General features: G+C 40.9%; 22 protein-coding genes, 1 non-coding gene and 1 pseudogene across 36 annotated transcripts; 12 read left to right on the forward strand and 12 right to left on the reverse strand.

Moving 5' to 3' along the window:
* The first annotated feature begins 9,327 nt into the window (after window positions 1–9,327).
* On the forward strand, window positions 9,328–11,847 carry LOC116211577. The gene is made up of 2 exons (XM_031546026.1): window positions 9,328–9,823; window positions 10,338–11,847. The coding sequence occupies exons 1-2, from the start codon at window positions 9,743–9,745 to the stop codon at window positions 11,439–11,441; spliced, it is 1,185 nt and encodes a 394-aa protein (XP_031401886.1). The 5' UTR covers window positions 9,328–9,742; the 3' UTR covers window positions 11,442–11,847.
* An 8,076-nt stretch (window positions 11,848–19,923) lies between these two features.
* On the forward strand, window positions 19,924–20,645 carry LOC116211518. The gene has a single exon (XM_031545950.1). The coding sequence runs from the start codon at window positions 20,013–20,015 to the stop codon at window positions 20,361–20,363; it is 351 nt and encodes a 116-aa protein (XP_031401810.1). The 5' UTR covers window positions 19,924–20,012; the 3' UTR covers window positions 20,364–20,645.
* On the reverse strand, window positions 20,595–21,252 carry LOC116211519 (annotated as a pseudogene).
* Window positions 21,253–22,404: 1,152 nt separating this feature from the next.
* Window positions 22,405–27,306, reverse strand: LOC116209779. Of its 2 annotated transcripts, none has more exons than XM_031543459.1 (15): window positions 27,116–27,306; window positions 26,041–26,206; window positions 25,784–25,895; window positions 25,580–25,708; window positions 25,106–25,210; window positions 24,807–24,890; window positions 24,606–24,721; window positions 24,419–24,520; window positions 24,218–24,331; window positions 24,067–24,123; window positions 23,887–23,953; window positions 23,223–23,276; window positions 23,027–23,101; window positions 22,894–22,929; window positions 22,405–22,745 (listed from the first exon to the last, which is right to left on the reverse strand). In XM_031543459.1, the coding sequence occupies exons 2-15, from the start codon at window positions 26,058–26,060 to the stop codon at window positions 22,632–22,634; spliced, it is 1,185 nt and encodes a 394-aa protein (XP_031399319.1). In that variant the 5' UTR covers window positions 26,061–26,206; window positions 27,116–27,306; the 3' UTR covers window positions 22,405–22,631. The 2 variants fall into 2 exon arrangements, with proteins under 2 accessions (XP_031399319.1, XP_031399320.1); XM_031543460.1 differs by lacking the exon at window positions 27,116–27,306 and adding an exon at window positions 26,375–26,523.
* A 1,789-nt stretch (window positions 27,307–29,095) lies between these two features.
* LOC116211782 (chloroplast sensor kinase, chloroplastic) lies at window positions 29,096–34,007 on the reverse strand. Of its 2 annotated transcripts, XM_031546294.1 has the most exons (9): window positions 33,440–33,999; window positions 33,178–33,345; window positions 32,667–32,954; window positions 32,085–32,150; window positions 31,934–32,002; window positions 31,762–31,854; window positions 31,291–31,499; window positions 30,404–30,677; window positions 29,096–29,900 (listed from the first exon to the last, which is right to left on the reverse strand). In XM_031546294.1, the coding sequence occupies exons 1-9, from the start codon at window positions 33,890–33,892 to the stop codon at window positions 29,646–29,648; spliced, it is 1,875 nt and encodes a 624-aa protein (XP_031402154.1). In that variant the 5' UTR covers window positions 33,893–33,999; the 3' UTR covers window positions 29,096–29,645. The 2 variants fall into 2 exon arrangements, with proteins under 2 accessions (XP_031402154.1, XP_031402155.1); XM_031546295.1 differs by lacking the exon at window positions 29,096–29,900 and having other exon boundaries at window positions 30,514–30,681; window positions 33,440–34,007.
* A 3,140-nt stretch (window positions 34,008–37,147) lies between these two features.
* Window positions 37,148–38,846, forward strand: LOC116211710. The gene has a single exon (XM_031546200.1). It carries the CDS (start codon window positions 37,300–37,302, stop codon window positions 38,257–38,259), a length of 960 nt encoding a protein of 319 aa, XP_031402060.1. The 5' UTR covers window positions 37,148–37,299; the 3' UTR covers window positions 38,260–38,846.
* On the forward strand, window positions 38,823–38,895 carry TRNAR-ACG. The gene has a single exon. It is a non-coding gene; the product is annotated as a tRNA-Arg (tRNA).
* Window positions 38,890–41,323, reverse strand: LOC116211709 (GDSL esterase/lipase At5g14450-like). 2 transcript variants are annotated; one of them, XM_031546199.1, is made up of 5 exons: window positions 40,843–41,323; window positions 40,204–40,413; window positions 39,943–40,103; window positions 39,580–39,850; window positions 38,890–39,312 (listed from the first exon to the last, which is right to left on the reverse strand). In XM_031546199.1, exons 1-5 carry the CDS (start codon window positions 41,087–41,089, stop codon window positions 39,068–39,070), a joined length of 1,134 nt encoding a protein of 377 aa, XP_031402059.1. In that variant the 5' UTR covers window positions 41,090–41,323; the 3' UTR covers window positions 38,890–39,067. The 2 variants fall into 2 exon arrangements, with proteins under 2 accessions (XP_031402059.1, XP_031402058.1); XM_031546198.1 differs by having other exon boundaries at window positions 40,792–41,319.
* Window positions 41,324–41,526: 203 nt separating this feature from the next.
* Window positions 41,527–44,057, reverse strand: LOC116211708 (GDSL esterase/lipase At5g14450-like). 2 transcript variants are annotated; one of them, XM_031546196.1, is made up of 6 exons: window positions 43,923–44,057; window positions 43,437–43,843; window positions 42,822–42,947; window positions 42,564–42,733; window positions 42,182–42,452; window positions 41,527–42,082 (listed from the first exon to the last, which is right to left on the reverse strand). In XM_031546196.1, exons 2-6 carry the CDS (start codon window positions 43,756–43,758, stop codon window positions 41,829–41,831), a joined length of 1,143 nt encoding a protein of 380 aa, XP_031402056.1. In that variant the 5' UTR covers window positions 43,759–43,843; window positions 43,923–44,057; the 3' UTR covers window positions 41,527–41,828. The 2 variants fall into 2 exon arrangements, with proteins under 2 accessions (XP_031402056.1, XP_031402055.1); XM_031546195.1 differs by having other exon boundaries at window positions 42,822–43,031.
* A 513-nt stretch (window positions 44,058–44,570) lies between these two features.
* On the reverse strand, window positions 44,571–46,883 carry LOC116211707 (GDSL esterase/lipase At5g14450-like). The gene is made up of 5 exons (XM_031546194.1): window positions 46,493–46,883; window positions 46,203–46,412; window positions 45,950–46,119; window positions 45,199–45,469; window positions 44,571–45,080 (listed from the first exon to the last, which is right to left on the reverse strand). The coding sequence occupies exons 1-5, from the start codon at window positions 46,821–46,823 to the stop codon at window positions 44,827–44,829; spliced, it is 1,236 nt and encodes a 411-aa protein (XP_031402054.1). The 5' UTR covers window positions 46,824–46,883; the 3' UTR covers window positions 44,571–44,826.
* Window positions 46,884–47,682: 799 nt separating this feature from the next.
* LOC116211706 (eukaryotic translation initiation factor 4B2-like) lies at window positions 47,683–51,674 on the reverse strand. Its single transcript, XM_031546193.1, has 3 exons — window positions 50,321–51,674; window positions 48,493–48,921; window positions 47,683–48,025 (listed from the first exon to the last, which is right to left on the reverse strand). Exons 1-3 carry the CDS (start codon window positions 51,373–51,375, stop codon window positions 48,001–48,003), a joined length of 1,509 nt encoding a protein of 502 aa, XP_031402053.1. The 5' UTR covers window positions 51,376–51,674; the 3' UTR covers window positions 47,683–48,000.
* A 672-nt stretch (window positions 51,675–52,346) lies between these two features.
* Window positions 52,347–58,191, reverse strand: LOC116209974 (sufE-like protein 2, chloroplastic). The gene is made up of 3 exons (XM_031543746.1): window positions 57,233–58,191; window positions 53,355–53,570; window positions 52,347–52,658 (listed from the first exon to the last, which is right to left on the reverse strand). The coding sequence occupies exon 1, from the start codon at window positions 58,021–58,023 to the stop codon at window positions 57,328–57,330; it is 696 nt and encodes a 231-aa protein (XP_031399606.1). The 5' UTR covers window positions 58,024–58,191; the 3' UTR covers window positions 52,347–52,658; window positions 53,355–53,570; window positions 57,233–57,327.
* Window positions 58,192–63,843: 5,652 nt separating this feature from the next.
* On the reverse strand, window positions 63,844–66,485 carry LOC116212539. The gene is made up of 10 exons (XM_031547204.1): window positions 66,326–66,485; window positions 66,065–66,228; window positions 65,880–65,977; window positions 65,696–65,754; window positions 65,454–65,588; window positions 65,112–65,368; window positions 64,859–65,018; window positions 64,676–64,751; window positions 64,541–64,588; window positions 63,844–64,400 (listed from the first exon to the last, which is right to left on the reverse strand). Exons 2-10 carry the CDS (start codon window positions 66,160–66,162, stop codon window positions 64,180–64,182), a joined length of 1,152 nt encoding a protein of 383 aa, XP_031403064.1. The 5' UTR covers window positions 66,163–66,228; window positions 66,326–66,485; the 3' UTR covers window positions 63,844–64,179.
* LOC116212269 (protein PECTIC ARABINOGALACTAN SYNTHESIS-RELATED) lies at window positions 66,171–71,532 on the reverse strand. The gene is made up of 14 exons (XM_031546832.1): window positions 71,021–71,532; window positions 70,537–70,587; window positions 70,356–70,446; window positions 69,573–69,649; window positions 68,988–69,076; window positions 68,262–68,381; window positions 68,041–68,157; window positions 67,817–67,960; window positions 67,601–67,724; window positions 67,314–67,505; window positions 66,835–66,904; window positions 66,636–66,746; window positions 66,309–66,387; window positions 66,171–66,228 (listed from the first exon to the last, which is right to left on the reverse strand). The coding sequence occupies exons 1-14, from the start codon at window positions 71,318–71,320 to the stop codon at window positions 66,171–66,173; spliced, it is 1,623 nt and encodes a 540-aa protein (XP_031402692.1). The 5' UTR covers window positions 71,321–71,532.
* A 2,200-nt stretch (window positions 71,533–73,732) lies between these two features.
* Window positions 73,733–79,892, forward strand: LOC116211385 (coilin). 2 transcript variants are annotated; one of them, XM_031545746.1, is made up of 13 exons: window positions 73,733–74,110; window positions 74,597–74,661; window positions 74,755–75,030; window positions 75,329–75,547; window positions 75,668–75,728; window positions 76,309–76,389; window positions 76,744–76,990; window positions 77,729–77,766; window positions 77,884–78,228; window positions 78,446–78,517; window positions 78,626–78,748; window positions 78,977–79,142; window positions 79,291–79,892. In XM_031545746.1, the coding sequence occupies exons 1-13, from the start codon at window positions 73,922–73,924 to the stop codon at window positions 79,485–79,487; spliced, it is 2,079 nt and encodes a 692-aa protein (XP_031401606.1). In that variant the 5' UTR covers window positions 73,733–73,921; the 3' UTR covers window positions 79,488–79,892. The 2 variants fall into 2 exon arrangements, with proteins under 2 accessions (XP_031401606.1, XP_031401607.1); XM_031545747.1 differs by lacking the exon at window positions 73,733–74,110 and adding an exon at window positions 74,122–74,226.
* An 863-nt stretch (window positions 79,893–80,755) lies between these two features.
* On the forward strand, window positions 80,756–83,847 carry LOC116210558 (pentatricopeptide repeat-containing protein At1g13040, mitochondrial). Its single transcript, XM_031544456.1, has 4 exons — window positions 80,756–82,461; window positions 82,681–82,824; window positions 82,918–83,055; window positions 83,290–83,847. Exon 1 carries the CDS (start codon window positions 80,905–80,907, stop codon window positions 82,456–82,458), a length of 1,554 nt encoding a protein of 517 aa, XP_031400316.1. The 5' UTR covers window positions 80,756–80,904; the 3' UTR covers window positions 82,459–82,461; window positions 82,681–82,824; window positions 82,918–83,055; window positions 83,290–83,847.
* On the forward strand, window positions 83,301–85,195 carry LOC116210560. The gene is made up of 2 exons (XM_031544461.1): window positions 83,301–83,438; window positions 84,013–85,195. The coding sequence occupies exon 2, from the start codon at window positions 84,025–84,027 to the stop codon at window positions 85,123–85,125; it is 1,101 nt and encodes a 366-aa protein (XP_031400321.1). The 5' UTR covers window positions 83,301–83,438; window positions 84,013–84,024; the 3' UTR covers window positions 85,126–85,195.
* Window positions 85,196–85,346: 151 nt separating this feature from the next.
* Window positions 85,347–89,443, reverse strand: LOC116210559 (serine/threonine-protein kinase AFC2-like). 4 transcript variants are annotated; one of them, XM_031544457.1, is made up of 12 exons: window positions 89,243–89,442; window positions 88,380–88,566; window positions 87,900–87,926; window positions 87,674–87,827; window positions 87,540–87,588; window positions 87,304–87,418; window positions 87,090–87,181; window positions 86,765–86,921; window positions 86,626–86,690; window positions 86,138–86,235; window positions 85,931–86,033; window positions 85,347–85,851 (listed from the first exon to the last, which is right to left on the reverse strand). In XM_031544457.1, the coding sequence occupies exons 1-12, from the start codon at window positions 89,333–89,335 to the stop codon at window positions 85,702–85,704; spliced, it is 1,290 nt and encodes a 429-aa protein (XP_031400317.1). In that variant the 5' UTR covers window positions 89,336–89,442; the 3' UTR covers window positions 85,347–85,701. The 4 variants fall into 4 exon arrangements, with proteins under 4 accessions (XP_031400317.1, XP_031400318.1, XP_031400320.1 ...); XM_031544458.1 differs by lacking the exon at window positions 88,380–88,566 and having other exon boundaries at window positions 85,445–85,851; window positions 87,674–87,813; window positions 89,243–89,443; XM_031544460.1 differs by lacking the exon at window positions 88,380–88,566 and having other exon boundaries at window positions 85,445–85,851; window positions 89,243–89,443.
* A 324-nt stretch (window positions 89,444–89,767) lies between these two features.
* On the forward strand, window positions 89,768–93,824 carry LOC116210556 (protein starmaker). Of its 2 annotated transcripts, none has more exons than XM_031544452.1 (4): window positions 89,768–89,906; window positions 90,308–90,685; window positions 91,125–93,201; window positions 93,395–93,824. In XM_031544452.1, the coding sequence occupies exons 2-3, from the start codon at window positions 90,330–90,332 to the stop codon at window positions 93,175–93,177; spliced, it is 2,409 nt and encodes an 802-aa protein (XP_031400312.1). In that variant the 5' UTR covers window positions 89,768–89,906; window positions 90,308–90,329; the 3' UTR covers window positions 93,178–93,201; window positions 93,395–93,824. The 2 variants fall into 2 exon arrangements, with proteins under 2 accessions (XP_031400312.1, XP_031400314.1); XM_031544454.1 differs by having other exon boundaries at window positions 89,869–90,010.
* A 169-nt stretch (window positions 93,825–93,993) lies between these two features.
* On the reverse strand, window positions 93,994–97,635 carry LOC116210557 (uncharacterized protein At3g49055). Its single transcript, XM_031544455.1, has 5 exons — window positions 95,916–97,635; window positions 95,734–95,810; window positions 95,343–95,454; window positions 95,058–95,174; window positions 93,994–94,479 (listed from the first exon to the last, which is right to left on the reverse strand). The coding sequence occupies exons 1-5, from the start codon at window positions 97,335–97,337 to the stop codon at window positions 94,126–94,128; spliced, it is 2,082 nt and encodes a 693-aa protein (XP_031400315.1). The 5' UTR covers window positions 97,338–97,635; the 3' UTR covers window positions 93,994–94,125.
* A 1,834-nt stretch (window positions 97,636–99,469) lies between these two features.
* LOC116211235 (E3 ubiquitin-protein ligase RGLG5-like) lies at window positions 99,470–103,121 on the forward strand. 3 transcript variants are annotated; one of them, XM_031545522.1, is made up of 13 exons: window positions 99,470–99,546; window positions 99,657–99,799; window positions 100,062–100,375; window positions 100,749–100,833; window positions 100,924–101,064; window positions 101,136–101,249; window positions 101,366–101,463; window positions 101,636–101,715; window positions 101,803–101,908; window positions 102,030–102,157; window positions 102,256–102,448; window positions 102,607–102,663; window positions 102,770–103,121. In XM_031545522.1, the coding sequence occupies exons 3-13, from the start codon at window positions 100,118–100,120 to the stop codon at window positions 102,848–102,850; spliced, it is 1,341 nt and encodes a 446-aa protein (XP_031401382.1). In that variant the 5' UTR covers window positions 99,470–99,546; window positions 99,657–99,799; window positions 100,062–100,117; the 3' UTR covers window positions 102,851–103,121. The 3 variants fall into 3 exon arrangements, with proteins under 3 accessions (XP_031401382.1, XP_031401381.1, XP_031401383.1); XM_031545521.1 differs by lacking the exon at window positions 99,470–99,546 and having other exon boundaries at window positions 99,626–99,799; XM_031545523.1 differs by lacking the exons at window positions 99,470–99,546; window positions 99,657–99,799 and adding an exon at window positions 99,637–99,656.
* A 12,327-nt stretch (window positions 103,122–115,448) lies between these two features.
* LOC116211233 (glycosyl hydrolase 5 family protein-like) lies at window positions 115,449–117,684 on the forward strand. Of its 2 annotated transcripts, none has more exons than XM_031545517.1 (4): window positions 115,449–115,932; window positions 116,091–116,338; window positions 116,472–116,995; window positions 117,120–117,684. In XM_031545517.1, exons 1-4 carry the CDS (start codon window positions 115,495–115,497, stop codon window positions 117,524–117,526), a joined length of 1,617 nt encoding a protein of 538 aa, XP_031401377.1. In that variant the 5' UTR covers window positions 115,449–115,494; the 3' UTR covers window positions 117,527–117,684. The 2 variants fall into 2 exon arrangements, with proteins under 2 accessions (XP_031401377.1, XP_031401378.1); XM_031545518.1 differs by having other exon boundaries at window positions 116,172–116,338.
* Window positions 117,685–126,455: 8,771 nt separating this feature from the next.
* On the forward strand, window positions 126,456–127,246 carry LOC116212271 (glycosyl hydrolase 5 family protein-like). The gene is made up of 2 exons (XM_031546833.1): window positions 126,456–126,655; window positions 126,760–127,246. Exons 1-2 carry the CDS (start codon window positions 126,456–126,458, stop codon window positions 127,244–127,246), a joined length of 687 nt encoding a protein of 228 aa, XP_031402693.1.
* A 2,128-nt stretch (window positions 127,247–129,374) lies between these two features.
* On the forward strand, window positions 129,375–131,990 carry LOC116211232 (glycosyl hydrolase 5 family protein-like). Of its 2 annotated transcripts, none has more exons than XM_031545515.1 (4): window positions 129,375–130,039; window positions 130,113–130,360; window positions 130,653–131,176; window positions 131,374–131,990. In XM_031545515.1, exons 1-4 carry the CDS (start codon window positions 129,548–129,550, stop codon window positions 131,805–131,807), a joined length of 1,698 nt encoding a protein of 565 aa, XP_031401375.1. In that variant the 5' UTR covers window positions 129,375–129,547; the 3' UTR covers window positions 131,808–131,990. The 2 variants fall into 2 exon arrangements, with proteins under 2 accessions (XP_031401375.1, XP_031401376.1); XM_031545516.1 differs by having other exon boundaries at window positions 129,897–130,039; window positions 130,127–130,360.
* Window positions 131,991–132,957: the final 967 nt, after the last annotated feature.

Below are 132,957 nucleotides of genomic sequence, written 5' to 3' on the forward strand. Positions count from 1 at the left end.
AGTCGGATATAAAGTAGATCAAATCCCACTGTTTATGTTTATTCTCGTTTGTTTTCCCGAGGACAAATGGTCAAAATCAATTGAGAGCGTCAAAAGGCTTGAGGATTACAGTATATTTACATAAATAAATTAGGTGTTAATTAATTAACTAATTACTATATTGATGAGAAAAACCACGAGTGGTTCCCCGATTAACACACAAGACACCATCAATTTTCAAAGATTCGCTTGATGAAAGGATATCAAATACGGCAATATATGACTTTGCGACTCGACAGATTTGGATCTCTAATTTCCTTTCCTAGCTTGAGGTTATGATTGACTACAAAGTGAATAATAATCAACTGTTTACCAAAAAAAAAAAAGGTGGTATTATATACACATAGAAATAAAAAGATCAGAGAAAGGTTAAATTTGCATTATTAGAAGTAAATGATCCCATAATAATGATGAAAACTATTATTGCCCATTTAACAAGAGATTTTATCATTTCAAAAAAGCTATAGGCTGCAGATCAGGAAATCTCTCAGAAAGCCTGCCTAGATAGGTAATGATTTTTGGATGGAAGGAAAGGAATAATGAGTATTTATAAGAAAGCAATAATTTAATTATTGCTTCTTTTCATTTTCATTTCTTGGTACACAGCAAATTTTCTGTTTTTTTTCTTCTTTTTTTTTTCTGAACTTGATGAACAACAATAAGTATATTCTCTGCAAATCAATTTAGGCAATTACTATTTCTGCGAGGTACTTAGTTAAGCTGAAGCTTCATGCATTATTATTAAAGCCACAAAAATGTTGTACGTAGATTGGTTTAAGTGGTTCTACGTTTACTTCCCGTAAAAAAATTATAATAAAATTTTTATATCTCTAACATGTGATATATATGGAACGCAGATTGAATTATTATCGTCATCATCGTCATTACGAATTACAATACTAGTCTCGCTCTACCTATTTATAATAGGTTAAATGCAACGTTAGTTGTCTAATTTTTTATTTTTTATTTTTGGTAGGGAAACGGGGAAAGTGCCCAATACGAGAATAAACAAACTACAAACTACTGCTTGTCTAAATTAATTCCATGTAATTTGATTGAGACAATATATAAGCAGAATATTCTTATATGTAAGAGTTGTATATATTACTATTAATATCTTATTAAGATGAAATCTATCCCCTCTTTCTTACTGGCAATAGTAATGTCGTGGTGCTGCATCAAATCAACTTTAACAAAGCAAGGATAAGTGTGCGTGTGTGTGTGTATTTGAGGAACATAAAAGGTGATATCCTTCCTAGGGTTTGGTCGGTTAAGATAAACCCAACCCCCTCTAGATGATGATGGCGATTATATCAAAGCATTAATTAAGGGACGAGTCTCAAATGTCCATCTCACCCTTCTCCCCTCTTTACTTTATTTGCTTTTGGATGAGTTGTTATCAATCATTGCATTCTTCAAATCCCATTAACCTAGTTTGATTTGGTAATCTTAAAGTTGGTAGAAGATCAGGAAAAGTTCCTAAAGCACGAACAGCGCCGAGTGGACGATTTTGATCCATATCCGTCTCTATAAGTATAAGGAATTCATATACCATCAAAGGTAATTACCTAATAGTTTTAAGTTTATTCCAATGTAATTTGATGAACCTAAGGTTCCGGGTTCGAATCCCTTTATACATTTGTGCCAAAACATTTGCTAAAAGTATGCTATTCGCTTAGGTTTAGAGAACACTGATTTCTATAGACTATACTAGGACTTTGGTGGTACTATGCTAACACGGTCAATGCTTGTACTTGTTGTTTAATTTGTTTGATATGTTCACGGTTGAACATGAAAGCTTGAAAATTACATAGTGGGAATGGCAAGATTGTCGTCACTGCTATCCACCATTTTATCCATAAAAAAAGTATAAGGAATTCACATATCAACGACAAGTTATTATTCGTATATAAAACTTTGACCTTCATATCTCTTCATAAATATATATAGTATGATTCCAACCTTTTTAACAAGTCATTAATTGTCGATACCGTTTTGTCTCACATTTGTATTATAGAAACCAAATTTATTAAGCAGTGGATCGCTCGTTGTTGTTGATCCAAGATACTAGAAGTCGTAATGCATCGCGATAACGAATGATTTTCTAAAACTTGTGGTGGTGATTAAGCTAGTTTTACTCGTCTTCATGAGCAATGTATTTTCATTTTCTTCTATTTTTTTTTCTTTTCGTTACAAGTGAAATAATGCATTTATTTAGAAAGATGTGTAGTGCAGTTGGTATACCCTCGCCTATGTCAACCAAGAGTTTATAAATTCTATTCTCATAGTGAAACTATCAGTGTCCTTTAATTAGCTATTAGAATTACTATCTTGTTGTATTAAGCATATAAGCCTTAATTGTAATAGAAGGAAAAAAAAAAAAAAGCATTTCATATTGGCAGACAAAAGAAATACAAGTGAAACTAAGAAACATCACTGTTGGGGGTTAAGGATTGGGCTCCATTTGACATGGAATATGGGTAGTTGATGCCCACTAAAGGGGGTGAAATTAGCAGCCCCATAAGCCCCATTGTGCAGGACTCTTCATTACATATTGACAAAATCTCACAATAGGCAACGACGTCACACAAGCACCCCCCGCATAACAACTCATACGTACCAAATCACACATTGTTATGCTCAGGCGGCGTATTTGTTCGGTATTACATTCGAAATGCACATATTGTACGATATACGAGATGCAAGCAAATTATCAGATACATACTATCCTTATCGTATCACAATGAATGCTTTTCATAAGTTTATACATTACGGTTTAGTCACTAAATCGAGATATGATATCGATCTCTCTCTCTCTCTCTCTCTCTTTTCTTTTTCTTTTTTGCGGAGGAGACATGAATTGTCCGGACAAGGGAAAAGGCCTTTCATCTCGTGCTGGAGCTTTGTTGGTATATGGAGACCTTAGCTCCAAAGAAGGAGCCCCATGGCCTGTTGGTAAGGGAACATTGACAGAGCCAAAACACCCAACATCTGCCTTGATTGCGCACGTGCGTCCTTTGCCTGGTACATCCTGAAAAAATATATATTGTGACCCCAACCCTTTGCCCACGTGCGCACCCTCTCTTCCTGTCCCCCGAGCGAACCCGGCCCTCGTCTCCGCCGAGTTCGAGGTCTGGACCACGAATGCGCATGTTCTCATTTCTACTATATGCCTGATCTTTACTAAATCTACCACAGTAGTATCGTGGTCCGGTGATTTCGGACTTTCGACCGGGGTTCGATTATAGAACGGCTTTGATCGACCCCGGTTGTTCGGGAGCGGGTCCTGACGGGATTCTCGCGAGCAAACGGTCCCGGATACAGTTGAGAGAAATTTGGGCTTCATGAATCAAGCCCAGCCCACGAGATGTTTTGTGCAACTGAAAAATGGGCCTACTGGAAGCCCAATTGAATCGTTGACGAGTCAAACATTCTAAGTGGACCGATTCATCGCGATTGGTCGGATGAGATGGACTTGTTAAAAGCCCTCGTGTAATTTCCGAACTAGTCCACTGTTAGATATCACTGGACACGTTCTACCCATGTTTTATTGTTGCGTATAAAACTTATCTGATATAGGCGCAAACGGGTCAAATTGATATATCTGATCCAGTATGATCAAACACCATGCATTCCGATTCGTGTCTCAGCTCATTTTTCCTTTTCTTTTTCCGAGTCAATGGAGACAAAATGAGCTCATTAGCCAGTTTCATCTTACAATAATGACAAATCCGATCGTGTTGATTCCGAACTAGTTGTCAACTGTTTAGCTATTAAAGTAAATTTAATCCGGATATTTACGTGTGCCGTCCCATTGACTAAGAAATTACAATTTGTTAATTTCGTTCCCAAACTTGTCGTGCGATATTATATTCCCTTATCCACATCAATGTATTCTACCTCTACCTAAAAAATCGTTAGTTCGAGAAAAATGGGTGTAACGCAGCGGCGACACCTCGCCTGATAATCAAGAGGTTTCAAATTCGAATCTCATAGTGAGATTACATGTGTCGCTTTATTAGTTTATTAGGAGTTTTGTTTTATTGTGTTATACTCATGGATTTCATTGTAATCAGAAAATAAATAAATAAATAAATCAAGATAGTGTAGAGCGCAATAATGTACCTCTCACCTGATAATCAAGATGTCCTAGATTTGATACTCAGTAAGACTACCCCTATCCCTTTACTAGATATTTATGATTTCTATTTCAATGTACTAGATTCATGAGTTTTCTTTGTAATCGAAAAACAAATAAATAAATAAATAAACAATTTATTTAGTTCCGTTTAGGGAAGTCCATTGAAATTTCAGGAAAATTTTGTATAATTTTGGTGAGCGTTTTCTTAAAAAAAAAAAAACAAATTTTGGGATGGTGGGGGGCGCAAAAATTTGGTCAGCTAATAAAACTAGAGAAGATGTCGGCATTTCAAGGCAACGCAGGTGAGAATTTGCTGCCGACCAAATTAGGAAGCTCAACGAGTTTGGAAAACCACCACGGTCGCGGGCCTCACGGCCAAACTTACTCGGACCATAAATTCAATAGGCTGATTCGATCGTATAATAAATAATCACAAATTCGATAAAGAGGTTCATTGGAACAATATTGCAAACAAAAATACATAATTTAATTTGTATGGTGAATCACGTCGTTATAAATTTTTTTATCAGGTTGTGTCGGGTCCCCGGACTTTTATTTCGTGACTGGACGAGTTCCGAATTTGATAGGGGGGACGAATTGTTCCGAGATATATGATAGATGGAAATAGTATATTTGATTTTGACTAAGTAGCTGATTGATTATTCAGTGGCATATGATTGATTGAGCATATATCACGGCCGGGATCTCTACAGAGCTGGTCCAGCTGGCGGTTTCCCGTGAGAAGGGAAGAAAACTGGAAATGAAAAGGAAATAACGTCTATCGCTTAATTGGAACTTAATTATCGGAACGTCTATGCACATATATATTTTCGATATCGGTCTTGCAACGTGGAGAAGCTGACCATGCAAGAAGAATTCGAGTTTCGCCACTTATTACGTATGATCTTTTACTCGACATGAATCATCAATTAACTTTATATAGTTTCACGTCTGCCGTGTTGAGCGGTCTATTTTATTGTCGCGGTTGATTTGTCGTTGCGATGTCTCTGAGCTCGCTTTGTTGACATGTGATGACTCGAATTCTGAGCTTGGAAGCATGGAAATTGGTTGGTGAGAATTTCAATGCGATTGATTGGACTTTCCATATAAAAACAGTATGATTATTTAGTAAATATTAACGAATATTGAGCGAGTATTACTCAATCAATTAATCGAGAATTCGTGTAAATGGTAAATTAAGTTTTGTGATAGTATCACATATATTCTTTTATATGCATTTTGATTTGTTTATCATTCCGAGTAGATGAGTAATACTCACTAAATATTCGGTTGATAATGTATCTATATTTTTAATAAATCGGGTGTATTGTTGAAAGTTGAAAATTCAACTCTTACTCTTCTTCCCTAATGATGATCAGCTCGCGCACACAACCTACGTACTATGTTATCCCTATGATCTGATACTCCAATGATCATCAACTTTTGGCCTGAAAATTTGCTTCGAGATTAATCAAATATATACATACATGATAATGACCTTCTACACCCGCGAAAAATTAAAAAATAAAAAATCAGAACGTTTATTCATTATACGATAATTAAATTAGATTATATAATCTGCCTAACATCTATGTATGCATCCCTGAATTTCGTGATGGTACCACGTCGTATCTGTCTCCTTTTAATGTGGGTCAGCAAATCATCATACTTCCAGACACGCTTATAGGTTATGATGATAACAATTTCAAACCGTCGATCCATACACTATATAACGGCCAAAATTGCATTAAAAACCCTAATTATTAATTTAAAAAAAAAAAAAAGGCGAACGGGTCTTGATATTTAAGACTGTGAAGAGCAATGAAACGACCTTGTCTCGTCTTAACTGGAAGTCCTTATTCAAGTCAATGATTAGGCTGTGAGGAAAATGCTTTAGAGTTGACCCCTCCACTTGGAATCCTTTCACATGTAATTAGTAATATAATAGATACATTTGATCATAGACTGATGGAGGAAGGTTTTTTTATCAAAAATAAATAAAAATGGAGGAAGGTTATTTTGCTTTGCATGAGCTTTTTACACGAACACGCCCGTCTTATTTCCGTAGCAATGAGATTTGGGAAATTCAGGCACTGACTTCTCATGGGTCATATATATATATATATATATAGATGATTATTATCATTATTGAACTTTAAAATCATACAATAATAATTACATATCATGATAAATTATTAACTGATTGTAGCAGACGATATTATGTCTCGGTAGCTATTATTGCCATTGACGAGTATTTCACGCCTAGATGCAGTATCGATTTCATAATCATTTTAGCTGACCGACTCCTTTATCATATTGTTCCATAATATATGATGTTGAGCACTGGAGAATCTACTAGATTTCTATTACTAAATTTGCAGATCTTATTCATTAATTAGGTCCTTTCTAGTGAAATAATCAGAGAACACAATTGGAGCCCTTTTTTTCATTGTTGGGTAGATGATATTCTGATTATTAATTTAAGCCAGAATGTAATCTATATCTATAGTCTCTCTCTACTATTCTAAGAGGAACAAAAGCTCAAAATTGAAAAATTCTCGGATATCAAAGTGCACACCAGAAAAAGAAAAGGAACAAAAGTTTTTGGTGTAAATTACTCACAAAAATCCCCCTCACAAAAAACTACAATTAATTAACAACAGTTAGATTTTAAAAAATAATAATAATAATTTTTTTTATGCGAATCATGATATTTAGAAACTCAATAAGTCTATAATTAATTCAGTTCGAGTCGGATCCATTCAATAAGAGATAAAACTCTTTCGGTGTATATTTTTTTACATTTACAAGACTTAAATCGATATTTTATTTAAAAAAATAAGTGTTAAATCACTTGAATCAAACGACGATAAAATATAGTATAATTTAGTAAATCTCGATTGCGCTGAGCTATTTATCTCTCCTCGCCATCTCCTTTTTCTCGCTCTCCATTCCCTCCCGAAGGTTATCTTTCTTTTCTCTCCTCAGATTTTCCTAAAATTGATTTATTATTTAATATTGCAAATAACAAAAATATTTTTGTAATCACCATAAATAATTTATATAAGTTGAAAATAGGGTTAATGACCAAAAAAGGCAAGAATTTTAATCTCTTTTTCAATTTCGGTACAAATTTTATTTTTTGACAAAAAATTGTAAGAACTTTGATTTTCTTGTCACTTTAGGCGTTTGCATCATTTTTTATCCATTTTGCTGACTTGATGAAAAACGGTGTTTATGCGGTAAATGATATCATGCCACTTCAGTAAAAAATTTAAAAAATTAAAGGAAAAAAAGTGAGAAAGGCATTGATCGGAGAAAAGGTGAGTCACCGCCTTCCGATTGGAGTCGTCGGTAACCCTAGAGGGCACTGACAAACCTAATTAGGGGACGGCTAGAATCAGAAGAATTCTCAAATTAGAGGGTTCTCCCTATATCGGCAGGTGGGGCCTCGATCTCGGCCACCACCATTGGAGATTCTCCCAATTTCGACATGTAGGGCTTCAATCACAGTCGCCATCCCCTGATTTGGGTAACTAACACCCTCGGAGGTCACCGACGATCCCAATCGGGGTTACGGTGGCTAATCGGGGCCCTCAACTTTTCTTCGATCAAAACAGTTCTCCTTTTATTTTTCTTTAAATTTTTTATTATTGTTACTAATATGACGTGACACCTTTTACCATGTAATTACCATTTTCCATCACGTCAGCAAAATTGATGAAAAATTACACAGATACTTATCTCGATAAAAAAAAATCAAAGTTCATATTTTTTTACTAAAAATAAAGTTCGTGTCAAAATTAAAAATTGATCAAAGTTTATGCTTTTTTGGTCATTACCTCGAAAATATAACAAACCTTTTGCAAAATACTAAACGAAATAAAAAAGGACGTTTATATTTATGCCCAAAATAAATAAAAGGAAAAAGATCTTATAAAAAAAAAGGATAAAAAGGACTAAAATGATGTTGGTTATTTATGTCTTCTTTGGTTTGTGAGTATAATTTTAAAATTACAATTTTAACGTAATTCTACTTATAATAAAGTAAAATAATTCATACAAAATCAAAGAGTGATCCCATTTATACCACTTTTTTCCACAATAAATAGCATAATTCATATAAAGTCAAAGGGTGGATTTCATTTATATCACTTTTTTTCGAAATCAAAATCTAATTTTAAAATCATATTATGAAATCAAACCCAACATTATTACGTCACGTGCAACGGCTCACCGCCCCCCTCCCCCAACCGAGACATACAGAACAGGCTAACAGCGGGTCCCACCACGTTCGCCTTTAGCGTGGAACCACTGGTCGGACCCCATGTATCCCCACCTCCTCCTGATTGGAGAGTGCAGTGCACGCTCCTCATTTATTCGTCAATTTTACTTTAGTTTTTCCTGGTTTCGATTTTAAAATCTTAAAAAGAAGTTATTTTCCCGAAATTCGTCAAGATGGACATATTCCGCAGCAGTAGTCCGCCTCCCACAGCACGTATGCGCGCCACGTCTCTGCCTCAATACACGACACTAGCCAGATGCTTATTGGTTCTTGCTGGTGTCACTATACGATTAAAAAAATCAGATATGTTAAATATTTAACGTGACTCTCGGTCTTATTAACTCAAGGTATAATACGTATTTAGTAGGATTTGCTACCTTACGGGAGACGAGTCGAAAGAGTTCGCGCCACTCGACCTGGTGGGCCTTCTTTGTAGCCTCGGGCTCCGTAGCTCAACCTCAGGGATTCCTCACATGACTCCGATGATCCGTTTCCGTGAATGACAATGTACTCGTAAGTCGTAACTTATATTATCAATAATGCCGAATATATCTGATAATTGCTTAGACCCGACTAATGAGAAATTAGCAAAAAGCAAACGAGGGGGGTGAGGAGGTGCGGTGGGTGCATAATTGTCAACAGACCAAGGAGGACACGACACACAGGTTGTCTTGAGCCCAGTCAAGAGAAGAGAACGCGTGGGGGAACCAGCCCCACCTCCACCTGCACGCATTTACCAAAACGCCCTTGCACGAGCACCGAATGAGGAAATATGAGCATGGGCATGAATGTAACTTCATTCCCGATCCATTAGGAAACATTGGTAGAAGAAGTAAACGATGGTGGGGATTTATAATGGAGGAAGAAGGGAGGGTTGTGGGGTAGAAGAAGACAAGGGAAACGGCTCTCTTTCTCTTCCACTTTGTTAAGCAAAGGGATTGAGAGAGAAACAGCACACTGCATCTTAAATCTTTACACCTGCCATCCATTTACAGAGAGGACCGTTTTGTTCCGATTTCAGATTCTTTTATTCTTTGATTCTTCTTCATCTTTTCTCCTTCCTCTGCTTGTGCTTCTACGGCTTTTGGGTGGTTGTTGCCGTTTTCCTCTGGAGATCAGATTCTTCGGGAATCAAAGACCTTTCCGGGCTGTAGATTCGACTTCTGATTCCCGGGTTCAGTTAAAGTTTTGATTTTGAGTTTGTTTTCGCCGGATCTGCTGTTGGAGGGACCTGAATCGGATAGACATTGGCCAGTTCGAGAGAGCGAGAGAGAGAAATGTGGTGGATGATGAATGAAGGAGGTGGTCACTACTGCTCCAAGAAGACCGATGCTATCTGCGGCGATCTCTGTGGACAGGTACTTGGATATCTCTCTCTTTTTTTTCTTTTTTCTTTTTTTCCTTTTTTGAGGAAGAACAACCTCGGACCCGGTTGATCTGTCTGCTCTGCTCCGATCGCATTCTTGTCCCTTCCTCATGTACTGTTTGATTAGCCGTTTTGCTGAGAAAATGGGGGGTCTTGGTTTAGTTCATGTCCGGGGTTTGGTGGCCTTCCATATTCTCATCAGCTGAAGCAGTTCAATGTTTGGACCTTTTCCTCGTTTGAAGCAACGTATTATGCCGGTGAACTGCCCTTTCGGTTCATATGCGGCTGCTTTCGGCTCGATCATTTAACTGAGTTTTCTCGATTTGATCTACTAAGCACGACTTGTGTCAGTCCGTTAGTATTATTGTGGAAATTAAGGTTTTTGAGTTTCTGGTGCTCTGAACTGCAATTCCGGATCTGTGTGATATCGTCTGTTGGCATGTGCCAATTCGCCGTTTTGTTTGATCAGTAGTTTAATCTCGTGTGATTTGTTATTATGTCTGCAGGACTCTGACCGAGCTTTCAGTATGTCGAGAATTCGTTGTATGCTTCGTGGCTTAGACCTGAAGACCCTCCTCCTCCTCATAGCCCTCATTCCGACCTGCATCTTTGGAATCTATGTCCATGGGCAGAAGATCACCTACTTCCTCCGGCCACTCTGGGAGTCTCCTCCCAAACCGTTCCATGAGATCCCTCACTACTACCACGAGAATGTGTCCATGGCGAACCTCTGCAAGCTCCACGGCTGGGGAATACGAGAATATCCCCGTCGAGTCTATGATGCAGTCTTGTTCAGCAACGAGCTGGACATCCTCGCCATAAGGTGGAAGGAGCTCTACCCTTATGTCACACAATTTGTCCTTCTCGAGTCGAACTCGACCTTCACTGGATTACCGAAGCCCCTGTTCTTTTCCAAAAACCGGGACAAATTCAAGTTCGTGGAGCCCCGACTGACTTATGGGACCATTCCGGGTAGATTCAAGAGCAAGGAGAACCCTTTCATTGAGGAAGCTTATCAGAGAGTCGCCCTCGACCATCTTCTGAAGATTGCTGGAATCACCGATGATGACCTACTGATAATGTCGGACGTTGATGAGATCCCGAGCAGGCACACGATCAATCTCCTAAGATGGTGCGACGACATCCCTCCAGTCCTCCACCTCCAGCTCAAGAATTATCTTTATTCCTTCGAGTTCCTTGTGGACAATAACAGCTGGAGAGCCTCTGTCCATAGATACGTGACAGGGAAAACTCAATACGCACATTATCGTCAGACTGACGACATCTTGGCAGATGCGGGGTGGCACTGCAGCTTCTGCTTCCGGTACATCAAAGAGTTCATATTTAAGATGAAGGCCTATAGCCACTTCGATAGGGTGAGGTTCTCTCACTACTTGAATGAGGATAGAGTCCAGAGAGTGATCTGCAAAGGAGTGGACCTTTTCGATATGCTCCCTGAGGAGTACACGTTCAAGGAGATCATTGGGAAGATGGGGCCCATCCCGCATTCCTTCTCGGCCGTCCATCTCCCCTCGTACCTCCTAGAGAACGCTGAGAACTACAAGTTTCTATTGCCGGGGAACTGCATGAGAGACAAAACAAGTGGCTGATTCTTCTTCCGCAGACTTGGATTTGTTATCCATTCATTGTAAAGATTCAGGTAGAGGCTGCTCTGGTGACTCCTCATGAAGGGTTGATAGCTTACAGATGATGCGATGATGATTGTGGCAAGTCACAGATTGATGCAGCTGCTGCTCCTCCGGATAATTAATTGAGCGATCTCATTCTTTTTCGTGACATTTTGGAGGCATTCATTGAGGATTGTAGGTGAGGCTCTTGTATATAACCCTTTGTTCTGTTTTCGTACTCGGACATGAATCATTCACTGGGAGAGGCAGTTAGCTGTGATTTTGAATAGCTAATTTGTGGTAGTGATGATGACTGATTTTGCGTACCATTGGCATGAGATGTTTCCTTCATTATACTAAAGATTCGAGATCTATTCCGGCTCTTTCATATGCCCTTGTCATGAAGCTAATTTGTTTCCGAAAAGATCTTTTACTCATAAGACTCATCTTACTCCGTTTCGTGCCTCCTTGGCTCGTCTTTAGGCCAAGATTTACTCTCTTCTCCTGTTGGATTGCAAAGAATATACCATGACACTGACTATATAATAATGATGTTGCCGAGGTTTCTTGCTATGGTTCACTGAGGTGTAGGTAGAGGTTTGGAGCAGACTTTCTTCTGTTCCTAACTGTAGACAGCCTGATTGAAGGTTTATTATTAGGGTAAATTGCACTGGTGGTCCAAAAAGTTTTATAAATGTTTCAATATGGTACAAAAAGTTTTGTTTGCTACTTGATAGTACAAAATGTTTCAAAGTTGTTTCAGTAAAGTACAAACCGTCATCTTGACATTGACTCCGTCAAGCCGTCCTTTACAAGACTGTAAATTTTACACCATCATGTAATTTACGTAAAACATTTTGTACTATTAAATTACAATTTCAAAACATTTTGCACCATCATGTAACGTCCCACAAAAAGCGGTTTTGCACTATCAGCATCAGCTTGATGGCGTCAATGGTGAGATGACGGTTTGTACTATACTGAAACAATTTTGAAACATTTTGTACCATCAAGTAGCAAAAAAACTTTTTGGACCACCAGTGTAATTTACTCTTATTGTTATTATTGGCCAATGTTAGGTCTACCAAGTTGGCTCTTTGCTTGCCTTGGTTGTTAAATAACAATCATCAAAGCCTTGGAGGCATTGTTGAGAAACTGAGCCTCGTGAAGTACAATGCGATCGCGCCAACCTGCGCCCGGTCGGGTTTCTAGCTTGTGGGCAGAGATATTGATGTATCGAACTGCTCTTTGTTCCCCGACACCAAAGGTGGAGTCTAAGAAATGAAACTGGAGAATATGCTTGAATGATAACATGACTTAGATTGTTTTGGAAATTGGAGTTTAGCTTAAATCTCTATATCCCAAAGAAGAAACAAATGTTGTGGAGAAGAGAACTTAAGAAAGAAGAGACCAAACAATGCACATGCTTTGCTTCCCTGTCACAGAAGCTGGCAAATGCACATGCTTTGCTTCTCATGTTTTCCCAACTGGCATCTCTGCCTCTCTGTACTTTTTTTTTTGCCTCTATTTATTATTTCTTGATTTTTTAAATAAGAATCTGGACAGTTACAGTTATATATTGTAGTGGCCTAGTGGGTGAACACGAAGATTGTTTGACCTCCAATGATTGTGTAAATATAGGTCCGTAGTGTCAGCAATTTATGCCTTCTGATCTGATCAATTGGAAGAAATGAAAGAAGAGTACCGTAATATGGAGGAAACACTCTTTGGGAACAACCTTATGTTATCAACATTATGCTGGAATGGCTTTGAATTTGTCGCGTAATCATTTGCACAGATAGATGTATACGTTAGTTTCATACATATATAGATAAACATCGTAATACCATATGCTCTACCATATGCTCTACCAAACCAGAACATCGTAACCGAAAACCCGAACCCAGGAACGGGTTGAAGCTCGATGAGGTGTTTGGTGGACTTTTTTCCAGTTGGGGTGAGGAGAAATTGACACGATTTGTAAGTTGCACTGTTGCAGTATCCTCCTCTTGATTCACCTTGAGGGACACAGAATCTGGTGCCCCATGTAGTTGGGAATAGAGCTGCTCTTGTTTACCGACATGGATTGTTGAGGCCGCAGCTGCATGGCCTGAAAGTCAAGGCCTCGATGACCAAAGGCCTCCCACAGCTTCAATTCATCTGCGGTTGATCCTTACTTGTTTCATTGAGTCTACGAGAACTGGGGCATTCGAAATCCCAATATACAAGGCACACATCACAACAGATTCCTTATGCCCCGATAATGTTCCAAGTCGTGGAGAAAGAAGATTAAACGAGATTCAGCCAAAAGCAACTTCGACAATATTCTGTTTGGTCTTCCGAACAATGATCTAATCAATCCTTTACAAACAGAGTTTGGAGTACGGTTTCTTGCAGATTATCTTATCCGGTTCTAAAGCTTTCATCACGAAAATAAGTAAGAAAAACCAAACAAGAAGAAAATGACGTCGTCCTAAAGCTTTCCCAACCATCATTGCCAAATCCATCACCGTCACGAAGGGCCTCCTATGGCATATGTCTATGAAGATGGTGAGCAATCTCAGAATGCTCCAGCCAGGGCACGTGTAATGGAGCACGGTTACGACCACGCAGCTCCATGGAACCAAGAAGAGAACAGGTACAACGTGGCCGAGGAGGATGTCAATCAATAGGAGGAGGAGTTCATCCGGATGGACCACAAGAAGTTCGAGCGGAGCAAGGGGATGTCCATGAAGAGTGGGTGAAGTTGATGGAGCAGAACATTGATTAACAACCCATTTGGTTTGTTTGTCTAACTAACTGTATAAGTGTCATGGGTTTGAATTCCATAATGAGTAACTTGTTGAGTGTTCCATAAATGTTCCACGTTTGCATGTCTTAATAGAATGTTTCTTTGAGTTCATGTCCATCGACAGCTCTTTCTCGAATCGAATAGCTTAACAGAACAAAATAAGTGACCACGTTTTCATAAGATTTTGTTTTTAAAAACAAAACCCCACAAAATTTGTAGTGATTACAAGTTTGTTTTTCGAAGACCCTTCATACTGATGTCTTCTTGGTTGCTGATGGAGAAAAAAACACATCGGTATGCTGGATAGAAAAAAAAAGCAGAAAAACAGAACTGATCAAAATAACAGATCAAAGAGTTTCGAGTGTTCTGGACTGCAGCTCCACATCTAAATGTGTGTGTTCAGCAGTTTTTTGCGAAGATTAATAGTTGAATATCGTGTGATCGTTATTCCATTTGCAGGACTCTGACCGAGCTTTCAGTATGTCAAGAATTTGTTGTATTCTCCGTGGCTTAGACCTGAAGACCGTCCTCCTCCTAATTGCCCTCATCAAGACCTGCATCTTCGGAATCTACATTCATGGGCAGAAAATCGCCGACTTCCTTCAGCCTCTATGGCAGTCCCCTAACTACTACCGTGAGAACATGTCCATGATGAAGCTTTGCAAGCTCCGTGGCCGGGGATACAAAAATATCCTTGACGAGTATGCGATGCAGTCTTGTTCAGCAACGAACTGGACGTCCTAACTATAAGGTGGAAGGAGCTCTACCCTCATGTCTCACAATTTGTCCTTCTCGAGTCAAAATCGACCTTTACTGGATTACAGGAGCCTCTGTTCTTTTCCAAAAACCGGATAAGTTCAAGTTCATGGAGCCCTGACAGACTTATGGGACCATTCCAAGTAGATACAAACTGGGAGAAGCATTTCATTGAGGAAGCTTATCAAAGAGTCGCCCTCAACCATCTTCCGAAGATTACTGGTTGAGGATTGGAGCGGATCTTATTCTGTTCTAACTTCAGACAGCCTTGCTGGATGTTTACTATATCATTATTAGCCAATGTTAGGTTTACTTGGTTCTTTGATTGCCTTGGTTGTTTGATATCAATCATCAAAGTCTTGACCCATTGTTCAGAACCGAATTGAGCTTTGCGCAGTATGGCTCAGCAGAACCAAACTGCGCCTGAGTTTGGGGCGCTAACATGTAGGTAGGGATATTGACATGTACCAAACTGATCGATCTCCGACTACAGAGGATGGAGCGTAAGAAGTGAAACTAGATAAATTAGATCAATAATAACATTCTACAGCATGTATTTGGAAATTTGAGACAGACCAGACCAAACAATGCACATGCATTGCTTCCCTGTCATAGAAGCTGGCACATACCCGCTCTTTCTTGGGTTGGTTTACTATACATATGATTAGAAATGTACGTGCAAATAAATTATTTATATTTCTTTAATTTGCTCAACCTCAAGTAATTTACTTTTTTTATACATAATTTACTTTGATTTCTATACTTGAAAATTTTCAAGTAAATACATGTCTATATCACACATGTATTTCAGGTGTATGTATCATAAAATTTTACTCATTCTTGTTATTTTCTTCCAACTGGCATATTTGTCTTTATATTTTTTTTTTCGATTACAAAGGTGGTCCATGGATTTATTAAAATAAATAGAACTTCTAATAACTAATAGATATGCACGGATAGTTCCACAATAAGTATCAAACTTGGAACTTTTTAGTTACCAAGCAAAAATGTGTGCCATACCCTACATCCTCTTCCAACCTGGAAATTTTCTGTTTTTTTATCGTAATTATTCTCCTATATTTATCGATTCTCTGTTTTTGTAATAAGAATAATCTTGATAACCACTGTTATCTATTGTAATGGCCTAGTGGGTGAATACATGAAGATTGTTTGACCTTAAATTGTTGGGTAGAGGTGGATCTGTGGTCTCTGCAATTTATGCCTTCCGATCTGATCTAGTGGAAGACATGAATGAAAAGTACCAATATGGAAGAAACCCTTTTAGGAAAGAAACTTATGCTATCGGCCATGATGAAAAGGATGGACCAACCATCATATTGTGAATCCTGGACCGAGATTGAATTTATCGCGGCATAATCATCAGCACATCTAGATATACATGTTACTTTCAACGTCCACAGATGCACATGATCCGGCCAGCTCGGTTTCCGCTCAATCATGTCTGCACTTGGATTCAACCAGATCATCATAATGGAGAAACTGAATCCAGAGACGGGTCGAAGCACGATGGGCGATTTCTTGACTTCTTTCCATTTTGGGCGAGACATGATTTCTAAGGTGCAGTACCCTCTCCTTCCTCCTCTTTCTTATGGAGATGTGAAGCAATTTGGTTCACCTTGGGGACAGAGAATCTGGTGCCCCATGTAGTTGGGAATAAAGCTGCTCTTGTTGATTGAGCACTGAAAAAAAATGATCTACAGGGAAAACCATTACCATTAATCTAATGGAAGAGATCATATTCTTGTGGAACTTCAATTCTATAAATTTGCAGATTTGGAGTTGCCAAGAAGCATCAGCCCAGAGCTCCAACTTCCTTTAGTAAGATAGAACCTTTCACTTCGGCATTAGTCCAGTTCCTTAGCCCGAACAGCCATGCTTGACTTCGAAAAGAAGGTGAGCGGGATGGGTGGCATGCGGCACCAGCAGCTGCACCACGAGGAGCATAGCTGGCAGTCCGGAAACGGGTATCATTATGGGAACGAGTCCTCGCATATGCAAGCCTATGGTCCTACTCACGTTCCTACTCACGTTCCCAGCATGTCCAGGCCCCATGGGTATCCGCACAACCACCATGGCTCAGGTGGAGGAATGTGGGACCACCCTGGCTCGGGCAGCCACCATGGCTCGGGCGGAGGAATGTGGGGCCACAATGGAGGAACAGGCAGGCCCACCCCAGTGAAGTTCTCGCATCACTATGGGGGTGGGTATGGTGCTGGAGGTATGACTGTGGAGGAAGTCGAGCGGGAGGAGTGTCGCTATGAGTACCGCACTTCGCCCACGGGAATGCATGTGAAGGAGCAGTACGCAAGCAACTATGCCAATCATGGTGGCGGCACGGGACATGGACCGGGCCACTACATGGGTGGAATGGGTGGGTACCCGAAGCCACAGGCTGAGTGGGTGTCGAAGGCCCTGTGAGGGAAACTCACTCCAGAGAGAACAGGCAACGACAAGAATGTACTATGCTGAGAAGCTAAAACTGAAATAAGATGTACCATGGCAAAATGATCGCGTTCCTCGGCATATACTATGTCATGTGATAATAACCAAATGTGATGCTTACTCTACTATCGAACTCTCCTTTCTGATGAACCATGAGAAGTATAAACCGCTTCACGGGAAACACATATTTTATACTCATCCAGACAAAGGAGCTCCTGGGCTCGTCGGTAAGTAAATCAGCATCTTTCGAGGCTGAAGTATTCTGGATCATGGAGGAAGTACATACAGCCTATTCGTTGTTTCCTACTATAAGAAAAAGAATGAGAGAGAGAGCCTCGCAAATCAGGACTTCACGTTTCCGGAGTACTTGATTTCTTGATAAAAAGCTCAATAATACGATCAGAATCTGACCATGTCAATCCTTCTCCGGGCGCTTCTCCACTTCTTATTGATTCACACCTGAAACTGAACCCAACAGATTCCAATCACTTGTGAATGATTATTTCTAAGCCGATACCAAATGGAATTTTCAGCAACTCCGACTGTATTAGATTAACCCCGCAAGTCCAATCAAAGCTAGAAAGTTTCTTGATAACGAACAACATGAAAGCTTGATGGTTTACGAATAGTATACTTCCTTTTTAATGAAAATCCTAAGCTATTCTTCATCATATCCGAAGAATTTGGTAATGGGAACGTGATAGCCGGGGCAAGGTTCATAGAGCACTAGCTTTCACCGTCAAGTTGTTACAGTGAAAAACCAATTCCAATGTGAATCAAAGGTGGCACTAAAGCTCCAAAATCCTTTAAATTACGGACTTGGAACTGCAGAGAACCACATAGACCCTGAGGTCATCTTCCAAGCAGAACTGCTGAAGCTTTAGCTTTAAGCAACCACGGAGCTACGCCTGGTGCATGAGAAGCACAAGTGGCACTCGGGAAATGATGACTACTACAAATGTGGTTCCCCGAGATGCAACTTAGCCTCCCTCTTGGGCTCCTAAAACCCACGTGCCCTAGGGCCACCTCCACCTGAACGATGGCTGGTTCCATAAGTGTCATGCTCCAAATGAAGCAACATGGAACTGCAACAGAGGCAGTTCCAGTGCTTTTCCCAACTTCTTACCTTAATGATGGACATGGAGGAAGATTTAATGCTGAAAGCATGACAGGGGCAGGAAGTAGAAGAGGAGAAGTTTCTAGGAAATAAGGGCTTCACCCTCGGGAATAGGACGCAGTACAAGCACTGCAGTCGAACGAATGGCGGTTATGGCATTGGACCTGGACCAGGCTACTGTAGAGCAGGGATGAATGGGTATCTAGGGCTGAGGGGCCATCGAGGTCACTCCAAAGGAAACTCACTTCGTGAGACTTGAGAGACCAGGAATGATGATAGTCACTACTATTCCCCAGATGGTATAGAACAGGAATTGTGAAATCATTGTCATGTCCTATTCCTACTTTACTATGTACGTGATAATCTTCGAGACGTTTAAGTACATGGCTCTCTTTGCTTCTCTTCCATTTTGAGATATACAAATCAGTTCATAGCATAGGCCACAAAATCGTCACAGCACCAGAGCTATTATGCTCGATCATGAACATATATCGGTTGGAACTGTTCTGTGAGGACAAGAGAGCTATAATATAAGGAGCAGGTCTTCATGCTCCTGAGGGTCTTTGTGTCTTGCTAGAAATTATAAAACAGTCATACAATCAGCATCAGAACACTCAGTTGCATTCTTTCTAATGGACCGTGCTATTTTGCTTTCGTATTTTCTTGAGGATAAATTGATGCATGCCAAATATTCAAGATCCATTTGTCAAGTGGATAGCAGCCGGGATTGAAGCACTATGAGGCAGCCAACTTGGTCTCAATCCAAAGGCTGATTTCGTCAAAAATGTGAGCCTTATGATGCATTCAAACTTGTGTTCCCTTTCACATCTCGGATTGCTGGCAAACTTGTCGTTCATCCCTTGACGTGGAAGTGAGTAACCATCCACTTCAGTTTACAAAGCGAAGGCATCTCCCATGTGAGTCTCAGCCAATAGCTGGGAAAAGAAAGATGTTCGAATTATGCACGCAACAGAATTGAAATTCATTATCAATTGAATTCAGAAGAACGGTCACGCGACACATTTATGTTCGATTCTGCAAATAAATAACTGCTTTTTCATCACGTTTTGCAATTTCTTCGGCTGACAATTATATGCTAAGATTCCTGAAAGCATTAAGAGGCTCCAACCGCCTCAGGGATCCCAAATTTTACCCCACATGGACACCTTTACAGATTCCTAGTGCCCCAATAATTTTCCAAGCTGAGAGAGAAGGAAGATAAGGCCATTTTGATATCTTTAGGTTTTCTTAAATTCAACGAGATTCGGCCAAAAGCAATGGCGATAAGATTCGCTCCCGCCATTTGAACAAGGACCTAATCAGGCCTTATAAATGGAGGTCAGAATATAGTTTCTTGGAGATCATCTTATCCGGTTCTAAAGCTTCCGCCTGCAAAAGAAGTAAGATACCCAAAAAGAAGGAAACAATGTCGTTCCAAAACTTTCCCAACCATCATTGGCACAACCATTACCGCCAGGCGGGGCCTCCTATGGCGTATGTCCATGAAGATGAAAGCTTTCCCAACCATCATGGGCACAACCTTCACCACCACGCGGGGCCTCCTGCGGCTTATGTATATGAAGAAGGCGAGCGAGGTAAGATAGCTCCAGCCAGGGCCCAGATGGCATATGAGTACGAACGCACACCGTCGTGGAACCAAGAAGAGAAGAGGAACAGCATTGCCCAGGAGGATGTTGATCGAGAAGCCGAGGAGTTCATCCTCATAGAGCACAAGAAGTTCGAGCGAAACAGGGGGCTAACCATGAAGAACGGGTGAAGGTGATGGAGCAGAGCATTAAATAAAAACCCATCGGGATTGTTTGTCCAACTAAATAAACAGTAATAAATGTCATGGGGTGTAATTCCATAATGAGTGTTTGTATGTATAACTCGTCGAATGTTTCCACATATATTTGCGAGCTTGCATGTCTTAGAAATGTTTCCTATCTTCTTCCTCATGAGTTCCACATTAATTGACTTTCGGACCGTCCTTTCTCGAATCGGGTTGTACAAGAGAACAGAACCAGAGACCACAATTACATAAGATTTTGTCTCAAAAGACACAATCCCACAAAATTTCTAGTGATTACAAGTTGCATTTCTCGGAGACCCTTCACACCATTGCGTCCTTGTCGCTAATGGAGAAAAAACCAACACCTACTATCAACCTGCCGGATCAAAAAACAAAACAAAAACAGAACAGAACAGATTAAAAAAAAACAGTCTTTTCCTCTGCAAACATGCTGCAATGGTTAGCTCAGACGACGAAGCGCCGACACGGAGGACAAGTCCTCTGTCTGCTCCCAAACCACTTCTCCAGACAACCTCTGTGGATCAAATGCCTGCAGCTCATCTCGCTCACCTCCTCTTCCTCCCCGAACCCGCACAGACACACGCAGCACTCCCCACAGTTACCGCCGCCGCAGAGGGCCTTGAACAGGACGCAGGGGACTCTGGCACGCGCCCTCCAATTGCATCGAGACCGGCGCCACGTGAAGCAATGATCTGAGCAGGCCCTCCAACAGCTCGACCCAGAAGACAGTGCTGACGACCACCGCCGGGAGCAGGCCGTCACCGGCGCTTGGGAAGTTCGAGAGCCCCATATATCTCCTCACTCTGTTGTGTTCCAACCAACCTTCAACGAACTATTCCATACGAGGTAACGAACTCGGGCTGTTCCTATAAATAGCCGTTTGGGCTTAATGGCCGTCAAATGGGCCGAACCAGGGGGCTCCGCGTTAGACGGTACACGTGGCGACACGTGTAAGGCTTAGGTTGTGCCACTTTGGGAAAGAGACCGTGTGGGCCCATTTTTCACGGTGAGCGTGGGGGTTAATAGAGTGTGGCCACGTGTCCGCGGGACTTTGAGCTGGCCAACGGCGCGCCGACATGGGTGACGTAGGTGGCCGGGCAGAAGTTTCTTGATTCCTGTGATGTGAATAACGGAGTGGGTGTTGAATAGATTTTCGGAAAAAAGTAAAAACTTCCTTTGAATTTAAAACAAATTGAACCATATGATTACTGTATGGACAAATAATAATTTGTGGTTCATTTCGTGAGACATAACGAACTTGATCGTTAATTTTTTCATCACTTTTAGTAAAAAAAAAATTGTTATTACTACCTTGAAACTTTCATTTTTTTTGCAATTTGATCTTAAAATTCGGAAAGAAAAAGGGAAAGGGGCTTGGGCCGCCGATCGGTGGCCCCGACCACAACCAAGGTTGTTGACACCCACAGAGGACTTTGGAAACCTTGAGGGTGGGGTCAAGGTCTCCGATTGGTAGTCTCAACCCCCAAATCGATTGGGATCTCGAGTTCGAGATCCTGATAGATTCAGAGGCAGGGCCGCATATCCTACCTCCATGGTCGTTGGTATCCTCTGTGGGTGCATATGACCTCGGTGGTGGGGTTGGGGTCGGGATCGCTGATCGACGGCCCCAGCCCCTTCTTATTCTTTTTCGAATTTTAGGATCAAATTGAAAATGTTATAAGTTTGAGGATAATAATGACAAAAAAAAATATCAAAATATGACTATTATTTATCCCTAAAAAAATCACATGATCCAATTTATCTTAAACTCAAACTACAATGGAGATTTTTGTACTTTTACCTAGATTTTTTCATTCTTTACTGAAAAAAAACTGATTAGGTTCGAATTAAGCAAAATCAGCCCGGATCGGCTAGAAGAGTTTATTCGGTCGTCATTTACATGCTAAATGCAAGTACACCGTTTTCTCGGACATCAAGGTAACTGTATCCGAGTGCGTGCACGTCACTGCAATGAGGTTGGTCAAGTTCATTCACCGCCCCCCTGTGAATTGTAATGCTAACCTTTATTTTGACGTGGAAAATTACAGCATATACCTGTTTTTGTTACAACACGGATCATAGCCTCTGCTGGAGATAGAGGATTGGGACAATTACGATACTCAGATCGAAAAGAATGGCTAATAGTTATGATATCTGCACTTGGTAAAGAAATCTACAGATACGCTGCTCCTCCGAGGGCTGTTTGCTGAGAGGAGTAGTAGTGAGTCCCTCTCAGAGTGATTTCAACTTGGGAGGATCGATTCCCATAGAGCTGAAGTAAGCCCTCTCAGCTTTCTTCATTCGATCATCGAATATAAACCACTCCTTTCGACACCGCAACCTCACCTGTACAAACCATTTTAGTCGAAAGACAAATCTTTAGCTGAGAATTCACTTCCCAACTCTACGATTTATAAGTGATGCAGAAATCAGACTCTTTCTCGAGTTTTTTGTAAAATGAAACACTAATTTGACAGTGAAGGGTTGGGCTTACCGCTCTCCACGGCGAATGCCCCTCGTATTTTTCTCCCTGTTAAAAGACCGAAAGCATATTATGAACAATATAAGGACTAAATTTATCGATCTCGATGGCCTTTTTAGTACGATCCATTTATTATTCTGTTTACCTGACTTCCGAGCGAAGGCAAAGATTGATGAACCACCCACTGAGCATCAACGACTCCGATTTTCTCATGGGCAGGCTGCTCAATAACAATAACAGCGAACTAAGCAAAAAACATATACATGCAAATACATAACATAAAAGTATAATCGGAACTGAAACAAATTTCGCATAGGTAAAGGAATTTGAAGTTCACAGACCTCTACGCATTTTCTGAGGGCAAAGTCGATACCCCATCCATGGACCAAGTCATTCTGCAGAATACCATAGTAATTTAATCAATTATATTCCTTTATTACTTAGGTTAATAAGAAAAAAAGCACAAACTTTTCACATTTTAACAATTTTAGCACAAATTTTTTTTCCTTAACCTAAAAAATACACAAACTTTCGATTTGATAACAATTCTAACACGGCGTCAACTTTTCCGTTAATTTGGACAGAAATTGCTGCCGCATAGATCGAGTGGGACCCACCATTTATTTATAATAAAATTATTTTAGAAAATAACAAAAGAAATTTAAAAAAAAAAAAGGCAAAAACCAAAATCGGGAAGGAGGGGCAGTGGCCGATGGTGGGGGCCTCGTTACCACACCCCCCCCCCCCCCCCCCCCCCCCCGATTGGGGTTGTTGGCAACCACAGAGGGCGCCACTCAACCTATGTGTCAACAATTTCCATCCAAATTAACGGAAAAAATGACGTAGTGCTAGAATTATTATTAAATTGACAGTTTATGCATTTTTAGGTTAAGGAAAAAAGTTCGTGCTAAAATTATTAAAATGTGAAAAGTTTGTGCTTTTTTTGGTTATTAACCCTATTTTTATTTCATTTGCATCTCGTTTTTCCATTTCCTTCTTTTTTACCTGAATCATATGCCAGATACAGCGCCATGCATCTCTTGAGAACACGGGAGCCATGATCTCAATAAACCTGCATACATGAAATCTCAAATATAATTCCTGTCTTGTTACTTAAATCAGGTCTCGAAAAGAACTCAATTGCACAGAACAATTAATGCAGACAATGCTCTAAGCTATTCATACGCTGCACATGGAGGTAGATGTGGGTCAGGACACCTCCCAGGCTTCTCTTCGGTTTCTCTGAGGAAAAGTTGAAGAGGGATCTCTACATTAACTATCAGCTAAATAATTCTAAATGTGCAGAAATTAGATGTAATAGCACAACTCTTCTCACTTGTGGACTTCACGATCATCCCTTCTTTTAGTCATCTGCCATGTTATCTTTCTGTTTGGCTCAAGACCAGGCTGAGAGATTTCCAACCCATGCTTCCTCGCCAATTTTAAGTATCTATAATGCCACCATACATTGACAAAGTGAAACTAAAGTGATCTGAAATGATATTAGAGGAGGGTTTGAGCTGGATATACTGCTTACTCTTCCGCATCAAAATTCTCGACACCAAGATCTTCATCCCATATGAATATGTAATCATATGCCGCCACTATGTCTGGGTGCAAAAATCGCTTTGCATACCACCTAGGCCATAATTTTAGATAATGTAAGTCTCAAAAACAAATGCGGAACTAATTTATTCATTTTATAGTAGACATGAGCCCCTCACCATTTTGTCTGCTTTCTAGCACTAATGTGTATAGCCCGCTTGGACCACTCAAACTCATCCCATTCGGTGGTTCGGCCATCGTAGTGGAACAAAACAATTGTGAAGTTCTCTGAAAACTGTTGAAGAAACAAACTCAGGTGTGCTTGCACATTGACGACTGCCAAAGATGGAGAGAATACCAGAGAAGAGAGGAAAGTTAACCTTTTTGACTGCAGCATCAATATTGTTTCTCTGATCATAACCAACAGTAAAGGTCACAAGATACCTCGGTCTGCTGGTTAAATCCTGTAGAAAGCAAATGAATGAGCTTCTACAATGAGAAGGTTAAATTACTGTATTTCCAATTTGATAAAAACAATTAAATTGTATATTCAGTTGAAATTTAACGTTAGGGTAAATTTTTCTAGCATTAACATTTTCAACATGAATCACAATGTTTGGAGGAACACTATAAGAAAACCCTACAATTCGAAGACATTTCATATTAAGCATGAATATACCTCGCTGGGGTTACCCCACAATTTGTGCAGATAAAAGTCCGATTCAGCAGCAATAATTTTCGGTGCCAATCTTTCAGCCCCACGTGGATTTGAGGAAACCCAGATCTAAAGGGGACAGAAAGGATTTCCGAATAAATTCAAGAGAAAAGTGAGAATATCAGACAAAATGAAACAGAGATGGATCCTGCTATTTAAATTATTAATGGATCATCTATCAAGTATGTGCTGAGAATTAATGTGAAGAATTCACATATAGGGGAACAAGTCGGATGAACTCTTCAAAGGAAAATGAAGGCATTGTTTCAGTCCAACGTAAGTAATAGGTAGAAAGTGTTGTGCGCTGATTAACTAAATAGGATCAAACAGAAAGCAACAAACTGGGAAATCTCAGGGTATAAAACATGTAACTCGTCGAATTTACGGGAAAATATACAGAGAGCTACCATACTGAACCTGAGGGAAAAGGGTATATACCTTTGATGTGTCATTCAAATGTGGGGATTCAGTAGGAGCATTTGAAACTGGTACGTTCAAGATCCCTGTCTTTTCCCCTTCTAATTTTGAGAGATCAGCCTCGGGAAGAAGACTTGATGAGAGATTAAACTGGAAAATTAAGGAATGTAAGTAACTAAAAATTTTACAAAGTACAATCAACAATAATGCAACAGTGGCATGTACCTTTGTTAATGAAAGAGTAGGAAAAGAAACTCCAATGAAGAATCCAAAAAGTACTCCGGCAAAGCTTGTCAAAATTATCCTCATAGTATCAGTAGGCTTTCTACTAACTACACTGTAGCCAACAAGAGGCACGTATGAGGCCAATTTAATAGCTCAAAAAGAAGGGAGGGGGACATGTTGGGGGAAGAGTTCTTAATGAATCTAAACCTATAACACTATAAGAGAGAGAATCTATCAGTAATTTTAGGAGCCAGAACCTGCGTGGGAGATTGCCCATGTTATCAACAATATTCTAAGTAGGTATTCCCCAAAAGATGAACCATAATCGGGAAGCAACCACTGCTCTGCATTTGTTAAGAGGCTCCCAAGCTGCCTAGATATTCGTGCAGAGATGTTGATACTTGAGGATCGTTCAGCGAGGACCTATACATCCAGAAATATTTACAACCTCAAAAAATAAGATAAAGAAAGACATTATGCAAGCATGTATAACTCTGTAATGGTCATAACTAACTACTCCTCTAGATACTAAAAATTTACTCTATACACAGCAACAAATATGATCTCACAAATTACAATTAGGAAACTAACTCTGGACAACTAAGCCCAAAACTTGAAAATAATGGTTGCACTTCACGAAACTACAAACGAACACAGCTTAGATGTTCAAAGCGCTTCCATATCTTCGCACCCTAAGCCTCTCCTCCCTTGCCCTCCCTCTCTCTCAACCCTCCCGGCTATAGCAGTTATATACCAGGAAGCAAAACTAAAGAAAACATGAACTCAACCTCCCTCAAATCCTCGATATTCTCACCACACTCACACTGCGTACAGTTCAAAAGTCCTCATATCAATTAATCTCAAGAAGGAAGCAAGCATGTGCATTGTCCAACGCAACTGCTCTCAGAAACAAGCAACCATGTGCACAGTTTGACATTAAAAAAGCTTAATCTTTTCACGTCCAAACAAGACCAAAAGCACCTCAAATGGGAGTGCGCCCCTTAAGCCTTTACAACCAAATCACTCAAACTTAAAATAATACATAATATGCCCGGAAGTCCAGATCGCTTTCACCGTTGCAAACAACCCAAGCTTGCTTTCAGCTGAAGATATTGAGGTAAAGTCAAAATACGTTAGCCTAAGCTCAAAGCTAGGTCAAACAGAGAAAGCAAGCAGTCCAATTCAGGTCATGAAGTATGGGAATGAGCAGAATGGAGACGGTGAGCTTGATTGAACTTCAAAATGGAGCTCCGCAGCTGCTCATAACAGTCTAGCAGCATTGAACAGCTTTCACCGCCCAAAAAAAAAAGGATGAGCTTTGCGGATTCCCACCTGAACGAACAGCGGGCGGAGGAAGATCTATGCAGTTGCAGAGGGGAGAGCGCAGAGGAAGGGGAGACTGAGATCAAAATCCTGCCGGAGTGGAAGATTGAATCCAAGGGAGAAAGGAGGAAGACAATTGACGGAAGCTGGGGAATGGAAATTCTTCTGTTGTTGATTTTGGAATGTTATACCCGCCAATCCCATCGTTTAAGCTCCGCATTAAATAAAAATTAAATTAGGCAAAAAAAAAAATCGGAATTTTGTTTTTTGCCCTTTTAACACTCTAATTTTTTTCAATAAAAAAGAATCCCTTAATTTTATCAATGTTGGCACGAACTCTTTTCATTTGCATGAAAATACAACAATATGATATGTCGACGGGCATTCTGATTTCAAATAGATGTCGGGGATTCTAATCCGAACTATGTCTTAGGTATGAACATCAAACGGGAGAATTTTACGATCTCTTATGCTTTATTTGGGAACTATAAATAATAATATTTATTTTAAATTATAATGATTGTGTTATTAAATTACGAGAAAAAATAATGAATAGTTGAGAGAATGGTAATGATTGTGTTATTGAATTGTGGAAAAAGCAATGAATAGTTGAGAGAATTTAGTATTATAAATTGAATTAAATTATTTAAAAATTTAAAAATTTTAATAATTATTTTGTAGAATTGAAAATACGTGGAGTTAAGTGGAATATAATTAAAAAAAAATCCGAAGCCAAACATAACCTTAGTTAGATTCTCCATTTATATCTCTAATCTTTGGGTCAGCATATGAGTATCGATTCATCAATTACGCAAGAGATTAATGTAACAAACCGGACTAGATGATTCGTCACGTCAAATAAGTATGATTAATAATAGATTAGTCGCGGGTTTGGGATGATACACACGGAAAAGATGGCCTAATTATGTCCGCTAGTCGATTGGTGCCAAACCTTTTCTTTTTTCTTTCTTTTCCCCCGGTCGAAGAATTAATAAGAACACTAATAAAGACGAGGGGAAAGTTTGAAACGGACGGTTTTCTTCAACTGTCGTTACTGGCGGCTTTTCTTGTATTTTTCAACTTCATAATTATTTCAACTTTTGATTGGATCTTTCGTTTGGAGTTACCGAAGTTTCCGGTACATTAATTAGGTCCCCTTTGGTTTCATGATGTGATTTGAGAATCATGATTTTGATTTTAACTCTACTCACTACACAACAAAAATACACGTTTCCCAAGTCAAATTTATAATACCATCTCATTTGTCTTTTTCCACAATCAAAATCAAAATCAAAATCAAATTTAGTTTAACTCTGAAACCAAACGCCTCCTTAGATTTTTAAGAAATGTTGAAATTATTATCATCGATTATCGTTATTAAGGAAGCATTGCTTATTTATATTTATAAGTAGTAAACACTAAACATCGGGTCATTCCGATATTCCATCAAGAGCCTTCAGTCGAATCGATAGAGAGATTTTATGCGTTGTGGCCGAGATCGATATCTGAATTAGGAGCAAATGCACCTAAACCTAACTGGTCAAATATCAAGAAATTCTCCTTCAATGGTTGTGGCCCTGGAGACCAGCAAGTCCATTGAAAATGAGATCTAGTCCATGAGAGGTCCTAATCACAATTTGCGGCAATCAAGTCGATCGGGTTTCTTCATTTCTTTTATATTTTGAAAATTACCATCGGATTCCGAACGCAAATCAACCCGTCTTCTGAAAGTGAAGATTCAAATGGCTAAAAAGAAATAAAATAAAATAAATAAGACGATTAAGCCTAACGCGCTTTGTACATTGAGAAAGAGAAGACGAACAAAAGGCCACGGTTGACTTTGGGGAGGTGGAAGTCTGCACTCCAGCAAAGTCAACTCGCGGCATGGCCGTACGGACATCAAGGGGAGCCCAACAACGTGGATTTTGACCTCAACAGAGTAACAGCCCATCTCATTAGCCGTTGGTCTCCATCCTGTAAAATTTCTGATAGCTTAAGAAAAAGTAAAATGGAGATCACCATTTATACATGATTGTATGCCCGAACTTTGTGTCGAACAGGTACATATATCGGACAAGCCGAAAACCAAGTTCAGCCAACTTGATTGTATGCATACATCAAAAGTGATCGAGTCGAAGAACGTATTGTCATGTGTCAAGAGGAATCTAATAGACCAACACATCCAATAGAGACAGGACGGAATCGTATGGACTCCAGAATATCCCGCCTTCCTTCCCCCATTCTCGACTCTCGGATGTATACTGCATCTATAGCATAAATCAGTGTGACAAGTAAATTTTCTCCGCTACGCGAGAATTCGTGAGGACTCCTTATGGTATGCTATGTACAAATTTTCACAAACAGTGCCGTAAAGTGGAAGCAACTTTACAGGACCAGCAACTGAAGTTGAAAGTGCACAAAGGTTTTAAATCCTTCGGGTTCATACCAGTTCAGGTACCTAAGCGCTGAATCGGATCCACTTTCATCCATTCTCTGGGGAGATAAGCAATCATTTTCCATCAGCACTCCGACCTTCCAGCTAATCTTTCTGATCCGGTTTATCTTTCTCGGGTATTGATGTGAAAGAGGGAACCCAAAGTTCGACGCGGGTCCCACCAGCTCCAAGGGCTGCACCAGATGTCCTGGGAGATATCACTCTCACGACACATCCATAGCCCTCTAGTATCTCGCGAGCAACAGTGAGACCTGCAACGAAGTTCCACGTCATGTTGTCCTCAACCATATCCTCAGACAAAAGGCCCGGCCCAAACGGTGTCAGCGAGTGCATCTGAGTCTGCAGGCAGATAAGGGATGCACTACTACTTAGTTAAATGGGCAGAATCACAGTAGGGAGAACTTATGCATAAGCAATAAAATCTTCCATTCGCTTCGATCTTATCTAAACTACAAAAGCTCGTTGTCACGCTTCTAACTATTTCCTTCCTCATCTTCTAATAGATCACCAGAAACTTTTCTAAAAGTCTAAGCTTATCAGATCACAGTGGGTCATATGCTCATTACTTAACACTCCCCATGGTAACCTAAAATTGATTGAGGGGAAGATAAGTGAACAGGTTCGCTCTAATATGACGGTAGAAGCACAACCAGCAGATACAAGAAACTAGTTCGATGAAAGCACTGGATATTATATCTTTTAGTATTCTCAATTTAACCTTTAACTATCTGCGATTTTAGGGGGAGGGAGAGAGGTTCCACGGACCGATATTCTCCCATTTTCTCATGATTTCTTGCAAGACATGAACCACAAAATATCATTAGAAAACAAACTAGATATACCATGTAGTGCATGTCAGGACCGTCATCATCAATCACAACGAGAGCACCGCCTGCTGGTGCTCCAGTTGATACAATTTCGACTCTACCACCGACTTGAGTTCGCAATAATGCACCCTCGATCAAGTTGCTCAGAGCTTGGCGCAGAGCAGGCTCCTCTACTGCGACTTCCAGGGTGTGCGAGAGTTCGCTGAGTTCTACAACTCTTTGCTGCCTATGAGCAAGTGGGCTTATGGCTTCAACAAGATCAGACAGCACATCAGAAATACTGCACGGTCTTCCTGACAAGAAGAAAAACTGTCAGAAAATATCTAGACGGCTTAATACATAGATTAGATTTAGAATAATTGCATTTCAATCTAGACATTTCCAGTTCAATTTTTAAGTTCTTTCTGAAAGAATTTTGAGATGTTAAATATCAATTACTTTTTTCTAAATGAAGGGTAATGATAAATTTGATGTTTGGGCCTGCGTGCCAATTTTAGTTTTTGTGTGGTCCAAACTGCTTGGGAATATCGTCTATCTGAGTTAATAAAGAGCATCGCTTACAATTTAAAATATAAAAATAAAAAAAAAATAAAAAAAATTGATGTTTCCAGGGGATGCTATGACAAATTGCTCAAGCTCAATTGGAATTCTGCTTAGGAAAAGCTTCTGACTCAAAAAAACGTTTTTCAGTCCCATTTTAATCTAAAGAGAGATCATCACAAACATTGTCTTTATTACTTCATCCATCGCCAGCATGATTCAGATCAAGAATGGCAACTCTCATGAATTTTCCCCTACTGTAGCATTAGAAATCTGACAGTACGAGCAATAGGAAAAGACGCATTTCTGGATTTGCTTCATCAGATACAAGGGTGAAATCTGAGGATGCCCTTCACCATTACCTGATTCCATGTTGCCGTAGAGGGGCCAGCGCCAGAGGTGGCATCGGCAACTCCAAATCCTTAACTGCTGAATCCGGAGAAAACCTGCCAATGGTGGAAGTTTCTTGTGATGACTTGTTGGACAAATGAGGCGTCACAGATTTCTGATGGCCATAAGTTAAACCATTCATCTTCTTCAAATTTTCCTCATTGTAGCGCATTATATTAGCCTGAAAAGCAAACGATCAGTCACACAACACAACACTGGCAATTTTTATCTGCAAGGCAGTTCGAAAAAGGTTCAACGCTCTTTGACTGGCAACTTGCACAAATTCTTTCATCAGCTGGATGGGATAATTCATCTCATAATAATATTGTGAGAATCCATATAACAAATGATAACCTAAGAGACGTAATGAGTAATACAATGATAGTCAAACATGTATACAAGCAACTATCAACGACTAAAGAAGGGATAGCAACATGTAATACCTTTGTCAGGTGTACCGCTTCCTGGAGCTGTTTTAGAGTATCCCTAATTTGATCACCTTGTACCAGAATGTCTTCAACAATGTCATATGCAATCTGCAGTGTGGATCTAAATTCTTAGAAATATGGAACTCCATATACTTCCTAAGGCAGTCAAGGTAAGGTATTTACAAACCTCACTTCTTTTCATGTGCATGGACAACATCTTAGTCAAAGTTTGGATGCTAGATAGTGGACCACGAATCTATAAAAAATTTAGACAAATAAGAAACTATCAGTCATTGTAATGCTGAAGCAACCATGAAAAGTAACAAAGGAACTCTTACTTGCTCAACTAAATTGCTCATACGGACATTATTTTGCCAAGAAGATTGCTGAAGCAACAATGCTTTCTGCAGAATAGAGAGCAGGTAAGTAGGAATCTCATGTGAAATGCCAAAAGAACCAGAGTCTCGGCTAATGTCGGGTGCAATTGATGAAGATACAAATCCTATGTTTAATCGGGGCTAACAAAATGTGACAAGCAACGGAGAGTAAGAAAACAAGAAAATCATTCCAAAGAACAAACAGCTGAACCCGCTGAATGAGCAGATTCTGCTCCATAAAAATGGGAACAAAACAGTAAGTTTAAGATCATCCTCTACTGCTCCCTCTAACCCTGATTGTTATAAAATAATTTGACTTATAGACTCGACATCATAAATCATAAGAAACTGCCACAATTCATGCGGTAAACCATTAGTTGAATTTATTTTTTTCTGATAATTAAAATTGTCCAGGATGACTTGTTAGATAGATAGACTCAATGAAGTAAAGCTAACAAAGACAAAGACTTAGCAAACTACAGTGTCAGTATAAAATAAGAGAAGAACATTCCAGTACTCTATACCAAAGGAATATCATTCTACCTGATCCATAACATACGCCATTGCCAAAGAACGAGAGATGTTGATTGCATTTGATCTTTGCTCAGAAGACAACATGTACATTCGCGGTTTCTCATCCATAAAACTTGGAATATCTCTCAACTTAATACCCATTCCTGAAGGTGGCAAAGCATATGCTTCCTCGGGGGAAGGGCTGTGCAATAACTCGTGCTCTTCCCTCGTTGGAAGCTCAACCACCAAAAACCCAACTACAAAAGGGTGCTTCACCATCGGAAAAACCACAGCCCTGCATTCCGGCACCTCCTCATCCTACCACAACCCAATAACCATCTCAATGTCAATGCTACCAGAGGAAAGTGCACTGCAATATTGTTGAGCTGATAGTAGAAACATTCTAAATACGACGCAAATAATCAACAAGCCACGGCGTAATCACCCACTCGAGAAAATTATATAAGAAACATATCTAATACCAAGCTTCACGGCAATTGAGAACAACAAAGGACTCAATACAGCAAAGAGAGGAGAATACTTGTTGATTGGATAAAGCAGCTTCAGCGGCGCGCAGTCCTGTTGGAACATTGAAATTTCCGATCAAAATGACAACGCCCGGCGCATTGACTGCCTGCTCAGGATAGGAAGTAACTCGGCGCAGCTCAAGGCGGTCCATAACGTAACTACCAGCTGGTCTTACGTACACCTGCTTAAGCATCATCATCGTCATCGTCATAAAAAATTATCTATTTAGGATTTCCGAGCAACCAAATGGTAAACAGCTGGAGCTTGAAACTAACCGAGAGCAGAGCATCGGGATCAACAATGCGTCGAAACAGGTCAAGCTGCTCGATGCATAGCCTCTGGAAATCGGGACTCGGAAGCACCAGCCCGCTCCTCCGGTCCTTCTCGATCCTCTGCATAAACTCCACCGGCGAATTCGACGCTCTACGGATAGCGGACGCGACAGCGGAGGCGGAAGGCACCAGCGGTGATCCCTGGGAGTCATCATCCGCAACGTGGTGGAGAGGCGGGCCAGGTGTGGTGTTGAGGAGGGAGGCAGAGTCGCGGGAGGCGCAGAGAGGGGAGAGCTTCTGAGAGGCGGGGCTCGGCCTGGTGGAGTTGCATTTGCAGGCGAGGTGGAGGAGGCTGCAGGTTGTGGCGGTGGCTGTGGCGGTGGCGGTGGCTGTGGCGGCGGCGGCGGCGGGGTTGGAGAGGAGGGACTGAGGTGTGGCGATGGAGGGGATGAGCATTGTATTGGCACTGAACTGAGTGGCTGAGGAGAACGATGATGACTACAGTCTTCCCCCAGGAGAAATATGAGCCAAGAGAGGGGACGAAGGGCCTTTCTGAAATTCAGATTCCCTCCTGGGGCCTTTTACGATTTCTTGCTACTTTTGTACTTGAGAGAAAGGACCAATGTGCAATATTGCAAATTGGCCTTTTGTCTTCGGATAATCCCAATAAATAAATTCTTTTCTCGGTAGATGTTGATAAATAATCCAATAGAATAATTATTAAAATTACTTACCAAAAAAAATATTAATAACCTTAAAATTAAATTACTCTTTTTGTTTTTATTGAAGTTCCAATGGTTCATACAGACTCAGGCTCATTTTCACTTAAAAGCTCAAATTTATAAGTGGTGGTATTCAATAGGGGTGTGCACGGGTACCGGGTATACCCAGAACCGGTCGGAACCTACCCGTTAGGGTAGGATCCGGATAGCTCGTATTGAAAATAGGGTAGGTTCCGGGTATTAAAATTAGGAACCGATGAAAATCGGTTCCGGTTCCGGTTCCTGCCTACAAGGTACCCGGAACCGGTTATTTATTAAAATAAAAAAGATGAAAGAGTAAATTTACTGTCTCCTCTAATGAATCAGAACAGAGGCACTTTGTTGTGTGAGATCGTATTATTGATGTTTAATTTTGTTGATGAATTGATGAGACATATATATATTTTTTGTTGTGGATTAATCTAAATCAATGTTGGTATTCTATTTGGCGTGATTACTAATTATATATGTGAAATTTTTGGTTTTATTTAGCGAAATAAAAAAAATTACAGCTTGCAACAGGGTACCCGGAACCTGTGGTATAGTACAGGTTCCGGGTAGATTCCGGTTCCAAGATTCAACAGGGTAGGGTCCGGTTCCAAAATTTTGGAACCTGTCCCTTACAGGGTAGGGTCCGAGTATCGTGAAAAATACAGGGTACCCGGAACCGATCACTCCTAGTATCCAAGTCATATATTAACTCGTGAATTTTCCTTTTCTTTTCCGACGTGAGATTTTTTATCCCATTTTACTCATCAACACTCGTCCTCATGTGCAACGTGTGGTCATTTGCTTACACGTTGTCACATGCCCTTAATCACCTGCCATCAACAATTAACTTTAATTCGGGCTTTTCTTTGTGCTCAGGTGGTGGGGGGCTAACAGGAAGCACTTTTTTGGCTGCACCCGGATATACTGGGCCCGGCGTGGTGTGAGTGCATGAGCATACCGCGTGGGCGTGCATATGCGTCTGTGCTCTGATACCGTATTGAATTTCCATTGGACTTATACGACCCGAGCCCATATCCACTTAAAGCTCAAGATGAGAAGTGTTAGTACTCAAGCCTCGTATAAATTCATGGTTATTCTTTCATTTTTTCCATGTGGAATTATATTTTACAACACCCGCTCTCACGTGCAACGTGTGGTCTATTTCTGCCTACACGTTGTCACATGCCCTTAAATGTTTGCTCTCAACAACTGACCTCGAGCCAAGGTCATCTTCCGTGCTCATGCGAGGGGGAACTAACACGAGATGCCCTTTGTTGCTCTCGATATTGAGTCGGTGTAGTGTGAGCCCACGTGTGCATCCGAAAGCGTAACCCGCTCTGATACCATATAAATTTCCATTTTGCTCATATGGGCTTGAGTTCATTTCCACTTAAAAGCTCAAACTGATAAGTAGTGGTACATAAGTCATGTATTAACCCATGGACCTTTTCTTTTCTGATGTGAGATTTTTATCCCATCTTACTCCTCAATACAAATGACCACACGTTACACGTGATGACGAGTGTTGAGGAGTAAATGGGATAAAAATTCCACATCGAAAAAAAAGGACAATCCATGAGTTAATATATGACTTGAGTACCACTACTTATAAACTTGAACTTTTAAATGGAAATGGGTCTGAGCCTGTATGAGCCCATAGAAATTCAATATGGTATCAGAGAACGAGTTACACTTCCACGTGCTCACACTACGTCGATCCAATATCGAAAGCAGTCAAAAAAGCGCCTCGCGTTAGTTCCCCTTGCCGAGCACGGAAAATGAGCCCGGCTCGAGGTTAATTGTTGAGGGCGAGTGTTTGAGATGACGTGACAAAGCGTAGACAGAAATAGATTACACGTTGTATGAGAGGGCAGGTGTCGGGAATTATAATTCCACATAGAAAAGATGAAAGAACAACCATTGATTTATATAAGACTCGAGTACCACCACTTATAAGCTCGAGTTTTTAAATGGATATGGGTCAGGTCCGTATAAACTCAATAAAAAATTAATAATTTTACACAAAAAAATTATTCTTTTTTTTCGGTAGGTAAAAAAAAATTACTCTTTTATCTATGATTTTTTATGATTTATACGATAAAAAATTTACTAGTATCGAAAAGTCGAAAATAAGTTTCGTCATATGAATTTTTTGGTACTCTATCAACTTTTTTTTGTTGGGCTCTTTACTAGACGTATAGTATTATTTACAAATACGTTCGAGCACTGGTTATTAATTAATACTTCTAGATCGAGATGTTCATCTCTGTCATTGAATTATTGATTGAAAGACTTGTACGCCGATCCCATGGTATGCTTTTTTCATACTATAAAGATGTCATTATGAGAAAGACTAATGAGAAAGCTTTTTGTAACTTCATTCATGTGGTTCAGAATCGGATGCATGACCCGACTGTAACGGGTTTCCTCTACCGTACGCCTCGAAAAAGATCTCCACAATGTTATGGTGGGAAAATGTTGAGAGGAGAGGGGGCTTTTTAATGGAGAAGAAGGAGACTGAAAATGGACCAAAACTTTGGTGGAAGAAAGTGGAAAAGTGTTTTCCATTCAGAAGAGAGAAAGGGAAAGGGATTTGGAATCGGAAAGAAACGGTTTCCAAAGCTTCTCTCTTTGCTGGCATATAATTGATTGGGAAAATGGGCCAATCTGCCTCATCCACATTCCTCTGCTCCCCAACCCAAACAATGAGACTGAATTTGGAAAATTGTGCATCTTTTTTTTTTTTGTTCCATTTAATTTCAAAATATTAATAAATATTTATAGAGATTGAGCATTGAATCTATTTTCTCTCATAGTACTTTTCGACATTCGAATTTGTGTTTTCCTTCTTACGAAAGTTACAATTATTTATTACTCAATCAACATTTTGTTGGTATAATTAAGTAGATGTGCATTTTCTCTTTTTTTCGGTTGCTAGATGTACGCTCTTTTTTTTTTATCCTTAGAGAATAAGTAGATGTGCATATATGCACACACACATATACATATATATACAGATCATTTCATAATAGCTTGAACATATTGGCCGTTCAAAGTTCAGTTCAATTCATTTGTCCTTCTCCATAGTTTCCTAGTACTTCACATCCCATCATGCATGATTCCCTAGGAATCCCGGCTTGCTTCAGCTGCGAGAGGCACGGTACTGATCCGATACCGGCCATGGCGACCTCCTCAGCTGTTTACCGAATGGAGATCTCAGGACAGTCCTGCCTCGTCACTGTCACCTGGTGCAAGGACCTGCTGCTGCACGGCCTGTCAATCGCGTTCCATGGGCCAGGGAAGCCCGACGAGGAGTGTGCTTGCAAGTTGGAGCTGAAGCCCTGGCACTTTTGGAAAAGACAAGGATCGAAGGACTTGCTCGTCGAGGGGACTAAGGTAAGTGCGGTTTGGGACCTCAGGGCGGTTGTTTTCAATGGTGAGACCGAACCGAGATCGGACTACTACGTCGCGGTCGTGTGCAAGGAAGAGGTCGTTCTGCTTGTGGGTGACATGAAGAAGGAAGCGTATAGGAGGACCGGCTGTAGGCCGGCTCTCACTGATCCGGTTCTCGTCTCGAGGACGGAGCATTCATTCGGTAAGAGTAGGTTCTTTGCGAGGATCAAGATTCACGAGAAGGGGAAGGTTCACCAGGTCTCAGTGATGGAGGGAAAGAGCATTTGCAATATGGGCAGCGAGAGCCACGGGGAACCCGAAATGGAGATCGCCATTGATGGGGTAAAGGTTGCTCATGTGAAGCACCTCCAATGGAAGTTCAGAGGTAATGAGGAGATGAGCATAGGTGGGAGAAGATTAGAGGTGTATTGGGATGTTCACGACTGGCTGTTCGGGTCAGGTCCTCGGCGCGGGCTATTTCTATTCAGGCCAGTTATTGGTCCTAGGATTCTGTCACCATCGACTGTGGAGGAGCCACGATATCCTCTGCTGGCATCATTTCTCTCAGGGTCGGCTCTGTCGGAGGAGGAGGACACTTACAGGGTGCACGAAGACTGGGCATCTGGTAAAGGCACGTCGGACTTCTGCTTGTTCATGTACGCTTGGAAGATAGACTAAATGGAAAACCGAAGAATGGACGACTTCCCTGCACTATAAGTTATAATCGTTCGATTCACTGCTGCTGATATCCTCATTACAAGCAGAATATAATGACTTCCGGTTGTATGTTCGTACAACTACCTCAGTTCCGATTTAATCATCGAGAAAAAGGATCACCGGTGCATGCCCGTTATGGGATACTTGGAGTATCCTAACGAAATGAAATGCAATGGGCCCGTGATCACGTGTAAGGTAAGACTTACAACTATAAGGATGATTGTCATTGATTTCCAGCATGGAGTGAATAGACGGACACAATCACGTGGGTCGGGTTAGGCCCAGATCATGTCCGTCCTAGTCCGATTCAACCTTATGAACTGAACCGAGGAATTTACTTATGTGTGGAGACTTCTTTTTTTTTTTGGATGAGTGTATTTGTCATTCCACCATTGAATAAAGCTATAGAAGACTTCAATGTTTATAATTGTATTTCTATACACAAAGGGCAGGGCGTATGCACATATGGAGATCGAGAAGGATAATAGAGAAGTAATATCTTAGACACACTTACACTGTTATTTGACTCAATGGCCCAATGGATAAGGCGCTGGTCTACGGAACCAGAGATTCTGGGTTCGATCCCCAGTGGAGTCGTCGAATTCAATAATCTAAATTCCTTTTTACTGAATTGTACAAGCTACAAATTACGGCATGCCCGGCAGTTCCCAGAAGGAGCCACCTGCTATCTTTTTAGCCACCCACTCCTTAGCCGCGTGAGAGTAGTGTATCCCGTCCCAGCTGATGTACTGCGACTAAAATGTACAAGCTACAAGTTATGGCATGCCCTTGATATGGGTACCGGCGGGTCCGAGAAGGACCCATCCTCTATCTTTTTAGCCACCCACTCGTTAGCCACGTGAGAGTAGTGTATCCCGTCCCAGCTGATGTACTGCGACAGGTTGCTGCAAGCTGAGCCATAGACCTCTTCTCCATTCACAACGGTCTTCATCCCGCATGGAATGTAAGCATCCCCAGCACGACTGCAACAGTAACCTAGGGGATCGACAAAACCTGCATCACATGTCAACTTAATTTTAGTATCCTGCAAACCGTATCAGGTGAGGCAATAGGATAAAATGGTCGATATGCATTGTGAAAGATGTATTGGAGCTCATGTTGCTTCTTCAAGTTCAACCCTTACTGGGCTACTCCCATTCATATGTCATGCTCAACTACGTAGTGCCTCCATCCATCTTCTCCCAATATACGCGGACCTAGCTCGTAAGAAGAATAATAAACTCCTGCACGCTTATTGATGGAGTTCATGACAAGACTCACCGTGCTTCTCTGCTTCGGCAATTAACACGTACTTTGCTGAATAGATGTCAACATAAGTCAGCCGCGCCTCTACGAGCTTAGCTCGTAGTTCAGACACTTTCTCCTTGAGCTGCAGGTTGAACTCCTGAGCAATCTCGTTTTGGGATTTCACGCAACCAATTGGGTCCATATTATCGGGATTCTGACGATTGAGCATGACGGACATTGGCAAGCAGCCAATGGGACCGGTATTGTGTATCCAAAAGGCTCTTGCACCTTCTTTGTACAGTTGCTGCCACAAAGGGAACATAATCGAACTACATTATTCGTTAGGCTCTAAATCAAACAGCACTGCACTAATGTATCTCCACAGGTTTTTATTACCTCAACAACTGAAGCAAACCTATTAGTGATATTGGGAACCGAGGCTCTCAATTGATCTTCTGTTGCCAATGTAACACCGGCCCATAGATCATTTTGACCAATGTCCATCATGTAAAGAGCCTTCGAGAAATCTTCAGGATTGGGAATGCCACTCGTAACATCTGCAGAAGTTACCCAGAGTCAGCTTCTACTAAAAAACAATGCCACAAGCACAGCTAGAGCACTGATCTTCTCCAGTAACATGTATCTGTTTCTTCTGACCTTTGCCGTGAAGCTCACGTGCCCGTGCCTTGAACTGCTGAAACTGGGAGAGTTGAATCTCGAGAGAGATGGGGCTGAACCTTGCCTCGAACAGTCTGCCGTTGACTGGCTGAATAGTTGATCCACCCATTGCAAAATTCGCACCATGTCGAAAATCGGATCCCACGGAGTCTAAGTATGCTGATACGGAAGGTAATCCAAGCATCTCAGCTGCGAAATTCAACAAACGATTTTAACAATCCTGCACAAGAGAACCAAAATACTATGGACAAACACTGGAGATGCCATATATTGATAGCCACAGTGCTGATCATATAAACATTATATCCGGGTCGAATTGCTACCGCAGAAACCAAAGCTGAACCAAGTCAATCGACCAACTGAAAGTGGCATGTTTCCTTACTTTCCTCATTCTTTTCGCGTAAAAGGATAGAAAAACTGGAGAAGCATCTGCACTTTCTTGAACTAAAAGTTACATTGTCAGCCCAGATTTTCACTAACCAGGTCAATTCTACCAAAGAATATTCATGATTCGGCATTAATGCAGCATAAGTCAACTAACAAGCACAGGCAGCTCAAGCTATACACCTACAAAGTCGATGATGAGCCGACCGTCCGAGAACCGGCCCGAAGCTTTACCGAAGAAAGTCTCCCCGTATGGGGACGGGATCCGATAGAACACCGCGGACCTACCCCCGGTGTCGGAGTTCGAATCCCCGAAGTTGTAAATCGCCGGGAAACGGCAGGTCCCGGGGCCACCGGGGGAGGCCAAGTTAGTCTCTCTGACTCTGGGCAAGATGAACGAGAAGGCGACAGCCACAAGAACTCCAACTCCAAGCCCAACTTTCAGCCCCAGCTGGCCCCTCACCTGTCCTTTACCATCCATTACTCCAACCTCTGCAGAGGTCTGCGGGCATAAGATTAAGCCAACCCTTCGTCGGTTCTACCTTTGCTCAGGTTCTTGATTAATGGGCAGTGATCAAAATTTGATCTTGCAGAGGTTAATGGAGAGTCAGGGAGATACCGAAAGATCTGCTTGCAGACATATAGGCGGGGACCTGGTAAATGGTCAGAAAAGCTGTGCCAATAATCCGACAGCTAACGTTCAGACAATTTTAAGGTAATATTTAATTTCGAGTTAGATGATTAACTAGTTCGTCTAGAGGTCTGATTTGATGGCCTTCCCTCTCGGGTTATAATTAATCTTTTATTAGGATAGTTAATAAAAAAGGCCGGTAAAACGAGGGGCCGAAGAGTTGCTGACCTCGGACGCGTAAGTTTAATTTTAGCACGACAACCAACTAATAGTTTCTTTTCCAAATGAATTTTACAATACGGACTCTGATTTAAATTCACACCTCGTGGTTACAGAGATTCTATTCGTAAATGGTAAAATGTGAAAGCAAATGAAAATCCTTTGACTGGCATGCTCAAGGCAATGGATCATTGCATCTCATGGTCCATTGCAATTTGTAAGCAGGATGTTACACCATTGGATCAAAGAAAGATTCTATCCGTGATGACTGTAGACTGAAACAGATTCCGCGTTAATTTTCATGGGATCTAATTAGAACTATGGTTGTGGTTCAAACGAGAACTATGAATTTGGGATGCGTGCCTGATGATCACGGACTAGCAGGGTTCGGACATGATTCGAGTAATGGAACGTGAATGTCTGATAGAGAACCATTGATAATTCGTTCAGCTGCCCACTCATTTGCAGCATGAGAATAATGAACGCCGTCCCAACTTATCACCTTCAGCGGATCCCGGCACGGAGTCAAGGAAATCTCAGTCCCATTCACGACCGCCTTCTTCCAACAGTCGAAATGCCTATCTCCGTAGCGGCCACAACAGCATCCTAAAGGGTCAGCAAAACCTGCAGAATCAAAAATTCGTGACTTCAGAACATCAGTCTCCAAATCTCTATCCACTCCCTCTCATGCTTTCCCATTTCTCCCAAGGTTGTGGAGCTTACCGTGCTTCTTGGCTTCGGAGATCAAGGAATACCTCACCGAGTATAAGTCAATGAAGTTTAACTTCGCATCTGGGAGTCGCAGTCTGAGCTTGGACACTTGATCCTTAAGCAACCGGTTTAATGCTTGAGCGATTTCATTGTGGGAAGCCACACAACCATTTCCATCCACATTGTTTGGTTCCGGGGGATACGTGATGACGGAAAAAGGCAAGCAACCTATCGGACCCGTATTATGTATCCAAAATGCTCTAGCTCCTTGCTGGTATAGTTTCTGAAAAGAGTGCAACACATGGAACATTCTCCTGGTTACAGATCATTCGTTATATTTCGTGTAACAGGAAACATACAGTTCATGTTGTGCTCACAGGAAACTTGTACTTACATCAACTGCTCCGGCCAGTCGAGTGGTTAGGCTCGGAAGTAATTCCAACATCTGTTCCTCGGTCATCGATTCCAAAGCAGAGTGAAGATCATTTTGCACAATATCGATGGTGTACAATGCCTTGCCGAAATCTTCTGGTCTTGGGAGTCCAGTCTTGGCGTACGAACTGCCTGAGGTTTATAACCCCCAAATGATGATAAACTCGTATGAACCAAGATTTTATACACTTGATATCATAAATCACAAAACAAAGGTCACCTTCTTCATGAAGCTCGAGGGTTCGTGCCTTGAACTGTTCAAACTGCCAGAGCTGAATGTCGAGCGAGATAGGGCTATATCCTCCCTGGAATATTCTAGTATTCAGCGGCTCGATTGTTGAACCTCCTGTGGCAAAATTTGCCCCGTGTCGAAAATTGGCTCCAATGGAGTCCAAATACGCAGTCAGATATGGGAGTCCCAATTTCTCAGCTGCACGAGCATGGCTCACGACATGAACTATAATCTAGACCAACAGAGGAAACTATAATTGATGTCCGGATGTTATTCGGAAAATTTTATGAATGTCCCTTGTATGTTCAATCAAAATCAGTTAAACCTTCATTTTGAAGTCCTCATTCTACTCGTAGCTTCAGCGAGCAGAGAGACTTCAAAGACTTACTATGAGCAAGCAGCTTCACAGTCAGTTCAATAATCGCTTCGTATTTCACATTTTTCACAAGAAACCACGCTATGAGGTGTTCGTGAGGAAGGAAGACAGAGCGAGCTAAAAACAATCGGTGATGCTCTTGAAGCAGAACTCGTGGCCTTATTGATACCATCACATTTTTTAGCGACGAAGAAAGGCAGAAAAAGGAGCATGGTAGATCCGCGTACCGACGAAATCGAGGATCACTTTCCCGTCGCTGTACCTGCCAGATGGCTTACCAAAGAATGTCACGCCATTGGGATAAGGAATCCGATGGAAGGCGGCGGATTTGCCACCAGTATCAGAGTTGGAGTCGCCGAAGTTGAAGATTGCCGGGAAGTTGCAGCCTCCTCCGGAGTTAGCTCGACTGACATTGCTGGGGCTTCTAGTCGCAGAGAAAGCCCAGTATGCGATAATCAAGAGAGCCAGAGCCACGGCGGCTTCCAAGGGGCTTCTTCGAGTGGAATGAGGCTGCCGCCTAATGACATTGCCGGGTCTCGCTCCGTCCATCGCCTCCGGCTATCTCGTCCCGTCTCCCACATCAAACGCCAAGAAGGCTCCCGCCTAACTAACAGTCGTAGCCTGTAACTACCAACTGTAATATCATTACTTAATATCATCGATATGCTCATCAATATACAAATACGCAAAAAAGGAATGCCATTTATCATAACTGAATTGAGGTCAAAGTTCGGGTGGTTCGGTGCAGCCGATCCCCATTGAGCTTTCGGATACTACCAAGTGATGTAGTAATCATTCCCAATTGCAGCATTGCACTATCTCCAGTTTGCAATCTGTGAAATGTAGTCCGATTTTTGTACCGTGACTCGTAGCGACATATATCGGTTTACCTGGAGAATGTTATGTACCCGAGTTGCTCGGCGGCATCTTCCACGGGCAAATGGGATTGGCGTGGCAATTCAATATCTATTGAGAGCTTAATCATGACGTAGGAATAGGAAGGGTGTCTTTTGTCTTAGAATCAGTCAAGTAAGGCAGTAACTGAATCCGACAGGCTCTCCCGAGTAAATGAGGTTTCAGTTACGGACATCTTCAACGAAACGTTCACGGTTTGTGTCAAATCGATACAATTTTGACCATTACCTGGTGACCATCTATAGCCTGTCACATGACACCCACAAATTTCAACTTACACATATATTCCGATTGATTTGATTGTTACTCATTCACGGTATACATAATTTTCACTGGATATTTAGTCGAGGGGTAGAGGATGGCCCGCCCTCCTCCTTCCCCTGTGGCTGTGAATCTCCATTCGCCGGAAAAAATATTAGGGAGACCGGCTGCCACATTTCCACCGCTGGATCACCATGTCAAATTGAGATGGTGTCATCGTAGCAATTCCGCGAACAAAATGTGATGATTGTAATTTGACAAGATTAAACAATTTGTTCTGTGAATTTCTCGATACAGAGTTGTACGATCAGCTAGCTCTCCCTCTACTTGTTCCCTGAACATGTTCACTGTTCCAGCCGATTCAATTTCCGGAAACAAGAGCTGACAATCAAGACTTTGTTCACTGAATTCCTGGTCACATGTAGATGCTTCAGTATATAATCAGGGACTGGCACGGCCCGGACACGATTCAGCAACTGGAACATGTATGTCCGAGAGAGAGCCATCGAGAATTTGTTCCGCCACCCACTTATTTGCAGCATGAGAGTAATGCACGGCGTCCCAACTTATCACTTTGAGAGGATCCTCACACGGAGTCCCGAAGATTTCAGTTCCGTTCACAACAGCCTTCTTCCCACATTGCACACGATAATCCCCATAGTGCCCACAGCAATATGTAAGCGGATCCACAAACCCTGCAGAAGACCCGAAATGCAATTCAGAACACTCAGTCCATCTCAAATTCTCCGCGTTCATCATATGTTTTCCATCAAACAACAAAGAGTAAACATGCAAGTTTACAGCCGAGGTTACCATGCTTCTTGGCGTCAGATATCAACGAATATTTCGCCAAGTAAATGTCAATGAAGTTCAACTTCGCATCTTGGAGCTGCACTCTTAGCTTGGCAACCTGATCTTCTAGCTGCCGATTAAATTCTCGAGAAATTTTATTATGCGATTCAATGCAACCATTTCGGTCCACATTGTTCGGTTCTGGAGGATAGAAGACAAGAGAATAAGGCAAACAACCAATCGGGCCCGTGTTATGTATCCAAAATGCCCTCGCTCCTTGCTGGTATAGTTTCTGCAAAGATTGTACCACAAAGACCATTTGAAGCACTGCCATCTCGTGACATAAAAGGCATCTATACATGATTAAAAAATTTTGGTTAAGGATTTACTTTGCTGCATTGCAACACCTAAGTTTCGTGATGTTAACAACCGTAACTTCAATAACAGAAAAATGATCAGATAATCGTTTGTCGGCTCAAAAATGAGTTTTTGAATATAAAATAGATGGTCTTCATAGATATGCTGCAACAGAGAAGCTGCTATTCACTTTCCTTCGGTTATTGTCATCCTACGACAGGTTAACTCCCACATCGCCTATCATTTGGCAATTTGCTAGATTTGCTTAATATGCATATGCTACTCGTATCGATAGAATCCAATAAACTCTTTGAGTACAGAATCGCACCTTGCGCAATAATTCACTGAGCATTATGGGAATTTGTACACTTCACTTCACTTCACAATAGCTAGTTATGAGAACGTTGATGCTCACCTCCACTGATCGACCGAATTCCATTGTGATGTTGGGAATCAATTCGAGAACTTTCTTCTCAGTCATTGATCCCAGAGCAGAGTGAAGATCATTCTGTCCAACGTCCATCGTGTATAATGCATTCCCAAAGTCTTCAGGTATGGGGAGATTCGTCTCGGCATACGAACTGCCTGTATAGCGAAATTCCCTCATAAATGATTCGATGAGATCATTAGACCATCTATACATAGTCATGATGCAAAGTGAAAGAGACCTTCACGGTGAAGCTCGAGCGTCCGAGCCTTGAATTGTTCGAACTGCAGAAGCTGAATGTCAAGCGAGATCGGGCTAAATCCTCCCTGGAATATTCTTGTGTCGAGCGGCTCAATCGTGGAACCACCCGTGGCGAAATTCGCTCCGTGCCGGAAATTAGCTCCAATGGAGTCCAAGTAAGCACTCAAGTATGGCAATCCCAACTTCTCAGCTGCAGCATTCATCGACGAACTCGGCATTAGCAGGAAAACCAAACGGAAGAGGAGCTTGGAGGCTGCGAGATGGATCTACCTATGAAGTCGAGGATCACTTTCCCGTCGCAGTACCGGCCCGAGGGCTTGCCGAAGAAGGTGTCGCCGTTGGGAGAAGGGAGCCGGTGGAAGGCGGCGGATTTGCCCCCGGTGTCGGAGTTAGAGTCGCCGAAGTTGAAGATCGCCGGGAAGCTGCAGCGTCCTCCGGATTGAGGTCGAGAGCGGCCAGCAGTGCCCGGGCTTCTGGGGGAGAAGAAGGTCGAGAACGCGGAGATCAAGAGGACCGCAAGCGCAGCTCCTCCCAGGAAACTTCTTAGAGAGAAATGGGGCCGCCACCTCCTGGCGGCGCCGACGGCTCTCCCCCAGTCCATCGCCGGGGACTTCCTCCATCAGACACACTGTGAGCTCGTTACTAATCAATGGCCTCAATCATTACGATTAAAATAATAATTAACTAATGTTTGTTATATGATAATCATAAGCTAACTTATGTTAAGGAATCAAACATTTGAGATACCTCAAAGATGTTTTTATCTTTGGGACCATTTTCACAAGATGTCCTCTGGAAGGGGGGGGGGGGGGGGGGGGGGGGGCATTTCAACGAAGTTCGGGTCGATCAGAAAATTTGGTTACGCGATCGACTTTTCCCTCCTGAGTAATTCGGGTTTCAACTAAGGACAGACGTAATGAAATAACTTTTGTCCGTGGCTGTGCGATCAGGTAGAACGGAACAACCTAAGATCGGAACTCTTTGTGATCGGACAGAAGATAATAGTTCTGTCTTTGAACATCCATGCCGGATTGGGACATTCTTTGGTTAGGTATGACCGGTAACCTGTCCCTGTTCTTAGTTATTTGGCCGTGCTTCTCTTCCTCTTCCTCTTCCTCATCACTTGTCAAGGAATTGCCTGTTATGAGAGAGAGAGAGAGAGAGAGAGGATACAACTACAACTTTGGCGATGAAGCATTGTCCATGCGTCTATTCGGTTGTAGGAAGATGGAAATGTTACTTCGGCTTTCCGATTCTCTTTTCTACGAAACAAAGTAATTAAGATTTCAAGGCTAAACTCTTGCCTTCAAATCCAGGAATTTAAGTAAAGACAACTGAAAATCATTCTTCGTGAACCGGAAATGACAAGGAGGGCACTAACAGGGTCAGTTTTTCTGCAACCAAATGGCTATGCAAAGACTCGAGCCTGACTCGAGCAAACATAATACAAGAGAAACAAGAATGAGGCCAACGGGGTTCATTGACAACTTGCAGGTCCCAAGAATAATACAGGGTTCTGTCAGGAACAGCCGAACAAATTGAAAGCACAAGTTTGCGATTATACAGTCACCAACCAAAATGTTGATCAACGCAAAAGAATCTTTTCACCGAGTCAAATGAAATCCTGCTCTAAAATCCCTAGAGCAAAACCAAGCAGAGGGAAAAAAAAAAAAAGGAACGGGAACACATCAAAATAGAGACAAGCAAAATTGTGTCTGCTTCTAATGTCACCCGCATAGGAGAGAAGGCAACTCTGACGAACCCAACAATGTCCTAGTTCACCATCTTTCCCTCAAACTTGACCTGCAGATAAAGAAACAAATATGGGAAGCAAAAGGCTAATTTAAATTTCAGACCACTCGATAACGTTAAATGAGAGAACAAAATTGCCTGATAAACCTGAGATACTAGAAGAATGATTTCCCTGATTCTTCCCAACCAGGCATAGCATATCCTCATGTGCATTGCATGAAATAGTCAATGAAAAAATCTGGCTATTCAATAACTACTAAAGACTGGATATATGAACAAATCTGGCTATTCAATGACCAGTAAATCTATTTACAGTTCCTGGGTTCTGGAATTAGAGTCCCAAACATGGTAGCAAAAGAACAAAGGTTGCAACACTGAAGATTTTCAACATGGTCGATCAATTACCCAGACTGAAATTATTTTTTTTTTCCAGTTCAAAAATTTTGATTTTTCCAGCTCCAATAACTATAGAGAAACATAAAAGAGGTAACCCAGCTTCAGGTTAAAATTGACATTACCTATCATAGTCTCTGCTGCCAAAGAATCCTCTATCCCTTCCACCTTGAAATGCTCTTCTGTCACCAGCAGGCCTTGCCCACGCATCTCCGGTGCCTCGTGAAGAAGGGCGACCATTATAGTCCATGCCCCGGGACTCGTCAATCGATCCTGACCTAGATGGTGGTCTATCTGAATATCCAGTGCTCCTGCCTGACCCTGAACCAGGCCTCTCAGGTGCTTTTGGCCTGAACCTAATTTTATCATCCAAATCGCGAATCAGCATTTCCAATTCCCTTTCTTTCTGGGATATTCTGTCACTCAAGTTGGATTGATCTGCATCAGGTCCTTGAGCAGACTCGCTATTCTTATTCATTTCAGGTGTCTTATCCAGCTCCCTCTTCAGCAGGTCTAGTTCTTCCTTCAAAGCCTTTTCCTGTTCCGTCTCTGGCCTGAAAGACATAATGAAGTAGGAATCAATGATACCCCATTTAATAGGCTTCACCAACACCAACAGGGTGGCAGCATACATATCAGCAAGGAATTTGAAGAAAATAAATTAATCCATGGGAGTAATGGACTAACCTAGATGGAGTCGGGACATTAGAATATTTAAGATTCTGAATGTATTTTCATAAAACCAAGCTCCGTTTGGATTCAAATTGAGATTTTAAAAATGACTTAACTTAATTCTACCCACAACAAAACAAAATAACTCATACAAAGTCAAAGGGTGGGCCCCATTTATACCACTCTTTTTCAAAATCAAAATACATAACTCATACAAAGTCAAAGGGTGAGCCCCATACATAATCATTTATACCACTCTTTTTCAAAATCAAAATCAGATTTTAAAATGTTACTTACAAACCAAACGCAGCATTAATGATTCTTCGGTCAATAAGTCATCTTACCCTCTTGAAACACCCAAATAATCCTTGACTAACTCAAACGACATACAGCACAATCCCTGCAATTATCAATTTCTTAAACAACCTTGATAAATAAATGAGAAATAAGATAAGTAATACACCCTAGCAAATATTATCTGCTCCATTTTGACCCGAATATAATGCAGAAGAGCGAGCTCACCCAGTAAAAAGGCTGGCCAAAGCCAATGTTGAAGACTTAGACTAATAGCAAATATTATCTTCTCCATTTTGACCCGAGTATAATGCAGAAGAGCGAGCTCACCCAGTAAAAAGGCTGGCCAAAGCCAATGTTGAAGACTAAGAGTAAGCAAATGCCAATATGTCCTGCAATTGACTGACTATTGCTGATCCCTTAATTCTTGCTTATGAAAAAGTGGCTCTTTATAGTTCCAACATCCCTTAAAGCACACCAATCGAGTCCAGAGAACTCACCAGGCTTCTCGATAATTTTGCAAATCAACTCAACTCAGAATGTATAAAGCAAAAGATAACCTACACTACGACCTCTGGCTCTATCACATTTAAAAGCTTGTGCTATGAATGTCAATCTGAAGCATATGAATGCTCCCTACACATAGAGGAAGATAACTTATAAGTGACTAATCACCTGAATTGCACCATATCAAAGTCTGTAACGACATGCGAATGTGCTGATTCACTCAAAAGCAGAGTCAAGAGAAAAAAAGGAGTGCAATGCAAAGAGATGAGTCAATGCCAAGCATCAAGACAATGGTCATGTAAAAACATCACAGCTGACCACTAAGCCATTGAACAAGTGCAGGCACCGAAACTATCCATCATCGCATTCTAAACACATCCATCCTAAAGTAAGTCATTAGTAGCCCAACATCCACAAACTACAATTCAGTAAAACATCTTATATATGTGAAAGACACAGACTTGAGCAAAAGACACGCACCTTTCCACTCGGCGATGCTCCAGCTTAAGATCAATCTTCCTCCAATCCAAACCTTTCTCTTCCAACAGCACCTCCCTGGGCTTTGCATCCCCAAATGGGTTAACTTTAGGCCTTGGCTTCACCACATTATTCGTTCCCTGACTCTCTGACCGACTCGATTGCGCACTCGAGGGCCTGCTCGAATGCGAGCTGGTTGGCCTGCTGGTCTTCTTAGCTTCCAGTTCCGACTCCAACTTCTTCCAGTCCAAACCCTTCTCAGCCAAAATCTCCTCTCTCGGCCTAGCGGCCCCAAAGGGGCTAGGCCGATTTGTTTTCACCGGCTCATTGACAACGGGATCCCGTCTCGGTGGATCCAGGACCAATCTGGGACGTTCATCCTGCGGCAAGCCTCGAGCCCACCGATCAGGTTCAGGTCCCGAAGAGGGAAAGCCCGAGCTGAAGGTGTTGGATCTCGAAGGAGGAGGAGGTTGCTGCCGCCGCTTCCCCATAGCCCAATTATCAATCTCATCAGCTCGAGACGCTCCGCTTCCGAGAGAATTGTACCGATTCTGCCCCGACGAATCCACAGAGGGAAGAGATTTCTTCCCCATTGCCCAATTATCAACCTCATCAGCACGCGACGGCTGATCCAAATCCGAAACCCTAGAAGGCGGACCGCCGCGACGATCCTCGTCAAATCCACCACCATAGGGTCTCCGACCACCGCCCCACGAACTATCACCATCTTCCCGGCGGTTCTGGAGCGACCCGGACCGCCCATAGTTGGAGAACCCACCACCAAGCCGTCCATACTGCATCTCCTCGGCGGGCCGCTCCTTGGGGCCGGTAGGGAGGCGAAGCATCTCATCGCGGGTAAAGCCCTGGCTCCCAGCGGTGTGGAACTCGTTCAGGGTCATCTTCTTCTTCTTGGGCTTCGCGCTGGAAGCCTCCTTGAGGCTGGGGAAGTTCTGGGAGGAGACGGAGGCGGCTGCTGCGGCGGCGGCCTCACGCTCCTCCTCCTCGGCGCGCTCGGCCTCGGCGGCCCAGGCCCCGATGTTACCCCAGGCTTTGGACATCCTTCAGGCGGGTGGGTCGAGATCTAACGGGTGGGAAGAGGGAGGGGGAAATGGGATCGAATCAAGGAGGGGAGCAGGAGAATAGGGATTTAGGGAATCTGTGAGGGGGAGAGAGAGTGGCAATGGTGGGAGAGTTTAGGTATAGTGGCGGAGAGGGGGCGCGAACGAGCTGGGGCTCCGTTAAGGGAGCCGGAGCTCCGATAACATGCGAAGATGGTGGGCTTGCGGTTTTTGGGAAGAGAGAGAAAGAAAGAGAGGAGAGAGAGAAGAGGGAAGAGATTTCGATTTCGCTCTCCTTTTATTTTCCCCGTAGGTTTTAATTTATTTACTATTATATAATTTCGTGAAGAGAAGTGAGCACAGCTGGAAGAAAGCTGGTAGATTTATACATGAACCCGGCGTATGTACACCCGAGCATGAGGAATGTGGGTCCCGTCCCCTCAGGTGTTTCCGCTGCCATGCGCCTCGGCGCATGTAAGGAAATGCAGAATAAGGAATAGACGGAACTGATGACGCGCGGGAGAGGGGAAGTGGAGCGCACGGCTCTGGACCGGTTTGATGAGCTGGTGGGTCGGGCCTGCTTAAGTTTGTGGGCTTCTGTACAGAGTGCAATCGTCTTTGTAGGCCCAAAAAAAGGATGATTTTCGGGTTGTCCATCGGCTTTAATGGACGAAGGTCGACTGTGTTCGATTAACTAGAACTTTTCTCCTCGATAAATTTAGCATTGATCGGTCATAAACGTTCGTCGACATTGTGCGTGAATCATAACGTGCAACTGCGGTGCAGCTTGGTCCTCTTCTGTCAAGAGAGGGATTCGATCGGAGTGGGATCGAGGGAGTATCATAAGTACCGTGTTATTTAGATTTAGATCAGTCGCTCCCTAGCGCGAGCCAATAGCCTTGATAGTGGCGCCCATCGGCTCCAACATAATCCCTTCTTATTATTCATGCTGGCATTATTAACTCCGACTATTAGATAACATGATCGATATTATTTAGTCGGGAGGCAAAGGAAAAGGCGCGGTTGTACTATTCTAACCGTTACAGCGTATCCTTTAGCTCCACTTCAGTGTATAATGGCTAAAAATTAACTTAAATCTGTTCTAAATAAGACCTTGTATGACCTCTTCTTCTGGCTGACAGAAGAGCGGGATGATGTTCAAGAACAAGAGACATGACAAATATTCCTACTCTAGACGAGAATCGGTCCCGGTGAAGGTTACCGCTCGAGACAGACCTTGAGCAGCTGGAATTTCGATCAAATACTTGCTGGCTGATCAAGTCCTGCAATATCAAGGGCTGAACAAGGTGAGCTCATCGTGGCCGGAAAAAGATTATTAATCGACTAAAAGTTAGCTATGGAAACAGCTGTTCTTATAGCCTTCCGATCCGATGCATAAATTCTGTAGTTCTTGGAACACGGCGCCTTTTGCTTTAGCAAGAACCAACCCGAACTCAAATCCCCGATCTCAACCAACAACCAAGTTTAGGCAGGCTAAAAAATGACCCAAAAGAAAAGAACTAGAAGCAGAAGGACCATAGTGGTCAAAATTTCTATGAGGGGTCGGGGCCAAGCCGATGAATGAAAAGAGATTTCATCACAGTCAATAAGCTGAGAATATGCCGTGGGTTCACCGGAAAAATCAAACCATGAACTTTTTTTTAATTCTTCCATTCTTTGGCTGAATATGTAAAGGGCAGCTGCAGCGCTTGCTGCAGTTTGCCTTATCCTATTCGGTGTGCATTTCAATGAACAGGGGATACTACTTGCAGGCAATAAAACTATGTATACATTAATATGTACATTTAAACAAGAGCTCCGCAATATAAATATACAAGGCATTTCGAGGATGTCGCAGGTCATTTAGTCAATGAAAGATCTCGAATTTCGCTTTCACAAGATGCATCTTCATGGAAGCTACCATATGCAAACAGTCACAAACTGTCAAAAGACCGAAAAAGATTAAAGAAACCGGGTACCTTGGGACCGGCTTGATCGAGAAGAAAAACCATACACGCGATCCCGGAGCGTATCTGCAACTCATGAGTCCTCGGCTTCTCTTCGAAACCTTGTGCAGTGCTCGTCAGCGTATCTCCAGCACATACGAATCGCCCGTTACAAATAGAGAACTAAAAACTCAATTATTGTTCATGGCAACTTTCATCCTATGCATAACAAGCTCGGATAACTCTTTGAAGCTTCATAAACTCGGAAGATCGGAGTTTGACAGCGATAGCATAAGTCGTAAACAAGTTCGAGCTGTCCATATTATCGAATTCAAACCTGTGCTTCAGAATGCCTTCCATTTCGATCCCCATTCTCCTGCCTCCCCATGATCATCCCTTCCTTTCAGTCAAAAGCAGCCCCTTTTTCCTCCTTTGCATACCGACGAGGACATTGTGCCACTGGTTCACCCTAGAGTGGGCCACGACGCCCCATGTTCATGGGGCCCAGGTCCTCCGCCTGGACCGCCAGGACCTCCTCCGGCCCTGCCCCGTCGAGCACCCAGATCAAGCACGAGCAGAACCCTTTCGTGATCTCGAATCACTATCCGCGCGGAACCTCATCCCCCCGAATCATGAGGAGAGGAGGAGTCCATGGATCCCGACGTCGAGCCACACCTGAGTCGTGCACCCGTGAACCGTTCGACTCGATGCGTGCCGACTCCTCGAACTCGGGGAGGATCGCGGGCGTAGTGCAGCAGCCGCTTGACTCGGTCGATGGGCTCCGGCAGGGACTGGAATCCGACACAGGCGGGGAGCCTCTCGGAGGCGGAGATGCCGCAGGGGATCGTCGGGCTTTCCGGGGTCAGACAGACGGAGGGTCCGGGTGATTTGTGGCATATGCGTCTTGGACATCCATCACGGCGAATCAAGTTTAATGGTATTACTTTAGAATTGAATGCAGCTATGAATAAGGAATGTGATATTTGCCTTCGTGCAAAACAGACTCGGTCAAGTTTCGACCTAAGTATGAATAAAGCTGTTTTTCCATTTCAACTGATTCATTGTGATTTGTGGGGACCCTATAGAGTGGCATCTATGTCCGGTGCTCGGTATTTTTTGACGATTGTGGATGATTACAGTCGTGCAGTGTGGTTATATTTATTGCGGGAGAAATCAGAGACGCAGCGACATCTTATAAATTTTTGCAAGTTGGTGAAGAATCAGTTTAATCGCACTGTGAAAATAGTGCGAAGTGATAATGGAAAGGAGTTTGTTTCGCGAGAGTTGCAGAATTACTTCTCTGCTGCAGGGATTATTCACCAAACATCTTGCACAGACACACCTCAACAAAATGGGCGTGTCGAGCGGAAACATAGGCATATCTTGAATGTTGCACGATCGTTACTTTTTCAGGCTGGACTTCCAACTGAATTCTGGGGGGAATGTGTTACTACGGCAGCACATTTAATTAATGTGACTCCCACATCACTTTTGGAGGTAAGAGTCCATATGAGGTCTTGTTTAAGAGATCACCGAATTATTCTAACTTGAAGGTATTTGGGAGCTTATGTTATGCACATGATAAACCGAGAGACAGGGATAAGTTCAAACCTCGTTCTCGTCGATGTGTGTTTGTTGGATATCCGTATGGAAAAAGGGGTGGCGAGTTTATGATCTTGAAAGAACGAGATATTTGTGACTCGAGATGTTCGGTTCTGTGAGAGGGAATTTCCATTCTTAAAAATGAACGATGCTGGGAAGGAAGATAGTACACGGGTTCATTTCTTCACTGACAATGAGAAGCATGTCGGTCAAATGAGGAGTCAGGGGGAGTCGAGATTTGAGAACTCGGATGAAAGGGAAGCAGAAAATGGACATCAACATTCTTCAAGCCCGATGGGTAATCAACAAGAAGTTTCTGAAGAACTACAGATGGAAGAAATTGAAAGACCAGAAGTAGAGACTGCAGACCATCTGTTGCGGCGTTCCGGTCGAATTAAGTCCACGCCCAGATATTTGAAGGATTTTGAAGTTCATATCCACACTGCTTTACACACACCCCCAGTTCACCTACTTCATCGAAACCCTCAGGTATGGTTCATTCGATTAAACAATATTTATCATATTCTGGTGCTTCTAATCGATATCTTGCATATGTAAGTGCCTTGGATTCGGAGGTGGAACCTGTGTCTTATCAAGATGCGGCAATTAATCCATGGTGGAAGGAAGCTATGGCCGAGGAGATCAGAGCACTTGAGGCCAATAATACATGGACTATTGAGCGATTGCCACCGGGGAAGCGCCCAATTGATTGTAGATGGGTATATAAGATCAAGCGTCGAGCTGATGGGAGCATAGAGAGGTATAAAGCTCGACTTGTTGCAAAAGGATTCACTCAGGTCGAAGGAGTGGACTTCAATGAGACATTCGCACCCGTGGCAAAATTGGTCACTGTACGATGTCTGTTGGCAGTGGCTGTAGCGAAGGGATGGAGAGATACATCAAATGGACGTGAATAATGCATTTCTGCATGGAGATCTTGATGAGGAAGTTTATATGCGTTTTACCTCCTGGATATTCTTCCCGGGGACAAGGATTGGTGTGTCGACTTCATAAATCACTTTATGGGCTGAGGCAAGCTTCACGAAATTGGTATGCCAAACTTGCTGAATCTATGAGACATTATGGATTCCGACAGTCTGGAGCAGATCATTCATTATTTGTTTTTAATCATGGAGATTTTTTCTTGCGGCATTGGTATATGTGGATGATATTCTAGTTGTTGGCAATAGCCATGAGCAATGCATCTGCTTCAAGCGATACCTTGATCGTTGTTTTCGCATTAAGGATTTGGGACCAGTACGGTATTTTCTTGGAATTGAAGTGAGCAGAATGGAATCTGGTCTTTTTCTTAATCAAAGAAAATATGCGCTCGATATTCTCACAGAGTGTGGGATGCTTGGTGCTCGACCATCCTTATTTCCAATGGAGCAACATCATGGATTGTCAGCAGGATCGGGAGTTTCTTTTGATGACCCTGGGAGATATAGGCGGTTGGTTGGTCGCCTGATTTATCTAACAATTACACGGCCGGAGCTTAGTTATCCTGTGCATATTCTATCTCAGTTTATGCAAGCTCCTCGTCAGGAGCATTGGGATGCTGCAATGCGGGTACTTCGTTACTTAAAACAGTCTCCAGGTCAAGGAATTTTTCTTCGGCCAAAATCATTGGAGCTTGAAGTTTATTGTGACTCGGACTGGGCTAGTTGTCCCATGACTCGTCGTTCAATTACAGGGTATTTCGTTACATTAGGAGGCTGTCCTATCTCCTGGAAAACGAAGAAACAATCCACGGTGGCTCGTTCTTCAGCTGAAGCGGAGTATCGAGCCATGGCAGGGGCGGTCAGTGAAATTTTATGGCTTCGAAGTTTGCTCAATTCTCTTGGAATCAAATATAGTGAGCCTACTCGACTATTTTGTGACAACCAGGCTGCTTTACATATTGCAGCAAATCCAGTGTTTCACGAACGAACGAAGCATATAGAGATAGATTGTCACTTTGTTCGTGAACACATTCGGTCTCATATCATTAAGACTTCGCATGTTCCTACGAAGTTGCAACTTGCAGATATTTTTACGAAGGCTTTAGGACGAGATCGATTTCGCTTTCTCTTGGGCAAGTTGGGCATTCGGGATCCTCATGCTCCAACTTGAGGGGGAGTATTGCAGAATATATCTTGCCAAGATTAGCGGAGATTTATTATCCTTGTATATTAACTAGCCTTATTAGTTACATACAAATTAGGCAATAGATAATTAGAATTTCTTTCCTCTTTTGATGTAATCAACAGTATATGTACACGTTTGAGTATCAATGAAAATACTCAAGCTTTTCAGCTCAACAATTAACAGAAGCTTCATAAACTCGGAAGATCGGTTTGACAGCGATAGCATAAGTCGTAAACAAGTTCGAAGCTGTCATATAGATCGAATTCAAACCTGTGCTTCAGAATGCCTTCCATTTCGATCCCCATTCTCCTTCCTCCCCATGATCATCCCTTCCTTCAGTCAAAAGCAGCCCCTTTGTCCTCCTCTGCATACCGACGAGGACATTGTGCCACGTGTTCACCCTAGAGTGGGCCACGACGCCCATGTTCATGGGGCCCAGGTCCTCCGCCTGGACCGCCAGGACCTCCTCCGGCCCTGCCCCGTCGAGCACCCAGATCAGGCACGAGCAGAACCCTTTCGTGATCTCGGAATCACTATCCGCGCGGAACCTCATCCGCCCCCGACAGCATGAGGAGGAGGAGTCATGGATCCCGACGTCGAGCCACACCTGAGTCGTGCAGCCCGTGACCCGGTTCGACTCGACGCGTGCCGACTCCTCGAACTCGGGGAGGATCGCGGCGTAGTGCAGCAGCCGCTTGACTCGGTCGATGGGCTCCGGCAGGGACTGGAACTCCGACACGAGGCGGGCGAGCCTCTCGGAGGCGGAGATGCCGCAGGGGATCGTCGGGCTTTCCGGGGTCAGACAGACGGAGGGTCTGCCCAACGTTCTTGACGGTTTCAGCCTGAGCTTGGTTCCTTCGTGTTTAGTTGGTCTGAGGAAAGACCGTGCCCAGCCGGCGGAGATAGGGGGGGTGCTGAAGTTAATAAAGGGAGGGGAAGGACAGGGGATTGTTTTCGGGGATGCAGAGGCCATGTCTGGTCTGTTAGTGTTTGTCGGAGAGGTTGAAGGAGAAGAAGCTGGAAAGAGAGAGAGAGAGAGAGAGAGAGACAACGTTGTAAGAGCAGAGCAGAGGATGCTTTGTTTAGGGAAATGGGGCTGAAAGTGGGGAGAGGCGGACACGAAACAGAGCGCCAACTACTACTGCACATATACATATATATATATATATATATAAATGATTTCTTTCTGTTATTTATTTATTATTATTATTAGGATAAATTATACTGGTGGTCAAAAATTTTAATAATGTATCGGGTTGGTCCAAAAAGTTTTTTTTACTACTTGATGGTACAAAATGTTTCAAAATTGTAATATGATAGTACAAACCATCATCTCGCTATTGACGCCGTCAAGCCGACGCTGACGGTACAAAACTGGTTTTTGTGGGACGTTACATGATGGTACAAAATGTTTTGAAGTTGTAACTTAATAGTACAAAATGTTTTACTTAATTACATGAAGGTATAAAATTTACAGTCTTATAAAGGACGGCTTGACGGCGTTAATGGCGAGATGACGGCTTGTACTATCATGTTACAACTTTGAAACATTTTGTACCATCAAGTAACAAAAAAAACTTTTTGGGCTAACATGATACATTATTAAAACTTTTTGGACTATCAGTGTAATTAACCATTATTATTACTATTATAAGTGATTTCGCCAGAATTTTAACGAAATTTTAACTAAGGGGATAAAGTGCGTATTTTCTATAGAGGATGAGAGATAATGTGTAACTTTTGAAATGTCATGAGGCAAATTTTTACAACCCTCAAAACTTGGGAGGCAAACTTTTTTTTTCCTCTTTTTCTTTTTGATTCTTCATCTCTATGTTTCTATTTGTAGGTAATGGTGGTACCGGCGCTTCTATGGTGTTAGATAAACTCTTTTTTATATTCTTTTCCAAGTGTCTGCGAAAGTTAAAACCATTTTTCATTAACATAATCTTGTGTTTTCAAATGAAGGATTAAGATATTTGGTCAGGACAGAGAAGAGAGAATCAGGGGAGATGGAGAAAATTATGGAAAAAGTGAGAAATTGATGATTAAACCAAGTCCGGATCCATCGAATCCCCGGTTGGACCCATAAACCCATGACCCCGTACCCCTTCCGGTTCATCATCCGGTCCGGTTCTGATAACACTGGATTAAACAAAATGTTAAAAACTGCTAATTTATTCATAGATCACTTTTTCATCATGGGATGGCTACTAATTCTTTTGTATTGAATTTTAATAGGTATTTTTTGGATAAGGAAAGCTAAATTAATTACCTTCCTTTCTTTACAATAATGGTGTGTGTATATATATATATATATATGGCTTACTAAAGAGACAGGAGAAAGGAAATTAAAAGGAAGGTGGTATCAAAGAGGGTCCGTTTAGTGATGCACACCTTAGACTCGATAATCAAAACCTTATAGTTTGATACTAGTTATGGGAAGAATTTTTAGTTTTTTGTACTACTTCTAAATCTCCTTTATAACTCAAAAAAAAAGGTAATTTTATACTACTCGTAAACCTCCTTTATTCCTATCATGTGGTCGACTATCAACGCCATCAAAGTTTTAACTTATTAAATTTGACGAGTAAATAATCATTTAATAAGGTGATTAATTACTTGTTAACATAGATAAAGAAGTAATTCACTTGCTAGGTAATAATTACCTTTTTATTGGGTGAAACCAATAATAATTTTGATTATTATTTTGACCTATTAAAATCTTTTAGTTTTAGGAGGCTCCTTATTGGCTGTTGCATCATACCTTCTATATAAATGTCAATTTTAATTGCATTATTGCCTGGCCCATACAAGTCAAATAAGTATTGCCATATTTCAATGCTTTGACGTGAATGTCCCGTACTTCCTAAAACTTCTGATGATTCCTAATATTATGTATTGACCGGGTCATGCTCGGGTCGTGAAAAATTCCGTCCTGGTATTTCTCTCTCGAAAAATTCTTTCAATCGAATGGAAGTGATAACCTATACACAATCTTTTACCTTAAGGAACACTTTTATTACAAATAAGATGATCTCACCTATTGTCTTATTTCAGCAATTCTTTTAGAAGGATTTTGGAAAAATGATAGCGAACACAAACAAATTCTTGGCAAAATAAAATATATATATTAAAATTATTTTGTCACATATTTTCAAAGTGTGGGATGTCCGTGATTTTCTACTAAACTATAGGATCGCATTTAATACAAAATAAAAGTTTGGAATAAAATAGAGTGAAATAGGTGCAATAAAAATAGATATGGAAAAGATTTTTTTTCTTTTCTTTTTGTTGATAGCTAATCCGCGATAGAATATAAGTAGAACCCGATGTTAGGTTTGTAACCTATCTTAAAATTAAAAAAACGTAATTCTAAATGTTAAAAAAATGTATTTTAAAATTTTTTAAAATGATGAAATGAAAGCATATCTCATATCGAGTAGAATTTTTATTCCTTCAAATAAAAAAAGAAAAAAATATAATTTCAAAGAATAATCGTTCAAATTCTTAAAGGTATAATAAAGTAAGAAAAATAAATGAACGAATTTCATTTCATTTCTCCTTATCAAATATATTTTAGGATTTAGTGTCATACGCTAAATTTATTTTTATTTTTTTTATATTTATGTGTTGAGAATCAAGCCAACCACTTCCGAACACCGCCGCCATGCAGCCATTCGTTGCAAACTATGAATAAAAAATGCAAAATTCAAATTGGATCTCTCACACAATTAAATGGAAATTAACTAATATTCCATCATCAATACATTATTCAAATAATCCAATTTATTCACTCCTTCCGCATGCCTTTTTTTTTTTCCTTCAAATACTATTGAGAAATTGAAATTTGCAAACTGTAATTGTAGCCGTGTAAGATCATGTGATGATAGAAAACTATCGTTTTACGACCAAAGAAAGAAAGATAAATGCATCTGAGCTCGACACATGCAATAGATAAAAAAGAGGTGAAGATATATATATATATATATAAAAGGATAATACGGTGACGCACGCTCTCGCATGTTGATCTAAAGGTCGCAGATTCGATATATAGTGGATTACTCGTGCCCCTTTATTAATTATTTGAGATTTCTCTTTCATTGTTTTAGGGCTTATGTCTCCTTTTGCCCCTTTGGACTTCTCGGAGAGCAAATATCCTTTATTCGCGTCTCATGTGGTTACATGATGAGATGTAGATCATGTAGTGGATTTTGTAATGATGGATATATGGTCAAGTGATCTACCCAGCATCAACCCACCATTGCTAATTTAATCCTCTTTAATTAGGAGCTGATTATATTAAATGCTAATTATTCCAAAAAGTTATAGACAATATCCCGATTCCCCCCTTTTGTTTATTAGGTCCGAAGATATTGCGCAGATTCTTCATTGAATGTTGAATCATCGCAAAGTTAAGAGTCCCCATCCTTTTTATTTAATTATTTATTTATTTATATACTTATATAGTGGAAATTCCTGGATTTACCTGCCGAATATTCAGTCACACGCGTCCGTACGAACTGTTTTCATACTTGTATCAAATAAAAGTGACGAGATAGTCGATTGCATGTACATTTTAGTTGACTACTTGTATATTTCAGTGGACTGTTGCATGTATATGCAGTTGATTGGTACAAAATATTTTCGTAGTTGAAGAATAAGGTTTCGTATTTGTATGAAAATAAAGTCTCAATACGTGCAATACATCGATTGTATTGTTCATGCGGTCATTTGTCTCGGCGCATTTGTTTCGTACAATTAGGAAATATTATTCTTCGAGTACAAAAACATTTCATACATTCAACGCTGGACCCAAGAAAATTCCATACTTACAGATTACTTAGTTCTTCCAAGATAATTTTCTGATCAATATACATTTTTTTTGGCTAAGTCTGATCAATATAAATATAAATATAAATATAAATATATAAAAGTAGAAGAACGCATAATCAATTAGTTAATGTGATTTATATGTCTCTTTAAATAATAAAGTCTTCATTTTTTATGGATATTTTATGTATATGGATATAATTCGAAAGTCTTCATTTTTTTAAATACTACAGTACTTATAAGTTATATGGTATACACTAGGGCGGAGCCAGTGCGATACGGCGGATCTCTAAAAAAATTTCAGTTAATAATAATATTTTCACATAAGCGAGATGTGATAAATGATATTAGTAATATTATAAAAAATATTAACAAATTAATATAGTTGTGACCTTATTTTAAAATAGATAGAGCATATTATATATAATAATAATAAAATTTTCAATCTTATAAAATTATTTAGAGCTCTAGCATATATATATATATATATACACTATAGTATATATGTATAATTTATGCCTTTTCATTTATAAGTTATTTAACAACTGCTTTTAAAATTTGGTACCATATCTATTTATATTATACCATTATTTATTCATAAATAACGTATAATTTTAATTTATTCCTCTTTCAAAAGCATACATGAATATAGGATGAAAGACCCATATCGATTTAAAAATATATAGAATGGAAAAAAGAGGACATAAATGTAGAAATGAATTAGTAAGAGTTTAGTAACAATTTTTTTAATATTCCATTTATTTACCAAGTAAGAAATATTTACCCGCCGAAACCAAAGTTAATTAAACATTTTCAATTAGTTTGATTAATTTTTGTATTCAAGGATCGAGTTACAATTTATAGAAATATAGAACTCTCGAGTTAAATACATCACATCTGGGAGGTATTTTAAATTATTTAGATGATATCATTAAGTGAATAAAGAGAATATCAAAATTTTGAATTTTTCTAATTGGGAAATTCATTTAGGCAAGTTTTATTATTTTTTATGAATATAGTAAAGGCTAGTTGGAAAAAGAGTAAGGGAAAGAAAACATACGGGCCTTTAAACAGGAAAAGAAAGTAGAGACAAAAACACTCGACCTTGAGAACTTCGACAGAAGAAGAGCCATGCCACCCCGACCGCAACCACTCTCTTGTCTTTACTATATTCATGAAAAATATACTGGAGAAATTGAGTAATTTCTCAATAATATTAATATCAAATATTATATTTAATTACTCTTTTGGTAATAATATTTTTATATCCCACACAACGTGGGCGTCTGCACTGCCAATAAAGGTTAAAAAAATCAATTTGGATGGTAAGTCTCGCATCATACTCTACATGCATTATATCAATCAGCAGCGACCTTCACTCACTTTGATCCATCGATCAGCCATCTCCATTCAATTTGGGACTGCTTGTTGGATGTTATGGCTTTGGCGTAACGAGCGCTTGTTTGATGGAGCGGCTGCTATAGTCCACATGGCCTCGTCTTTCTCTTGCTGCCATGGGGCCATCTAATGGACCCGTCGCACGCACGGGATCGTGCAATATGTTGGATTCGGTGGAATCGACCTCAGTGCAACTGGGTGTGACTTCCAGGAACCCGGGTGTGGCTGGAGCTAGCGGTGTTCTCCGTGACTCGAATGGAAATCGGCTAGCTGGCTTCACTCATAAAATAGGAATCTCTACGGCAGTTATAGCGGAACTATGGGGTGTATTAACGGGACTAGGAGTTGCATGGAATCTGGGACATTGTTTTCTCGACTTGTATCACCACACTAAATCCTCTGTCTCTCGTCCCAAGATTTTTAGTCATCTCATCCATATAGGTTTTTCCCTATCGACCGTTTCAAAAGCAAACCCGCATGTGTTTCAAGCACATGACCAACTTAAATCGATTGATTCGAAGCTAGCTGATCCTTTCAAGCCGCATTTAGGCAATAATAGTGCTAATAGTTTTTGTAGCTCGGCATCATATTCTACGAACTCGAACAATTCAAACACGAGATATCAGTAACGGATACAGATTTTTGCATAGATTATACTAGATTATATCATGGGCTATCGTACTTCCATAATATGTCCAACCAAATTACGCTTGGAAATGCAATTTCCATCCATAAATAAATTGGAAAACGAAAAATAAGAGAAGAGAGCAGCCGCAGCCCTTCATAGCCTTTCAACCGTTTTCCCTCCTCTATAACCAAGAACAATAAACTAGATCCTTTTCCAGACTTTCCGAGGCAAAACTTGCTTCGCCTGCGCGGTATTATGCTTGTTTGCCCCAGCTTATTGACAGCGTAGGACAAACAGAGCAGTGCCATGACCCTCCACCGCGTACGATATTGTCTGAGCTATGGTACCTAAGTCTCGGTTGCTCCATACTTCCATGTAATTACATGTAGCATTGCTCAATACCTTAACAGGGAGAACCTTCCCAAGGTCTGATATCTGTGCTGTTATCGTCGTACTCCGCGGGTTCAGGTTGAAAAAGGCCATATATATTTCACCTAATACAATACAAAGCAGCAGAGCATTTGTGAGAATCTTGCCAGAAAGAAAGATTGATTTCGAATGACTAATGTCTATTCCCGGTTTGTTTTTGAATTGATTAAGCAAAACACAGAGAGCAGGACTAGGTAGTTGTTACCTTCTCTTCCAGTAGCTACCCAAGAGCGGACTCCAGAGACTCCATTCACTGTATGAAATCATCACGAGATGAATATAATATCGGGAAGAAGATTCAATTTCGTGAACTTACACTGTTTCCATCCATAAATCTCACCTTTGATCTTTCTCACCACAGCACATTGTCGAGAATAACTGTTCACAAGGGATCCGTTACCATGAAACTCCCACATCTGTAAAAGTTTTACGTCTCAGATGCAATAGGCTATGTTCCGAAACAATTGACCGATATTTCAAATTTCTTTTCTATACTTGGCATTGCAGTAACATGAAGAAATACCTGATTAGCTTCCCATCTGCAACGTGAGAAGGTGCCTCTCTTTATCTCCCGTGCTGTAAGTCTTTGCTTCGGAGATGCATCTAAGCAGATGTCCATACTGCAAGAAGCCGAAAGCTGCAGCTTGCTCTGGGGGGGCCAGCTGGATATCATCTCTTCATCACTATGCCACCAAAAATTCCATGTCTCGGAATGATATATGCAGTTAAAAATAGTGAAACAGAACGAGAGAAACAAACTGGAGAAGTTTTCATACGACGTGAGGGGAGGATTTCTCTTGTAAAGACACAGAGGTTGCTTCTTGCTCTTATGGCTTTCTGCTTTCCAGCAAATTTTCTCGAGATCATGGTCAATTACGGTAACGGACCAACCATCTGCCTCTGAATCTGTGCAACTCGTCAGACCTAAAACCTTTATCTCCGGCTCTCTTACATCTGCTGGGACTCTTCTCAATTGCCCAGTCTTCATAAGGTTTTTCCCCCGCACAGCTGTTGAAGCAGTAACATATGGAAACTGCGGAGTATACCGATATGCTGAACTCAGTAGCTATTATAATTGATGAAATTTATTCAAGAAATAAATAATTTTATGTGTATACCTCCTTATTGTTTGAGCTAAAAGAATTTATGTTAAGCAATGTGGGGTTGGTGATGAGACCGAGAGTTGTATCATCAAGCTTCCTTACATCCCCGCCGAACATTAGTGGTGACCTGGCGAATCCCCACAAAGTCATCTACAACGGGAAACTAATTAGCCAAAAACAGACAATCATGATTAAGACGGTTATCTGTTACATTTTTTCTGCTAGTGAAAATGGATTTCTCATAATATAGTAAGTACCTGAGTTCTTTGCTCGTGAAGGGTAAGCCTAGAATATCTGTGGGGACCGTCATTGGAACCTAAGTTTACAAACAAAAATACGTATGATCCACCAATGTCCTGTGGAAACTGTTCTAACTGGAAGAGTGCCCAAATGCATATGACTACAGCTGATGAGGAGGGAAAAAGGGATGCCAGGGTCTACCAGGGTCAGTAAGCCATCCAAGTGGCAGCATATCCAGATCAGGCCAAGATTTCCCGGAGCGGCTGTCTCGACCTATCAGGCCTGCAGAAGCCATGTCCCTATAGAACCGCAAAAGGTAACAAATTTTAGTTCATGCCCCATAACTCCAAGATCTCAAGTTCTTAACTCAGCATAATTTTGATTACCTGGAAACATCAAAATGTGCAGCAACATCACCCCAGTTATCCCAGTCATCCCCAGTTATCCTGTACATGTTGACTAGTGCACTAACTGGCTTTGCCATTGCCGGTGTCACACTAGTTCCAGGAGACAGGGAATAGAGAATGGGGCGTTTAAGTTGCTGCAGAACCTGCAAAGCATGCCACAATAGAGATCATCATCTACCTCACGATCCACTCTCTTGAATAATAATATACTAGAGGAGGATACGAGGAAGTGGGCTGTACATCTGAGACATAGGTTATCTCGTCCAAATCCAAGTCATCGCCAAATACACAATCATGCTTAACTGCAATGCAACAACACTGAATATTAGTCTAGGAATTGAATCTAAACTGGAAGAATACTGTATCAGTTTCACAAAAAACTTAATTAATATCTCATTCTTTGCAAACTAGGTCCAAAATTAGCATTCAATGCAAACTCCATGACCTCGAGTTAGAAAGTCCCCCCTCGGTTTTAGCCCCCTGAAAGAAGCTCTTGCTAAGTATTGCACTCGAAGATTCCCAACAAGGCTTCTTCATCATCAGGCCCTACCTGACACATAAGGATTCCCCAAATCAGTGGAAAAGTGGCTCAGTGTGTCTGGTGCACCAACGTCCTCAACGAAGGGGCCCAGCCTGTAAGGGTCAAAGTTTGGATACTTGTCTGTTTTCGTTAAGCCGGTGCCAATTGAAATTACATTTCGCAATTGCCTAGAGCAAAATCAGCAGCAATCAGAAAGCATACTATCTGCCAAGCTGGCTGTCATTGACTGCTTTCTGATCCTCTAGCTCCGCCTGAGTCGCCAACTCTTCCTTCGTCACCTATTGCATTTTGCCGCACGTGAGAAATAAAATTTGACCAGTGATAAATCTCTATGATTTTTTCATACTTTTGTATGTAAGCAAATAATACAGGAATTAGGAAACGGGATCGAGATCTAAGGTCCTCACTTAGCAAGTTCAGGTAAAATATATAATAGGCAAAGAACAATATAACTATTTTAGTTATTTGCCAACTTTCATTCATCAAACAAGAAAAGAAAGATGTGAAAATTTGGATCAGTGCATTTCCATGCAGTTGACTATCAATTGAGATACATATTGATTTCAGTAATAGCCGTCTGTGAACAACAGCCAGCTGACTAATGTTGAGAATAACTTTTCATTTTTTCCTTTGAAGTTTCAAGAAATGCAACATGATCTCAATTTTATAAAGTGCAAGATGTCTCACCAGACTTGGAAACATGTTTCTTAGAGGGGCCATTCGATTCTGACCACCGTAGACCTGCCCAGAAGCAACATAGATTTGAGTTTCCTTAGGATAACCCATAGCTCGAAGGATAACAGCCACTTCCCCCGGCTCAAGAGGGCATCGGCCTTCTTTCCGCTTCTGAAGGGCCAACTGCCATAAATGAGAACCGTTCTGCATATCCAATCAATGAGGAAACTGTCAGGCATTCATGTTCCTTTATATCTATCCTAGGTCTACCAACATCTAACCAATTTTTCATAGTTCACCTTATAACGCCGAGGCCATTCCTTTTTCCTGTACTCGGCCATTTTTACTTTCTCCTCCCTTGTTCCCACAAAGTCGCAGAAGGATAGGCCAACCATTCCTTTCTCAAACCTAAGATGAAGAGCCCTGCTTGGCAGAAAAATAGAAAAGCTTCATAAGATTAAAAAAATAAAATAAATAAATGACTCAACAGGCATTTAAACTATGAAATTGCATACATGTAGGGGTTCGTACTGCCAGTCCGATTCCTCATCCTTGAAGCAAGTAAATCAGCCATTTGCTCTATATGAGGAAGAAACTTCAGAGCATGATAGTTCACCCTGCACCTGAGTCTGTTGATTTCTGCTGGAACATTATCATACCTACAAACAAATGGACCACGAATAAGTATGCAAAGTGAACATGCTCATCAAGACTGACAAGGAAGTACCATACTACTAACCCAAGACGATCAACAAAAGGTTTAATGGACATTATCTTCTTTTCCTTGATTCGAGGGAGAACATTGTCAATGTAAAATTGTGCCGATGCATACTTTGGGATGTTCTTCACAGTCCGTCTACAGAAGAGACAACAAAGCATTTATATTGCCCACCAGTTATGAGAAACTTCAGGTCAGTGTGATGCTAAAAGATGAAGCAACCAAAAATAAAGCAATCAGACCTTATACTGGTAAATAGCTCTGATTTGTCAGTAAACCACTCTGGGATGTCACGAACAATTCGAACATCATCTTTCAGGTAGTCAATGAAATGATCTACATCAAAAATGTCCTCAAATTTCCTGTGGAAATAAAACAAAATGTAAGATGATGGCCATTCAAGATCAAAGTAGAATGATAAGATATTCACCAGATATCATCTTGTTTCAAATACCAGTTGAAAAGATAGAATGACAAGTTCAACTAAAATGTAGATAGAAGGGAGATCACAATGACCAGATATCTCAGGCCAATAGATACATGACATTATAAATTTACTTCAAATGAATTGTCTACTGCCTGGATGGATTAGCAGGGGAAACACTATTCACCATAATCAGAAATTTCATAGATTTTAGCCGAATCTAATTCTCGTAGCATTACTATTGATGACATCTTTAACTAGTAAATACAGTCTGATGAGGAAGAGGCCAGCAAATTTAAGTGTGACAAGGAGGCAAATAGGGATTAAGTGTAATGAGGACGAAGAAACATATTCAGAAAAATAGCAATCATATTGTATAACAAACTACACATGAGGAGATCAATCAACAATCACTGGCCCCAAAAGCCAAATGATATCTTTTAAGCATGGAAAAGTGGGAGAAACTTCCGATAGGATGCTTAAAAAAAAAAAACAGAAAAAATCAATTCAGTGAGGATATAGATCCATAGTCTACTCATCTTACGTTTGATCCTTCCATATCTGATCCTGCTTTAGTACTGGCAAAATAAGAGTAGCATTCAAAATTTTAGCAACGGCCACCGCATTGCAAATCTGCACCCAGATATACAAACAGACCGTAAATTGACTGTGATTAACAGGAAAAACTCAAACATGTTCCAAGAAAGAGAATGTGATGCAAAAACAAAAATTACATGGAGAGAAAAAGCCCTGGCACCAAAAAGTTTTACAGTTGAGTTGATTATCAAATGAATGGAAAAAAAAATGATTTTGTTTCATGACGAGTAGTTTAGCTGCTACATACAGCTTCTAAGTAGTAATGAATCAGCCATTTCAGTGACAGTACCATGCAAAATTGCTCCTTTCAGGATAAATCTAGTATAGACTCGTAATTCGATTACCACAAAAGACATGGAGTCAAGAAACAGAGGCCCGTAAAAGATTTAAAACCAATATATTACAATCAAATGCCATGCTTGTACAATCATAATTAGACAGGAATGTGTAAAACATCCCAGACAGGCATCGTAGCAAAGCTAAATGTTAATATTTTCACTCAGACTAAATTTTAATAAAGCAGATATCATACAGCAATTCTTTGTTGATTCAAACCACCCTCAGCATGGATGAATATGTAGCCATTTGTCTCGTTCTCGCGAGGAATATCTGCAAAGCCAAATGCGAGATTGGCAGATTGCTTAGCTACAACTAATTATAGAAAATAAAAAATTACAGAATAATGGCACACAATTTCTTCCCAGCAACAGACAATCTACAGCTAGGAAAGCTTTAAGTCTTGGGATACTATAATACAAATGCCATGAATTAATAAATAGAGCGCCTTCATAAAACAGATCACTATCAAACTTCTCACCATGCATCCCATAAGGCATTCAGATGACAACACAAACTCCCGAGAAACCTAAGATTCTGTTACGATTTGAAGATCATTCAAGCTTAATAACTCAATGCTGCATCACTCTGACATTTGGCAGAAGATCTATTTTACACCATAAGATATAAGCTTAAGAACTCAATCTAATGACTGAGGAATTGTACTAAATTTTCAGATAGAAACAATAAGGGTACCGTGCAGATAATTAACAATTTTTCAGTTACTATCTAGATAAATAGTGTATTAAGCTAGATCATCACAGAGGAGTACTTTGTCATTTGCAAGTTACATGCATCTTTGGAACAATATAGGCCTATTTGAAAACAGAATCGATGCAATCAACTTCAGCAGACTACTTCACTGGGTTTTCTTTCTATATAGGGAGAATAATTACAATTACAATTTTTGTTAGACAAAGAAAATGTAAACTATTTGCTGAGTACAGTGTCAGAATGTGCCGATGAGAACATCCTTAACCTGATATTCCTCCAGGGCGGCGCTCCGCACAAGGCTTCCAAGATGTGGTTGCTGAGTAAGGATTTTCCCAGAGTGAAGGAGACTCTTTGACCTGAAACCAGAAAGATATAGAAAATTTCAAAGTTAACAAGTGAGCAAAGAAAGATGAGACAACATTATGTAAGAACTGTCGGTAACTTACATGAGGACAGTGAAGTGTAATCCCATCCTTTTTGCATAGGTAAGGGGCATTCTACATCATAAGTAACACGAGATTAGCAAAGCAAAATTTTGTCTGGCGGATGACAAGCTCATCATATTCAACACACTCGTGCTCTAAATAGAAGGATACCGGCTTGATGGGACATCACAAAATTTGGCTCAAAATTTACTCTCTGCTTTATAGGGTAATCATAGCAATGCAAAGATACAACATGCATCTCCATTCTCAATACAAAATCAGTGCACAGCAAAAACAAAAGGGAACCAAACGTAAGAAAGTGACGACCCAAATTGCATTTTAGCCAGCCACTCGAAATAGGATTAACCGCCAAATTGCTTGCCTTGGATAACATGAAATGCCAACATAGCATAGCATATCGTAGCATTGCACATCAAAGAGCAGTATCAGCAATTCACTCATCAGAACCTCCGGAACTGAAATCGTAGGTATGAATTCCACTCACCAAGCGGCTCACGATGGAGAAGACGGAGATCAATCCAGCTAGAGCCAGAGCTAGGAGCAGTAACATGGAGATCCTGGAGTTGTAAGGCGAGACCCTGTGATCGTCACCGAAGTGAGGCGGGCAGAGGGAGTGGAACTGATGCCAGAAGGCGCGGTCGCGATCCCTGGCGGAATGGCGGTCGTCATCATCGTCGTCGTCGGGGCGGGACTCGGAGACGAGAGGGGACAATTCGTCGTCGCGCTTCATGGGCGAGGAGGAGGCGCGGCTCCCGAGCGAGCTCGAGTGCCGCAGCTCCGCCATGGCGCGTTTGGGGCTGAAAGCCAGAGTGGCTTGTCTCCGAGCCGGCTGGTATGGCGTTCGATTGGAGGAAGCTCTGCTGGCGGCCTGCGGGCCTTCGAGGGGTGGTCAGTGGATGAAGAAAGCTTCTGCTTCTTCTTCTTTGTCTTATTCAGCTTCTCATTCCATGAGGTGTATGTCCAGAGTCCATGTGAGGTGAGCCGAGTAGCTCTCAGATCCAACGTCTGTGCTGAGAATGGAAATGCTCGAATGTAAATTCTTGCTGGTTTTGAGGGCTCTTCTGTCATTTCACCTTTGGGCGAAAACGTCATTCCGTCCGCCATTTATGGGTGTAGAAAGCTACCGTGGCCTTTCTCGGAATATACGGTCGTTCCTCTCCTTCCACACTCTGATAAGCATGGCATGTCCACATCAAACGAAGAACAACAACATAATCATACATTGTTAAGAAATTAGATAAGCCACTACGACCCGGTAAGAGAAATGGTTCGTGTCGATCATTTCGAAAACGGCATCCACATTTCCACGGAAAACAAAAAATGGCATGCACATTATATGCTTGTTGTTGTGTTTGTCAATAATTTTTAGTAATGAGTGTCAATTACTTTTTTTGTGATATTATGTAATGTAATGATGCACCCGTCATTATCGTGCCGAGGTTTCAATTAGTGTAGTCCGGTGCCTATGCAACTGGAAACTAGTAAAATATTCTGAGTTCTTCCGATAAAAGTTCTAAGAGCCATTAGATAAGAATGAATTACGGAGTGAAATCCGACTACACCTTATTGCCAATTTTTGAAAATATAAAAGTAACCCCAACATTTATTTGTCTTTTAAAATTGACCCCACTCTCTCTTCTCTCTCTCCCCCCGCGAGATAATGTTAAAATAAGTTAATCTGCTTTAAAGCAATTTCAGCAGAATTGTTTTTCCTTTCAAAGCGGAACAAATATTTTTCTATAGATGTCGAGTGCATAACCTTTTCTTTGTGAGAGGAAACAATTCATCAATGGATTAAACTAATCCCTTGATAACAGAACATTTTCCATAGATGTTGAGTGCATAATATTTTCTTTGTAAGAGGAAACAATTTATCAATGGATTGAACTAATCCCTTGATAATAGAACACAAGAAAGGGAAAACAATCCATATTGTGTTGCTGAAATTGTTTTAAAGTAGGTTAACTTGTTTTAATATTGTTTCATTTGTTCCGCTATTTGTACCATTTCATTACATCTTAATAAAAATTTTATACCAATTAATTACATTTTAATAAAAGTTTTGTACTAATTTGTTACATCTTACTAAAGTTTTGTACCTATTTGTTACATCATGCTAAAAGATTTGAGCTTACGTGTATACGACTTGCCACGTCATGTACCACGTCATAAAATCTTAACGATGTCAGCGGAAATTAATGGATTGAACTTGATTGAAACAATTATATATGTTTTGTACCAAATTGTTACAAAAAAAGGATTTTGTATCGTCGCGTTACAATTTAAATTTTTTTGTATTACTCGAGTAATTCTCCCTAATATTTAATAGTCACGAACCCTCTTCTAATATTTGTATCATCTTTATAGAATTGCTCATGAATATATAGCAAAATATTTTTAAAAGTCTTATTTATTTATTATATAAAATACTAAAAGTCGGGTCAAAGTATCGAAAAACACCAAGTGTGACGAAAGAGGCTTCTCCTTACTCGACTCTTCATCTGACCGTTGATAGTCATGTTACAAGTGGCATAATATTATGTTGCCAACGTCGCTCAATGAAATCGAAATTATTTGCAATTATGGAAGACGAAAAGATTAATATAATGAATCTATTAAACTGCCCATATTTTATCAGGTGATTTACATCTTGGTTGAGGTAATTGTACGAAAATGTTAAATTTTCAGAAAAATATATAATTTAGTCAACCAAAATGTTTAATGGCTTGTTTGATTTGCGAAACCAATTTTAACTATAATTTTAACTATACTTCACTTAACTCAAATTGAACAATATAATTATTACTTTCTTTCAACTAATCATTACTTTCTCTCAATTATCTATTACTTTTTTATACTTTTTCTCATAATTCAACAACACAATCATTACAAATCAATTAAAATTAAAATCCAACTTCAAAAACAAACACAGCATAAGGTAAACAACAATTGAGATAAAAGTAATTTTTATAGAGTTATAATAGCAATTTTATTGACTATCGCAACTATGTGGGGCCGTTCGTCCAGTTATTCCTTAAATCCATCGCTTTTAATTCGTTATATAAATATAAATAGTACTTTTCATAGCTCAAATTACCAAAATAGCCCCCCCTGTTGAAACTCGAATTTCTTATCCTAATGGGCCCCATTCAGGCCCATTTAGGAAGTACGGTCGGAAACAGTGCTCACTCGGTTCTTCTCCTTCCTCGTCGGACCCGGAGGCTGTCGTTCATTACAGTCACCACCGTCAAGCTCTCTCTCTCTCTCTCTCTCTCTGTGTCCCGCGAAAAACCCCACCGAAGCTCGGCCGAGGGTTTAAAGAGCTCAGCAGCTGAGCTCCCTCCGGTCATACCTTTTTCTCTCTCTCTCTCTCTCGCTGTCAGCGATGGAGGGCGTGAGGGTGCGGTTACAGTTCGAGGATCGCCGCATTCTGAGCAAGTCCCAGAGGAAGGAAGGCCTCAAGAGGAGCTGGATTGGGCTGAAGCCTCAGCACGAGACAGTCTGCGACCTCGCCTCTCACATCCTCCACGCCTTCGAGCTGCAGGACTCGTGCCCCCATGGCCTCATTCTCTCCGTACGTCTCTCTCTCGGTTTCCGTGCATGTTTTCTGATTCTGAGAAAATCAGTGATCGGTATTGTCCGAAGGTTCCACTGTGTCCTCGAAGTCGGAGCGGAGACTTGCTTTTCACGGTGAGAGTTTTGCATGATTCAGCGCCGATGAGTGAAGTAGGAGCAACATATGCATTTGCTCTCCAGGCTTCACTGACCACGGACAGTTAGGATTCCATGATTGTTATGCCTCCATTGAATACCTGTTCCCGATCAGGCGATACGTGATATTGCGTTTTCAAGTTGGATATTGCAAGAAACTTGATTGTAAAACTTGATTTTGAAGTGTATCAATCGTCCGAAATGACATCGAAGGTCTGAATGTACGAGAATGACATGAAATAAGACATGCCGAGACATCATGAGTTGGGAAATGATAATATTTTAATGTTTTCAGTGACCATAAATAAGTATCGTCTGATCACATTTTTGTTGTACTCCCGTTTTGCAGATGGATGGCTTTGTTTTACCGCCGTTTGAGTCAACTTCTGTGCTAAAGGACAAAGACGTGATTTGGTCAGTTGATGAGTTGCTTTGTCTGACAAAATCTTGTTGGAGCTATCAATGGAATATTAATGAAGAGCTCATGCTGCTTCTTTATCCTTTCAGGGTCAGAAAGAAAGAACGAAGTTCAACGGGTACTCCGAGGTTGGGTAGCGGCAAGAATTCTGTGAAGGCATTACAAGTTGTGGAGAAGCAGCCCGTAAATACAAACTTGCAGCTCCTAGCCAATGAAGAGTTCATAAAAGAGACTGGAGGTTATAAAAGTGAGTCTGAAGAAGATAAAGATGAGCCATCTGCGGATAGAAACAATGTAGAAAATGCTGCTAATGAAGATGCGGGTTCCAAGAAAAGAAAGGCATCAAAGAAACTCAAAAGCCCAAAGTATGTTTTGAAGACTACCAAAATGAAGTTTCTGTCTTCTTTATCGTGGCTTGAGCCTTGTTTCGATGGGGTTCATTTTACCTCCCCGATTACATTGCTAACTGGTGTTAAGATATATAGCATTCATTACTTTCTCTTTTCCAGGAGTTTGATACGCTTTTCAAGTGCAGATTTTTCACTAGTTTAACGCTTAATAGTCCCGTGCTGCTATTAGTTCTGTACCAAAAATTAATGTGATAACCTGAGTAGGAGTTTTGAGATTCTTAAGGGGGTGTTTTACTTGTTATTATATGTAAAGGAGGAAGAAGAGTAGACTTGCCAATGCTGAAGAAAGCCCGGCAGCTTGTGAAGGTGCTGGAAGGGAGGAACCTGTGGCAGAGAAGGAAACCACTCAAGATAATGAAATCTTAGTCAGAGAGAGCAGGCTTGAGAAGGATAAGTCTTCTGATAGTAAGGACAGAAAAGATATAGCAAGCACCTCCAAAAATGACGGAGAAGTTTCTGTTCCCTCTCAGAGGTAGAAGTTTACCGTCCCTTCTTTTTTTGTACCCATGATTGCATCTTACTTGATTACGGCATCTTCAAATCTTTTCAGTTCTTTTTGGGGCTCATGTAACTCTCTTTCTCCCTTCCACAGTTCACCTGAGGGAAAAGGCAAAGGAAGCGTGGATGCATCCCCTGCACCTTCTGAAGCTAAGGTTTCAATCACATATAAACCTTAACATTCCCAGTCTAATATTAGGAGCCATTGAACTCGATGATCTAACAACTCATAGTTTACTCTGCAAATGGTTTTTTCCCCCGATCTGCTTCACAATTGCAGATGATAGGGCTGTGGTTGATATTATTCTTCACTTCTAGCAGTTGGCTTGCTAGTAAGATATTTACTAGAAACGGTTATGCAGTTTAGTGTATTATCAACAACGTGTTTTCATCTTCCTACTTCCATAGTTGACAGCCATCAGTTTCAAAGGGAACTGCTCAAGGTCAGGATTAATCTTATCATTCAACAAAAAAATGAAGTTGTGTTTACGATGATTAGGATGTAGAATGTTTTAAGCTATTTCAAGAAGTCTCAGATAATAGTGGCAAGAGTACAAGGTCATTAATACGATATTTGGGCATGTTATGTGGCATCTACAACAAATCATGACTTTTGCAGGACTCCTAACAAACTTACTGGGTTTTATATTGCAGCTCTTTATACTATGGTAGCTGTCAGCTTATCTACTTCTTATGTTAATAGTGTCTCAGCCTTGCTTTCATTTCCTTTCTCAGAAGTTGCCAAGTAGGAGTGCTCGTCGTAAGAAGTTGAAGAGAAAATGGCTACGTGAAATGCGAAAAATTGGAAAAAAAGAGGTATCAATAGTTTTGAAGATTTGCAAGAGCCATTTTTAGAATCTGGTATATTTATAGTCCTCAGTACTGTACAGTTGGTGGCACAAGACAGAGAGGTTGAGGCTGTTAGTGCGCCATTGCTTTTATGTTTAAAATTTCTGCTTAGGTACCCTGGTAGGTAGATGCATGTGTTGGTACTTCATTCATTGCACACTGAGTCCTCTCTGAGGTTAGAGATACTATCATGGCAAACTTCATCCAAGTACAACGATCTTGATTTGTAGTACAATGATATTCATTTACATGGAAGAACTTTGAATTCGCTTATCAGAACTCCTTGGCAAAATATAATGAGGGGAATCATTCATATTGTAGGAAGGTCAGAGGGGACAATCTTCTGGTGATGATGATTGGAGGAAAAAATATCTTGGTAATAATGACCAGACAGTGGATTCCCGTGATGATCAGAGAAAATCAGAAGAGCATCAGCAACAGCATCAAAGCCATATAACTAATGCTGCTGCTGGAAACCAACAGCCTCATCATGATAACAGTTCTGGTAATGGGATTGTTCCAGTTGAAATCAGGCCTGGGCATATCCGCTTTGAGCCTTTTGATGAAGGTAGACTCTCTATTTTAGAATATCTAGTCTCTTGTGGATGCTCTCTAGAAAAATTAAATGAATTAATTACTCCCATCATACTATAATCTAATGGATCTGGTGTGCTTATAATAATTTGAATGGTGTTAGATAATTTCTGCTTTGGCTTGGTCAATAAATTGCACTAAAATCTACTCAAAATTTCAGATTTGAAGCATCTCAGGTGACGAATTTAATTGATTTTTTTTTTAATATTTGGTTTGGGCATGCTGTTGCATTGCTGCTTTGCACCAGGATTAATGTATCTTATAATTCTTATACATGGTGAATGGGAATAACATTTTCTCTGAGGAATACTTCAGATGTTATTTATCATGAGAAAGCATGAGGTATGCATGGTCTGATCTACAAAGCACGCATCTCCCTTTGGAAGGCGCGGGAATAGATGGCAGCATTTAAGTTTTGCAGATCACCAAATATTCTTTCGGATTGTTTATCTTTTCAGTACAGTCTGAATGAATTAAATTTATACGTTAACAATCTCTGGACTATCATATAATGCCAGAACTTTTCATCTGAATATTGACAATCTTTCATTTGATAAATATCTCCTCTTACTGGCTTTTACTTACCCCTTCAACTTCAATTATATTACACCCTTGTGCTGTAAGATGTGTAAATTGGGATCAAGTTCGATTGTAAATGAGTTGTTTGATTTTAATGATTGCTAACATCCACATGATGCCTCTGTTTCTTCAGATGCTGATAGGCCGGTCCAGAAAAGTCCAGTCCCAGTGGTATGCTTTTGTTCACCCATTGTCATATGCTGCGCTCAGTTTTTTCCAGTTAAAATATACTCTTGTTTTCTCTGCTGTCAAATTGATCACGAATTTTTTTCTTCTGATGTTTCCTAGATGACTTTCCAATGGAATGGAGTAACTGACAAGAAGAAGGGGCAGAAGTGGGGTAAAGAGAAAGGTGCCAGCAAATGGTCTGATAATGGCTATCAAAAAACTAACTGGACAGATAACGGCTATCGAAAAACTAAGTGGGCTGACAATAGTAATCAGAAAAATACATGGGCTGGTAAGGGTGATAAAAAAAGTGCATGGACTGATAATAATTACCAAAATGCTGCATGGAATGGTAGTCAAGATGTCAATCAAGAACCTCCTCAAGAGGCATCCTTGGAAATACAGGCTCATCCCAGTGATTCAACAGACTTCACTAAGCTTTCACCATATGGACCTGTGCCTCAGGTTTGTTCGTCCTCTTTTGTTCATCCATGAATCTTTGTTCTGACAATAAACATGTATCAGGAAAAAATTTTCTATTCGATGGCTTTGAGATTTGTAACTGATGGAGAAGGTGTTGGATCGCAGTTTTCTAATGTTACTTTGCCTTGCCTTTTGGAATCAACTTTCAAAAGACAGATCAACTGGCAATAGTGACTTCTAACATTCTGGCTAATTACAGGAAGGCGACATTGTGGCATATCGTGTGATTGAGCTTTCATCATCCTGGACCCCTGAGGTTTCTCCCTTTAGGGTAAGATTATCGAGAATTCATTTATTCAACTTAATCATCGGCAAGGAAGTGCATTTATCTCCATTTTATGATCGAGGAGGGTAATGATTCCTGTGTTGTTTGGTGCAGGTTGGAAAAATATCTTCCTGTAATCAGGGATCCAAAAAGATCAGGCTGCTACCTGTCCCAGAGCATCCATTTGACTTGGAGAAGACAGACAAAGCCCTTTATGGAGAAGATGGCTCCTTGGAGGTACTCAGATGCATCATATTTTTATGATGTCTCTCATAATAAAAAATGACCTGGTAGTCCATACCACACGGACGTGAATTTATGTCAGTCATTACATTAAGAATTCTGTGGCTATGGTCTGCACCATCTTAAAAATTATCGGCCATGCAATTTTTATAGAGTATTTGTTAGAGAAATGCTGTCCTTTATGGTGTTGCATAACTTTTGTTCCCTCTATCGTCCTGCAAGGTGGATTTTTCGTCACTTATCGATGTTCGTGCATTAAAGCCCAACAAGTCGGAGTCAGCAGTAGCAGTTGGTGGTCAAATTAATGAGACCAATGTAGGGAATTCAAATGCCGTGAGCATCGCACAGGAAAACAAGAAAAATGGAATAGACCAAGCTCCAGCACAAGGTGGTCAAATTGATGAATCCTAATCTCTTCATTTTATTTCCTTTGTATATACGAAATATTGCATATATATATATATATGTATGTATGTATGTTTGTGAACATACAGTGGTGGACGTATTAATTTCGGTATGTACAATTATTCGTGCAGAAAATGGAGGAGGGAACGTGTGGGAAGAGATCAGTCAAGCCCTGAGTGCGAAGAAGGAACAGTTGTCCCACGAGGATAGATGGAGACAAAAGGGGACTACAACCAAAGGTCCGCCTCCTTCCTCTTACCGGGGCTTGAGGGGAAGCGCTCTGGGCCCGATAATGGCCCTCCTAAGAGCGCAGAATGCGATGCAGTGAACCCCAGAATGCAGTCGTTAGGGCCTTATGTAGGCAGTCGTGAAAATATTTGCAACAGCTGAGCTTATGCTATCGGCGATATAATGTACGTATCGAGCATTGAGGGCCGTTCAGAGGTCCAGGTTTTGGAGAAGGGTAATTCATCAGCCCTTCTGTTGCTCTCGATAACTCATTTAGTCTGATCTGGGACTTTGAATTGTTGTACATAACTCGTATTTGGAACATGCTCTTTTTACTTTGAACCAAATTGTGCATGCTGAAGTGATTCCTTGCAGGTAGACAGTTGGTGGGAACCAATTCTGTTATCGAACCAATCACTATCCCAAGTGGCCCCATGTACATAAACATGTCGTGACAAATATCTGACATGTCTTGAATTTGCAAAGTCAAAAGCATGTAGTCGGATATGCCAGGAGCGGTTGCTTTGACTTTTATCCCCCCGGAAGTGGTCTTGATTTGAGATCTTACATGCGGCATGTTTCATTTTCAAGCTTATTATCAGAACTTTTCGCAAGCGAGGATCGCACTCGATTAATGATGACGATTCTTTCTGAGCCGTTCTTGAGTACCTGTCCTGATCCGATTTGTTTGTGCCCTCCTACCCGACTCATAAGGGCTGGGCCAGGCATGTGTGGTAAAGTAGCAGCATCGCATCGGTCTAGTTGGCCATGATATGAATCCTGGCCTGACCCGGTCTGCCCAAAAAGTTTTAAGTATACAATGCAATTGATGTAATTTTATTAAAAGCATTTTTTTTATCATAATTATTTCGTTCCTCCTGTTCTATATCAGTGCCTTAATGCCCTTAACTCTTCTAAGTTCTACTTCTACCTCATTTTCACCTGCGTCGTCCTCTCAAATCCGGTCAACTTGACTCCCGCCACTAGCCGTCAGCTCCCGTTTGCTGTCACTTCACTATCGCCGTGAACCTAGACCACTGCGGGCACTATCCCTTAGTTAGTCACTCTCTTTTCCTCGCTTTGCCTAGAAGGGCCTAGACAACCAGAGGTCTATGGTACTCCCTCGTTTCAGTTGTATTTGAAGTGCTTAGCACGGGTCAGGGCGGGCCTGAGCCGACACTTATGGGGCAGGCACGGGCGTCTTCGGCCACACCCCTGTTAGGGCGTGGGACAGGGCGGGCCGACAGGCGTGGGGCTCGGGTCAGGCCCAGTATTCAAAATAACCGTCATGACCGGTCCATTGCCATTTTGGACCGGAAAAGCAAGCGAAGAACTCATCATTGGGCCAACAGGCCCATAGAGCAGTTTCCACCTTCCCATTTTTTACGTTCCTCTCCGACAACAAAACCTGCAGGTACTGTCGAGGCACCGACTCCATAGCTGGAGCAGTTCGCTCGTCCGACCAGACGAAGCTCAAGCTGTGAGCTGCCGGCAAATGCTATGCCTTCCCGCTGATTATGTGCGGCAGTCTGGGCGCTACCCGCCTGCTCTACCGTGCTCGCATTTCCAACTACGTCAAGTCCGGCCTCATCGACCGCGCCCTCCGGGTGTTCGACGAAATGTCCCACTCCAGCTGCCGCGTCTTCTCTGTCGACTACAACCGTCTCATCGGCGTCCTCGTCCGCTACTCCCGCCACGAGCTCGCCGAGCACTACTACTACGAGTTGACTTCCCAGGGCTTCTCCCTCACCCCCTTCACATACTCCCGCTTCATCTCCGGCCTCTGCCGGGTCAAGAACTTGACTCTGATCAATACCCTACTCCCTGATATGGACAGGCTCGGGTATGTTCCCGATATCTGGGCGTTCAACATTTACCTCGATCTTCTCTGTGGCGAGAGTCAGCTTGACTTGGCCCTGGAGGTGTTTGATAGAATGGTGGAGAAGGGCAGGGAGCCTGACGTCGTGACGTACACTATACTCATTGACGGCTTGTGTAAAGATCGGAAATTTGACCGGGCAGGTGAGATGTGGATTGAAATGATTGAGAGAGGAATTGCACCCGACTACGTTGCGTGCACCGCTCTGGTTGTTGGGTTGTGCATTGGCGGGAAGGTTGATTTGGCTTATGAGCTCGTGATCGACGTTTTGAAGAGCGGTCAAGCGGAGTTCAACTGTTTGATTTACAATGCCTTGATAGGTGGGTTTTGTAAGGCGGGCAGGGTCGATAAGGCTCTAACTATCAAGTCTTTCATGCAAAAGAATGGGTGCAAACCCGATATAGTTACTTATAATATTCTTTTGAACTACTGTTGTGACAAGCTGATGTTGGAGGAGGCGGAGAAGTTGTTGAAGAGGATGGAGAGTGTTGGGATGGAACCTGATGTTTATAGTTACAACATAATCTTGAAGGGCCTTTGCAAAGCCAATCGACCCGATAAGGCTTATAAGCTACTGCTGAACACTATGGAGGCAAAAGGGCTCTGTGATGTTGTGTCGTATAATACTATAATAGATGCGTTTTGCAAGGGGGGTCACACTAGGAGAGGTTACAAGCTCTTTGAGGAGATGGGTCGAAAGGGGATTATGCCTGATGTGCTTACATTTACAATTCTTATAGAAGCTTTTCTTCGAGAAGGCAGTTCCGATATGGCAAAGAAGCTTCTTGATCAAATGACTGTAATTGGACTTTCACCGGACCGAGTTTTATACACGGTGCTTGTAGATCATCTTTGTAAGACTGGGAAAATAGGGATGGCTCGGAGCATTTTCCGTGACATGGTGGAGAAAGAAATTAGGCCCGATGAGGTTTCATACAATGCCCTCATTGGTGGACTCTGCAAGGCTTCCAGAGTTGGTGAAGCCATGCAAGTGTACGAGGAGATGAAAGCAAGTGGATGCTCTCCAGACGAAGTAACCTTCAAGTTGATAATTTGTGGCCTCATTGGGGAAAAGCAACTCTCGATGGCATGTACACTATGGGATCAGATGATGGAGAAAGGATTCACTCTGGACAGCTCTGTTTCAGAAATACTAGTGAACGAGATCCAGTCACAAGATGGTGAAGGATAAATGGTTTGTGACCAAATCCTTCTCATAATTTCTGGTTTTTTTACCTTTGTCTTTTCTCCTTTCATCTATATGGTGCCTCATTCAATTAATTAGGGAAAACAGTTTAAATTAAGGCTTCTCGTGCAGGCAATGTGATGTTTTAATACCGCACTGCTATCTGTCATCTGTGTAAAATTAAGCAAATATTACTCCATTTTTAACTTGAATATATTGTATTGACAGTAAGCCAGAATGGGATAGATAATGGAGCCATTGCTGTGGTCCAGAAGAAAATCAGCCTACTGCAAGTTCATCACAGCGATTTAAATGTAGACGATTGTCAGACAGCTGAAGCCCATCCCTGGTTGCAGTATGGCAGTTCATAAGGTTGGAGAAGGCTCATTCTTTCAGTTGCAATTTTGCCTTTGATGTCAATCGAGAGCAACATGTTGAGCATTCACTCACGAGCTTGGTTTTCAGGTTGTGGATCCAGAAGAATTCGTTTTCCTTTCTGTGTTACAGATTCTGGGACCTCATTACCTGTTCGGCCGGAAATCCTATCCGAGGATCATCTTGTGAAGTTCATTTCTCCGAACCGATGTTTGCCCCCTCTTCGAGGTTTCTACCCTTCTTTCATGGTGATTATATTAAAGTAGACTCATGGCTTTGACAATCCATGAACATGACATAGTTATGGTACTCTTAATACGGAAAAGGATGGAAATGTTTTGATATTTTTATGTCTAAGCCATTTACTGGATTAATTATCTTGTGCTGAAAACAAATTCTATTGTCAGGTATAGCTATAACCTCAATTTAGTTATTAATCTTCTCATTCTTAATGGAGTTCAGGTATTTTTGAATCCTCGAGAGACCAATCAGCACCCCTCACAACTTGGAGAATATTACCAGTAAAGGAAAAATAAAACGCATTGGCAGATGGAAATTTCTGAAGTCCCGAAATTCCCCTGGCATGCTTCGAGAAGAAAATCATCATAAAGGTTAAATTCGTTTTAGATATTGAATACCAATTGATAGGATGCCATCATCATCCTGCAATTTTGGAGCCAGTCGCCCTCTGTGGACAATGGAGTCACTTGGCAAAGGAGCTAAATTCCTTCTTGTTTATTGGTTCACATCACCGATCCATTGCAGGATACAAACTGATGATCAAATTTTCTTACTCTCAGTCACCATGTAAAAATTCTCTCGTGACATTGGAAGCATAATTTGTACGGATATATACATCTTGATTAATGGAGCTTGAAGCTTCGACAAAATATCTCATTATACGCTTAATCAATGTTATTGCTATGGAACATTGATCGTCGGATTTGACAGGAACTTTTTGACAGAGAAAGTAAGCTAGCCTTGCTAGCAGTGGCAAATGGAACTGTTTATTAGTCTGTCTTTAGAATCTGTCTGTGAGATTACTTGCTTCCTTCACTTAGCTTTACATCAAATTCTTTGCCTCGACATGAATCTTCTTTGGAGTTGTCACCAAGTTATTCTCTTTTCCATATCCTATCATTAACCCGAGCTTGCTCGCCTCTTCCGTTTCCTTCAATCTTCCAGGCGCAGCCAAACATGTACTCCCGGCGCCACGAGACTAACCCGCACTTCTTGCCGCCGGAGTCGCTCCCGAGCGACCAAAATGCCCCCAGCCCCTCTGGCCTGGTCCCCCAGCCGGCGATAAACCAACCTCGCCGGCAGCGCACTCCACGTGGCCCACATTTGGAGCGGCACTATCCACTTCAGGGCCCTGACCAAGATCCGCGTTCCCAGTTAGAAGGCCCCCCAGGGCAAGTCTTTGTACCTCGCGGCCGTGGCCCTTCCAGGGCAACAGTGCTTCTGCCTGAGAGCCCGGATTACCCTGACCACTATCCGCTCCATCGCCAGGGTAAGGGCTCGCATTCTATTTCACCCGGTGGATTGGAGCTGCCACCACCTCGCCGAGGCAAATCAGGCAAAAGTCGAGATCAGAGGGAGCAACCACCGCCAGAGACTGGAGAAGAGCATGCCCGGCCCCCAGGCCGGCCTGTCCCTCAGACTCCTCATGTGGAGCCTGAGGAAAGCCGGCGCAACCGCCAGGACCTGCAGTTTCCCCGGCGCCGCAAGGCAAAATTCATAACGTGGTTCTTTGCCATTTGTTGTGCCCTATTCTGGATAGTCATCATCGTGGGAGGCCTGATTGTCCTCATAGTCTACCTGTTGTTTCGGCCCCACATTCCGCGGTTCGACATCCCCAGTGCGACCCTGAATGCAGCCTATCTCGACATGGACTATCTCCTGAACGCGGACCTCACCCTCCTTGCAAACTTCACGAACCCTAACAGAAAGGTCCGCGTGGACTTCAGTTACGTGATCCTCGACCTCTACTACAGGAGCATACCCATTGCCACACAGTACATCGAGCCGTTCTCAACAATGAGGTCCGAGTCTAAGTTTGCAAATGTCCACATGATCAGCAGTCAAGTCCGTCTCCCACTGAGGGAGAGCCAACTGCTGAGGAAGCAAATAGAGAGCAACGGGCCAGTCCCACTCGAGGTGAAGGGATTGTTCCGAGCACGGTCTAATCTCGGGAGCTTGCTGAGATACTCGTATTCGCTCCACAGCCATTGCTCCATCGTCCTTACTGGCCCTCCAAGTGGGGTTCTGAGGGCAACCCATTGCAGAACAAAGCGTTGAGGAAGAACCTTTTAATCTTCACGTGCAGAACTTTGTACTCTGTTTTCCAGCAGTTATTTTTGCACAACCATGGTTTGTTCATGATGCCGAATCGTTACAGGAGGGATCTGTTACTTCCTGTGTGATCTGCCACCGAAATCCACGGGATTTATGCAAGTCTAATCGATCTTATTCTGATGAACAAAAACTGTTATAATCTCTTTCTTACGACAAAGCGAGTATTTAGAAACCAAACATACTGTTATCTTAGTCGAACACAAATTGCAGGACAGGCAAACTGATTCCTACATGAAATTTCATCTTGCAACGGAAGGGAAACGGCATTTTCTTCTTGAATACATACACAACAATGTTCTCATGGTACAAAGACAAGAATATAAAGCTTTCATTGCGAGAGCTCAAGCAAGAAAAAGCACTAAAATTCTTAATGCTGGAACCTCAAGAAACTGCCTCCAGCTACTTCTTTTTTCTCTTCCACTACTGACAAGCAGCTCGAAGACCTGACAGCCCCTTAATGACCAACAAGCACAGTGACCGTTCGAGGAGAAAACCAAAGTTTATTTCGGACCTTCTTCTTTAAAACCTTCGCCCATACTCCCGACTAAAGAAAGGATGCCTGAGTGCATCATGAGCAGATAATCTGTCGGCTGGATCATATTTCAGGAGTCCTTGCAAGAGGTCAATTAGATCCCCAGCTGAGTGATCAACGTGCTGCATTACAATATTCTGCCAAAGGGGAAAAAGAAAGTCGATGTTACCACATCAGTCCCAGATATGAAAACCAAAAGCACTTTGAGACGAGGACCTGAAGACGAGGAAGCTTTAGAACAGCTTTAATGCTTTCTCGAGAGGCAGCCCCTTCAGGCCAATCAAGTCTACCCCTTCGGACATATTTCTCAGCAGGCCGACTAATGACAAGATCAACACAAAAGAGAGAAACAAACATGAGAACAGGATAAATAATTGAATGTCTCAGTATAGATTCAGAAAATTTGTAAAGCGGAACACGAACTCGACTCTTTTCAACATGTGTGGTGGCAATGGGCCTAAGACCCTTTCCATCATTGCGAGGTGCTCCAAGTTCTCGTGCGTCTGAAACAATGCTTCTCCCTGAGAATTTAGGAAAAAGTTTCAGGGAAAAAAAAAAAGCCATTTTTTATGCGAGCCATTCTCTTGTCAGCTATAATCCTACCAGCTTTCCTCACACCCTCTGACGAGGAAGGATCCATCTAAAAAATTCAAATTTAAGGTTTCAAGATTCAATTATTGGTCCTGTCACCAGATATGTAAGCATGTCTGGAAGAACCAACCAGATCCTTGCTCTCAGGTAAAACCATGGACTTCAACCCGTGTCACGTGGATCATATTCTCTTTTAGTACGATCATATTGGTTTTTTCTCATGCCAGAAGGAACAATCAACCTATACTCTATTTTTCAGTTAAGAAAAATATTATTGGTCCTGTCATCAGATAGGAGGGCAAGCTGTAAAGAGAACACACCGAGCACAACTCTACGAGGATACACCCAACACTCCATAGATCACAAGCATAACTCCACCCAAGTCCTGCAATGATCATTAGCTCACATCAGTCAACTTTATAAACTAAAGAATGAAATACGGCTCATTACTTCACTTACCAAGAATAACTTCCGGTGCTCGGTAGTGCCTCGTAGAGACAATATAGTTGTGTTTACGTAGCCCATTGGCCGTGCTTCCAAAATCGATGACCTTTATGGCACTCGACTTTGGCAACCTCTTGTAGCAAGTTCCTTCTCTTGGTGATCGGGATGAAACCTGTAGCATCACATTACAATCCAGATATGAGGTATCATTTGATATTAAAAAGCAGCAAAAACTAAAAGGTGAAGAAGGACATTGAAACTATCGACATATTTTCTGCTCGTAGCTAAAGATCAACTAAAAAAACAAAAACAATCCGACTGCGAAGAACAAGGGATATACCTTATAATCGGGTACTTTCACATAATCTGATGAAACAAACAATATGTTCTCAGGCTTCAGATCAGTATGGATGAGGTTCAGATTGTGCATAACTGCAAAATTAAAAGAATTCACAAGAAGCATGTCTTAGCGAAATGGTTTCTTCGGTGCATTTGACTTTGAAGAATGGGCACTCCAAAGAAAGTAAAAAACTGAGAGAGTATTAGCTACTCACATGCTACACATTCCAAAAGCTGCCTCCCAAGTTCCCGTACAAGATCAACTGGGAAAGGGCGATAGTTATTTTTTCGGAGAAAATCATACAAACTTGGTCCAAGCATCTCAAACACCTGATAAAACCAACAACCACAATTTACAGAATTCAACCCCCTATAGCTCGTAATCAGAGAAATAAAGCAATCTGAATGGTTCATGACTAGTACACCAAAAAGAAAAGATCCAAGAACTTACAATACATATATGATTACGATAGTCAAACCAATTCCGTATTTGAACACAACTGCAAAATCAATCAAACCCAACAAATGAGCAAATGACTACAAAAGAAGTTAAGGCATGTCTGGATGAATGGGAAAGGCCCTTACTGACAGCCATTTCTGTCATATCTTCCAAGCAATTGGAGCACGTCTATTTCAACCATTGCTGCTTCACGGTATTTTTTTATACTTCGCACGACTTTTATGGCGACCATCTCCCTTGTTTCTCTATCCCAACATTCCAATACCTGTCCAAATGTGCCTGTATGTAAAGCTTGTTAGACATAAGTCATCAATTTTTAACATCCTGACAGTAAGATGTGCTGAGACCAACCTTCGCCAATTTTTCTACTGATTTTATCTGCAGGTACAGAAACAAAAGGTATAAGCCAAATCAGAATAAAGTTTAACAAGTAAAGGAAAGATGGAAGGCAGATAATAAAATTTTAAGAGAAAACAAGTTTCATCAATTGTAATCAAAACCTAAGAAATATGAAGACAATAATGTAATTAAAAATGGATGGAGGAAAGGAAATCACAATAGTGAGGACATAGAATGAAAAGTGAAATACATTACTAGATCTACGCATTGAAGTTGGAATCAACTGTTTCAAGAAAAGTGATTTTCACATTATTGAGTTGAAGCATTTTGAAATTTGAACCCTATCAAAAGTGAGGCTATCACACCTTAAAAAATTCTTCACACGGCGTATATCCCCGCACTAATAGGAATAAGTAAATAGACATTCAGACGATGTAACATGTATTAAAAATTAAAATGGAGGAAATCCCAGTGATGATGGAGTGTAATTACAGCGAGGAGTTAAATTATCTCCAACAGCAAACATGTAATGCCCATCCTTGTCATCATCTCGCCACGGGGGAGAACCTTTTTGATCCAATGCCTTCAAAAAAAGACTAGCATGGTCTGGGAGTACCCTTGGAGGTCCATAGCTCGTACCATTTCCGAGATCTTGCCCACAACAACCTCCTGACTGAGCCTACACACAGCCCCATTCACACTCCACTAAACCATTAAAAGTTCAAAACCCACCACTTTCCTCAAAATTATTCAGGCTTCAATATACCAATTAGTTCATCGAATTCTCATAAAGAAGCACAAAATCCAACAGCATAAACATATAGACCAGCCTCCTCATGGAATTTCATGCATTTGCACTGTTCCTTAATTTTATGCAAATAATCAATTGTTCATCCCATTCTAGCTTTTAGTCATGCTATAAAAATTTTCACAAATTTAGATCTAATTCTCCATGAAATAGATATCATAATTTTAATTCCTAAATGAACGATTCATCTTCTCAAAAAAAAAAAAAATCTTATTCCCTCGGCTCCCAAAGGTAAGAAAAAACCTAACTTCCACCAAATTCAGCCCCCAAGAAGCAAGATTTCAGACCGAATTAACAAAATTTAAACACAAAAAGGAAATCCCAGATCGAATCAGACAACCTCTGCGAGGAATTGAAGACAGCAGAAGCTTTCCATTTGCAAAATCCGTTAATTTACCGCCGAAATGCTTACGACAAGCTAAATTATTAAACATTCCGTATGGAATTCCACCTCCCCATCGACCAAGATACCGTCAGAAAATCCTTCCCGAAACCACGGAAGATGGAAGAAGGAGGAACAAAGAGCTGAAATTGAAGGAGGTTATACCTTGGACAGAGATTCCCAAGCTAACCTGGGCCTCTTCCTCGGCCGGCGATCCATGTGACTGTGAGGGAACTGAGAAACGTAATCCATTTCCATGAAAAATCCTTCTCTCCGGATTTGATGATCGATCGTGAGCAGAGCTCACGCGATCGAAATCGAAGGACTTTTGCCCCCTTCCCCCTCCCTTTTTTTTTTTTCTTTTTTTCTTTCTTTTTTTGGCAAGAAGATTGGGGAAAAAAAAAAAAACCCGGATTCTTCGTGAAACCGTGGCCGCCGTCCGATCTATTACCAGGAGCTTATATTAGCGGTTCGATGAGGGGGCCTTGTTAGAATCAGTCGAACCAGGGTAAGGTAACCCTGGTTGGGTTAAGCTAACCACAGGTTAGAGCATATTATAGTGGAATATGCTGGAGCCATACCATGGGCCCAAAAGATATGTATGGGCCAGGCCCATTATGTGTGCCTATGGGCCTCGTGGGCCCAATTGCGGTCCCTTCTCTGAGCCCGAACGCCGACTCTGCGACGTCGTCTTTTTCACCGTGGGAACTCAGATATTCATATCAATATCATCTGACAATTGCTCTCCCCTCTTTTTCATTTTCCAGTAAGAATTTCTCTCTCCTCTCCGGATCTTCACCGCTGATCGCCGCCGCCGCGTCGCCGGAAGGTTCTCCCTCCCTCTCTCTTTGTCGTGGTTTTTTGCGCCGGTCTGCCTTGTGCTGTCCAGGTCGCTTATTCGTGTCGGAAAGCTCGAAGTGGACATCTAATTGAGTAATTTTTACGAGCTTCGCTTACTGTATGGCTGCCCTAACCCTAATTTGGGTAGAACGATTCGTGCCTTCTCTTTGTCATCTGTGATCGATACTTTGAAATAATTTTGGCCGATTAGTGAGTTTGTTGATCGTTCTGGGGACCATCGTGTTCGCAATTGTTCATTCTTTGAGCTCCCGGTTTTGATCAATTCGATTTCATCGTAATTTGCAAATTCTGTAAGTTCAGCTCGATTGCATGCTTTACCTCGGAGCTGATGATTTTCTGTTTGGTTTTTGCTTCTGGGGATTGGAGCAGCGCTCGAACTTTGAAGTGAAAGATGTATAACGGGATTGGGTTGCAGACCCCCAGAGGGTCTGGAACGAATGGATACATTCAGACTAACAAGTTCTTCGTGAAGCCGAAGACTGGGAGGGTTGCTGAGAACACTAAGGGGTTCGAGGGTGACCAGGGCACGGCTGGTGTCTCTAGGAAACCCAACAAAGACATACTTGAGCATGACCGGAAGCGGCAGATTGAGCTCAAGCTTGTTGTGCTTGAGGACAAGCTTACCGATCAAGGGTACACTGAAGCTGAAATTGCCGAGAAGCTTGCAGAGGCTAGGAGGACTCTTGAAGCGGCTGTTGCTGCTGAGGCTAGTGGAGAACCCGGTGCCATTGTAGTTGCTGATACAAAGTAATTTCTCTCTCTCTCCTTCTCACTCCCTCTCTCTCTCTCATTGGGATACACAAACATGTCCAGAAAATGTAACATGAAACCTTTCCAGTTAGATGCCTAGCATTGCTTAGGGGGATTTTCTTTCTTGAGTTGTAACCAAGTTGTTTAATTGGTTCCTCATGTTGACTACCTATTCTTCAAGTTTCTGTTGCATATTTTGGAAAAATAATTGAATATTGGATAGTGGATGATCTGTCGAAGATCCTAAAAAATGGAGAAATAAAAAACCCACAAACTTATCTATGGGTTTGTAGCAATTACAGCAGCTTACAATATTCAGCAAGTAGTTTTCTTGTCTTGGGTTTAAGCACTGGCTGATTTTTAGGCTTGTCTAGTGTTTATTGTTTATAGGGATCTCTTTCAGGGTGTCATGTTAATATTTGTGGTATTTTTTCAGGGTTTCCGATACCCAAACACACCAAATTGCTGCTAGAAAGGAGAAGCAAATGGAAACATTCAGGGCTGCTCTTGGCATAGGCCTTACCAAAGATAACTCAGAAGAGACAGAAGAGGAACCTAAAGGAGCCCAGAAAAGTGGGCAGCATGAGAGACGGGAACATAATTTTTTGGATAGAGAATATAGTAGGACGAAACAGAACAAAGAGAAGTCTAAACGTGAGGAGGATGATGAAAGAAAGGGCGCTAAAGATGTGAAGAGGAGGAAGAAAGATGGCAAGTTGGAAAAGGATGAGGATGATTCTTCAGACTCGGAGAGCAGTAGGCAGCGAAAAAGGACTGAGAAGAAGCGCCGCAAAGATTCACATCGGACTAGTTTCGAGAGTGGTTCTGATACTGAAAGTGGTGAATTGAAGCGAAAGAAATCAAAGAAGCAGAAGAGTAGGAAAAATGAGTCTGAAGAATCTGATTCCGAGTTGGACAGTGATCCTGCTGGCAAGAACCGTTCTAGAAAGGAGGCCGATCGGTACAAGAAATCAAAGCTGCACAGCAAAAGCAGAAAATATGAGTCTGAAGAGTCAGATTCTACCAGTGATAGTGATGCCAAAGAGGCTAACAGGTACAAGAAATCAAATAGGCATAGCAAAAACAGAAAATATGAGTCCGAAGAATCTGGCTCTAGCAGCGATAGTGATGGTTTTGCCAAAGTGGCTGACAGGTACAAGAAATCAAAGAAGCGCAGCACAAGTAGAAAGTATGAGTCTGAAGAACCGGACTCTGCCACAGATAGTGATGGTATTGCCAAGGAGCAATCTAAAAAAGAGGGCAATAAGTACCAGAAATCTCGTCAGCATTTTGACTTTGATGATGATCACTATTCCGGTAGAGGCTCACGTGAGCAACAGTCTAAGAAGGAGCAGCATGCTAGAAGTAGCAGACGGCATGACTCTGAGGATGAGTCTGATGGTGAAAGAGAGATGGAAGGACAAAAAGACCCTCCCAAGGAACAAAACAGTGAGCGGAGGCGAGTGCTTGACTCTAGATTAGATGATCAACGTAAGAATTCTGATGTGAGGCCTGAGAAAAGTAGGAGATATGAGATGGAGAGGGATTCGATCGATAGATCTGTTAAGCATGGAAAGGAGGAAGTTGACAGATCTGTTAAGCACAGAAAGGAGCAAGTCATGGAAAAGCAACAGAAGAAGCAAGATTCTGATTCTGATTCTGATTCAGGCAGTGGTAGCGAAGCATATAGGCGTCAAGATAGGTGGCATGATTCTTCTGACAGTGACTCTGATAGCAGTTTCGGTCGTAGAAAGGGTGGGAAGAACACAGGCACAGGGAAATCAGTTCAAAAGGCACCGACATCATCAACCCCCAGCAGTTCTACTGATGGTTCTCATGATACGAGTACTGACAGTAGTTCGCCTGACAGTTCTGATGGTCATAAACGCAGCAAAGTTGGGGGAAGTACTAGGTTGGGATCAGCTGCAGGTGGGACTGAAGAGGGCAGACAAAGAAGCCATCCTATAAAGGACAATGAATCTGATGCCCTAAAGAAGTTGGGGGACACATATCCATCCGCTGATAAGCGCACTCAAAGGAGTGACCTGTCTAGGGATTATGATCGTGATGGGCAAAGGGATGAATACTCACGATCACGCAGATTCAGGGGTGGACGGGGCGATAATAGTGACCTGAGTGGTGGAAATCGCAATAGAGATGATGGGCAGAGTGGCAGATGGGGGGAGGATAAGGACTATGAAAGGCGTGGGGGAGAAAGAAGGCATGGTCTAGATGAAGAGGCTCGTGAAGGGAGAAGAAGCGGAAGAGATGATGAATATTATGCAAGGCAATCGAGGGATTATGAGGACCAGCAGCATGCCAGTAGAAAGCGGAGTGCAAGGGAGGAAGAGGATCGCAGATACGGAGGGCGTGAGTCAGACTCCAGAATGGACTCACATAAGAGATCTCGGTATGATGAATCTGATAGGTGGGAAGAAAGGAGATCTGAGCACGAGTTGCGTTATTCTCGGGACAAGCGTCGAGATTAGATATGATTCCCTTTTGGATGTCCGGTGAGTTTGAATTTTGGTTCTGCTGTTGTGCACTGGTCTGTTCTCTAACATGAACTTTGATATCCAATTTTTAATTTTTGTAGAATCCCTGGCTAACATCATTAGGCTTGAACTTTATTGTTTTCATTCATATCATCTGTCTTTTCCCTTCATTTTCTGCGATTGATGCTAATGTCGTATTTGATTCTTTCAGGGGCAGTACCAGTAAGATGCAATTGTGTCCAAGGTCAATGAATTGTAAGCTTGAATGGGATCCGTCTTTCCAGCTCAAGTTAATTGTATCCCTCGCTCTGGCATGAAGGTTGGAGGAGGTGCCATGGTGGATTGGAACTTCATGGAGGCTGCATATAGTATACGCTCAATCGGAGCTTCTTAGATTCAGTCGCCTTTCATTTAGTATGGGCTCCTTTTTTATGTTGATGCTTTTGCGTATGTTGCTTAAATACTCGGTTTGTACCCATTTCCGTTTAGTGTGATTACTGCTTTGGTATGGTTACTCGTAACGATATACCATGTTGAGATCATTTAGGATTGGTTGTACGTACTGCTGCGTCGTTGATTTTGAATGTCCGATTGAACCAAATGACTTTGCAAAAGAATTTGATGATGTTTCTCTTTTGCAATGGATCTTTGTGTTCCAGGAGGATTTCTCAGAGGAACGATCACATATCATCCTTGCTATGGAGTATCTTCATTCTACAGAGCATTGAGATGGTATTCTGATACTATAATTTCTATAGTATGAAGCAGCGGAACAAGAAACAATGCCTTACGCGCCATCGAGATGCCGCATCAGTGAACAACGCAGACCTTTATGAAGAACAAAGCAACTTAATGCAAGCACTCGTGATTTCTCCTTTTTTGCTCAACAGCGTCGAAATAATTACATCAGATGAAAGCTGTGGGTTTTCTTTAGTGAAATCATTATAAAAATGGTTCGGAAAGCTCCATCTCGTTAGAGCTCTGTTGTGGGGCCTCGGATCTTTGGATTCCCACAAAGTCCAGCCCGAGCCATTGCCAAGGCCAGCACACATACCGTGGACCGTTCCTAGACCGCCTGGCGTCCCTCTGCGATTCGGACTCCTCGAGTTGATGGGTCAATTCTTCTACCCTATCTCTTAACCTCGAGGCTCTCAAGTCGGCCAACCTCAGCGACTTCTCGGCTGCGTCTCTTGCAGCCATGGCAGCGGCCGCCGTCTCTTCCTTGAATTTCAGCTTCTTTTCAAACTCCAACATGGCCTGCTTTGCCTCCTCCAGCTCTTGCTTGAGAGTGGCCAACTGCAGGGACATATAACTGGACAACTTAAAAACAAGAATACCCCCGTGTTTCAACTCTTAACGGAGTTCCACTAGTAATGAGATTGTCAGTTAGCTACAAGCAAACGGAGGAAGGGAAGTCTTGATACTTGCTCGATTCTAAACATCCGGAGCTCGATAACTCTATATTTGATGGTCAACTTCCCTCCCGTAGTCGAGAACTCTGCTTGCTCATTCTATAGTATCTTGGCGAATAGGAATAAGGTAGTTCTTAACTGTAAGAACGCTGCTCCAGCTCAATATACTTCCCATCCCCCAGACAAAACCCCAATTTCTTCTTTTTCCAATCGCAAACAGGATGGCCTTTTGTAATTCTATACACTCAAAAACCTATACTCTGTGAAGCCAATACTTTGAATATTTGCATCTACATGGTACCTACACTATCACTTGATTTGAATCCAATATGGATCCGTCTTCCCAGCGATGAGAACTATCACCTAGTGATGTAACAAACCGAGTTACCCACAAAATGACCAGGCACTACTTATATGTTTGATAGTTGGACTAAAAAATTAGAGCCAATTAAAAAACCAAACCTGTGCTGTCAATTCTTGCTCGACTGCTCCTCCAGCAGCAGCTTCTTGCTCTGCCGCTCCTTTCCATCTAGCTATTTCTTCTTCGGCAGAGGCAATATCCATCATCAGCCCTTCGATCTAAAAATCCCAAACACCATTTCAATAAATTGATTAAACATAATTTCCGTGATTCATGACCACATGGCTTAGTGTAAACGATGTCTGTATTGCCTATCAGGTTGATGATATTCACAAGCTAACTTAAGGGGCATAAAAGGAACATGCAAAATCCGTAGGGGAACTCACACTTTCGTTTGCCACCCTCTCCTTCTCTTCCAGTTCCTCTATCCGAAGCTTTCTGTTATTGAGCTCCTTCACTTGTGCCTCTACATGTTGTTTAAGTGAACTTAACTCTGCCCTTAATCCAGCAAAGCAGCACACAAAACAGAACGGTCAGTACTACAATCTCGGATTTCTCCTATTACTCAATCACCAGTTCCCATTTACTGAATCTCCACCAGCTAGGAAAAGAGAAGGCAGAGAGACAACTGAAGAAACATTTGGATCAAATAATCTACTAAACAGGCCAAAGATATTGAAGGCACCATGAACCACAAAGTCAAATATTCAACAGATCCAACAACCGAGCAGAACGAAGTGAGTGTGTTTCCAGGACATAGATGACTAGGAAAGATACCTCAGCTCCTCTATGCAATGTCTTTGATCAATGATCTCAAGTTGAGATTCCTTAATAATATTCTCCAAAGCACCAGCCTGTGAAGCCACGAGCAAGATATATGGAGTCAGGTGACAAGTACAAATTAGACTTTTCCAGATCAAAGGAAAAAGGTCAATTATGTTTGGATAAGTGGAACTGACCAAAGTGTATATTTCATCTTCTCGCTTCTCCAGCGTTTTTGCTTCAGTGGCAGCTGAAGCTTTCTTATCTCCCAAATGTTTGCTAAATTTGAACTCAATTCCGGCCTCCCTTAAGCCATTCTCAGCAACCTGAAGCAACTCATTGGTTCGAGAAGATGGGTCCAATGCCATCCTCTTTGAAAGCGCGCTTCTAAGCAATGATCCGATTTGCTCTTTTTCCTTCACCAACCGATCTACTGTTTCATTTATACCCTTTATCTCAAGATTCTTCTCGTCTACTAAATCCTTAGTCTTTTCTACGACAACCCTCATCAATTCATAAATGGACTTCGTCCCTGCTAATGAAGCATGTATATTTTCCTCCACATCTGTGTCCTGTGGGAGAAACAGGGATCCGGATAAGTCCGACTGATCTGAATTACTGGCGTCAACTATCTTAATAACATCACAAGCCTTTTCATGAATCTTCGTCACAAAATCCAGCTGTTCAATCAAAAAGGGTCTTAGCATTTCCATCCTCGATTCCAAACTATTCAATTTATCATCAATCTCCCCGACAAATTCTTTCAACTCAGAATTCTCCCTCTCCAACAGATTCACTTTCTCCATCATCACTCTCTCAGTGTCAGCAATTGTCTCGTCCTTTTCGCCCACAGCCTTCTCCAAACTCTCTAACGCACCGCTCTTCTTTGCAACCTCTTCCTTCAACCTGCTGATGGCCGCTTCGAGCTGTGAAACCTCAATTGCAATCTCATAGTTCCTCTGCTCCATCTGTTCCCTCGCTTCATTCCTGGACTTCTCTGCCACATTGACCTGCCTAACAAGCTCCTCAACAATCTCATTAGTCCTCTTAATGACTCCGTATGCAATTGCAGCCAGTCCTGTGTACTTCTGCGACCTCGGCAATCCTCCCGCAGAGAAATTCTTAAAGTTACTCACTTTCCCCGATATCTTCTCAATGCCAGTCACGAGCATATGAGCAGAACTCTCAATTTCCGATTTCAAGTTATCCTTAGACTTCACCGTCTCATCTAATTGTCTCGCGATTTGATCCTTCTGGCTCAAAGCGTCATCTTTCACCCGACTAGCATCCTCCAACTCCGCAGATATCTTCTCCTTCCACTGCAGAAGCTCCTCTTTCTCGCGCAGGGCCTCATCCCTCTCTCTCGTGCATTGATCCCGCTTCTTAATCGCCTCGTGGGCGAGCGCCTTCAGGCGGCCGAATTGGACCTGCAGCTCGGACTTAGAGTTCTCCGCGGCCGCACGGGCCTGCCTCTCGCGGTCGAGCTCTGTCATCAGCTCCCGGAACCTCTCCACCGATAAGTCCTCCGGGGAGGGCTCCGAAATGGTGATTGGCACCGGATCGTCTCCTTCCACGTCACTAAGGACGGCATCGGGATCCTCATCGCCAGCAGCTGCCATTGCAAATTCGAGAATTCTGGATCAACCGCCGCTAGCCGGTCCGATCAAATACCATCGCCAGCGGCGACTTTATGTCAATCCGGAACAGCTGCTCCAATTATACCCCACCAAAAGCCAGAATCCTAGAGCTCCAGCAGGAGGAGGAACAGTTCAATCAATTCCGGCGAGCAGCGCGGGAAGCGTTTTCCGTCTTCTGGGATCGGAATCGGGGAATTGAACGGAAGCGGATCGTACCTTAGGGGAGAAGAAGAAGAAGAGAAAGAGAGCAAGGACGGACGAAGGGGTGCCGAAGCTACCAACCAGTCTCCTCTGTCTTTTTCAGGAAATAATAATAAATAATTAAATAATTATTATTCAGAAAATAGGAAAATAAAAATATTAATTTTAATAATTAATCTGATGTTTGTGTTCGGTGTGGTGCAGTGTACGGTAAGAGGTCAACTAAATTCTGCCACGTGGTATTATCAGATCAAGTTAGATAGTTTACTTTGACCTCTGGACAAGCATAGTATGTGGGAGAATTGAATTGGGTGTTAAGGTCAATGTGAGCTCCATATTCGACTAAGTCGAGGGGGGAATACATTCGAATAAAATTTTTTACTCTAATTAATTAACTCTATTCTTTTTCGAAATTTAACACTACTACGATCATTACTATTTTATCTTTTTTTTTTTTCATTTGATAACAGTTTTTCACTCATATTTTTTCCTAATCAAATAAATTATCTATCTATTTTCACACACATATATATATATATATCTTTTCACCAATCTATATGCCTGCAACACTTGCAATTATTAAAAAAAATCAAATTGAGTTGAATCATGATCCAATTTGAAAACCAAATGCAAGCTGACATATTTTTTCTTTCTTGAAATATTAATCACACGAGTCGTATCGATGTTGGACACTGGGTGCGCTCAATCACATATAATATAAGCTCTACTTTCTTAAATGATATCTATTTTAAGAACAACCATCTTGAATTTCAATGAGATAAATTTTGTGTTATTTAATTTCGTCAAATTCTAAGTAACACGGAAACATGTTGACCGTGACTATTTTATCATGCCATATTGGCCTCCTCGAACCTAGATCGAGATGGGTTGGATTCAGTCTCTTTTCGCCTCATCGGAGGCCATGTTGGGCTGACTCAATGGACCTTTGGGCTTTCCGAACACTGTACCGTTCTTCATGTGGCCACTGCGCCTCCTCCAAGACCAACTTCACGGTCTCCAAATCAGCCCATAGCAACTTTGCAACTTCCCAATTGTCCCGACCAAAACGCTCGAATTGCCCCGACCGAAACCCTCGATTTCCATAACCGGCTATCTAACGGATAGTCCGCCAGACACCTTTCCACTGAACGGCACATCGACTCATCGAGTCTGACGTAAACGAACACGACCAACAAGAACAAGATACGGGAAATGCCGAACTTAAAACCAGTCCGTCTAGATGGTCTCGCAAGCCTTCTTGGGGCCCATGAGAGGTGTTTTGATCCATGGGCGCATTCAAGTGTGCACCAATTTCTTGACGAAAGCCGACCCATCGGTCGCAGGCTGACACGTGCCACTTGATTTTCATGAATCTGAACGAAAGGACCACGCCGCACCTACCAAATCCGAATCCGTGCACGTTAGATGCACGTTAGATAGGAGAACTTTCCATACCCGCTTGACTTCGGCGTAGACTAAGAAAAATGAGGTCTTCGCGATACAATTTCCTAGCACTGTCGTCCAATCCCGTAAGTCTCGAGACATATATCCAATCAATCAAATTCTATCATTAAAACATGCTATCTGCAATTTCCAGCCTTTCTATGAGTTCGTTCGCGCAGCATTCTCGAACCACAAGAATCATGCCCCACCCATACACTCCACATACCCTCCAAGAGACTCAATATGACACCATCAATCAATCACTGTCGAGAAAAGGATGCATTTTTCCGTCAGGCCTACAAAGACAACGTTTGATCCGGTTGAGTTTTCTTGGAAATATTCAATCGAACAAGCAATGTGACAAGCAAGAATCACGCGGAAACAAAAAAAAAAAAAAACCCCGTAATAAATAATTGATGCATAAATTTCGCGGGACGGAATCTGATATTGGGGGACTCTTGGGATCGGCTACAGATAAGGATCGGGCATCCCCTGATTTTGTTCAAGATTTACAAAAAAAAACACGTTGGATTAGGAAGGAAACAAGGTTTGACTTTTCTCCCGGTTTTCTATAAGTATACATACATACATATATATATATATATATATATATAAGATATCGCTGATTGATTAGTGGGGTGGTTCCTTGCTCTGCAGGTAACGTGCAGGATTCACCTATCTTCATTTCTTCAACTCCGCAAATTTCATCGCACCCAGCAGTTTTTTAGAAGAAAGAACAAGTTTTTAAGGTTATTTCCGGTTCCAATCGCTGTCTCTCGAAGGATTTCTCCGACTGTCAGGTAAACGGTTTGCTCGATTGCTTGCCCTGTTGGTGTCTCTGTGTAAATTTGAAGCGGTCGTCTCGAGCCGCCGTCGTTTTCTTGGTCGCCGTTTCATATGTGTGTGATTGAGTTTTCATTGAACTCGGCAAAAAATTGAATTTTTGGGGTTGCCCGGGAATTCTCAGAAGTCAACCATCACAGTTTCTTGGTTGTTTCACTCTGTTGATTAGGCATTGAAGAAAAACTCTGCGTGATGATTGATATATAAGTCTGCCTGCAGGGGAGAAGGGTCCATCCGAAGAATCTGCGGATTGATTTTGTGAAGAATAAGGTTTAATGGGAGGGAAAGGATCGAAAGGGAGTTCAAGGAGGTCGTTCGGCGGAGGCTTTGGGGCAGTTGATCGGTGGAGCCAATACGGGACCTCGCCGTACAGCCAGCAGGATCAGTACTACACGCCTCAGCATCACTACGCGCCTCCTCCTTCCTCGTCTTCGTCGTCCTCTTATGGTTACGGGGCGCCGACCCCTCCGCGCCAGAAGAGGCTTGAGAGGAAGTATTCGAGGATCGCCGACAACTACCGCTCCTTGGACGAGGTTAGATTGCTCTTCCCAGCTGCTGAAAGTGTTTTTGCTGTTCTTTAGTATGAAGGATGAGAATACACTGTACAGTTCGTGTCCATCCAATTTCATCAAACATGGAATCGAGGTGTTTAGGAGCTCCTTTGGGCGAACTTTGCTGAATCATATTAGTTATGATCAGGGTCGGAAATTGAAATGGCCTAGTGCTCAGATGGCAAATTGTTGCGACTTTACGAACTCTAGATGTGGATATAGATATTCTAATTACCACTTTGAAGTTGTTGAGTTTTTGTATTTGCGTCTACACTCAATTTTTCCTAGTGATTCTGATCTGCCTTACGAAAGTCTGTTCAGAGTCTCAGTTGTAATGATCATAATCTGGAAACAGGTGACTGCTGCACTTGCCCAAGCTGGTCTCGAGTCTTCCAACTTAATCGTCGGTATTGATTTCACGAAGAGCAATGAGTGGACAGGTTTGCATGCTCTATTCTCATCCTGCTTGCGGGACAAATACCGATATAACTCCAAGTTTCATCTGCTTACCGCATTTTTCACTGCATCAGGTTCCAGGTCATTCAACCGCAAAAGCCTTCACCATATTGGGAATGATCCCAATCCTTATGAAGAAGCAATCTCTATCATCGGGAAGACTCTGTCTGCATTCGATGAGGATAACTTAATCCCTTGTTATGGATTTGGAGATGGTATGCTGATTTTATGCTACTATATTTCCTATGATTCTGAAAAGATTGCTGATTGTAATTTTCCTGTGCAGCAACAACACATGATCAAGATGTCTTCAGTTTCTACCCTGAAGATAGATTCTGCATTGGTTTCGAGGAGGTTCTGACTCGATACAGAGAAATAGTTCCTCGCCTTCGGCTTGCAGGTGCCAGACCTAACAGCAATGCATTCAATATGTCTCTGTTTTTGTCCCCTTTTAAGTATTATCTCCACTTTTACTGATCTACATACAGATAATGATATTATTTTTTGCTGCGGCAGGTCCCACATCTTTTGCGCCTATCATTGAGATGGCCACGACGATCGTCGAGCAGAGCAGTGGCCAGTACCATGTGTTGCTGATAATTGCTGATGGACAGGTACATGTTTTAAACCAACCATGCGCAATTTACCATGAGAATAACTATCGAGAATGTTACGCTCGAGACTTGAGAAGCTTTTGTGCAATAGCATAGTGTTTTCTTAAGGGCGTAAATCTCTCAATTTCTATCATACATGCTTTCTGTCTAGTCTTACCCTGTAGCCTTTCAGGTGACAAGGAGTGTCGATACACAGACGGGCCAGCTCAGTCCACAAGAGCAGAAAACGATCAATGCAATTGTCAAAGCAAGGTGAGTCCTAATTATTTGAAGCTCCAGTTTGCTTCTCCCCCCCTATTTTCCAGCAAAACATTTATTTATTAATGCATTTGGTTGCAGCAACTACCCTTTGTCGATCGTTCTAGTTGGGGTCGGTGATGGGCCTTGGGACATGATGAGGGAGTTTGATGATAACATTCCTGCTCGGGCCTTCGATAACTTCCAGGTAAATTCCTCAGCCCTGGTTCAACATTTATTTTGAATGCGCTATTTGGCATGTGTTGTCATCTTATAATCTGGATTTGACGCTTGCCATTGGATAATATTGATTTTCATGTCTATATTAGTTTGTCAACTTCACGGAAATCATGTCCAAGAACACCAATCCGTCACGGAAGCAGACAGAGTTTGCTCTGTCCGCACTAATGGAAATACCTTCTCAGTACAAAGCGACTCTCGAGCTTGGCATATTGGGGTAAGCACTTTATTTTAATCTAGTTATCTGACAGATCTTTAATCCTCCATTCCCGTATGTTCTTAATGAATTGATCTCGTTCTGATCTCATGGAGCAGCCAGCAAAATGGGGCTTCACCGGACAGGATCCCTCTTCCTCCACCTGTTTATGGGTCCTCTTCATTTAACAATCGGCCAAAACAGCCGAGCCGCATGAACAGCTTTCAGCAGAATGAAACTCAACATTATTACAGTGGATACAGCTCCCCGATCAGCACTGCCCCTCCTGCAAGCACTTCTTATGATACTCAGGTGAATGAACCTACGAATTATTTTACCCTGACTTGGTTTTTGTTCTACATTGCAATCGGCAGGACTAAATAGTTAGCAACACCGAATCTCTTTTGGCAACGCATATGCAACTATCATTTTTAAAGATCCATACTGAAGCTTCTTTTTGGTTTGGACAGATTTGCCCAATATGTCTAGCTAATCCGAAGGACATGGCCTTTGGTTGCGGTCATCAGGTACGTACGTTTGGGTAATTCTGCTTTAGCTCATCACGTGAATATTTCATGGTTTCATTCAGAGAAGAATCACACTAACCTCCTCTTCCTTTTGTATGAATTGCAGACGTGTTGCGCGTGTGGTGAAGATTTACAACTATGTCCCATCTGCCGTAGTTCCATTCAAACCCGAATAAGGCTTTACTGACAATGTCCTCTGGGTTTAGGTGTCGACAATATTTTTTTGCGTCCCATCAGTTATGTACAGGAGATAAATTGCAGCTTACTCCCTTCAGAAGTTCGATGGCTTTTTAGAGAATCATTCTATAAGATTGGACTAAATGAGGAGGTTCAGGGGTTGTACAGCGTCATCCGAAGCTTTGTTCTATTATTTCTTCGAAAAATGGATATATTCGAGTTATGTTTTATCGGGTAGCTCGAAGAGTGAAGTCACTGGTTAGCCTTAGCTTTCTGCTTCATTATAATTCTTCCATTTTTTATTGTCTCTCTCAGTTCATTGCTTTCCCGCAGCGCAAGCAATGCTTCCGTTGTTCTCCTGCATTGTTTTTCCATCGGTGTGAAAAGACAATATGTTGTTTACCTTCTGAAAATATTCATTTATATACATTAGATAGGAGGAGATATTCAGAAAAAAAAGAAAAGAAAAGGATTTGGTGCAGTTTTAAACATAATCCTTAATTTAGGAATTTTGACTTTTACGAATTAGACTCTTTGTATCTCATTATTTTCCTCTCATTCTCTTCTATACTTATGGACCTTGTTTGCAAAAAAAAAAAAAAATATATATATATATATACATGGTAATATAAACAACGAAGAAGGCCTTTCGTCTCAATTTAAATATTCTTGAGATGCCCATATTATAGATGTTTGATGCTTCAATTTGCAAGAGTCAATAGATCGAGAAGATCTTGCGAGCCAATATAATATTTTTGTTTACCTACTAAAAATTAAAATGACAAACCTTTATTGACTCGTGACATTGTTACATGATATCAGTGTTGTATACAAGACTTTCTCCAATAGATGAATAAACGATTGTTAATTGCTCGACTTTCCATTTTTCCCCCCTCCCACCTTTTCCTCTCTCTTTTTCCCTCCACATTCAACGATATGCAAGATTTTTTCTTTAAAAGTATAATTATTATTTTATAATTTATTAAAATACTTATTAACAATTTATTACAAGGAACCTTGCAAATTTAATTATTTGAATAACAACTTGAAATAAAGGAACTTGATAATCCCGTTAACAGGGTCTGATAAAGGTCAAAAACTTCCTTTTATCGCTCTTTCAGTTTCATTTATATCCATGGCGTCCAATAATATATATATATATATATATATGTTCAGTTATAAGGGAGACCATTTAATACAAGAAAACAAAGATATAAATAAAATAAGTTTTCTTGACATGTGCGTTGCACAAGACTTTTACTACAAATATAATTGTATTTACCTCTTCAAATTTTAATTATTTTTAGTTAAATTCAAAATATTAATAAAGATTTCATTCTTTTTTTCTATAGTATATAAATATCTAATAATTATATCCAAATATTTCAAGGAGTTGTGATTAATTCATATATTACTACTATACTAGAGGAGGAGTAGTGATGTAACTTTTTCAAAACTATATATCATTTCTACCATTCAAAATCAGTATGCCAAGTTTTGAGGATAATCTTGTAATTATTTTAGTTTTGAGGATATATTAAAATAAAAATATTTCACATGCAAACATGTTTATGCATATATATTAAAATTATTAAGTATTTTTGCTCTTAATTTTTATGCATTTATTATCAATTTAGTCCTATTTAATCCTAATTATATATATATAGATTAATAGATATATATTCAGTTATAAGGGAGACCATTTAATACAAGAAAACAAAGATATAAATAAAACAAGTTTTCTTGACCGTTGCATGAGACTTTTATTACAGATATAATTGTATTTATCTCTTTGACTTTAATTATTTTTAGTTAAATTTCAAAAAATTAATAAAGAAATCATTCTTTTTCTGTAACATATAATATCTAATAATTATATCCAAATATCTTATGGAGTATTGATTAATTCATATATTACTACTATATTAGAGGAGTAGTGATGAAACTTTTTCAAAACTATATATCATTTCTACAATTCAAAATTTGTATGCCAAGGTTTGAGGATAATCTTGTAATTATTTTAAATTTTGAGGATATATTAAAATTAAAATATTTCACATGCAAACATGTTTATGCATATATATTAAAATTATTAAGTATTTTTTTGTAAACTCTTAATTTTTATTCATTTATTATTAATTTAGTCCTATTTAATCATAATTATATGCAATTCATATATATTAAAATTTATTATGTATTTTTATTTATAAACTCTTAATTTTTATGCATTTATTATTAATTTAGTCCTATTTAATCCTAATTATATATATTTATAATTATGTCAATATTTGTTACGCTCTATTCAACTCAACATATTTATATAATAGATTTACCTTTTTATCCCTATGATATTACAATATTTACTTTTATGAACCTATTAATTGTCTTATAGTCAAGTGTATATATATATATGTATAGATGGACACATGTAACTCTACCGACAAGAATAAAACCTAAAAACTTATGGTTTATAATCAATGCACAAGGAGATGCCAACGCACTCCACCGACAAGGGATGTCTGGGTTTTTGTCTGATTAATCCAAATCGGCCATCTGAATGTCCTTCAAGCCCACGAAATATGATATTACAATATTTACTTTTATGAACCTATTAATTGTCTTACAGTCAAGCATGTATATATATATATATATATATAGATGGACACATGTAACTCTACCGATAAGAATAAAACCTAAAAACTTATGGTTTGTAATCGATGCACAAGGAGATGCCAATGCACTCCACCGACAAGGGATGTCCAAGTTTTTGTCTGATTAATCCAAATCGACCATATGAATGTCCTTCAAGCTCACGAAATAGGTTGGTCGGCCACATAGTCCTCAATAATGAGTGTTGTCTTATATGATTTCAAGGTAACTTAGGGATCGGACAAAATTTTTTCCTATTCTCTTCGTATTGCTAATTGCCAACCCGTGATGATTCTCAAATGTAAAACTGTTCCCCCAAATGATGATTCTCAACCAACAACCAACCCACTAAACTCGTTGTAGCCTCTCTAAGGAGTTAATCTATTTATTAATCATCTTAATTTCGTGTCCTTATGATGTATCGTAATATTTCTTAGAAGTTTTTTTTTTCAAAATTTTATCTTTTTGTCTTTTTAAAAAATTTAGAATTTGGTTACTAATATTCAAATGTTCTAATTTTTAGAAAATTTAAAAAATGAAAAAGACGAAAGACCATAGAACGACGGTGGAGCGGCCAGCCCCCACTACCTTCCGTCGTTCTCAAACTCTCTTTCGTTTTTCTTTATATATACATATATAGACTTGGCACTAAAATAAATCTCTGTAAGGTACAAATGAAGACTGAAGTCACGTGTAAATGAAAAAATTTCAACTCATTTTTGTAACCATTACCCATTATAAAATAAATTAAGTATAAAACAACTCAGACCAAAATGTCTAAGTAGTATAATATATATATATATATATATATATATATATTTCATTTGTTCTTTAAATAGAAAAAAAAGAAAAAAGAGAAAATATTTCACTGGAAAAAAATCATTTTTCACCGAAAAAAAGAAAAATACAGTAATATGCTTAGAGATCCCACACAATGCGTGTGTACAAATACTTGTATCGATCTTGCGACGTGATTGCCAATGAGCCCAAACACGAGGGACAATATAGCAAGATGCTTCATAATATGTATAATAACTACTAAAGAAAATCCCCATGTTGTTACGAACTAATTTCACACTAAAATTATATCTCGAATCCATTCAAGTTACATTAAATTTAAAACTATTTTAATCTAATTTTTTTGAATATAATATATTTGACTATTCATAACATGATCTCCAATAATATTCTTTCATATAGTTTAAATGATCAAATATATGAATTATATCATGATATTTGAGGATTAAATACGGTCGAATGAATTGAAAATATTCTTTTAAATGGAGAGGAACTTAATGAAAACATGGGATTATATAGCATGTAAATTAACATGGCTAAAAGTGAACTTATATATACATAGACATATACATGTATTATTTGGACATGTTGATAGAGTCACGGGGATTAAAAAAAATTGTAAGAAAGTTATAAGGACTTAAATTTTAAAAGTAGGGAAAATCCTTTTCCTTTTTATCATGTTATTCCTTCTTTCCTCAAAATGCCTGAATGAATTGTCCTTGTTTAGGGGAGAAAAAAAAAGTAGGGAAAACAGAAAGGAAAAGTAATCTATTTGATGTGTTCTTCCGGTTGTGTTTGCCTTTGAAAACGTTCCGATTTGTAATGTTGTCATAATAACTTTTTTTCCATGTCAGGTTAATTTTTTAGAAGAGTTTATTGTGCATATCGCATGATTGTTTACTCAATAATGGTAATAAAAGAACTTATGGGTGAACACAATAAAAGAAATTTAAGTTACATTAAGAAGTGCCAAGGTATCATGTCCTTTTCTCTAACATCCCAGATTTCTCGCATGTATTTACATTTCATTACCTGACATTTCAGTATATTTTATAATCGGTTAATTTTATCTTGTTTAAAGTATTGCTTTTACATTTTCAAAAATTCAACTGGGCCTGCCGCAACCTTCCCTTGAAACTTTGCAGCTCAAATCAAATATTTGTATATGTGTTTAATTTAATTATTATAAATTTCAAATATGTCTTTTATTTAGTCAACCTCGCTTCCACTAATCAATTTCACCGCCAGCTCATGCTTTTCACTACACCGCCTTACTCATTCTCTATTTGTAACATTCACTTGTCATCATTTCGGGCAAAACTTAACGGAGGCTTTGGGAGAGCTCGAACACGAGAGAGTTGAGAGAAAATTTTATAAAAATAGAAAACGTTGGTTTTTCGATGTTTGAAGTTTAGAAGACTTGTCGAGGTGAGTAACAAATCGTTGTCGAGTTCAAGCTTTTTGCTATCAGATATATTCCCATTCCAGTAACAAATCGAACCGCAATATCATCGATCTTTCTAACGAATGAGCAGTCCCCCCAAATCACCACGCCAGCTAGATATTTGCTCTATCATGAATTAGAAACATTTTCATAATTGGAGGAAAAGGTGCAGTTGATCAACTCTGTGCTCTTTAGTATGGTCAGCTATTGGTGTTATCACTTTATCCTCCCAAAAAAAGTCATCAAACTTGTGCAACAGAAGTGTCGATCCTTCCTCTGGAAAGGTGTCGAGCAATATGCAGGTGGGGGCAAGATCAGTTGGGAAACCATTTGCCTCCCAAAAGTTGAGGGAGGTCTTGGTATCAAGGATTTAACTCTGTGGAACAAGGTGTGCGTGTTGAAGAACTTATGGTCTCTCCTTATAAATTCGAGCTCTCTCTGGGTGGCTTGGGCAAACAAATACTTAACAAAAGGCCGTAGTCTTTGGTCTTTACGGATGCCTGGAGACTGCTCATGGAATTGGAGGAAATTAATGCAGATTAGAGCTCTCATGTTCCCTTATATTAGATACAAGGTTGGTTCAGGCAAAACTGTGTCCTTTTGGTATGATACCTGGCTACCTGTTGGCCCGTTGATCAAATATTATTACAGAGGACTTCAGTGCTTCCCCTCACTCAGGGAGCATACAACAGTTAGTGCAGTTCTGGTGGAAGGGCAATGGCACTGGCCGAGGAGTTCGGACCCATGAGCTACTTGGATTCGGGATTTGGCCACAGCTCTCGAATCTTCTAACCAGGACAGAGTCTTATGGACCCCTCAGAAGTCTGGACAATTCTCTATTGCAAATGCCTGGCAGTGTCTTAGATCGAGAGGCCCAAAAGTGGAATGGGGGAGTGCAATATGGTTTGATGGACATTTTCCTCGCTCTTCTTTTATTAACTGGCTCAGTGTTCATAATAAACTAGCTACTAAGGACCGGCTATCAAAATGGGGGATTCAGCTTGCGTCAACTGAGTGCGAATTTTGCAGTATGCAGAGGGAGACTCGTGATCACCTCTTTTTTGAATGTCTTGTTACCCAAGGAATTTGGAAAAGTCTGCTAGCTCGAATCGGTTTGCACCGAACTACGGTGAGTTGGAATACGGAAATCAACTGGATTACTTCCCTTCGAGGGAAGAAGCTTGATGTCATTTGCCTAAATCTTCTTTGGACTCACTACATATACTGTATATGGCGAGAGAGGAATGTCAGAATTTACCAAAAGCATATCTCTCTTCCAGCGGCAATAGTTCAGAAGGTTTTTGCAGATGTGAAAGCGAAGCTGAGTGTTTACCCCCGTCTCTCACAAAAAATTGTAAATGCTACTTTAGTCGGTCACATGTTTAACTCTCCTGATTTTGTACACAACTAATTAATTCCCTTTTGGGGTAGAGTTTAGGGTTTAGTCTCTCATGTTGTACTGGGTTAATGGCCTCTGATATAATTACTTTTGATTAATGAAATTTTCCATGCATCCAAAAAAAAACATTTTCATAATTATCATGAGCAATTAAAAAATTAGCATTTTTCTGAGGAAAGTCACTGGGCAAAGTAATCCATAAGAAAACCAACTTGCATTGGGTTCAGGTGGTTCCGGGTTTGGCGACTCTTTCAACATTTTCGATTCGAGTCTTGTGAATAAAGAACACTCATGATTTTGAGCATTCAGTGTCCATTTCTCATATATAGCATGAAAGACGGCAACAAGGGATCTGGCCGGGGACCCCTACTTCCAATTTCTCGAGTTAGGTCCCCTCAGGTTTGATAGGCGTCCAATATATATAGACGTCGCCCAGGACTTCAGGATAGACATGTCAAATGCGTGCAGTATATGTAATATGGACACTGCTAGAACATATAAAAAAACATGTACATATGAAATGGTTTTTTGTGGAATTGGCTCCGTTATCAGCCCAAGACGCCATCATGCATGATACATGTTCGATAGACAATTTTCGTTCTGAATCTTAGTATCCGAAAATCTAATTGGACCCCGACTAATTCAGTCGAGTTTGGTAATAGGTAAAACTCACCCAACATGGATTTTTTATATTCATAATGACTCGAACTCGAGACCTTATTTAAGCGAAATATGTGCCGAATCACTTAAATCAATTGATGTTGGTTGTTCGAATGACAATTTCCAACGCAGCAAGAACGTGTTGCAGAGGTAAAGTAACCAAAAGAATTTAATGCGTGAGAATTAATCAGTTCTCGAGATTCCCCAAAATTATCATGGATCAAATTTATAATAACTATTTTATTCACACAAATTAAGTTTTAGAATACGTATGAGGTTTGCATCAAATCAAATTTATAATAACTATTTTATTCACACAAATTAAGTTTTAGAATACGTATGAGGTTTGCATCAAATCAAATTTATAATAACTATTTGGTTCTCATGCAAAATGTACGTTTTTATACTATTGCGTCGATGATTCCCATGCTGTGTTTTGCAAATAAAAATTCTATAATTGGTAAAATTATCCAAAGAAAACATCGAACTGACCCCTCCCACACACACCCAGGTTGGTTCATGGAAAATTATTCATTCCTATTAAATTACCTCGAAAATAATACATATATACTATAAGGAAGGATAGTCGTAGATAACAAGTCATTAATTGTGTATAATAAATTTGATACACTTTCCATTCTTGTATTTAGAATCTTGTACATAATTACTGTATAAATATCAGTACACAACCTATGAACAGTAGGTTGGATTTCTCCCAAACATTCTAAATCTCTTTATGGTATCAGAGCCCTAGATCGGGCATTATCAATTTTCTTCTTTCTCATCCTTCAATCTTCTTTCCTTCAATTCTCAATCACAGTCCATCGTTTTCAATGGCTGATTCAATCTCTGCCTTAACCAATTCTACCTCTGGAACAATCAATTCCAGTCAACCTCACTCTCTACCTGCAACAGTTTCCACCGAAATAATCAATCCCAATCAGCTCCTACCTCTACCTGCAATAGTCCCCACCATACCGGTTAAGCTAAATGGCAATAATTATTTTTTCTGGCAGGGCATTATGAGTGCACTACTGGAAACTTACGATCTACTTGGCTATGTCGAAGGGGATATTCCAGCTCCAGAGAAAACAATTTCAAGGGATGGTATCATTGTTCCCAATCCAGCTTTCAGGCAGTGGGTAATGAGAGACAAATTTGCTCTTACCTGTATTATGCTTGCTGTGACAGAAGAGATTGGCTGCAATATCGTCGGTCTGAAGACTTCCCGTGAAGCATGGACCGCACTCGAGACTATGTTTCTTGCACAGACAGCAGCTCAGATTGATTTTCTAGAACAACAATGGCGCGATCTGCGAAAAGAAGGCAAGACAGTACTGAAATACATCAATTCAGTGCGACAATTAGCAACAAGATTTGCTCAGATTGGAAAACCAAAATCATCTGAGCAAATTAATCGAGCCATTGTAACAGGTCTCGGGTTAGATTGGGAACCGCTAGTTCTCGCACTCTCTCCGTCTCTCACTGCCATGACAACCGATGAACTTACCAATCTCCTCATTCATAATGAGTCTCGACGCCTTTCTGCCTCCACCGTGACACAATCGGTCATGGCACCGATCTCAGGACTTCTCGGACCACCGCCTGTCGAAGTGCATTACTCCGACGGAAATGGAGGAAAGGGACGTGGTAATTTCAAGGGTGGAAAGAACAAGAACAATGGAGGAAAAGGGAAGAACAAGGGAGGCGGAAACCCTAATTTTGTAGGAGGTGGAAACCCTAGTTTTGGAGGACTGATTTCTGTTAATGGAGGCGGAAACCCTAATTTTGCAGGAAATGGAGGAGGAGGAGGACGCGGATGGCAATCGGGTCAGACCTGGCAATCGAGTCATTTTCATAACCTGGCTTGCAACTCGGCCCAGTATTCGTATCTCTCCAGCCCACCGGTTATTGGGCAGAACATCCAACCTGGCCCATCTCTTCATGGGCCTCCATATGGCACCGGGCCTTCAGCTGCTCCTATTAATAATCTGATTTGTCAGATTTGTAACCGTGTTGGACATTCTGCTATTTTTTGTTAGACTCGTGATGGGCAGGCTCATTTTGCCCAAGCCTCTTCTGCAGGGATCCATGATCTCAACTGGTATGTTGACTCAAGAGCCACTCATCACATCAGCACTGACCTGGCAAATCTGCATGTTCAGGATGATTATCCAACATCGAGCCAGCTGTTCTTAGGAGATGGTAAATCTATACCCGTAGTAACCACGGGTTCTTCTTATTTTCCATCCTATATTCGTCCTCTACACATGAAAAATATTCTTCACTGTCCTAAAATTTCTAAAAATTTACTCTCCATTTCTAAATTCACTCGAGACAATACTTGCTTATTTGAACTTCATCCTGATTTCTTTGTTGTAAAGGACCTTCACACGCACCGGAAGCTAATGCGGGGACCAGTTAAAGATGGCCTGTACTGTTTCCAACCGGAAGACAGATGTACCCGTGTTCCACATACTCTCCTTACTACCTCCAAGTCTGCTACATTGTGGCATCAACGTCTTGGACATCCTTCTTTTCCTATTGTTCGTCGTGCTTTACCTGCGTCTGTTTCATTGAATAATGATGACAGTGGTCATATATGTTTCGCTTGTCAACAAGGGAAAATTGTGAACCGCTCTTTTCCACTTACTCATAATTAAAGCAATGTCTTTCTTGAACTCATTCATACTGATATCTGGGGGCCTACACCTATTACTTCTCATACTGGATATCAATATTATATTCACTTTCTTGATGACTACAACAAATTCTCATGGTTCTATATGATGAAATCCTGCTCCGAAGCCCTGTCTATCTTTCATGCTTTTTGCTTACAGGTCGAAAATCTATTTGGTCGCAAAATCAAATTCCTACAGTCTGATGGAGCTAAGGAATTTCACTCTCACGCCTTTCAAGCTGAACTTCAGAACAATGGCATATTCCATCGTATCTCGTGCCCCCACGTCCCTCAGCAAAATGGCTCTGCAGAACGTAAGCATCGACACATTGTTGAAATGGGACTTACCTTGCTCTTCCATGCCTCTTTACCTCCAAAATTCTGGAATTATGCCTTTGAAACTGCAGTTTACTCATTAATCGTCTTCCTGTTAAATCACTTAAGTTTAAGTCTCCATTTGAGCTTGTCCATGCACGACCTCCAAATTACTCTACCTTAAAGGTTTTCGGGTGTCTTTGCTTTCCCTACCTACGTCCCTATACTCGTCATAAATTAGAGCCTCGGTCTGTCCCTTGTGTTTTCCTTGGTTATCCCACTCATTATCAGGGATATCAATGTCTAGATCCAATATCTGGTCGTATGTTTATATCCTCCCAAGTGATTTTTGATGAGCAGTCCTTCCCATATCGTTCTGGGTCATTTGTCCCGGCGGGTTGCAGACAGACTCCTCTTTCACCCGTACATGCTCCAGGTCCGCCATTATTATCCCCAAATAATACATCTTCTACAGACACATCTTTATTTGACATCCCTCTTCCAGTGTTTCCCGTGCCAATGTCCACTAATAATAAAGGTGATCCTCCTAGAAATACTAGCTCTCCTGAACTTGCAGATTCTCCTGGACATAATGGTGGTGTTACATCTCCGGTTTCTCGAGTCATCAATCAGTCTGATGATTCTACGAACTCTGCACGGGTTGCTCAGGCTAATAATCCTGCTCCTCAGAGGACTCATTCTATGGTAACTAGGTCTCGTGATGGGACTCTTCCTGCTCCTCGTTTTGTCATATCTTGGCATCCAGCTGCCTTCTCTGTTTCTGCTGATCTACAGGAACCCCGTACCTTCTCTAAAGCACAAAAGGATCCACATTGGAGAGCTGCTATGGAAGAGGAGTTCCAAGCTCTTATTAATAATCATACATGGGACCTAGTTCCTGCTTCTCCTTCGAGAAATATCATTGGCTGCAAATGGGTTTACAAGATCCAACAGAAGGCTGATGGCACCATTGATAGGTATAAAGCTCGTCTTGTTGCCAAGGGATTTAATCAGCGGGAAGGTATCGATTATGAAGAGACCTTTAGCCCTGTCATCAAGCCAGTTACCATTAGAGCTGTTCTTTCTATAGCTGTCTCTTTTCGGTGGCCTATCAGACAGCTGGATGTGAAGAATGCTTTTCTCCATGGTCATCTTAGTGAGGAAGTTTATATGAGTCAGCCTCCTGGATTTGTCGATCCTCTCCGTTCGGACCATGTCTGTCGCCTGAGACGCTCTCTCTATGGTCTCAAGCAAGCCCCCCGCGCTTGGTTCCAACGTCTGAGTAATTTTCTTCTAAGCTTGGGATTTATTGGCTCCATTGCAGACTCGTCCCTATTCATCTTACGAAGCAGGACTTACACTATTCTCATTCTTGTGTATGTTGACGACATTATTCTCACGGGAACTCCGGGAGCTCCTTTTGATTCACTAATGACTGCTCTTCATCAGGAGTTTGCGATGAAAGACTTAGGACCGCTCAACTATTTTCTTGGTATGGAGGCTACGTTTGACAAGCCAGGGCTACATCTCACTCAGGCAAAATATATTCATGATATTCTTTTGCGGAGTTCCATGCTGGATTGCAAGCCCATTAGTTCGCCTGTTGCCTCGGGCGCTCGTCTTTCTCTCCATGATGGTGACACTTTTGAGGATCCTTCTCTATATCGGAGTATTGTTGGGAGTCTTCAATATATTTGACTCTCACGAGACCAGACATTGCATTTGCTGTCAACCAAGTATGTCAATTCATGCATACACCTACTACGGTTCACTGGGCGGCGGTAAAGCGCATTCTTCGGTATCTCAAGGGTACTATTACTTATGGACTTCTTTTTAAACCGGGCCCCATATCTTCCCTGCATGGCTTCTCTGATGCAGATTGGGCTGGCAATCCCGATGATCGTCGCTCTGTCAGTGGTTTCGCTATTTTTCGTGGTCCTAATCCGATTTCTTGGAGCTCCAAGAAGCAGCGAACTGTAGCCCGCTCCAGCACCGAGTCAGAGTATAAGAGTCTGGCTAATGCTACTGCCGAAGTTATCTGGATTCAATCCTTACTTTTGGAATTGGGAGTTCGTTTATCTAGTCCACCAATTCTATGGTGTGACAACATCTCAGCTATCTACCTCACAACAAATCCTGTATTTCATGCTCGGACAAAACATATTGAAATTGATTATCATTTTGTACGCGAGCGTGTAACTCAAAGGCAGCTGCTCATCCGCTTCATCAGCACAGATGATCAACTTGCTGACGGTCTTACCAAGGGACTTACTAGTTCTCGCTTCTCGGCACTTAGGTCCAAGCTCAACGTTGCTCCGTCCCTGTTGCGCTTGCGGGGGAGTATAAGGAAGGATAGTCGTAGATAACAAGTCATTAATTGTGTACAATAAATTTGATACACTTTCCATACTTGTATTCAAAATCTTGTACACAATTACTGTATAAATATCAGTACACAACCTATGAATAGTAGGTTCGATAAATTTGATACACTTTCCATACTTGTATTCAAAATCTTGTACACAATTACTGTATAAATATCAGTACACAACCTATGAATAGTAGGTTGGATTTCTCCCAAACATTCTAAATCTCTTTATATACATACATACGTATACATATATATATATATATATACATATATATCTCCTCTTTCTCCCGCTAGGCCCCCTTCCTTTTCCTCAGAGCTTCTCCAACATCGTACATACAATGGCACTGATCCTTACAAAGGAGCTACATTCCCCACTTACGCTGCTCCTTTTAGTATCATATTCGTGCATTGGCTTAGTCCAGGTTGGGCCAATAGCAGTGCAGGCGCAAGGGCCGCTCTTCACTGACTCACGGTGGATCGTGGACGGGGCGGGGCGGCGGGTTAAGCTTGCGTGCGTTAACTGGCCAAGCCACCTCCAGCCCATGCTGGCCGAGGGGCTCAGCAAGCAGCCTGCTGACGTGATCATGAAGAAGATCAAGTCGATGGGATTTAATTGTGTCAGGTTCACTTGGCCTCTCGAGTTGGTCACCAACGGTTCATTGGCTTCCCGCACCGTGAACCAGTCGTTCCAGGGCCTCGGGCTGAGCCAAGCCCTCGCCGGCATTGCAGCCAACAATTCCTGGGCTCCTGATCTTACCCTGATAGATGCTTTTAAGGTATATAGACTGTTCTGAAAAAAGGAAGAACACGTCTATTGATTTATGATATTAAGTCAATGTTACGCTGATAATACTCTCTTTAATATTTAGCCTTACACGTCAAGTGTGATGTTCAAGTGACTCAATGATGAATTGATTTGGCCGTTGCCTGACAGGCAATGCTGGCGAGGTTTCAGCGAAACAATGTGATGATCGTCCTTGATAACCATCTAACTGTACCTGGCTGGTGTTGTCAGTGGAGCGACGGAAATGGATTCTTCGGAGACAAGTTCTTCGATCCCAACCTTTGGGTGAACGGCCTAATTAAGATGGCAAGGTTAGCTACCAGTTTTCCAAACGTCATTGGCATGAGCCTCAGGAACGAGCTTCGCGGCCCAAGATCAAATGTAGACGATTGGTACAAGTACGCATCTACCGTAGTAAAAGATTTATGTATCATTTCAGTAAAATTAATCGCATGTTTTCCCATGTCAATTGTAATTTTCTGAGACCTTGTTAATATTCACACACATTGGGAAAACATTCCTTTTTAATAGGTACATGCAACAAGGCGCGGAGGCGGTACACACCACGAATCCGAATGTCCTAGTGATCCTTTCGGGACTGAACTATGACACGGACCTCTCCTTCCTCCAAAACAGGTCCATCCATGTCTCGTTCGCGAGGAAGCTCGTGTTCGAGGTTCACTGGTATAGTTTCAGCGACGGGCGAAGGTGGACGGCAGGAAACCTCAACGATCTGTGTGGGAACATATCCAGTAGAGTCATGGCCCGGGCTGGCTTCCTCGCCCGCAAGAACCTCAGCCCATTATTCCTAAGTGAGTTCGGGGTGGATGGTCGTGGGACCAATGCAGGTGACAACCGGTACCTGCCCTGCATCTTGGCGATGGCGGCGACGGAGGACTGGGACTTCGCCATATGGGCTCTCCAAGGGAGTTACTATCTCAGGGAAGGGGTGATGGATATGGAAGAGTTCTATGGGCTGTTGGACGACAACTGGAGCAACGTTCGAAACCTCACCTTGTTGACGAGGTTGTCCTCCCTTCAAATTCCTTATAGGGGTAAGTACAAGTTCGGTTTTCCGGCTTTTTTTTATTTGAGTTTGGTATGATTAATGTGTGATATTCGAAATTAACTGCATACAATTTGATGTTGCGATATATTAACTATTAATATAATGTACAGGACTGCCATTGAAACGGATGCACATGATCCTCTTCCACCCGCAGACCGGACTCTGTGTCACAAATGGGCCACCAACCAGGTCACTGCGACTCAGCTCCTGCAGGGCGGCACAGGCGTGGATGTACGGTCCCCAGAGGTTCCTCCAAGCCGAAGGAACCAAATCCTTCCTTCAAGCGGTTGGGCCTCAGAAGCCACCACGACTTGCTCCAAGTTCAACTTCACAATGGGACATGGTATCGAATTCAGGACTGCACCTATCGGCCAAGGCCATGGATGGGAGCACCGTGTGCTTGGATGTAGACGGAAAGGGATTGTTGATTACAAACGCCTGCAAGTGCTTGCAGGGAGATAAGTCGTGCGACCCCACGAGCCAGTGGTTCGGATTGGTCCAGAGCAACACGGTTTGATTAGAGTGCTTCTAGGAATTAATATCCTCATCGAAGTTTAAGCACATGAATGCAAATCGGCGTTGAATATCATTTGTCATAAGGGAAATTATATGCCCCGATCCACTTGTTTCAGCAATTTAGAGTGTGTTTGTTTTCTGAAATTTTTTTTATCTCAATTCCACTTATCTTCAATTCAACATCATAATCATTACTTTTTTTCATTTTTAAAATTTTTTTAACCATTCAATTCAATTTTTAATATTAAATTCTCTCAACTATTCATTACTTTTTCACAATTCAACAACACAATCATTACTTAATCATTGTTTTCTCTCAATTATTTATTATTTTTTCACACTTTTTCTCATAATTCAACAATACAATAATTACAAAACAATTAAAACCAAAACTCAACTCAACTCAACTCTAAATTCAAACGCACTCTTAATTAGTGAGATGGGCTCAGAACTTGGAAGAAATTTGGGTCCTGGCCCATTACTTCCAACGGAGTTCTAGGCCGAGGCGGCGAGACCCACACCTTAGTCGTAAAACCAAGTCGCCCGGGCCACCACCACCCCTCTCTCCGTCCTCCCTTACTCTCTTCGAGGAGGGGGAGGGGAGAGCAAATTCTCGGTAGCGGGGGCCTGAAAACCGACCATCACCGCTGATCTCCTTTTTTCCAATTTTTTTGATGGTACATTTGATATTCAAGAGGAGAGTGAGAATGGGACATCTTGTCATTTTCTCTCAAAATATTATCTTAATCACTTCAAAGGCAGCCCGTGACTAGAATATAATCCTTATCACTATTTTCTTGCCATAGAAAATGAGATAATCCTTATCCAAAATCAACCTCAGTCTATGATTCTCATTCATTCTCTTTTTCGGTTACAAGACACGCTCTAAATTTAATACAATAAAATGAAATCTTAATAACTAATAAATGGATATAATTAATTTCACCACGCGAATCGAATTTGCAACCTCATGATTAAACAGTGAGAGCGTCATTGCGCTACATCCTTTTTCCAATGCATTTTTATTTTGTGGATAAACGTTCTCTAATTGGCAAAATTATCCAAAGAGAACATCGTATTATCCCTCCAACACTCACCAGGTTGGTCCATTGAACATAATCATTTCTGTAAGATTTCCTCGAAAACGATATATATAGCTCCACATTGGCGCATCCTAAAATCATATTCTCATTTTCACTCCCTAACTTTCCTCTTTTACTGAAAAAGCCCCCTTTCTTTTCCCTTAGAACCCTCCTTAGCTGACAATGATCCACAGAGCCAATTGTATGCAATGGAACTGCTTCTTCCCGAGTCCCTGCTTATGATGTTTGTGTTCGCATCATATTTGTGCATCGAATCAGTCCATGTCGAGCCCATTGCAGTGCAAGTGCATAGGTCACTCTTTGGCAAACTTGCAGTGGATCGTGGACGGGAAGGGTGGTGGGCAAAGCTTGCGTGCGTCGACTGGCCGAGCCATCTCCAGCCCGTGTTGGCCGAAGGGCTCAATAAGCAACCCGTTGATAATATCATCGAGAAGATTAAGCTCATGGGGTTCAACTGCGTCAGCTGGTTCACTTGGCCAGTCGAGTTGGCTATTAATGAAACGTTAAATCAACTAACCATGAAGGAGTCATTCACGGGCCTCAGGTTGGCGCCGCAGGCCCTCGCTAATATCGAGGCCAGGAATCCATGGGCCTCTAATCTTATACTTGGATGCTTTCCGATCGGGTACATGAAATAGAGAATCCATATCATCTCTCATAAGTGTAAGCTCACAGCATATCTTTGTTGATACTTTATACTTACTACCCGGCTTTTGCGTTGCAGACGATGATAAAAGCCTTTAAGAAAAACAAGGTGATGGTCATCCTTGATAACCACGTAACGTTACCTGATTGGTGCTGTGCGTGGCCTGGATAATGGAAATATATTCTTCGGAACCACATTCTTCGAACCCCCCGCTTTGGATCGATGGCCTATGGATGGCCACATTAGCTACCCAATATTCCAATATGTCATTGGCATGAGCCTTAGAAATGAGCTTCTCGTGGCCCAAAATCAGATTAGTGTAGATGACTAGTGTATGTGAACATGCAATTCATCTTCATATTCTCGATATTAACTTGATTTCTCAAAACTTGCACGTGTCAAAGGAGTCATAGCACCCGACATGGCATGAAGGGATCGGAGGGCCCCTAGTCAGTTTCTAGAGTTATTGCTCCTTTGGTTCAACAGGCATCCAACCTAGACGTAGTCGGGACTTCGGGAAATACATTTCATATGCGTGTATATGTAATACGGATATCAATGTTAGATCATATCAAGAATATGCACCAAGGATATGCACCCATCAAATGTTCTTCGGGAATCATGCAAGATGCATGCCCACTGACAATTAATTAAAAGTATATGACATTGCAGAAACAATAGGATTGTCAGCGCCATAAGACTTCTTCCTTCCGACAATAATCGAGGTGCAAGTTTGACTCCATAACACCAGGATTCCTATCCAATATCCATTCCGTTATTCCTTTATCCCTGAGTCTGCTCCCAGGCATTCCATCATAAATATATGTGTGTGTGCGCGCGCGTGTGTAGAAGTATGAAAAACCAATTTTAAATATGTCAAGATACTTATAAAAATGTTGTAGTAAATCAAATTTCTAGCCGGGGTAATAATCTGAAGGACCACTCGTATGTTAGAAAGATCTATGGTTTTGGTTCGATTTGTTATCGATTTTGGAAATAATTGATGGGAAATTAAGAGGTTAAGAGCTCATAAGGCTAAGGCAACGTTAATGATGTATTCAACTAATTTGTGCTTTGGAAAAGATTAGTGAACATATATATAGTAACTCCTTTATGGAATATTTCGAATACTATGTTCCACGTGCTATATATCTCGAGAACTTATCCCGATTCGTTAACATTCTTTCGATTTCGTTATCTCTATAAGCAAATTCTTCTCGTGTTAAAACATAATTAATTGGGTCAGTTTGGTTTCATGATCAAATTTTAGAATCATGATTTCGATTTTAACTCTACCCACTACACAACAAATACACACGTTTCCCAAGTCAAATTTATAATACCATCTCATTTGTCTTTTTCCACAATCAAAATCAAAATCAAAATCAAAATTACTTTAACTCTAAAACCAAACGCCCCCTTAGCCCTGTTTGGATTCAGGAACAAAAAATTTTAACTTTAACTTTAACTTTAACTCAACACTCTACACAACAAAAACACACATTTTCTAAGTCAAAAATTTTAACTTTAACTTTAACTCAACACACTACACAACAAAAACACACGTTTTTCAAGTCAAATTTATAATCACATCTCATATGTCCTTTTCCACAATCAAAATTAAAATCAAAATCAAAGTTATTTTAACTCTGAATTCAAACGCACCTTTAATTTCTGTCTTTTAGATGGACCGCAGCGAGGATTCGTCTCAGCTTAGCTGAGGACTACTCGTATATGGCATGTAATTCATCTTCATATTCTCGATATTAACTTGATTCACGGAGTTTTCCATCTCAATTGCTGTTCCTATAAGGCTGAATTCCTGTAGTGGTGATTCTAGTTAGTTGATCAGCTATCGCTCCTTAGGTTGGTTCAACAGGCATCCAACATAGGCATAGTCGGGACTCTATGAAAGACATTTCTTATGCCCATCTAATGTGCCTCCGGAAGAGACCAAGCTATTGGCCCAAGATTCAATCACGCAAGATGCATGCCGACTGACAATTGATGCCTAAACAGACAACAAGAATTTGTCACAGAGCTAACGAGACCAAAGGAATTAATGTTAATGGATTGGGATTAGTTAGACATTTACTCTTTTAACCATATCTTTTATTATTATAGAGTAGTCAAATCTATATATATATATATATAGAATTTTTAAAATTATGAATATTTATTTACTATTGAAAAAAGTTATTTGAAGAATATATTCTTCTTCGTATTTGCTACTGTTAATTAAAATAATATGTTACTTTAATTAATTTTATTTAAGATATTAATCTATGAATTATTAAGACAGTTAAACTTTTATCCCTATTTATTATAATGTAGTCGAGTTTATATATATATATATATATATATAGATAGATAGATAGATTGCTAATATTAATTACAATAATATCTACTATTAATTAATTTTTATTTAAGCTATTAATTAATACATATATATAAGTATAATTGTATTCTGTTGTAATAAATTCTCCCTCATTAATAGAAAAAATTATTTAAATAATATATTAAAAATTTAATAGAATTGATTTAATCAAATCAAGCCCCATTATTAAAACCCAATATCTTCTCGACTTATTAGAAAAAGGCCCAATTCAAAAATTAAGTTACGATTAAGTGTACTAACAATTAATTATTTAATTAGATATTAACCTAATTTATATTATTATAAGCGCAAAATTATAGTAATATATGAAATTATGGTAATATAAAAAAATAAGATAAATATTGTTATCAATTTTTTCATTTATTAATTTACATAAACAGTTTTGTAAATATCTATATAAATATGTATATCATGCAATTATTAGATAAATATATAATGCATTGAGACCATTAGTGGGAAAATATTCGTAGAACCATTGAAAATTGATCTAATTTTATTAAATTATAGAATGAAACTTCAAATTAACTTCAAGCATATTTTATATAAAAAAAAACAAAAATTATATATTTGAAATAAGAATGCCATCAAATTTATATTTAAAGTACGTAACCAACTTTATTTGAATATCTGTTAAAATAGGCATACTATACATTGATCGATTAGATAAATATATAATGCATCGAGACTATTAATTAAAAATATTTATTGAACCATTTAAAATTATTCTAATTCTATTAATTGATTATCGAATGAAACTTCAAATTAACTTTCAACATATTTTAATTGTTAAAAGAAATTATATATATGTGTTAAAAATGAACATATATATAAAACCCCAAATGATATAAACACTACAAAAAAAATTGATGATATATAGAATTTCTAAAATTATCATGATCCTATAAAAGAACAAATTTATAATATAATGTTATTAACTGATAAAAAATAAAAATAAAAAATAAAGATAAGGATGTTATAAATGATGTTTTAAAAATGCAAATTTATATTCTATTTACAAAACTTAATATATGTGATAGATTTATAGTAACGGTTAATTTAAAATGTGATGCATATTAATTGAATATAAATTATTTTTGTAATAAGTTCTATTGAAAAATAGTTGAAGATTATCATTTATATTAAAATTAAAAATTGAAAATTATTATTATTCTTATATGATAATTCATGTTTAAAAATATAAATAACTACGATAAATAGATATATATATATATATATATAAACATGAACCCGTGCAATGCACGAGACAAAGAAACTAGTGATAGTAAGATATTTACTCTTTTATTTCCATTTATTATAGTGTAGTCAAGTTTATATATATATATATATAGAGAGATAGACTGTCTTCATATATTATATATATAATAATAATAACTTTCATAATAATTGATGCACTTATTAACCATATTTATTACAGAGATAATCAACTTTCATTACCAGTGTTATCAGAACCGGACCGGACCGGGCGGTTCGACCGGTCGGACCGGAAACCGGACCCTTGTTCGGTCCGATTAGCTTAAAAACCGAAAATGCACAAACAGACCGGTGAACCTAAAAAACCGGCCGGTTTTTTGTTAAACCCATCGAACCCATTCGAACCGGCCGGTTGCATGGGTTCAGAATTTTTAAAGGAAATTCGAAATCTCCCGACCCTAACCGAAATCAAAATCAAAATCGATTGAAACCGTAGCCGCCTTCATCTTCAATCTTCACTGTCTTCCTTCTGCTTGAGGCCGAGCTTGGTGGTGACGATGGAGAAATGGTCCTGGGCGGTCTTGATGAGGACGTAGAAGTAGAAAAGGAGGAAGAGGGAGAGGGATGGGGTGGAGAGGAGGGAGTTATGGCGGAAGATGTAGTAATGGAAGCCGAAGTAGTTGATGATGCCATCACTGCGCTTGACCGAAGAACGAGATTTGGGGCTGTTGAATAGTCCCTCGTGAGGAGGAGCTATGCGAGAAGAATGGGTCGGTGGGGAGATGAAGAGGAAGAGTGAGAAGAAAGAGACACAAGGCCGCAGGTTTCAGTTCTCCCGTTTATGTGGGGGTAGGAACTGGGTTTTCTCAGGTGAGCTCGAGCTCGTATTCCGTTTCCGAATTCCACCTCTCATCTGGTTGATTTTGTCCGTTGGGTGGTTTCTTTTCTGGGAAAGATCCGTCCTTTCTGTAGGTTTCATGTCCTCTGCTTGTCGCTCTGTGTTTGTCTGGTTCTTCCGCTGCTCTATTTCAGCCTGACTCAGCTCAGAGATTCAGTGATTAAGAAATGGTGGCAATTGTGTTTACTGAATTAATTAAAAATAAAAGATTTTTCATTTTGTTGGGTGTCCCAATTTCAATCCACTTCTTGCTTACTTTAGTCCATAGTATGATTTCCATAAATGGGAGGAAGACAACCTCTTGGAGTGAACGACAAGCCCCCGGCTGCCACCAATTTCATCCTCTTTGATCTCTACAATTCCTTCTCCTCAGTGCTCAATCCCAAAGGTACTCATCTCTCAACAACTTGCAACTATGCATACAATCGACATTTGTATATATGTCTTATACATGTAATGTAGTTGTCAACCGTATGCTGATGTCTTTTTGGTCTGTAGGAAATTCGACATTTCAGAACCTGCTAAAGCCGTGTTGCGTCGGCACAGGGTCTGCTCAAATCCTGAGCGTAGATAGTAAAACGGGGGAGAAGAAGTATGGTGTCTGCTCAAATCCTGAGCGTGCCTTCTTCTGGGACATGGTCCATCCTACACAAGAGGGATGGAGGGCACTTAGCAAAAAAAAAAAAAGAGGGATGGAGGGCTGTATTCTCCCAATTGATGAACCCTCTTCAACAACTCTTTAAGGACATATGAATCATTAATCAGCTAGCATCAATTCATGTTTGTTCGGATTAATGTAATAACAACTTACTCCTCTTTCCTTCTATGTCTCCATCCTTTCCATGTCAAAAGAAATCTAATATTCTATCTTTTCTTGTATTTTTCAATTTTTTTGACACATATTAATTATTATCTAATATTTATTACTATTTTCTTATATTTTATGTTATTTTCTTAAAATAATAAATATTTATTTATTTTATAATTAAACATGCGGTCCGACCCGTCGAACCCCCGGTTGAACCCATAAACCCATGAACCCATACCTCGGCCGGTTCGATGTCTGGTCCGGTTCTGATAACACTGTTCATTACATATTATATATTATTTCTATATTAATATTATATTTACATATTGTCTCTATATATTATTTTTTAATTATAAATTTAACAACAATTATTCCATTTATTCACCTTTCATATTTGCTTATTGTCTTCATATATTTATTTATAGGGTAAATTGCACTGGTGGTTCAAAAAGTTTAACAAATGTTTCAATATGGTACAAAAAGTTTTTTTTGCTACTTGATGGTACAAAATGTTTCAAAGTTGTTTGAGTATAGTACAAACCGTCATCTCGCCATCGACGTCGTTAAGTCGATGCTGATTGTGCAAAATCGGTTTTTGTGGGACGTTACATGATAGTGCAAAATGTTTTGAAGTTGTAACTTAATAGTGCAAAATGTTTTACGTAAGTTACATGATGGTGCAAAGTTTACAGTCTTGTAAAGGACGGCTTGACGGCGTTAATGACGAGATGACGGTTTGTACTATATTGAAATAACTTTGAAACATATTGTACCATCAAGTAGCAAAAAAAACTTTTTGTACTATATTGAAATATTTATAAAATTTTTTGAACCACTAGTGCAATTTATCATTATTTATAATGATAACTTTTAGAATAATTGTTGCATTTATTAACCATATAGACTACACAGGTAGTCATTTTTACTACAAATAATATTACATGATGTACTAGAATTATAAGTAATTTAATTACTTATAATTTTAAAACTATATTATATATATATATATGGACAAATACATTCTGAGTATGTATATATATGTGTGTGTATAGCGCGCTCCACCCCTCCCTGAAAAATTCATATTCGGATGATCTTTCGGGTTACCACACCCCCATTTTCTACTCCTTAATTTCCTTGAGCTTTGCCCCGTTTCCTGCCCCCAAAAAAATAAAAAAATAAAAAATAAAATCATATTCTTATTTTCAATCCCTAACTTCTCCTCTTTCTCCGACAAGGCCCCCGTCGGGCCCTTTCTTTTCATCAGAGCTCTACTCAATTGATTTCAGCCTACAAAGATCCATAGAACAATAATTGTATGCAATAGAGCTGCTTCTTTCCAAGGCCCTACTTATGCTGTTCGTTTTCATGTCATATTCGTGTATCGGCTCAGTCCAAGTCGGGCCCATAGCAGCACAAGCACAGGGGCCGCTCTTCACTGATGCACAATGGATAGTGGACGGGGCATGGCGTCGGGTAAAGCTTGCGTGCGTGAATTGGCTGAGCCACCTCCAGCCCGTGCCAGGTGAGGGGCTTGACAAGCAGCCTGCCGATGGGATCATGAACAAGATTAAGTCGATGGGATTTAACTGCGTCAGGTTCACTTGGCCACTCGAGTTGGTCACTAACAGCTTGTTGGCTTCCCTCACCGTGAAGCAGTCATTCCAGGGCCTCGGGCTGAGCCAAGCCCTCACAGGCATTACAGCCAGTAACTCCTGGGCTCCTGATCTTACCCTCATAGATGCTTTTAAGGTACCGTAATATGATTTACAATATTTTTTTTAAGGTATGATTTATGATTGCTCTTAAATGTTAAGCTATAAAGTTACTTGAACGATGAATAATTATTTAAATGGTTTCTTTGGATAATGATTCCGGTTCCACTGCTGTCGTGCTTCACAGGCAATGACGGAAATGGATTCTTCGGAGATTGGTTCTTCGATCCCAACCTTTGGGTGAACGGCCTAAGTAAGATGGCCACGATAGCTACTGGTTTTTCCAACGTCATTGGCATGAGCCTTAGAAACGAGCTTCGTGGCCCAAGATCAAATGTAGACGATTGGTACAAGTACGTCTAGCATGGCAATATTATCTCAAGAATATTGCACGTTATGTCATGTCATATTATGATTTCCTGCGACCTGTTGGGAAATATTCCCTTGTTGAACAGAGGTACATGCAACAAGGTGCAGAGGCAGTGCATGCGGCGAACCCAAATGTCCTGGTTATCCTTTCAGGACTGGACTTTGACAAAGACGTTTCTTTCCTCCAGAGCAGATCTATCCAGGTCTCATTCATGAGGAAGCTCGTGTTTGAGGTTCACTGGTACAGTTACAATGAGGCCGGGTGGACGGCTGGAAACCTTAACGATGTGTGCGGGAAAATGTCTAGTAGAGTCATGGGCAGGGCTGGCTTCCTCGCCCAAAAGAACCTCAGCCCATTGTTTCTAAGTGAGTTTGGGGTGGATGCCCGTGGGACCAATGCGGACGACAACCGGTACCTGAGCTACATCATGGCCATGGCGGCGGCAGGGGACTGGGACTTTGCTGTGTGGGGACTCCATGGGAGCTACTTTCTCAGGGAAGGTATGGTGGGTATGGAGGAGCTCTACGGGCTGTTGGACTATAACTGGAACAACGTTCGAAACCGACCTTATTGAGTGGGTTGTCCTCCCTTCAAATTCCTTTTAGAGGTATGCCCATGTTCGATTTCTGGCTTCTTTTTTTTTGGATTTGGTATGATTAGTGTGCGATATTTTAAATAAACTGTGTATCATTCGAAATTGTGATATATTCACAATCAATAAGCAGGACTGCAATTGCAACGGCTGCACATGATACTCTTCCACCTGCAGACCGGCCTCTGCATCACAGATGGGCCACCAGCCAGGTCTTTGTGGCTGGGCTCCTGCACGGCAGCACAGGCATGGCTGCGCAGGCCCCAGGGATTCCTCCAAGCCAAAGGGACCAAATCCTTCCTCCGAGCAAAAGGGCTTCAGAAGCCACCAGAAGTGTTCTCCCAGTCGAGTTTCCCAGTGGACCAGGATATCCAAGTCGAGGCTGCACCTATCGGCCACAGCCATGGATGGGAGCACCGTGTGCTTGGACGTAGACAGTAAGGGATATTTAGTCACCAATGCGTGCAAGTGCTTGGAGGGCGATACGCGAGCCAGTGGTTCACATTGGTCCAAAGCACCACGGTGTGATTAGAATGCTTCTAGGAATTAACAGCCATATCGAGGGGTCGTTTATGTTGTCAACACATGAATATAAATGGGCGTCGAATATTATTTTGTCAAGGGAAGTTATATATCCTATCCCGATCCACTTTTTTCCGCAATTTAGTGAAATGGGCTGAGAACTTGGAATAAATGTGGACCCTGATCCATAACTTGCTATGGAGTACTAGGCCCAGCTTACACCTTTGTCGTCGACCCTGATCCATAACTTGCTAAGAATCTAGAAACATTTCCCGAAAAACAAATTTTGGAGAAAGAATTTCACACCTTTGATCAACAACCGATTGTTTGGATTGCCGATTCAAGAGGAGTTACGGAGAATTATCATATAAGCTTATATTATAACCTTTCATAACCACCTCGCGCGATCTAAAAAGTTGTAAAAGTTCCCGCTGTTTATGAAAATATATCAGATATAATCCATTTGAAAGTGATCCAGTCACATTTGAGCATGTCAATAAACCATAATGAAGCCGAAGTCACAGAGTTGGTTGACTCGACTGCTGCATTTTGTTCGAATCATATAGTTCATCATCCCCAGGGCTGGTCCTAATCTATCCATTTCGACAATTGCTTAGCCTTGTCGGGGGAGTTTATCTTTCATTTCTTTGCTTGGATGTTTAACTATCTTTTTAGGATAGAAAAGTGCATTATCCTCTTGTATTTCCATACACTTTCAGAATTTCCTCAACATCGTTACTATCGTCAATATCATCAGCATAATTATTAATATAAAAAAGAGTGTATACTTATGATGAACTTGGTAAATTTCATTGTAATGAAAGGAAGATACTACGTAGTTTGTCCACAAGTATTTGACCAAACTGGATTGTCCAGTGAGTCTCTTTAAAAATTTCAATTCGATGGAGAAAATCATTGATTGGAAGACTTTTACCTATTTGTGGGCTGACCCAATTCGAATTGGATTAGTCGAAATCCATTGGACTTTTGGTAGTAGGGTGCACACCAAAAATTTCAATTGGATTTATTCGGTTCTCATTACTTCATATGGTTTCCAATCCATAACGAATCTTTTAGGTTAGATGAGGACAATTTCTACCTTTAATTGCAAGCTTAAACTTTATTCAATTCCATATATCCTTCTTCCACTCATCAAAGTAAAGAATTTGAATTGGTGAAAGTGCTGCTATTTAAATCCATGGAAACAATTTAATTTGCACGAGACAAAGATATAATAACAACCTGATTGACGTAGCCGTAGCAGTTAGCTCATTGTGTGTTTGGTGTCATTTTTTCAACCATAACGTCTTCACATAACCAATCCATCCTATGATATTATTTTTTTCCCCTAAATCCACGATTGTGGTTTTGTTTTTCGTCTCTCGTGGAAGTCATCAGATTCAACTTTCTGTGAACTCAACCAACCCAGCACCTAAATCTGAGACACGGGTACGAGAATACCGACAGCGAATAATATATTATTGTCGATGATATCAGCTCGAAGCTCGGTCCCCTGCTGATGCGAAGGACGAAAGGAAATGCTGCGGAAAGTTCCGGCCTTTTTGCCCCGTGAGTGAACAGAATCAGAAGGATGCTCAATTCCTTTGGAGCAAGTCTTGGCTGTTTCTTGAAAGCTGCGGTATTGATTGAAACTACCCCAACTTGAATATGAAGAAGATTGGTTTTATTTTTTAGTAAAACTGTCATTCATCCGCCCTCTTCCCTTCAATTACGGATCTTTTCGAATTTGGTCATCTTTGCATGTGCTTTGCCCTGGAACTCGTGAAACCTTATATATTTAACCAGACCTTAGGAGCTGTTCCAAACATCCTTAAAATGGTCTCAATGAAGCCTCTGGTCACCTACTTCTTGCCTACATTCGTCCTAGCCTTGTTCACACCGTATGGATGTTCGTCGGTGTCGGCTCTGCCTCTGTTCACCGATTCCCGGTGGATAGTCAATGGAGATGGCCAGAGAGTTAAGCTGGCTTGCGTGAACTGGGCGGCACACCTCGAACCTGTTGTTGCAGAGGGTCTGAGCAAGCAGCCCGTGGACTCAATCTCTGCGCGGATTGCTTCATTGGGGTTCAACTGCGTGAGACTCACTTGGCCTCTCTTTCTCATCACCAACGATTCGTTGGGTTCCACGACAGTGAGACAGTCATTTCAGCACCTCGGCCTCGATGATGCAATTGGGGGCATTCAGGAGTATAATCCGTCCTTCTTGAGCATGACTCTCCTAGATGCTTTCCAGGTAATTTCCATACGAGCCATGTAGTTGTTCTTTCCGACAGTAGTTCCAGTCGTTAACATAGAGGTTGATTTAGGCAGTTGTGTCCAGCCTTGCACGGAAGGATTTAATGGTCATTCTGGACAACCACATTAGCAAGCCGGGATGGTGCTGCAGTGACAATGACGGAAATGGGTTTTTTGGAGACCAATACTTCCAACCCCGCGTCTGGATTGAGGGTCTAGGGCGGATTGCTACAATGTTCCATGGCGTTCCCAATGTTGTTGGTGTCAGCTTGAGGAATGAGCTCCGTGGCCGGAGACAGAATGTGCAAGACTGGTTCAGGTAATTGTTCACCTAATGCTTTACAAAAACTCGATAGTCGTTCTGTGCACAAAAGATTGTAAGTAGTATCATAAATGCATGTAAAAAGTTTATTCACGTGCTAACGAGCCTTGTCCAGCATCGGGAGACTGGAATAGGAATGTTACTCAAGGGTAATAGGGGTTTTGCCGACTCTTGAAATTAGAAATTGCGCTGAGATCATCCATATCAAGCACAGCACGGCTTAGTAGAATTGGATGCTTGGGTATTTGAACTTTTCAAGTTCATTGTCTTCCTTCACTGCGTGGGATAGGTATATGCAAGAAGCAGCAGAAGCGGTCCATTCAGCGAATCCAAACCTCCTCGTCATCATCTCTGGCCTTCACTATGACAGCAGCTTCTCCTTCCTCATAGACCGATCTATAAACCTCACATTCGGCAGGAAACTAGTCTTTGAGCTGCATTGGTATTCATTCACAAGCGGGAGAAGAGCCTGGAGGAAGGAGAATGCCAATAAGGTGTGCGGGAATGTGATAGACGAGATCATGAACAGAGCCGGGTTCTTGTTGGAGCAGGGGTACCCGCTCTTCATGAGTGAATTTGGAGGAGACCAGAGCGGCAACAAGATAAATGATAATCGGTACTTGAATTGCTTCCTTGGGTTGGCAGCGGAACTCGACGTCGATTGGGCGCTTTGGACGGTTGTCGGGAGTTATTATCTGAGAGGGGGGAAGAATGAGTTTGATGAACCTTATGGTGTACTGAATGCCAACTTTTCAGGAGTTCGAAATCCCGACTTCGTACAGAGGCTCTCTGCCCTCCAAGCTCCTTTTCAAGGTACTCTACTCCTTTTCACTGATTCAATGAAAGATTTCAGCAAACTCCAGCTACACTTGTCCCATTTGCACGACGGAATGACCAGAAATGGAATCGAATTATGGACAAACCATATTGTTGTGGAATTGCATACACAGCAAGTGGGACGTAATATTTGAAATATTCCAATGTTCGCTAATCTTTGTATACATGTTCAGATTCATCGGAAGATACTGCGCGCAAAGTAATCTTCCATCCCCAGACGGGTCTGTGCATCCGGAGGAAATCAAACCTCGGGCCTCTGCAATTGGGCCCTTGTGCCGAGACTGAGACATGGAAATACACGCCACAGAAGACTCTTATGATCACAGGAACATACTTCTGTTTGCAAGCGGATCAGCCTGGTGAGCCCGCGAAGCTCGGGACGATCTGCACCAATTCCAACTCGAGATGGGACACCATCTCAGACTCCGATATGCACCTTTCATCTAAAGTCGAGAACGAGACTGTTTGCTTGGACATAGACTCTAGTAAGACCATCATCACCAATACCTGCAAGTGCTTGAGCGGGGACAGTTCATGCGATCCGGCAAGTCAGTGGTTCAGATTCATTACTAGTTCAGGTTCGGGTACCAAGAGACCTGCCCTCTAACTGATCTATATTGAGTTTTTGTTCGGCCTCCCGAAGATGAGGTCGGACATTGCCCGATCTGGAAGAAATTCTTTGCAGGCAGTTAATTTTGCGTGGTTAGCTCCTTTTCTGATATAAACTGTCCATAATCAATCACGCAGCCGTGCTATTTATAATTAAATCCAAGAAAATTTTATTTAAATACAGCAAAATTACATATTCATTTAACGTATCAGAAGTAGGGCACAGTTAATCCCCCCCTCCCCCAAAAAAAAAGATAAATATAAAATTTAAGATGATTAGGAAATTTGTTTGTCTCTTAATCTCGAATTCAAATCCTACTAAGAGGTCGCTAAATTAATCCCCACAACTTCGTCAAACATTACGGTTTCACATTGCACGATATCGAGCTCTAGTCACCATCCCAATGCTTGCCCCTGTCATCCAATCAATACGACGACGCTATCATTAGTTCAATTCCACACATCGACAGAACACGTGCATCAAACAATAAACACAGCAAATCGAGCAATGGATAAAGCCTGAGTTTTCAGGATAGTTGAAATATGGTCCCTCCGAGCGAAATTTAATAGTCCAGTGGGAACAAAAGTGCTGCATGTTATATATATCAGAGTTCATTACATTTAATTCTGCAGTCCTTTCATTTAAATGGGACTGTTGGATAATTGGTAGTTCGTTTCGTTGCACAATGTGACATATGATAATGGAGGAAAAATATACTTTCTCCTAGAAAATTAAACCCTTCATATCCTTATATATATATATATAATCTAATATTATTATTTAAATTTAAATGAAAATTCAATTTTGTACTATCATTTTATTTATAGATTGTGATAGAAAAGTCAAAAGAATCATTCATTTTTACTTTAAATATGATAAGATTTAAAATAAAAGATAGAAGTTAAAGACAATAACGTCGTGCAATGACGCACGCTCTCGGTAATCAAGAGGTTTCAAGTTTAATATTTATGAAATTATTCATATCAATTTATTACTTATTAAGATTTCTATTCATTGTATTAAATTCACAGACTTCCTTTGTAATAATAATTAAAAAAAAACCATAACATCCTCATGCCGCTAATCTCCTCTTAGCCTCTCAATCCCACACGTTCTATTGCATTAATTTTTACTTGTTTTTCAAATT

Source organism: Punica granatum, chromosome 6 (assembly GCF_007655135.1).
Source record: "Punica granatum isolate Tunisia-2019 chromosome 6, ASM765513v2, whole genome shotgun sequence".
NCBI classification, from domain to species: Eukaryota; Viridiplantae; Streptophyta; class Magnoliopsida; order Myrtales; family Lythraceae; genus Punica; species Punica granatum.

Coding starts and splice junctions, on each gene's coding strand:
- LOC116211707 (XM_031546194.1), bottom strand. CDS start 46,823: ATGGACTGGGGGAGAGCCGTCGGCGCCGCCAGGAGGTGGCGGCCCCAT. Junction 45,470..45,949: donor AATTCGGTCGATCAGTGGAG/GTGAGCATCAAC, acceptor CAATCTTTGCAG/AAACTATACCAGCAAGGAGC. Junction 45,081..45,198: donor ATCTGACGCCAAGAAGCATG/GTAACCTCGGCT, acceptor GGTCTTCTGCAG/GGTTTGTGGATCCGCTTACA.
- LOC116211708 (XM_031546195.1), bottom strand. CDS start 43,758: ATGGACGGAGCGAGACCCGGCAATGTCATTAGGCGGCAGCCTCATTCC. Junction 43,032..43,436: donor AGTGATCCTCGATTTCGTCG/GTACGCGGATCT, acceptor ATGCTCGTGCAG/CTGAGAAATTGGGACTCCCA. Junction 42,453..42,563: donor GACTGGCCGGAGCAGTTGAT/GTAAGTACAAGT, acceptor CACTCTTTTCAG/AAACTATACCAGCAAGGAGC.
- LOC116212269 (XM_031546832.1), bottom strand. CDS start 71,320: ATGGCGGAGCTGCGGCACTCGAGCTCGCTCGGGAGCCGCGCCTCCTCC. Junction 70,447..70,536: donor TTACACTTCACTGTCCTCAT/GTAAGTTACCGA, acceptor TTCTGGTTTCAG/GTCAAAGAGTCTCCTTCACT. Junction 68,382..68,987: donor CAGATATGGAAGGATCAAAC/GTAAGATGAGTA, acceptor TTATTTCCACAG/GAAATTTGAGGACATTTTTG.
- LOC116211709 (XM_031546198.1), bottom strand. CDS start 41,089: ATGGATGGTAAAGGACAGGTGAGGGGCCAGCTGGGGCTGAAAGTTGGG. Junction 39,851..39,942: donor GGTTTGCTTCAGTTGTTGAG/GTAATAAAAACC, acceptor CCTTTGTGGCAG/CAACTGTACAAAGAAGGTGC. Junction 39,313..39,579: donor TGCCGAAGCAGAGAAGCACG/GTGAGTCTTGTC, acceptor CATGTGATGCAG/GTTTTGTCGATCCCCTAGGT.
- LOC116211518 (XM_031545950.1), top strand. CDS start 20,013: ATGTCGTTCCAAAACTTTCCCAACCATCATTGGCACAACCATTACCGC.
- LOC116209779 (XM_031543459.1), bottom strand. CDS start 26,060: ATGGGCAATCTCCCACGCAG. Junction 24,521..24,605: donor GCTAGAAAGCAGACAAAATG/GTGAGGGGCTCA, acceptor ATTATGGCCTAG/GTGGTATGCAAAGCGATTTT. Junction 23,954..24,066: donor CATCTACCTCCATGTGCAGC/GTATGAATAGCT, acceptor TCATGTATGCAG/GTTTATTGAGATCATGGCTC.
- LOC116211706 (XM_031546193.1), bottom strand. CDS start 51,375: ATGTCCAAAGCCTGGGGTAACATCGGGGCCTGGGCCGCCGAGGCCGAG. Junction 48,922..50,320: donor GAGCATCGCCGAGTGGAAAG/GTGCGTGTCTTT, acceptor TATGTCTTTCAG/GCCAGAGACGGAACAGGAAA. Junction 48,026..48,492: donor GGCAGCAGAGACTATGATAG/GTAATGTCAATT, acceptor CTTTATCTGCAG/GTCAAGTTTGAGGGAAAGAT.
- LOC116209974 (XM_031543746.1), bottom strand. CDS start 58,023: ATGGCCTCTGCATCCCCGAAAACAATCCCCTGTCCTTCCCCTCCCTTT.
- LOC116211233 (XM_031545517.1), top strand. CDS start 115,495: ATGGCACTGATCCTTACAAAGGAGCTACATTCCCCACTTACGCTGCTC. Junction 116,339..116,471: donor AATGTAGACGATTGGTACAA/GTACGCATCTAC, acceptor CCTTTTTAATAG/GTACATGCAACAAGGCGCGG. Junction 116,996..117,119: donor CCTTCAAATTCCTTATAGGG/GTAAGTACAAGT, acceptor TATAATGTACAG/GACTGCCATTGAAACGGATG.
- LOC116211232 (XM_031545515.1), top strand. CDS start 129,548: ATGTGCTTTGCCCTGGAACTCGTGAAACCTTATATATTTAACCAGACC. Junction 130,040..130,112: donor CTCTCCTAGATGCTTTCCAG/GTAATTTCCATA, acceptor AGGTTGATTTAG/GCAGTTGTGTCCAGCCTTGC. Junction 131,177..131,373: donor CCTCCAAGCTCCTTTTCAAG/GTACTCTACTCC, acceptor ATACATGTTCAG/ATTCATCGGAAGATACTGCG.
- LOC116211385 (XM_031545746.1), top strand. CDS start 73,922: ATGGAGGGCGTGAGGGTGCGGTTACAGTTCGAGGATCGCCGCATTCTG. Junction 77,767..77,883: donor AGAAAAGTCCAGTCCCAGTG/GTATGCTTTTGT, acceptor GATGTTTCCTAG/ATGACTTTCCAATGGAATGG. Junction 79,143..79,290: donor AGACCAAGCTCCAGCACAAG/GTGGTCAAATTG, acceptor TTATTCGTGCAG/AAAATGGAGGAGGGAACGTG.
- LOC116211782 (XM_031546294.1), bottom strand. CDS start 33,892: ATGCTCATCCCCTCCATCGCCACACCTCAGTCCCTCCTCTCCAACCCC. Junction 32,151..32,666: donor TGGCGTATGTTATGGATCAG/GTAGAATGATAT, acceptor TCTATTCTGCAG/AAAGCATTGTTGCTTCAGCA. Junction 30,678..31,290: donor CTACGGCAACATGGAATCAG/GTAATGGTGAAG, acceptor CTTGTCAGGAAG/ACCGTGCAGTATTTCTGATG.
- LOC116210557 (XM_031544455.1), bottom strand. CDS start 97,337: ATGGCAGCTGCTGGCGATGAGGATCCCGATGCCGTCCTTAGTGACGTG. Junction 95,455..95,733: donor CATTGCATAGAGGAGCTGAG/GTATCTTTCCTA, acceptor TGCTGGATTAAG/GGCAGAGTTAAGTTCACTTA. Junction 94,480..95,057: donor AGCAAGAATTGACAGCACAG/GTTTGGTTTTTT, acceptor ATGTCCCTGCAG/TTGGCCACTCTCAAGCAAGA.
- LOC116212271 (XM_031546833.1), top strand. CDS start 126,456: ATGATTCCGGTTCCACTGCTGTCGTGCTTCACAGGCAATGACGGAAAT. Junction 126,656..126,759: donor AATGTAGACGATTGGTACAA/GTACGTCTAGCA, acceptor TGTTGAACAGAG/GTACATGCAACAAGGTGCAG.
- LOC116210559 (XM_031544457.1), bottom strand. CDS start 89,335: ATGGAAATGGATTACGTTTCTCAGTTCCCTCACAGTCACATGGATCGC. Junction 86,236..86,625: donor TCCTCGTAGAGTTGTGCTCG/GTGTGTTCTCTT, acceptor CTAAATTCTCAG/GGAGAAGCATTGTTTCAGAC. Junction 85,852..85,930: donor TAAAGCTTCCTCGTCTTCAG/GTCCTCGTCTCA, acceptor CCCCTTTGGCAG/AATATTGTAATGCAGCACGT.
- LOC116211577 (XM_031546026.1), top strand. CDS start 9,743: ATGTGGTGGATGATGAATGAAGGAGGTGGTCACTACTGCTCCAAGAAG. Junction 9,824..10,337: donor GCGGCGATCTCTGTGGACAG/GTACTTGGATAT, acceptor TTATGTCTGCAG/GACTCTGACCGAGCTTTCAG.
- LOC116210560 (XM_031544461.1), top strand. CDS start 84,025: ATGTACTCCCGGCGCCACGAGACTAACCCGCACTTCTTGCCGCCGGAG.
- LOC116211710 (XM_031546200.1), top strand. CDS start 37,300: ATGCATGATTCCCTAGGAATCCCGGCTTGCTTCAGCTGCGAGAGGCAC.
- LOC116210556 (XM_031544452.1), top strand. CDS start 90,330: ATGTATAACGGGATTGGGTTGCAGACCCCCAGAGGGTCTGGAACGAAT. Junction 90,686..91,124: donor ATTGTAGTTGCTGATACAAA/GTAATTTCTCTC, acceptor GTATTTTTTCAG/GGTTTCCGATACCCAAACAC.
- LOC116210558 (XM_031544456.1), top strand. CDS start 80,905: ATGTGCGGCAGTCTGGGCGCTACCCGCCTGCTCTACCGTGCTCGCATT.
- LOC116212539 (XM_031547204.1), bottom strand. CDS start 66,162: ATGGCAAAGCCAGTTAGTGCACTAGTCAACATGTACAGGATAACTGGG. Junction 65,978..66,064: donor GCACATTTTGATGTTTCCAG/GTAATCAAAATT, acceptor GCGGTTCTATAG/GGACATGGCTTCTGCAGGCC. Junction 64,589..64,675: donor TGTGGTGAGAAAGATCAAAG/GTGAGATTTATG, acceptor GATTTCATACAG/TGAATGGAGTCTCTGGAGTC.
- LOC116211235 (XM_031545522.1), top strand. CDS start 100,118: ATGGGAGGGAAAGGATCGAAAGGGAGTTCAAGGAGGTCGTTCGGCGGA. Junction 101,065..101,135: donor TTGTTATGGATTTGGAGATG/GTATGCTGATTT, acceptor TTTCCTGTGCAG/CAACAACACATGATCAAGAT. Junction 101,464..101,635: donor TGATAATTGCTGATGGACAG/GTACATGTTTTA, acceptor GTAGCCTTTCAG/GTGACAAGGAGTGTCGATAC.